This window comes from Danio aesculapii, chromosome 6, assembly GCF_903798145.1.
Source record: "Danio aesculapii chromosome 6, fDanAes4.1, whole genome shotgun sequence".
Taxonomy (NCBI): domain Eukaryota; kingdom Metazoa; phylum Chordata; class Actinopteri; order Cypriniformes; family Danionidae; genus Danio; species Danio aesculapii.
The window spans coordinates 20515800-20653831 of NC_079440.1; the positions used below are offsets into that span (position 1 = coordinate 20515800).

Below are 138032 nucleotides of genomic sequence, written 5' to 3' on the forward strand. Positions count from 1 at the left end.
GGTAGTAGGTTGTAAATGGTCAGATAATATGATATTTGCACTTACTAACAAGCATCCTAACTTATTATTTAAAATTTATTGTATCATTTACAAAAAGTACTGCTAACAAGCTGTTGGTTTATCAGAATATGTTCAATATTTCAACTCTCATAATAGTAGATTAAGACGATTTTCAGAAAACACACCAAAATAAATTTTTGATTACATTTACTCACACTAATTTTGCTCCATTCTGAACTCAAATCTTTTTTTTTTGTTTATAAAATTATTTAAGTGTCCCTCCACTTAAAATGTACTCATTCAGAACTCTTTTATTCATTCATTCATTTTGTTTTCAGCTTAGTCCCTTTTTTAATCAGGGGTCACCACAGCGGAATAAACCTCCAACTTGCAGCAGCGGATGCCTTTCCAGCCGCAACCCAACACCGGCGAAACACCAATACAATCCCACATTCACACATACCACAGCCAATTTAGCCTATTCAATTTACCTAGACTGCATGTCTTTGGACTGTGGGGAAAATCGGAGCACTCAGAGGATACCCACGCGAACATGGGGAGAACATGCAAACTCCACACAGAAATGCCAACTGGCCAAGCCAAGGCTCAGACGAGCGATCTTCTTGATGTGAGGCGATCATGCTACCCACTGCGCCACCATGACTCCCCACAACTCTATTAAAGATATCAAAATCTAAATTATTTGAGTGCTGGTTCAGCAGACAAACCTAAACCATCTAATCTAGCTATTGCTAGGGATACTTGAAACTTTCAAGTTGCCTCATCACACCTGCTTGGAGCTAAGCTCTTTCCCGGACATCGGCCTTTGGGCACCCCTAGAATAATAAATTAATTTATAATGGTATAATTTTGAGAATTAAGCAAATAATTAAGTAAATGAGGCTGTCAATGGAGGTGCAAAAATATATTATTAAAAGTATATTTGTGTTATGAAAATGAATGTTATCACCTAATAAAGCAACATGAGGGTGAGTAAATAACAATAGAAATTACATTCTGTGGTGAAATAATGCTTAACTGTAAAAGTAATATTAATAATTTAAATTTAACAAAAACAATGTTTAAATGAAACGCTATTTTCAAATATTTAATAGGAATGCAGGCTGTGAATAAATGGTAAAATTTTGAAAACAGAAGAAACATTGTGCAAAGATGAACACATTAGCCTTTTTTGTTCTTTGTGGATCTCAGGAGCCACTGGCAGAAATGTGGAATTTTCATGCCATATTACCTGAGATATTAAAGTAATATTATACACGCATGATATTTCTGTTATTAACTCATATAAAGTATTTGTGTTAGCATTTATATTAGTGCTAAATGTGTAAAGGTTTCAAGCTGTTACCAGGTTTTCTATGTGTGTGTGTGTGTGCGTATATATATATATATATATATATATATATATATATATATATATATATATATATATATATATATATATATATATATATATATATATATATATATATATATATATAGTTGAATACACTTTGATCAACATAATATTTCTTTTTTTTTGTTTTAGGTTTAACACTGTTGAATGTATATTTATTATGGAGACAATTACACGAATAATCAAAAATATATATTTGTTGGCTTTTGGTCTAAATGAATTGAGTATAACTTCTATTCAACATAATGCATTTCTGTTATAAAACCTTAAGTTTCATATAAATATCATGTCTACTCCTTACTTCAGTAAATAGTGTTTGCATATATAGAAGATCCTGTAAAGTGGTATGTTTGCTCAGAAAATTTGTAATTGTTTTTATATTTCTTTCTCTGACTAGGGAATTTTATATGTAGAAATTGCTGTAAAATGTCTGACAGCAGTTGTAAATTGTGTAAATTGTACAATAAAAAAACGTAAACATAAAAAAAAGGTTTTATCGGCCTGATTGGGTAGCTTTACTTGGACAAAGGAAATTTTAAGACCTGTTTAAAATAATTTAAGAAATACAATACAATATTTTTGTGAATTTATGACTTAAGGAATAAAATGTTGTTTATAAATTAAGACATTTTAAGCCTTTTAAAGACACCCTGGTTACAAGTTTAAAGGTTTTTTATATCTGGATCCTAACTAACTCTCCAGCTACTCTCAACACAAGCTACTGTCAAATGTGCATTTTAAACAAAACTAAATATGCAATATTATTAACAGAAATAGTGCCAGTGCTCTCAAATATTTAATAATGTGTAGAACAAAAATTACTACACAGACCATCAATTAAGCTTTGAACTCTTATTATTCACAGCTATATGGTACCTACCACAAAAAGCAACAATCTTTGTATACACATTTCTGTGGCGCCATATGTTATAAATGCGAGATAGGTACAACACTGATAATATTCTTCTTGTACTGTAAACTATTTCTTACAAGAATCTTTTCACATAAAAATATTCTTCCTAACATTCACTTTCCTCCCAACTCTGTGTCTTCAGTAAACAAAAGGAGATGGTTCTGTTTACCTTTCTTTATTGTTGTCTGAACATTCATATTCCAGGAACACAATCTTCCGTGGGTAATGACCACACACCTCCCCATTGGTGTTGTGGATGATACTGTACTTGTAATCCCGGTCAAACAGCTCCAGATAGCGCTTCTCTATTCTCTCTACCTGTAAATACATATAAAAGCTTTGAAGCCTTTCGAATATCATTTTACAGAGATAAAAAATTTTTTTAATTAAGTTGTATTTACTTTAATTTCTGCAAGAAAACAGACGTCTTATAATATAATTAATGTCATATACTTGTTTGATTGTTGGAATTTATCATTCCATTGTAAAATAGTCACACCAATTTAGATTAAATTATTCAAATCTATTCAGATTAAATGTATAACTGTATTTAAAAGTAGGATGATTAAAAACTGTTTAAGATGCTTTTATCTGGGTTTATTTAGTAAATACCAGAGCTACTGCTAGTGCTAAAGGTCAATGTATTCATCCTAGCAGAAAAGCACAACAATAATTTAAGTGTACAAATCACAGTGCAACCAGTTTAACAATCACTGCATGTAAAATATGAGGACGGTTATGTCATTTCCACAAAACTATAATGTTTCGAAGGTGTTTATATTACATTCCACAACACCAAAACTATGGTGCTCACATTGAAATGTTCAAATAGGGTATCCTGAAAATCTGGCCCACGTTTAATAATGTCCCCTCCCACATTATACATATTTTTATTGATAAAAATCTTTTTTTTCCTCCATCTGATCCGTGACTGCGAACATCTGACTCATGAAATGCATTTCCCTTTGGAAGTTCCTTACAGTCACATGAGCTGCTTTTGTTTAATATCTAAATGTATATCTATATAATATATTTTCTATTGTCACAATGAATTAAAAAAGAAAGAAACTCTTGTAACTTGGAAAGTAAGCCATAGCATTAAATGTCATTAGCTTTACTTACACCAGTGTTTCTCAACCACGTTCGTGGAGGACCACCAGCACTGTTTTGGATGTCTCCTTTGTCTGTCACACCCATTACAGGTCTTTCAGTCTCTGCTAATGAGCTGATGATCTGAATCAGGTGTGTTTGGTTAAAAGACACATGGAAAATTTGCAGAGCTGGTGGGCCTCCAGGTGGTTGAGAAACACTGACTTACACCACATAACATTCAAGTTAATGGTGTTAATACATTTTTAAAATGCATTAGCTTTTCAACACTTGCGTATAACAGAATCTGGCAGGTGTGTTTAATTCTTGATATTGTGTTAACGTTTTCACGTCAGTCATTGACCTAATTCACAGCCAGCTGACGGAAGTTTGCAGTGTTCAACCTTACCCCCGGCGTGACCTCCTTCGCCCTGTACTGGCTCTTGGAGAACACGTCGATCAGATCGGTTAATTCTTCGCTCCTACTAGCCATCATCATCGAGCCGTCACCCGCCTTCTGCTCGATCCTAACACGCCCTTCCTTAAAAAGCGCAGATCCCTGAGGCCGAGATGATCCTCCAGGCCATCCCTTCAGGGCAAGCTTCTTCCTCACCGCCCGTTTTAAGGCACCGGGGCCGGAGCCGGAGCCGTAAACACGTCCCGAGTTCAGGGTCCTGGCGAGGTGATGCCCCTCCACAGCACCGGTTATCAAAATAGCACGTTGTCGACTGTCTTGTACGACACGAGGAAGACTTCAAGGCTTCTTGCCGCTGTTATTTCCTCCGAGAGCAAAAACGAAGAGTTTTGTCCATTTGTTATGAAAACCACGCGTTGCTGTGTTCCTTTTTTCCTGCTCTCACATCAAAACCCCGCATCCCACTGAAGTGATCTCAACACCCGGTCACCAATCACAGGAAACCACGCTTTTCGACCTCAAGTTTTTAAAACGTCTTAATTTCGATGTGAAGACAATACCTTCAGTGTTGTTTACAACGCCAGAACGATCAGATGTGCGAAAATACATACGAAAGAGCGCTTTTGCAATACTGCAATGATATTTAGCCGTGTTTGATGTAGCAAAGGAACTTTAACCAGAGCCAGTAGTAAACAGGAAACTGACGTGATCATGTGATCAATACTTCCTGAAAGTTTACGTCAAGCGTCACCGAACCGGTTGACTTTTTCTCTTAGAACACAGAACATGAAAGGGCAATAACGAAATTACAATTATTCAAAAACTAAATTTAAGGCTTTAAAATAATTAACAGTTCTTTTTGCTTTGGTATTTTTTGTTTCTTTTATCGTGCATAGAAAATGACCTATTTATATTTTAAAGTTAGTAAAATTAGTTTTTTTTCACTTCCCATTTACATTTAAGAATAAAAACATTTCCATATATAATGAGCAATATTTTTCTCATAAATAATAATAATAATTTAATACTAATAATTACAACAATAATTTTCTCATAAAAAATAAAACATCTTTTTCTTTGAATTCCAGTGCAATGTTCGTACTCTGCTTAACAAAAAAGAAAATATCACACCAAAACAGTTGTATACAATCATAAAATAAATGAACAATACTCTCTTCTTTATAGTTACAGAAAGCACATTTTAATTCAACGTCTTTACAAAATTTTGCAACTACCTATTTTACAGGATAAATACGATGAACAATTTTAACGGATACCTCTCTAATTTTATTTGTTATACAAAACCGTCTGGAAATCTTAAAACACTTGTTCCAGTTAACATCGAACCAGTTGTCGTTTCAGCCCTGATAGATCGCACTTGTTCATTAGTTCAATACCTGACCAAAAACCTATGCTGAAAACATTTTGGGGAGGTGATTGACAGCGGAAAATGGGTTTTCCGCTGGTAAAACATTCCAGAGTTATTGTCGGTTTATTCCGCAGGGAATGACTGAGTTAGCATCTAATAAGTGTAGCAAAATGTGTAAGCGTGTTTCCTTTATATTATTTATTCCTGAATTTAAGTATTTAATTTAATAATGGCTAAAGTCATGCAATTTATTTGATTATACATTTTGCATTATTATAATTTAGGCTAACATTTAATTATCGACTGTTTAATTTTTGTTGTGTTTTTTATTTCAAACTACATTAACTTATTTTCCTTTTTAGCTGTATTATTATAATCTTATTATATATGTAATAATTATATATGTATATACGTAATAATCATATGTTTTCTGGGATATTTGTTTTTTTTAGGAGTAGGCTAAGACACCTGATTTTTTTAACATCACAGGACAAAAAGCAGTGATTTCCAAATTCAGTTGTTTGTTGTTATAATGATATAAAATCTGAACAAAGAAACAAACTTGGAGACTTAACCTAATAAAGTCATTAGGGATTTCTCAATTTTTGACTGGCTTACAATGGAGAGGTAGGAGAGATGTCAACAATTTAAATTTCTTAAACTATTTCATAGACTTTGTGAGATGATGACAAATACAAAGTGGTCATTTGTTACAATCTACCCCACTACTGGAAAATCTCCACGTGTGACTGTTAAGGAAACCTGATGAAACTGAAAATGTCACATGACCCCTCTCTTATCACTGATTCATGGAATTGGTAGTGTTTCAACTCTCCCTGTGTTTCAACTATACCCGGTCTCCCCTATACACTATAAATAGTTTTTGCCGTTGGAGCATGAAAGTCAGGACAGGGGTGTGCATGGACATATTGGAAGTGTTTTCTAGATACTGCCAGACAATCTCCCGTATCTGTTTCAAAACATTGAATGGATTCCTTCCTTACTTACTTTTCTAACATTTGTGGGTTTAAGTTACATTTTTATAAAACAAAATGAGCAGGCTTCATGGAGGTAAGTGGTTAGCATGATTGCCCATGTCTGCTTGGGTTTGGGTGCTCCAGTTTCCCCACAGTCCAAAGACGTGTTTTAGGTGAACTGAATAAACCAAATTAGCTATAGTGTTTTAATGACTTATTCCCTCATGAAGCAGGGAATAAACTGAAGGAAAGTGAGTGAGTGAGTGAGTGAGTGAGTGAGTGAGTGAGTGAGTGAGTGAGTGAGTGAGTGAGTGAGTGAGTGAGTGAGTGAGTAAAGAAAAATCTGTTGAAGATGTTGGGGAGTAACTCAGGAAATATGTTCTAGTTCTTAGCAATTATATGCTAGTTCTTAGAACTACCAAAGACTTAAAGATTTATTGAAGCTTACAGTGTAATCTGGAAGATAGGCTTGAGAACTTGATAAAATGGGAAAAACTCAAATCTTGACTCCTTAAACATTGACTTTATTCTGATAATTAAGGCTTGGTGAACATGGAGATTCAGACAAGCCACAGTGATCTGGAGATATAGTAACTTTCATGCATCAGTCATTGGAGAAAGAAGAGGTGGAATATTTACAGAACAGGGATAAGCAGTTGTAGTGAATTTTGGTTAAAGGAAAATATTAATAATCTTAATTATATAATTAATAAATATGGCATCACGGTGGCGCAGTGGGTAGCACGATCACCTCACAGTAAGAAGTCGCTGGTACAAACCCTGGCTGGGTCAGTTGACATTACTGTGTGGAGTTTGACATCACATGAGTTCTCCCCGTGTTGAAACAGTTGAACCGGCATAACTGACTCACATTCCATTGGTAGGAAGAGGCTTCAAGCTGAAGCAGTAAAGAATAAAAGCATGAAGTTATAGCAGTTTTGGCATTCAGCATATCTACGGTATGAGGAAAACATCAGCTTCTTAATTTGAAATCTTTGCAAAAATGGTTAGATGAATGTATAAATTAATGAGATAAAGGTTGATAAGTGCATGTCTGCTTGTTACATCTAATGTAAAAGTGAGCTCTGATCATGTGTTTTGTTGAGTCTTTGATCATTGCTCCAGTTTGATCTTTGATACAGTTTGATTCCTTATAAGAATTTACCTAGGGCTGAGTTTCTTGCACGGGAGTTTTAGATGGAGATCACGGGTAACCATTGACCAGTGGTGTTTACAGGATTGGGGTGGCGGATGCTGTCAGCCTGTTCGTTAAATCTTCTGATATCATGCTGTTGGTCTGTATGAGCATCCAACATATCTTCACTTGTTTGAAGCCAGTCATTAATTGTGGGAATGTTGGTGGGCTCTCCTGATCCGGGAAATAGATGGGATTGAAATCCCAACATGGGGCAGCACAGTGGTGCAGTGGGTAGCACGATCGCCTCACAGCAAGAAGGTTGCTAGTTCGCTGGGTCAGTTGGTATTTCTGTGTAGAGTTTGCATGTTCTCTCTGTTTGGGTTTTCTCCGGGTGCTCCGGGTTCCCCCACAAGTCCAAAGATGTGGTATAGGTGAATTGAAAAAGCTAAATTGTTCATAGTGTATTTGTGTGAATGAATGTGTATGGATGTTTCCCAGTGATGGGTTGCAGCTGGAAGGGCATTCGCTGTGTAAAACATATGCTGGATACGTTGGTGGTTCATTCCCCTGTGGCGACCCCAGATTAATAAAAGGACTAAGCTGAAAAGAAAATGAATGAATGAATGAAATCCCAACACAACCTGAAAGGGGGTTCAGTAGCAGGCCTGTGAAAGGAGTACTGGACATATTCTGCCCACATTAGAAGTTGTAAAAAAAGCGTATTATTTCCTGTTATACAGAAGAATTAAATACCCAACTACTCTAGCATGTATTTTATGTGGCGTATACCCTTCCTGCTGCAACCAATGACTGAGAATACACTAACTCATGAACCGCCAGTGCTGGGAAACATCTATACATTTATTTATTCACACTCATACACATATCACTCATATGCTACAGCCAATTTGGTTTATCCAATTCTCCTATAATCGCAAGTCTTTGGACTGTGGGGGGAAACTGGGGCACCCAGAGGACCCAGAGGAAACCCACACAAACATGGGGAGGACATGCAAACTGGCCGATCTACTTGAACCAGCAACTTTCTTGCTGTGAAACAATGCCCCTGCAGAAGACATAAAGTACATGAGATGCCAGGATGTTTGTGGGATAAATGTCTTGTTGGATGGGCAGTTGGTTGTGGTCGGTTGTTGAGTTTGGGCATGTGAGAGTTAAATTGTTGAAATTGTTGTGTAGAATGTTTACATTGTTAGTCCAGGGGTTGGTCCATGGGTCTGCAGCATTGTGATTGCATGAAAAGAAGGCACTGGGATCAAGTTTGACAGGTAAGCCAGCATTTGGGATATAACCGCTCCAATTCCTGTGTTGGAAACATCAGTCTTCACTGCAATTAGCTTTTCTGCATCTGTATGGCATAATAAGTCATCTGTATGACTAGCGTGTGGATTTTGGCCACTTTAAACAATATTTAAGCACTGAAATGCCCCACAAGGCTCAGTGCTCTGACTGTTTCTACACTGTAAAACCTCAAATGTTTAACCAAAAGGTAACTCAAACCATTTGAGGAAACCGATTGCAACAAGCCATTTACGTTCAAAAACTAATTCTAATGAGTACTGTGAACTTAATCCATTTGAGTAAATGAAGCAATTTGAGCACCGTAAAACCCAATAAATGAAGAGAAGTCAAACTAACTGAGTACTGTAAAACTCAATAAGTTAAGGCAACTCAAACCGTTTGAGAAAACCGATTGTTAAAAACCATTTGAGTTAAAAAAAAACTATTCTATATAAGTACTTACTTCATTTAAGTTGAAGTTATGCGGTATTTAATTAACTTATTACCTTCAACAGTGAGTTCAAAACTCTTTTCAAATTTTCTTTTCAAGTAGAATTAACTTTCAGTAAATTGTGAGTTAATCACACTCATTTCATTTGATAAAGTTGACTGTTGGGTTTTATAGTATATTTACATTGTGCATACAGGAGATATCATTAACAAAGTTAGTTTTTTTAATTATTATTTACTGCAACACTGATGATACCAAACTGTACATTTTCCCTTGGCCCAATGAAAGATAAAATTGTATGTCTGTAACATCTTGCTTAAATACAAGAGAAGCTATGGTTTTACTTATTGGACCTCAGTTTGTTAATGAAAAAAATGTGGAATAATCCCTAACTAGATGGATGTTTTGTTAAGCCCTCGTTGCCAGTGAAGAGCTTTGGTTGATTTTATAGAAATCAGTTGTTTGAAGCTCACATATCATACAGACTGAGGTGCACATTTACTATGGGCAATAAGACCCTTGCATGTTGCACTGCTGACTCTAATGGTAATACGTACTGCCCATGGTAAACATGCAGCATGACTTGTCACGGAACAAAAGACAAGCGCAAATGCTGTTTTCACAACTTTTTGGTGCACAAAATTTTACTGGACCGTCATATGATTACAGCTGAGCTACTGAGGTCACATGGAATGTTTTAAAATGGTTCCTTTTCTGTTTTCAAATAACACAAATGATTTTAGATTTTGACAATTAGATTTTAGATTTCTTTGCCAATTTTCTATTGACTTTTGGCACAAAATGATGTGTCATGACTCAAATACTGAGTAATAATAGTAATAATAATAATGATATTATAATTATTATTTATAATTAAACCCAAACCTGATATCTTCAGGTATTCACCTGTTTATTCATTCATTCTGTAATACAAGGGTGCTGGACAATAGAGTTGAGGATCCACGTGCAGTTTATTTACAAGATTAGTCAGTGTTTTTGTGTGCTGTATCTACCTATGGTCCATGTAATCAGTCTTTAATCAGCTCCCAGCTGTGTGTAATCAAGGAAAAACCGGAACAGGTGTGAGCGTGTGGTGCATGACAGGTTTTGTAGTTCATTTGGTGACAGGATTGTAATCTATAAGGGTTAGATCACTGGTGATCGTGACACATTCAATAATTTTCCTTCAGTTTAGTTCCTTCATTCATCAGGGGTCACCACAGTGGAATGAACTGCCAACTTATCCAATATATGTTTTACACAGCAGATGCCCTTCCAGTTGCAACCCAGTACTGGAAAACACACATAAACAATCATTCACACACATAACTACGGACAATTTTAGCTTATCTGTTTAGCTCACCTGTTTATTGTGGATTATTTCAAAACTTTTCAACTTTTAACTAATATTTAAACTAATATTTAAACTAACTAATAATGCCCCAAGTATCTTCCTATTTGTTGTGATTAGATCTAAGGATTTTTTGCATGTAGGTGGTTAGAGGAATATCCTTAAAGTTTTACTTATTAACTGAGAGCAGTTTGTTAAAATAAAATGATTAGATCTCAATTCAGGCAAAAATGCTAAAACTACAACAACAAAAACAATGAATTTGTTCACCATATTTCCTTTTCTTAGCTTCTCATGAGGAAAACAAATAGTTCATAAAGAGCTTGCTGATTGAGTACAAGTCAGGGCTGCATTTCCTATTAACGTTCTCTCTTAGTAGACAATCAAGGTGTTTAGCAAAAATGAGTACACTCTCTTTTGAAAATTAAAATTTTTAACAATTTTTCATTCAATATAGCCAGTTATTTTGGTGCATTTAAACAAAACAGTTTTATAAAACATTAAATGATAAAACATTAAAACATTGGTTGTGACGACCCCTGGTAATGAAGAGACTAAGCCGAAAAGAAAATGAATGAATGAATGAATGAATAAAACATTAGTTAATAAGAGTTTGGCAACTTAATATCTTTAGAAATAGAAAGTAAAAATAAATAAATAAATGTAATTGTATATGTTTATTAAGATTTTTTGCTGTTTATTGTATTTAATATTTCCCCCAAGATGATCATTTCGGTGTACTAGTTTTCACACTGTGATCTGTTAGATTACTTCCAGACAGTTTTGGCTTTAGTACTGATTAATTAAATGTATAGTTATATAGTTATATAGTTATATTTATATATAGCTTAAGTGGGCTAATATAATAACCTTAAGATGTTTTTTAAAGTTAAAAAAATGCTTTTATTCTAGCCAAACAAAAACAAATAAGACTTTCAGAAGAAAAATAGTATAGGAAATACTGTAGAAAGATTCCTTGCCCTGTTAAACATCATTTGTAAAATATTTGAAAGACAATAATAAAAAATGTATAATAGGGCTAATCATTTTGACTTCAACTGCATATGAAGAGTTCAGATGCAGAAACCTCTAAGTGCCATCTGTAATTTTCTTCTACAATGAGCATTTTTTCACCCTTTTATGTTTATGTTCAGTTATTTTCATGTTAAAAGCTATTAAAATAATCTATTCTCTGCCATAAATGTGAAATTACTGAATCAAGATATAGGAGGCTGAGAAAAATGCTAATATTAAACAATTTCAGATGACAACTGGAGGTTTTGCATCTGAACTTTAAATATGCACAAATATATTACTGTAAAGCATCATATAGAAAATATTAATTTGAAACAAAGATATGTGTGGGGCGTACATAGATTTTAGATTTCCATCTGCTTGAGGTACAGTATATCTTCCTGTGTGCAACGTTGCCAGGTGAGTGGTCGAACTGCGAGGAACTATTTACTTAATCCTGATTAGTTACACTCCTTAAAAATATTTAATTTGTACCAAATTTTTGTACATTAATGCATCATAATCAGCCCCAAAAATTGATAATCTTTATTTAGTAGTCCTGTTAAAACAGATGTCAAATATTAAGAAAAATTGTTTATCTGATACTTCAATTGTCTAAAAATGACAAATATAGTCTTTCAAACAAATTATAATACTTAACAGAAAAGTCAAGTCAAGTTGACTTGTAATTATTTCGTCAAGTTTTGCTACATGTTTTATTGTTTTTATTGTCATTTTGTTACAAAAATGTCTTGTCTCACAGGAACATGATGCTACATTAATAAATATAAATATGAACACAACACTGTACAACAAAATATGCAGATTTGTTGAAAGAGCAATTAAAAAAACATAACAATTTGCTGGTAATCTAACTATATAAAATAAATAGTTGACTATACACATAACCTAAGAGAGGCTATACAAGTACTTTACATATTGTGCATTATTGTGCAGTATATTGCGCAAAATTTATATTTAGGATTAAAGTATTGCTATGTGATTTGTGGTGTGCTAAGAGGTAAACATTTTTATTAAGTATTTGTAGAGTTTAAGAAATTGTCTGGTAAATATGGAAAAAAACAATTTTTTACAAGTGGTTTGTTTACCCCACTCACCTGTGTGAAGCACACTCAGAATTGCACAATGCTTTTTCACTCCACCAATAGCTGGTGTGTGGTGAGCGCACTGGCACCATTGTCCTGTGGCTGCTGTGGAATCATCCAAGTGGATGCTGCACACTGGGGGTAGTGTGGAGAGACCCCCTCCCCGCCCCTTCATTATTGTGAAGCACTTTGGGTGTATGGCCATACACAATAAATGCGCTATATAAATACACATTACATTCTAGAGACATGGAGTGTTTGCAAGAAAGTGTTTGGTGCATATAGAGAGAACATATGTGTTTTCTACGGGTGGCCACTGTCAAGTCATTTCAGTTTTTAATTATTTAGCTGAACTTTTAAATTAAAATATAGTAATTGTGGAAGAAAAATTATAATTTGTGCAACAAAAACTTGTAATTGCTGCAAATTTCCTACTTGTAACAAAAATTTCCACAAACAGCTAAATTAACACATTAAAATCAAATTATACTAATAACGTAAGTCAAATTATAAAGACTGAAACTGAAATAGTTTTTAACTTATAAAAAAGTAATCTGGTACCTCAATCAATAAGCATCAAACATTTGAGAAGGCAATGAAATATTAAACAATTCAGGTTTAATCAAATTACTCTCATAGTATTTGTTTTTCCTACTTTGGAAGTCAATGATTACAGGTTTTAGTCTTTCTTCAAAATATAATTTTGTGCCTAACAGAAGAAAGAAACTTATTAAGGTTTGGAATTACTTGAGGGTGAGTAAATAATGAGTAAATCTTTTACTGAACCTTTAATGGTGAAATTCATTGACATCCATTGTAGAAACAAATTAAAGTCAACGACTCCTGCTTTCCAATATTCTTCAATATTTATTTGACTGTTGAATATTTATTTAGTTATTTGAAAAGAAAGAAAGTGGAGGATGCAAGTGGATTTCAATTTTGGGTGAGCTGTCACTTTAAAAACTAGACAAAATGAGAAGTTGATGAATCCTTGCTGGGTTTATCAATTGTCATCACAGAAACAGGCTTTCTTCGGGTTTTTACAATAGATCAAGCGGAGAGGCCCAAGTACGTTGAGAAGGTTATATTATTTTTCCATTCCACTCTAATAATATTCATCTTTACATTAGAAACATAAGCTTTACACCTTTCTGGGATATTGTCAGTGCTTAAATAAAATGTGTAATTGATTAATCTTGTCTGAAATATCAGTGGTGACTTTAGTTTGAGTTGCTATCTCTGGAGTATGTTGTGGTATGTTGTCATGATTTTCTGATGTTCTACATTTATTAATTTAGGATATTCTGATGGCAGGGGCAAAGCCATATTCAGATTTACAACATGCTCCCTATGCTTGTTCCACAGATGTTCACCCTTGAGATATCTCCAGAGTCCATGACCGTTCTCTCCCAAGTTCAACAAATCACCTTTTTGTTTAAGAAGTCAAATCTCACCCTGACAGTCATAATTTACACATTTACAACTGTGTTCACAGGTGCTCACTTGGCCTCCTTAATGTCCTCCATATGTGCTGTTGCATTAATATAACAGTAGAGCCTATATACACAACTGCTTTTCCCTGTAGCCCTCTGATCTCAACACAAAAAAAAATAAAAAAAAAAAAAAATAGATAAAATTAGGAGAGTTGAATAATAGTTGAATGTTTGGTGTTTAGATTGTCTCTTATTAGGTCTTGAAATGTACATAAGGTCAGGTTTGTTTTTATTTTTTTATTTTTTTATTTTACATTTGTTATGGGATCTATAAAAACCTCGGTCTGTATTTTGGTCAATCTGGACACATAAAGACCTTAAGTCCAACTAAACTCTTGAACAAGACCCTGCCTGTGAGTTCTGATACTATTCAACCTTTTAACAATCAATGTGTAGAAATCCCTATAACTCTCGTATTTCATTCATGTTATCAATACCATAGCCAACAGACAAAAAGCAACCCAACTACATTTTAACTGAGTACTGTTCCATTAAAATAATGCCTGGCACCAAGTCCCCTTGTGGGATACTTTATCCCCTGTCTCAACTAGAAACAAAAGCTATAAACGCTTCTAAAGAGGAACTGGACAAGGTTCCTCTGCTGGTTTCTTCTTTGTGGCAAAGAAGGATGGTGGCCTGTGTCCTTGCATTGTTAGACACTTCCACTTGTTCCAGCAGCACTAGAACATTGTAGAACTGCCAAATTTCTTCACAAAACTCGACCTCTGCACTCTCAGAAAAAAATAGTACAATGTTGTACCAAAGAAGGTACAAACCCTTGTCACTGGGGCAGTACCTTTTTATGGAAGAGAATTGTACCTTAAGACAAAGAAACTAATTTGTAACATTGTAGTTTGTACCTTTAAGGACATGATTTGTACCATGGGAAACCAAAATGTACCTTTGGTTTTTAAAACCTGCAGATACAACATTGTACCTTCATCAGAGATACAAACGTGATCCATGAAGGTACCACTACAGTGACAATACACTTTGTACCTTAACAGTGTCAAATGTGTTCCTTCAATGTCTATTTAAAAGGCATTTTGCTATATGCAAAATGCGTCAATTTATTTCCAGTAAATATAAAACATTCATTCATTCATTTTCTTTTTGGCTTAGTCCCTTTATTAATCTGGGATCGCCACAGCGGAATGAACCACCAACTTATCCAGCATATGTTTTATGCAGCGGATGCCCTTCCAGCTGCAACCCATTACTGGACAACACTGCAACATCCATACACACACATACACTACGGACAATTTAGCCTACCCAATTCACCTACAGCACATGTCTTTGGACTTGTGCGGGAAATCGACATGCAAACTCCACACAGAAACGCCAACCGCGCATTTTCCATTTACATTAAAGAATAATAATAAAAAAATTATTAACATAAATTAAAAGATATATTTTTTTATTTAAACATTTCACACTTTTCACAAAAATGTTACAGATATACATTCTCCCATGTACAATAAAAACATTTTTACATAATACCTTTGTAATCACTTTAAAGTACATTTAATTTACTTAATTTTTATAATAGAAATAGAATTATGCAAAAGTATTGTAAGAAGATATGCACAATGTTTGTTTAGTTTTACAATAGTAAAATGTCTGCATGAACACATTGCGTAGTGGAAAGCAAACGCCAAAAGGTGCGGATGTCAATAATATCTGTATTTATCAGAAAATGCTTACCAAATGTTTAATAAAAATGCCTTAAATGTTTAGTTTACAATATCTATAGTTTTGTTTTACCAGTTGTTTTGTATTGTAGAACTTAATTAATGTTTATGAGAATCTTTAAACATATGATTTTAAATAATGATTCATGTTGTAACATGGAAATTACTCATACAATCCCTTTGCCCTTCCAGTAAAATGTATTTTCATAGATATTGTAACAAAGAAGGAGTTGTCCAATACTTATGTACCTTTTTAATGAGAACAATTGTGTACCTTCATTTTAATTGTACCATAAAATCTACAGAACAGTATCATAAGTGGACTTTTCTGTACCATATAAGGTAAAACTTTTGCAAAGGTACAAAACTGTTCCTTAAGGAACATTATTTGTACCACCGTGCACCTTTTTTTTCTGAGAGTGTGCAGTGCTTACTACCTGATTAGAATTAAAGAAGGGGATGAATGAAAGACAGCCTTCTGCGCTGGGCATTATGAATATCTTGTAATGCTATTCGAACTGGCCAATGGTCCTTAAGACATTCATCAATGATGTCTTCAGAGACATGCTGAACTATTAGGTTATCGTTTGATCCCTTGATTAACACATCGAATATGTCAGAGCTGTATTAAAATGACTGATAGAACACAAGTTATATTTCAAGTTAAAAAGTGTGAATTTAACCAAACTTCCATTTTCTTTCTGGGTTTCTACAGGTGTAGCCGTGGATCATTTGAAAGTAAAGTCTGCACAACTGGCCAATTCCCTAATTATTTTGATTTAAAGTTTGGAATTCCTCGTAAATATCATTTCCCACTAAGAATGAGCAGATTAGGCTACCACATTTTCTAGTATTGATGAAAAAGATAAACGTGCCATCTCTTACTTTAAACTAAAATAAAATCTGCAAAGCTGTGCTTTTGAACGCGTTTAAAAAACAGTTACAGCTACTAATATGTATTGACGCATGTTGAATGGGCGTGAACTTATTGAAATTTCTGCAATATCCCAAATCGTGTACGCGCATCACCGGCAGCTCTGAACATCACCAGCGCGTGCGCGCAGAGAAGAAATAACCTAACTGGGACGTCGGAGACGCTTGCAATGAAAGACAAAAGCCACAAACCGGAAAAAGAAGTGCCCTCCTGAATGAAATTCAGACGTTTCTGGCGACGGACACATGCAGGTTATTATTACGACTACGTGCGACGCTTCTCGCCGATGTTCCAGATTTCGTTAAATCTGCTCTCGCTCGCCTGCGGAAGATCCATCATTGACATCTTGACAGCTTCACCGCAGATGAGAGGAACACCGGATATACTATTTATGCCCAGACACACCGAGCAGCAATAATGCGTATTCTCGATTTTGCCATAAACACTTATTTTGCCATGTAATCTCAATCTTTTTTTCCTGCACGGAGAACGGAGGAGGAACGGAACAGAGCGTGATTTCTTGTTTCAACGAATGCATTATCATAACGTTTCCATCAATTATTTATTTGTTTTATGTTGATCAATTCTGATGTGACGAAAAGACTGATCGGTTCTGGTAGATAGCATCAAGGACGGACACCTCTCTCACATCTTCATTAGCCCACTTCAAATTAGACAGATCTTTATTCATCTCCATTTGAGGACTCGCGGCAGAGGCGCATTTCTGAGGGTGCCGGTGGGGTAGATAGGGGGAGATAGAGACGCCGGAAATAGCAGAAACAAATCACAGGAGGGTAGACGGTTGGGTGCAACGAGGAAAAATGCTACCTTCACAAGAAGCCTCAAAGATTTACCATGACAACTATATGCGTAACTCTCGAGCCATCGGTGTCTTGTGGGCCATCTTCACCATCTGCTTCGCCACCATCAACGTGGTGGTCTTCATCCAGCCTTATTGGATCGGGGACAGCGTGAGTACACCACATGCCGGTTACTTCGGGCTGTTCCATTACTGTGTGGGCGACGGCAACTCGAACCGGGAGCTGATTTGCCAGGGAACATTTTCGGACTTCAGCTCCATCCCGTCCGGCGCGTTTAAGGCGGCCTCATTCTTCGTGCTGCTGTCCATGGTGCTCATTTTGAGCTGCATCGCCTGTATGGCGCTCTTCTTTTTCTGCAACACCGCCACCGTCTACAAAACCTGCGCTTGGATGCAGCTGCTTTGTGGTGAGTATATATATTAGATCGTTGTGGAATGATTACGCATTTGTTTGCCGTACTCCAGATTGATCTCCTACCCACCAAACCCGTGTTAACGGTGGATGCTAGGACTGATGCTCATGGAGCTCTTTGTGGGTGCGTGGTGCGTGTGTTTTCAAGGGGTTCAGTGAAGCTGTCAGTGATCATGCCTGTTATTGGCCTTGCGACTTAAAGTGTTATTTTAGATATTTTTATATTCTATGTTCGTTTATTTGAATGTACACACTGGCACATGCAGTATCCACAGTATTCTGGGTGCAGATTTTAAAAATGCATTTCTGTTGCCTTGTTTTTTGTTTTGTTTTGTTTTTTACATAAAAAACTGAATGTGAATGGCTAAAATCAACATTTCTGGTCAGTCGAATCTCTTTTTATATTTGCAGAAGGCCATTTAATGCTTTGAATGGGAATTTCCATACACTGTAAGCCCAAATGTTGTCTTTACTTAAACAATTAAGTAAAGTTGACTGAACATAACTTAAAATTTAGCATTTTGTTCCTATCACTTAAAAATATAAATTAATTTAACTTATGTACCATGAAAATGCATAAACTTAAGATTTCAAGTGTAGTGAGCTCAAAATCATCATTAATCCTTTGAAAAAAATAGGTAATTTTCACAAATGTAGTCTTGACTGTAAAATTCTAATTTGTGCAAGCTTTTAAGTGCAAGACCTTTTTTTAAAATCAGAAAACAAATGGCTTCAGTATAATTATTCATCATAATGTGAATAAATGGTTACTTTTTTATTTTTTTTATTTTATTTAATCATTTTTCATAGTATATTATTACACACACTGAAAACCCTAATAAGTTGACTGAACTAAATTATTTGAGATAACTCGTTGCCTCAATTTAGTTGAGTAATGGAGTCTCCCAAAACTTGCATATTAAGTTTATTTTACTTGCCGGTTTGTAGACTATACTTAAATTGTTCAGTTCACCAAACTTAGTACTAAGTTTGGTGAACTGAACAGTTTCAGTCTAATCTACTTAAGTACTAAGTTTGGTGAACTGAACAATTTAAGTATAGTCTACAAAACTAGTAGTAATAAACTACAAGTAAAATAAACTTAAATATGCAAGTTTGGGAGACTCCATTACTCAATTAAATTGAGGCAACGAGTTTACTCAATTAATTTAGTTCAGTCAACTTATTAGGGTTTTCAGTGTAGGACATTTCACTGTTTTTTCGCCTCTCACTTTTTCACTATTACTATTATTACTATTCCCTGGAATTGGGTAATTTGCCTTTCTGAAAAGATAGATGCTTGCCTGTGCAAAAAAAAAAAAAAAGGTGGGTGGTTGCCTGGTTTTGCTGTGTGGTTGCTAAGGTGTAATGATGAAAAGACCCGTTTCATGTGATGTTTAGAGAAAGAAACCCTTAGCAGTAGCAAAAGTTGACTTCAGTTATGTCATATTCTGCGTGGTCTCAAAATCTTCGATGGGTTTTTCCACAATTTATGATGGAATAGCAGTCAAAACAGGACAAATGAGAAAATAGTGGCAAAAAATCTGCACCAATGGCAAATTCTGGACCTTTGTCAGTGTGTTAAAAACACACCACAACTAAATCATTTCCCTAATTCCCACATTTAGGTCATAACCTTTTGTGGGGTTTTTGTACAATGTGTTTTTTGTTTGTCTTCATTTATTTAGTAAGCCTAAATATAGAAACCAGGCCTGCAAGGAGCTGTAGTTTCTTGAACCTACAGTGCTGTAAAAACAACTTAGGTTTGAACAAATCTTTAGCATTGCGAATTGTGATAGGGTGAGTTTGTTGTTTAAACAGGCACAGTTTTTTGGTTCATAATTACCTAGAAAGGAACTCTCTAGAACCACGTCTAATGATTTGTCAAGAGCATTATGCATGAGGGCTAAATGAGATTTAAAAAAAAAAACATTGCTCAGAAAAAGATTCTGTTACATTGGTGAAGTAGCCATTTCCCAGTCCTCAAGAATTGTGAAATAATACCACTTTTGTTTAACATTGGCCCTGTTGCTGTATGCTTGATTTTGGTGCATTTTGCTACTTAAGTATAAACCTAGCCACTATTGAATGATCTTTCTGTTAATCCTACTTTGTGTTCCCCAAGTTTTCCAAATTCTTAAAGTCCACATAAACCACAATTTTTTTGTATTGTGACGCAGTTCCTATAGAAACGGAATAGTAAATGAGAAAACAGTGGCCATGGCTTGTTTTTTTTCTGCTGCCAGCTGAATGGAGGTAGTAAAGTAGGCATTTCCAACACAATCTTATGGCAATTTGTAACTTTTTGATTTAGAGGCTTATTTATATGAATTCGTACAATCTAATTTGTACAATTTAGAACGATTTGCTCATCCCCCAATGACGGTTGGGTTTAGGGGTGGGGTTGGGTACCACGCCTTCTTTTTAAAATCGTACAATTTCATACAACTGAACTGAACTTACGTTTTCTCGTGAGATCAGGCTGGCATTTCATTTAGTAAGATCGGGAAATGGGTTTTAAAAAGTTATTACAACCTAACAAACACCCTCCTCCTCACCATTTCTGTTTGTTGTCAAAACTGACAGTTGGAGGGGTGTGGTTATGTCAACACAGACTCATCCTGAAAACGTAGCCATACATACCTTCCAGGAGATTTCAAATTATGTAGCCAGAAGTACGTATGGCTGCATTTCTTCTTTAAAATGAACACTACCAGGGTGGTATGATGCCATTCCTTTTAACGCCTACCAGCTGACCGCTTATCTCCGTATGGACGGCTTTCCCACAGTTACCAGATTGTCCAGTTAGCTCGTCATGCATGTCAGCGGACTTGAGATGCAGAGAGGAGCTGACTATGGGGTTACGAGTCTGGCGAATAACGTAGGTAGAACAAAAATAGAAGCCAAGACATAAATAATGTAAATAACAGGGTGAGACTGTGGTAATATCTGAACGCGAGGTAAAAATCAGGCAAGGGCTTTTCTTTTTCTGGATTGCTTTTTAAAACTGTCAGTTGGGTTTAGGGAAGTGGGGTGAGTGGGGCGGGTCAATCAGTACTTTTAAAAACACTATTGTTGGGTTTAGGGAAAGAGGAGGGTGGGGAGATCGGTCGATCACTCAGTCAGTCAGTCAGTCAACAGCGGGCCTCTGGTGTATTTACGCAAGAACACAGGCACGAATGGCACTCGCGAGAAAAGATTTGAGATCTCAAAAAGCACACACAGTGGCCTCTGGTGGATTCGCGAAAACAAAAACTGCAAAAAAAACGTACCTCCTAGGATGTATTTGGTGCTCTCCAGAAATGTATATAGCGGTACATATTCAGAATGAGCCTGGGTTAGGTTAAGTATGTTAACCACGCCCAATACATCAAAAATCAAGTGATCTGAGAATTTAACTGAAAAAAACAGGAAGTCATTTTCACATTTTAATTTTAGATCACAATAGCAATTTTTTTTCCTTAATGAACGCAGAAATACATTGTTCACCACAAAACTGGCAATGTGAGCTGACAAAATTATATGGTTAGTTTGATTTAATTTGTACTTTAAACCATCTGTTATGAATTGAAGCAAGAGCAGAGTTATTTCAGTTTCATACAGAGACATACTAAAAAGTCATATTTAAAGCTAAATTCGGTAACTGGACATTCGGTAACTGATCTGTTTTGTACATTCAAAGGTTTTGGCTGAAAATCTGATCACATTTAAATTCAGAAAATCAAAAACACTGTAAATGCAGCTAATATCATATACACTAAATATCTTAATGCATACTATTTATACATATTATTAAAAATACACTGAGCCTGAGGAACCCTTATTTGAATAGCATCAAACTACTATTTACACTTAGTTTATAGATCATTTTTTTTATGTTTTGCATAGTTTAAATAGCATCTCTGCCTAAAATTATAACATAGTCATAACAAACACAAGAGGCTTAACTCTTGGACCCCAAATAAAAGTTTTAGCCAATCACTGATACTTGAGTACTTGTGTATGGAACATTATTAAAGCATTAAATTGATCCAGTTGGATATTGTATATAGCTATAGTTATTTTGATGTCAAGATTTGTAATTTTGATCAGATTTGCAATTTAAAGGGATTTCTTATGATACAACAATTAATTCAGGAACTAAAAACATTTAATTGACAACCGAACAGGCAGCTTGAAGGTGCCATATACTGTCTTGATTTAATAAAATTGTTGTCTGATATCTACATCTTAGGTATGCGGGTTAGGTAAGTTCACAATTCTCCAGAAATGGTTTTATATGCTCATTTATTACCCATAAAATAACGCTACAATCAGATGGTCTTATTGACCATATTTATAAATATTTCATAAATATTAATGAGCTCCGCTCTGATGCAGCACTCTGTGCTCTCTTTCTCTCCCTCTCACTCACACGCATGCATGCACACTCTAACACAACATGATATACTGAAAAAATAAATGTGCAAAATAATCATACTTGATTTAAAAAATATAAATTTTTAACAAACAGAGTAGATGCCCTGTTCATTTGTTGAACTTAAGTGGTGGAGAAGTTTATTTTAGCATGGAGTGAGTGAGCTATCTAACGTAAACCACCAGACAGAGTAACCTAAAATAAAATATAGGCTAAATTATAATTAAACTCAGTAAAAGAGAGTCACAGAGATGTAATGTGTTGTATTTTGAAGCTATAATGTAAATGTAAACACAGCCAGGAATTGGTATTAACCTCTGCATAAATAGATAATTAAGTGTTTTATACATTTAATAAAGTGTTTTGCTATTCTTTTACTCCAGAAAGAAAAATACTGAACGAGCTGAGTTAAACACTCAGTGCTTAAACGTGCATTAAACACAACCCTCAGCAGTCTACATGTGATTGTTTTCACAATAAACACAATCAATTAACAAAGACACAATTAAACATACCTTATGCTCTTTTGGGGTGGCTGTGAATACATTTTGTAATCTGTATATCCTGCATTTTGCTCTCTGACGAGCTCTAAAGCCTGTGGGAAAGACTGTGGGAGCCATTGCTTGGTAACACACAGAAAACAAACTGGTGCATCTGGCTTTGACTTTGTGTGTAACGTTTTCAAAATAAAAGTCCCACATACATGCTTAGTTTAATATAAACATTTTGATAAACATAAAAAAGGGAGAAAAATTATCATTGTTATAATCTAAAATCTAGGGCTGGGTATCGAGTTCGATACTTTTTAAGCACCGACCGAATCGTCTCGATACTACCGAGTATCGAAAAAATCATTTTCGTTCGGTACCAAATTTCGATAAAATCAACATCAGTGAGCACCACTTGGAGAAAACCTGCACCCTTAACGTGCCCTGATCAAATGCTGGTAATTTTCTGCGGCGAGGCTGTCTTGAAAATCAGTAGTTTACGGCGGTTACGCCCACTCGCGCAGAGCTTGTCAAATTGTCAAACAGACATACAAAATCAAAAACTTTTAGCACTTCTTGCTTGTGTACCGTTAAAGTTAAGTTTAAGGCCCCGTTTACACTGCAGATAAATGTGACCCAATTCCGATTTTTTGTTCATATGTGACACAGATCGGATCTGTATGATGACCGTGTAAACAGAAAAAAAACGCATGCATTCGGATATTCAGAGATTGGTTTCAGGTCTCCTTCATATGTGGAAATAAATCAGATATAAATCGGATGTGTGACTATGCGACTGTCATGTAAACAGGCAGATCGGATTTATTGAGGCGTTCTGTTGTGATCATCATTAAACTTGTGACAGGTGGTGCTTCTCCGCGGTTTAATGATGTAGAAGGAAGAACGTGTGTGGAGATTCCGACGCGGTAAACAACAACAACAGAGGAAACATGGAGGAAAGTGGTCAGTCGCCACAATTTGCTCCCACCAGACCTGAGATCTCTCTCGTAACCACACATTCCTTTGAATGGTGGAAGACAGCATATAAACCATAAGCACAAGCTGCAATGACGGCCCTTTCCCACCTCCTCCACCTCAAAATCATTTTAAAGTTGGGCGAACTTCGTGTTGTAACTTTTGCTTTTTGTCGCTAATAATACACTCACTGCGGGCTACACATAGAACAACTTTATTCTCTCCAACAACACCAGTGCGCACACAGGTAAAGGCTACATCAACTACACACACACGCACATTAGGGTCATACCATTACGTATACTGCGTGGGGTTAAATCTGGACTGAACCATTCACTGCTTATACTACGCTTCGCATATTTCGCAGAGCTATAAACAAGACAGTTTCTTCCATCGTGGCTAGTGTGGCACATATGCTAAAACCCGCGTTTATGCATGCATCGTAAATTGTACGGCAAATGTAAAGTCATGAATTGGATATGGGTCACAATTAAAAGAACGTGTAAACGGACAGACAAAAAAAATCTGATATAGGCAGTATCATATGTATACGGAATTGGGCATCAAGACTTGACAGTGTAAACGGGGCTTAAGTTTGTGCAGGGTAAAATTATTAATCCTTTTTTGACCTAACGTAAGCTGTGTAACGTTATGTACTGTTTCAATGGCTTTAAATACCTGGCTAAGTTGATACTAAAATGTTTAAAGGTTAACAGTAAATGATGAAGTTTACCTCACATTAAACTTATCTTGTATAAATGTCCTTATCCTTGGCTGCATTAACAGTTTAGCTTTCATGTTTTCTTCACATTAATGTTATAGTCTCTGCTCCTTCTGACCCTGGAATTAGGAGACCATCAAGTGATAATCCATTTACACTGGCAGAAAAAGTAAAAATGAACAAAGAAAGGAAAGATGAATGCCACAGGGCCGTTACAAATGTTAAAGGTTTATTGTTAAAGGTTTGCTGCCTTTTTCTACTGTGGAGAAAGATTAGATTTACTGGATATGTATTTTTCAATGCCTTGAAAGGAACCAAAAACATAGTCAAAATAAGTCCATGTGATTTAAGTGGTTTAATCATATTTAAATGAAGCTGCAAGAATACTTCTGTGCGCAAAGTAAACAAAAATAACTTTATTCAATGATTTATCCATGGGAGGATCAGAAAGCTCTTAGATTAAATCCGAAATATCTTCATTTGTAGATAATTAATGACAGAATTTAAATTTTTGGGGTGAACTAAACCTTCAAGCAGCAGTAAGCCTCACAAATACTTAAAATTGATTGACTTAAAACTGCTTGAACTTTATTAAAACTGTTTGCACTAATATATTGTGTTAACTACACTTAGTTAATTTTGTGCTTTTGTTCCTTTGTTATTGGTCTTAGAGATAAGCCTGCTGTGAAAAGTGTCACGAACATCCTGAAAATAAAAGTATTGAAAAAAGTATCGTTCGGAACCGGTATCGAATTCAGGGTATCGTTATCGGTATCGGTATAGAAAATTTTGGAACGATACCCAGCCCTACTCAAATCACAGCCTGGGGTGTGCATTTTTAGAAGCCTGTCTTCAACAAATCAGTCTGTGTTTTGGCTGCTGTTCTCTTTATGACGCAGCTGCTCGTCAGTTTTGGATGATGTAAAACATGAGTACATAATGTACATGCAAATCATGAGGGCATGCACTTGAATAGCCCCTCGAGCAATGCAACAGATTTACATGAGAACGAGGAAACAATGGTGTGTAAGGCTATTTCTATGTACTGAACACTTATTATTATTGATTATTCCAAGGTATACCCAATTTTTTATAGGGCACCTATAACTATTAAACTTGCCACTGTTTAAATATCTGTAAGTTATGCTCTGTATTTATAAATTCTCCAGTAGAATTGAAGGTGTCATGAACTGGAGCAAGAGCACTGTTAGGTCATACAGCATCCAGAGACTGTTGTTTGTTGGTTGTTGTTGCTGTTTTTCAGTGTGGTTTCTGATGTGATTTATATATTTCACATTTTTTGCTACATTTTACCATTGTGGTGAAAAAGAGATTTGATTGTTAAAATCACTTTTTAAATACAAAATCATTTCTGTAGCTACCCGCCGGTTATTAAAACAGTCCACGCTTCCAAATACTCATGTTCATGCGTTTCATTTAATAAACACTATGAAAAATAAAAAAGTAAAGAAACAAACAAACCGAATGCTTTACACAAACACAAATCAAAAGGACATCGAAATAAACAAATAATATACAACAATGTGTAGTGTACCATGTTGGCCTGATAACCAGCTGTAGAATAAGCAGGAGCATTTAACAGGTGCCTACGTTAAGATCTCACTTTGCTGTCCATACAACTCTCACAGGTTAAATTTTATCATGAAAGATCATGTGACCTCTGACTCAAGCCAACTGGAAACAAGGAAATTTACAACAGAAACCAATACACATTCAAATAATGAAATACAAAACAATAAACAAAATACAAGGGGCACTGTTGATTTACAGAGAGATTAAAAAATTCAGAGTTTTCGGTTTCAGAACAGCTGATCTGAGTTAGGTCAATCAACTTTGAGTAGAGCAACTCAGAGTTAAGCACGCACACCGCGACTATAAAAAGGCATTATCAATGGAGTGCAGATATTACGGGTGCATGACTATGAGATCACCATTTCTTTCACCAGCTGAACTTGATGTGCTCATGTAAAGTTATAGCAAATATGACCATATATTTTAAAAAGCAACACCACAGAAAACAGCTGCTCAAGTTAATGCAAATTTTACATTTAAAGTAATTAAATATTTAAGTATAATAAAATAATTAATGTAATGTGTGACGTTTATAACATTTTTAGATGCGTTCCTAATTTTATACATGTTGATCTGTTTTAATAGATTTAAAAGTGCACTTGTGTGTCTGCCCTTTTTTATTGATCAAGTGATGTAATGTAAGCAGAACTAAACAATAGTTTTTTACAAAGAATAATAATCCCAATATAATCTAGTAAACAGTACATGTCCCTGTCAAAGGACAGTGAATTTAAGCTAATTATTTATTGAAAAAGGACAAGCCATTCTCGACATGACTTTGTTTTTGTGTGGACTGAAATGTAAGCAATAGCTATGTTTCCCATCCAAAAATATTAAATTAAATTCATGTGCAACCATCCAAACGAGTCAAGAGAACAAAATCAACACTTCCTGATTAAACGGACGCCAAATATCAACAGTAAAAACAGAATTTACTGCGGTAGAAGAGGCTACGTTAATCTTTTCTTTATTTAATAAATGTTGACACAATGAACGCATGGGGGCGTTTAAAGACATGAGACGGGAGAACAGACGGTCTTGACAAGCTCCAGGTGCTCTGGAGGTCATTAATAATATAATAACATTACACTGAAACTGTTAAGGCGTTTTAGAATGAATGACCAAAACAACATTTTAGATGTGCCTGCTGGTTTGTCAATTCACACTTTACACATATTTTCATCATCATATGATCTCTTATAACAAACCTTTTTTAATGCACAAACTGGAATTTGTTCAGTAAATTGTTTATGTGCACCTCTTATATTGAATAAAAGTTTATCCTACTCAGTTAGGCAAGTGTTTTTTGTGCGTATTTTCAAAAGTTATGTGCATCCTGGGATTTTCATCAATCGTTTTTATGCGTATCCCCAAAATGAGCATTAAAATAGGTTGGTGGAAATGTAAGGCTATAAGGCGAGAAATACCGCTTCGTCTTTAAAAAAAGGGAGGAGACCAACAGAAACTCCAAGTTAAAAGAATAAAACCTGCTCCTGACCAGGTTAGGTTCACAGAGTAAGCTACCATAGCAACTGACTCTGAGTTAAATTTACCACTCTTTCAGAAACAGGCTTGACTTACCCTGCTTTCTCGAGTTTAACAAACCTGCCCTTTTGAAACAGAAAACGCAGAGTTTCTCTCATTTCAGGGTTAAAATACTCTGAGTTTTCACTTAACCTCCTTTCTATTTGAAGGTATTAATATCTTTAAAAACAAACAGCTTTAAACTTATTATAATATCTGCATATATCTGTTGTTGTACTTCCAATGCATTATGTGTTTTAACAAAATACATATACAGTACGATAGAATATGCTGTTTAATATTTATTTAAGTATGAGTAACCATCATGTGTAATTCTTTCAAGTACATGTAGGTTTCTTGCAGGCCGGTAATGAGAGTTTCCACGGGTGCGTTTTCCAAACAACGATGTAACTTGCAGCTGAACTATCATAGTACAATGCATCACTTGGGAAAAGAACTATGTAGTGATGAGTGTTTTCCAAAACCCGTAGTTTCTCTGTCACAGATCCGTTGTTTGAACAACATTTGTTGTAAAACGCCCATAATGATGCTCTAAACGGGGTGGTAACAACTTCTTTAGAGAAGAACCCCATAATTTCTTTGTGCAAATTATATTGATTTACACGCACACGCATTAAAAAAAAAAAATCCAATATTAGTTTTGATAAAAACATGCACTCGTTTCCATATTAATTGAAATTTATGTAAATAGAACATATAGGGCTATGTTTCCTTTACAAATATTATTGAGAACATTACATATTCTATTCTAAAACATAAAATCACTTACAAAAGCTAACATGTATTCTAATACAGTATCATATATAAATTATATAAATAACAAAAAATGAAGCTATTTATTAAGAAATGAAAAATTACATGCATTATTTAATGGAAAAATGACGAAAATCCTACTTTAATAATAATATTAATAATATTAATAATGATGATGATGATGATAATTAATGTTATTATTATTTATTAAGTAGGATATTGTTTTTTTTGTTTTTTTTGAAAAAGTCATGTCATATACAGTACACATACTTAATAATAACCTACTATAAATTAAAAGCATTAACGTATGCTGTTTTTGTTTTTCACAAGCTTTGAAGACGTAACGTAAATTCCACTTTTAAATGTTAGGTCATCTATAGCTTTCGTCATGAGCCAACCGGCTGTGTTCAAAATGACAATCAATGCTTTCAAAGTGCACTGCGAAGGGAGTGCAATTGTAAACATAAAGATTGCTAAAACTGAACTTTAAAAATACTTTGAAAGCAAATTTCACTTAATAGTGATGACGTTAATGCTTTTTAAAAAATAATTTGAAGTTTAAATTTTAGAACGTTCTAATGAATAGGGCATAGGGGGGATACCTGGGAATAGGACACAGCCAGGACCTATGTTTCTAACTACAGCAAGTTCAACAAGGAGATTTGAAAGGCCTATTTAGCCATACATTGCCATTTTGACGTATCTTCTTGGAACTGGTGTAAAGTGCTGGCAGACTTTTTCTTCTTTTTTTTAAAGCCAGTCCTTATTGTGGGCTACAGCAGTGGTTCCCAAAGTGGGGGTTGGGACCCCTAAGGGGTCGCTTGGTGATTTCCAAAAATCAAATTCATTTTATGAAAACTACTAGAATGAGCATATTTGTCCATATGCTACAGAACAATAAAAGTAGTATTTAATAGTTATAAAATAATGCAAATTTTTCCCCATTGGATTGTGACCCCTGGAGTCTCATTTTGTTAGATTAACAAAATCAATAGGGTCAGATGCAGATATTTGACACCAGGATAAACTTTTTGATACCTTTATGGCACTCGCATACAATAAAATCAAATACAGGCACAACTGAACAGGGAGGAGGATCTGCGAGTGCTGTTCTCCAGAATTAAACAAAGAATAGAATTTGTTTGTATATTTATAACCACCTCAGAGGATATTGGGGGTTGCAAGTCACTGCTGCTGTTATTTTGGGGGTCGCAGGCTAAATAGTTTGGGAACCCCTGGGCTACAGTGGCCAATGATTGGCTCACAAACACAAATTAATTGAGGGGCAAATTTTTAATTACTCAAAATTAAAAAAAAAAAAAAATTAAATATAGGCTACTCAAGTAATGTAATTAAATGATAAAGTATGAATTACTTTATGCTTTGAAAAAAAAAATGCAAATTTGTTGTTGCATTTTTAGTCATGTTTTGTAGCATATTTAGTAATATTGTTGCACCTTTTGTAAATTTTTAAGTTATTTTACAGTGTTTGTAAGCTGTTTACTACGCAGTTTTAAAGACCAGTTTATACTCACAAAATAAATGAATCATGTTTGTGTTGAACACTTGAGGCCAATAGCAAATTTTAGCTGCACAGAAACTCCTGCAACGAAAATGAACACTCGCTTTTGATACTCGAAATGCATCTCTCCTTAAATTACAGTAGTCGATATTTCAAATTCAGATTGTTTTGGCATATTGTTGGCTCCATATTGTTGCATGTAATCTCCAACATCAAAAAAGCAGTGCATGCAGCCTTGTCTTTAAAAGCTCCCTGGCTTCACCGAGGACCATGCTTTCTACTCTTCTGGCTCCACCAGTGTGCTTATTGGATGACTTAGGGTCAGCGTTTCCTTACCCTGTTCCTGACAGTACAACCAACAGTGCAGATTTTGTATGTTTCCATAATGTGAATGCACAGATTAAAGCCTTGTAGTCTCTAATAATGAGATGCCAAGTGAAATCACGTGTGTTGGACTAAGAGTGTTTGATAATGTGTAGCAAATGGTGAACCTCAAGGAACAGGGGTTGGGATCTGAAGTCATCCTCAGGATTGACCTTGTCATTTTCAGATCTATGGCTTCTGGTTCCCACCCTGGCCCTCCTGTCCCTTATATTCACCTTGAAACTATGGTCCTCCAATTCTTCCATGGTCCTCCTTTATTTCATTTCTTTGCTTAGCCTGGACTCATTCTTGTTTCTAAATTTTATTAGCTCCACCTAAATTTCCAGTCCCTCAAGCTCCCATAATGAGCTTTTCTGCCATGAAACAGGGATCCATCTCCCTTCCATCACTCCTACAAATAGTCTCTCTGCCCACCTGCACTACTTATTTCTCTGTTGTTTTGGCTAGGATAAGTTTGCATAGACAGGCAACATCTGCTTGCTGGGCTCTGTATATTTTATGAATTGTGCATCAGAATCCCTTCCTTCAGAAAAAAATGTTGCAGGTTACAGCTGGATCTGAATATAGAAATGAGATTGACAAGTAAGATCGACCATTCATTGATGTGTGGACCAACCCCAGAAGATATTTAACTTGGACAAATTTTTTTTACAAAATTGGATGTTGAAAATATTTCTAAAAGTTAATAAGTCAAAGTGTGTTTGTCTACACAGCAAGTGTAATGGTCGGTATAAAAGTTTGGCACAAATATCAAAAATAGTGTCAGGGTTAAAAAACTAAACCCATCATGCGCTACATTATTTTCAGTGAAGTCTGACATGCTCTATGATAAGATTTAAAAACTAGTGGCCACTTCACACAATGTAAACATGTTCATATTATTAATGAAAAGGGGATTGCGAATGTGCCTGTGAAGTTTTGTGAGTTCAGGATTAGAATATTACAGGAATATTGCAGACATGAAATCTGACACTCTTTTCCTCTTGTAGAGTAGCTATGGATTGATGGCACCACTCTGTCTGGTGTTCAAGTGCACATACACGCCATCAGATATTTATAACTTGTTTGCACTGCTCTCATACAAATATATGAAAGTCAATATAATGTATATTAAACATACAATTACAATAAAACAAATAAACTGGACTGATCAGTTGCTTGAATTCATCCATTTATTTTCTTTTTGGCTTAGTTGCTTTATTAATCAGGGGTCGCCACAGCTAAATGAACCGACAACTTATCCAGCATATGTTTTATGCAGCGGATGCCCTTCCAGCTGCAACCCATCATGGGAAACACCCATACACTCTCATTCACACACATACACTACGGTCAATTTAGCTTGTTCAATTCACCTGTACCTCATGTCTTTGGACTGTGGGGGAAATCAGAGCACCCAGAGGAAACCATGCGAACACGGCTGACCCAGCCAAGGCTTGAACCACAACCATTTGCCACCCCTAGTTGCTTGAATGGTTATTTTTTTACAAATAAATTTGAAATTACATTTGGCATTATGATTGGCAGGTTTGGCTTTGACATGAATCAGTTTTAACCATCACAAGCCATGATGGCATTCTCAAATGCAATGTTTGGTTTTCGCTAGACTACCTATTGTAACTGTGATACAAATGATGTTCAGAAGTTCTGTTCCTTGTTCACCTCCCTGGCCACTGTAATATATACACTGGTTTCACAGTTCGCTAATGCAAATATTTCATCAGTTTTTCTAAAGATCAGCATTAAATTGTTTCTTGTTTATAAACAAATCTGTTATAACAAAGGTTTTCATTCACTCTTTCCTAAATGTTGGGATCAGAAGGAAGACAATATAAAGATGCTAAAGCTAAAAGAGTGTAAAACCTCTGTGAACAACAGGCTAATCAGAACACGATACAGACTGTTGTGTTGCGCATGAGCACACCCTCAAGATTTGCAAATACTTTAGGGTCACTTTCTATGTCATCCGGACCTGAAGAGCAGCTGAAGCCAAATTCATCAGAAACCAAAAACACAGACTGATGTCTTGCACAAGTGATCATTAATATGTGCACCTCAGTCCGCTTTAAACTTACTATGCACATGGGAACTTTATTTTGAAATGGTGTTGCGTAAGTTTCCACCAGGTGCTCAGGTTTCCCACAAAGACATGCGGTATAGGTGAATTAGTTCAACTAAATTGGAATGTAGTGAATGAATGTGTGTGGGAATGAGAGAGTGTATGGCTGTTTTCCAGCACTGGATTGGTGGCTTAAAGGGCATTCATCGCATACAACATGTGCCAGAGTAATGGGTGGTTTATTTTGCTGTGGCGGTCCTTGACAAATTAGTGAGTGAATAAATTAGCAGGTGCTTGTTTGTTATTTAATTGTGTTTGTTTGTTATTTGTTATTTAAAATGAATTTAGCTTGCTTTAACAATATTAATTTTTACAAGTCATTTGTAAGAAATATCAGTTTTCCAAAAATGTTTATGCACAGAACTGTACAAAAAATTACATTTGTTATTTAGTTGATTTTTTTCAAATTTTCACTTCTGCAATTCTCTTTTTATAAAGTATTTTGTTATCTTACTTTATTACTTATTTTTAGTGCTACTATCCTTGGTCTCAGTTTTCCTACCTTTCTCTCTTTTGTCAGCTGTGTGCCTGGTGCTGGGCTGTTTGATTTTCCCAGATGGCTGGGATGCAGAGGTCATCCGGGATATGTGCGGAGAGGAGACAGGAAAGTACACGCTGGGAAACTGTTCTGTTCGCTGGGCTTATATACTGGCCATCATCGGCATCCTAGACGCTCTCATCCTGTCCTTTCTTGCTTTTGTCCTCGGAAATCGCCAGAACGACTTTATGCACGATGAAATTAAGGCTGAAAATAAAGGTAAGGTTTAAAAATGAAGCTAACATCATTCATGATTAATCAGCAATGGGTAGTATTTAAAGGTGCTGTATGCAAGTTTTTGACTCTTATAAAGCATGAAAATAATATAATATGTTGGCAGATATTTACGAAGCATGGCAAGTGAACATTCTTATTTATCTGAAAAACAATGCTGAAGTCAGATATTCTGCTTTGAAAATGTCAGTTACGTGCAGGAACGCTTTGTTTTGGTTCTTTTAATTTGCCCAATGTGTTTAGCCAATTATATTTCTGCACCCCGGGTTGCCTTGATGGAAAACCGCATATTTGATTCGTTCAGTTATGAAGGCTCTCCGAGCATGTATCGGTGACCAAAATGGACAGTAGCAGACTCTGAAATGAGATGCAGATTCAGAGTTCCACATGAGGTAGTTATTAATTAGCAAATAATATAAATATTACGAGCGTAAACATTAAACATACATTGTAACCCCCTGTCCTAACAACATGCTACGTAATGAGATTTGCAGTGATAAGTAATTTGGCTGTTTGCACCAGACGAAACATGACAGAAGTTACAAATATTTACAACAAGTACATTACAAAAAGTATTATAAATACAGCCATTCAAAAGCACAGAATATGCACTCACTCATGAAATGGTAAGGTTTGTAATTTAATTAATACATATTAAACCTCTTTAACGTTATTAAATGTACATGCTGAATCACTGATATGTGTTGGCTTGTATGATTCTAAAGTTCAGTTTCAAATAGTTTATTATTTTTTTAAGATCTGAGGTGAACTATCTACTGTTGCTTTCAGTAGTATGGCAATAAGTGTCATGTAAAATGATCATTGTCAGTTTTCTGTTGTTCAGCTACAATAAATAGAAGCCGTTTCTAAATATAAATTACAGGTGTTGGTTAGAACAAAAACTCCTTTTAATATGAACATTTTCCTTCTATCATGTGCTGTTGCTTTTATATCGAACACGATTTAAATTAGCCTGAAATCAGCGTTAAGGCTTGATGGTACACTCTGTTGGTCCTCAATCTGGCAACCTGTGTTTGCGTTTGTTTTGATCCTGGAATGCAATACCTAGTTCAACCACTAAGGGGGTCAAACTTTCATTCTGCACCTTTAATATAACAAAAAGTTGTGCTGTTGCTGTAGATTTGTTTTTATGTTGTGATAGCTTGAAGGAGGCATCATCTTGTTTTATTTGGGGGGGTTTTATTGGGAAATGATATACGTCAGTAAGCTTGAGTGACTGCTGCCAATATTTACACACATGGACGTAGCGAACATTTTAAAAGTGTGGGGGACAGCTGAATGAAATCCATGAGATTTCATATGGAAAAGCATCCACTTGTTCAGGTTACATATTCAGTTTTTACACCTTCTAAATGACATTATGAAGACACATGATGGAAACCCCAAAATCCAACGTGAGTGAGAAATGGATGAGACAAGCGGAGTAACTGTGAAACTGAAACATAACTTAACTCAACCAACCAAGAGAAGAGGAAAGTTACTGACTTCATATTTATACATTCTGTAGTGCAGGAAGGGTAGAATAGATTTTCTGGATGACTGTTTTGCTGACACATATTTATGGAGATAAACCTAATGAAACCTTCTCATTTTGGCAGCATTTCTTCAAAGTCTTCAAACCTCCAGTAGGTTAATGAATATTTGATATCTTCAGGGACTAGAGACTTCATATTGTGTATTCCTTATCTTGCTCATGATTTTACAACAATCAATAATTGGCAAGAAAATAAGAAATTCTGAGGAAAAACATGCACAATTTCTTTCATAGCATTCCAAGTCAACTGGGGGAGTTGTCATGGTTACGTGTCAGATTCCAGCAAGATAAGAGGATGCACTGCTCTCTCCCCAGCAACTTCGTACTCCACAGCTGTCATGGCACACACATGTTCTCCGTCACCCTTGTTCTCTACTAATTAACAAGGAATGTGGGTACATGAGCAATGACGACAGAAAGAAGAAAAGGGTGTATTCACAGCATCTGTCATATCTGGGCCATAGGTGCTGGAAATCAATAATAACCCAGAGGGAGGTTACCAAACCTCCCCCACCTTTCTCTTGTGTTTTTTCAGCCTTAAATCCAATCTTGCCTACTCTACCATCTTATTTGAACCCCCAAAAAATAAAAATAAAGATTCATTCTTGGACATTTTCCAGTAAATGCATTTTGTTGGACATGACTAATGTACAGTGCTCAGGATATATAAGTACACCCCTCACAAATCTCTTTTAAATTCATATTTTTAATAGGAAGCTATACAATATTACATTTGTGCATACATAAGATTAGTCAGTACTGAAGCCAAATCTGGAGCTTATCTAACAAAATAACGGTCCAAAAAATTAGTACACACAAATTTATATGTTACAGAAAAATATTAAATACAAATTTAAAAAGAGGAAAAATCAAAAGAAACAAAAAAAGTAAAAATTTTGTAAAATAATTTTTTTTGCAGTATTTTGCTTGAATTTATGTATATCTTTCTATTTTTAAATATGTTCAGTGATTAAAATATCATTTTAATAAATATATCTCTTTAATAAATCTAATTTGTTTAAATGGACCAAAATACATATACAATATTCACTGAGAAATGGATACAAATATTAATTTATAAAATGGGGTGTACTCAATTATTCTGAGCACTGTATACATGCCTTTAATATCATGCTAGTCAGAGCAAGACATCTGCCTGGTGCAGGACACAAAACCTTCCCATTAACAATAAGGCTAGTATAAATGAGATTGGATTGACATTATATGTCCGATTAGTTACTGACATTCATTGCAAGTAGCATATGTCAGTTGAAGTAGGATGTATACAGGAACAAGAGGGATCTATTTGGTTTAATTCTGTGCTTTCACAGTGGAGAGCAGATCATTAATGAGGGATGAAAATGTAGAATAGGCACATAGGAGTCGTGTTGCTTGAATGGTATGAGGAGGATATGAGAATTATTTGTAAATGGGTCTCAGAGGCCAAATCTTGTTGTTTGCCTAGTATAAACCACTAGGACAGAGTTTGGTAATGGCTCAAATGTAATCTGGATTGTACACAGTAATAAATACTGGGTTCCACACAATAAATTTGTGTTCAGATAACATTAAATAATTAAGTTAACTTATTAGTTTTTGTAAATTTAAGTTACATAAAACAATTCAGTTGTTGCAAAAACACTCAAGAATTATGTTGTTTCAGCTAATTTAAATAAGTAGTTTGAACAAACAGCAAACATTATTTTTGGAGCGTAAGGCATTGATACCTTAATATGCACTTCTAGTGTTTTTTTAGATGAAATATTTAAAAGTAGCAGTGATATTGCTGTGAATTTCATGGTTTTTTTGTATTGGTTGTAATCTTGCTGTTTTCTAAATTTACTTAATTTCAAGTAATCAAGATGTGATTTTGTTTTAATCATTAGGGTTATTATCAGCAAACACTATCAGCAAGGTATATTAACGTTAGTATTTTGAAGTATTAACTGTTCATACATTGCGGCTCTTTTTTTTTTTGCTTTTTTACTTTTGTAATTTTGTCCAAAGCATGACTCTTGTTGATGGTAAATCACAGTACAACACAAAAAAATACAATAGTTTTGAATATATATATATATATATATATTATATATAATAATGCAGCTTACAGATTATCATGCTTCAATATGTGACCATAAATAAGTGTTAGCACAGAAGTAATCTAAATGAAATCCAAAAGTTGTAAGATTCCATTACCATAAATTAGTAATCTAAGAGATTATATTACTGACTACAAATTTTGGTCATAGAATTTGGTCATCTGTAAGGAGTACAATGTATATCTACTCAGCTAATACCCATGAATTATGTATACTAAATTCTAAATGCCCATTTTTGATAGAGCAAAAACCTCCCTTCCTCGTTTCCCGAAGAAATCCAGGATCAACAAATCATCTGCCTACGTTTTAAAGCCTTGTCAGTTGACTTTTTTCCACCGCTAACAAGTGCAACTGTGCATACTAAAGCTACATTTTCAAACAACAGGGAGCATTACAGAAATTAACAATGTTATTGTGGAAGTTTAAATAATTTATGTATATCAGTATGCAATTTTACTTGCATTGTCTGGATTGTGCTATGGAATGTTTGCAATTTGTTTAACTTTACAGAACATGTGAAGATGTTTTTCTCATCACTTCATTAAACATTTCAAAACGTTCGTCGATTAGCATTGTACCCCAACGTTGTGGGACGTTGCGTTTTGTTTGGAACTGAAAATCGGGTCGACATCAGTGTCCAACATTGGACAGACGTTGCATTTGGTTACTTTCCAATACAACCTAAGTCAACCAAAACTTAGCATCTAATGATGTTACAGCTTGACTTTTTTGTGGAAATTTCCAATATGATGTCTATCAGACTTTGGATTTTGGTTGCCATACCTGACGAATAAATATCAGTATTTGACATCAATATGATATTGGGTTAAGGATGTTGGCTGACGTTGGATTTTGGTCACTTTCCAACACAACCTAAAATCAACAAAATATACAAGTCATTTCAAGTCTTATTGGACGTCAAAATAACATTGTTCTTAGATCCTGGTGAATTAAATCTAACCCAATATTAATGTTGTATGATGTTGTGTTTTAGCTGGTTGGTATATGTGAAAATATGGACATATCACTCTTTTTTCTACCAACCTGTATTCTTTTGATCCAGAGTTCAAAATCAGGTCCAAACTATCATTTATACAAAAAAAAGTAAGAGTAAGGTTAAATGTCAGCCGAAATTGTGACTTTTCTTCGTAAGATTTTCTATATTTCAATATAAATACAGCGTAAATGCATAGAATGTAGCAGCAGTGTGTTTGGAAACTGTTGTTAACCGTTTTGAAAGAGTTTGTTAGCATGTAAAAAATATGCCGAAAATGATGACATAAATGTTGAGATTTTTTTTTTTAAATGTGTTAATTGCACACATTTTGTGTGAAAGAAATAAAATGCATTTTGTGTCAAACTTGTGGCTTTGGTACTGCACAATGCTAGTAAAACTGTAAACCCATATTTTTTTAAATAAATATAGCAAAAAATGTCCTAAATAATTGTCCTTAGCATCAACCATCAAATACACACATGTTATTTCAAAGTATAAACAAACAAAAATCACATATAACAGATACAAATTGTGCATATGTCAATCTCAATCATACATCAAACGTTGCTTACTGAAATGGACAATAACTGTCTTTATTTTGTGCCTGTAATTTTCTGATCTTTTTTTCATGATCAAACAGTAACATCATGCATAAGGGAATCTAAAAGTGCTAAAAAACCTTTAATGTACAACCCTCATTCATCCTAGTCATATTCTTATAACGAAACATAGTTTTTTAATTGCTGTAAAATTCAAACGTGTTACATACTGCACATTATGTGGTTTAGAATGCACCTAAGTTAAGGACTATATAAACGATCAAGCTGTTTAGGTTTGGAATGCTATAATAAACCACACAAACCCACACACACACACACATTTACTAAACAATCACTTCTATTCTGTCTTCACAGATTGGGCAGTATCCAGGGTAAGTTGTTCGGCTGCTGTGAGTTTTGTGCTTGTGTGGTTCTGTGAAGTTGTTGTGGTACAAATTAGTTTTGTAGTTCTTTCCCGGCTTCTGTGATGTACTCCCTGTTGTCATGATTAGCTTTTATTAGCAATATTAGCTTCCTTATGAAATCCTCATTTGCAGACATTATTTACTATTAAATACATTGAACGTTGAGCATAGCAACACTTTATTGTTCATTGCAGGTCAAAATCTGCATGAAAAGTGCATGTGTTAAATATCTGCCCTGCTATCTGTATAAAATGAATATAATGACTTTTAAGATGACCATGTGCAAGACCTTTTATATTACATTACAAAACCTATCAATAAGATTGATGTTAATGAGTAACCTTTATTCATGGTAGTTGAGACTGAGTATTTCTGTACAATAAATTTGGACAAAGAGGCATTCAGCACACTCACTCATTCCCACACAATATTTATATTGTTTTATTTCATGTATACGACGAAATATTAGCATTACTGTGGTATTAATGATTAACAGCAGTTTTCCTTTCCAGCAGAGTCTACGCGTAGTGTCTTCTCTTCGAGTTGATGGAGTAAGCTTAAGTTTAGTTAATTAAACTTTTTCTGACCAACTGATCCACTCCCTCAAATACTTGCATGCAATCATAGCATGTGGATTTAATCCGATATTGCCAAAAGCTTCATGTTTGGAATCTTTCTGATCTGGTTCAATCCAAGATGAAGAAATAGCGTTTTACACGTCCTTGTTTTGTCCTTTTGTGTGTACTGTAATTTCCTTTGCAGTGGCGTAACTATTGGCAACGATGACTATAGGCCCTTTCCCATTGCATTATGGTTCACATGCATTATTCAAAGACCTGGAAAAGTATCCAGTTGATAGTGTAATCCTAAAAGAAAAATGCAATTGACTACTACTCTGGCCCTTGTTGCCAGCATTACCTACTAGGACTGTCATGATTTCATTCACAATTTGACTAAATTCCCAAAGCTAGGATACACAACTTGATAATCTATAGTGGAATCTGTGCTGAATCTGTTGTCGAATATTATAGCATAAACTAATGACATAATCCTAATTACATAAATAGTTAGTGTAATTGTCATCAAAAGTACACTGTCTGACAAAAGTCTTGTAGTCAATCCCAGTTGTAAGAGCAACAAAAATAACTGACTTCTAGTTGATCATTTTGGGAAAGTGGCAGAAGGTAGATTTTTCCGATGAATCATCTGTTGAAACTGCAGCACCCCCCCCCCCCCCCCCCCCACTGAAAAAACAGCTTTAACCAGTAAATGCATTTCTGTTGGCTGGTTGGCTGGTTTTGAGCTGTCGACCAGAATGGTTTAGAGGGGTTTTGACCAGTTCGAGGCTGGTTTCCAGCCATTTCCAGCCTGGTCTTAGCTGGTCAGGCTGGGTGATGACCAGCTAAAACCAGCTTGACCAGCCTAGCCAGGGTGGGAGCCCAGTCTAAACCAGCTATGTCCAGCGTAAACCAGGCTGGTCAGGCTGGTTTTAGCTGGTCAGTTTTCCAGCCTGACCAGCTAAACCAGGCTGGAAATGGCTGGAAACCAGCCTGGAAATGGCCAAAACCCCTCTAAAACCAGGCTGGTCAACCAGCTAAAACCAGCCAACCAGCCTAGGCTGGTTTAGGCTGGATTTTTCAGCAGGGCAATCATCACAAATACTGCAAACCTATTGGAACCCACATGGACCCAAGATTCTCACAAAAAATCAGTCAAGTTTGGTGAAGGAAAAATCATGGTTTGGGGTTACATTCAGTATGGGGGCACATGAGAGATCTGCAGAGTGGATGGCAACATCAACAGCCTGAGGTATCAAGACATTTGTGCTGCCCATTACATTACAAACCACAGGAGAGGGCAAATTCTTCAGCAGGAAAGCGCTCCTTTTCATACTTCAGGCTCCACATGAAAGTTCATGAACGCAAAGAAGGTCAAGGCACTCCAGGATTGACCAGCCCAGTCACCAGACATGAACATTATTGAGCATGTCTGGGGTATGATGAAGGAGAAGACATTGAAGATGAATCCAAAGAATTTTGATAAACTCTGGGAGTCCTGCAAGATGCTTTCTTTGCCCTTCCAGATGACTTTATTAATAAGTTATTCGAGTCATTGCAGAGATGTGTGGATCGTCCTCCAAGCTCATGGGAGTCATACCAATATTAATTCTTTTTCCACTGCATTATGACTTTATATTCTATACTTTACATTATTCTGTTAAGTGAAAGACTTTCTCTAAGCAAAGTCAGACCTTACTGTCCTAATTAAATAATAAAAAATCAAGGCATGATCATATCTTATTTCGGTAAATAAAGCATAATCTAGAGCCCTTTGCTTTTCAGATAAGCCACTTCTAATACCAAAGTTATTATTTGTTGTTCCTAAAACTTGGATAGGCGACAAGACTTTTGTCAGGTGGCGTATGTCATTAGTTACTTACTCTTGTTTTTGGCCAAAATTAAATTGCCAAAATGACCCAAACTGCACAGTGTAGACAAATCTATAGTAATAAATATAATGAACACAAGTCTATCTCTGTGCACTTTATGGCTCCTGCGAGCTTGAATAAAAAAAAAAGATGAACATTTTATGTGTTGGCTGCTTGAGAATTTCTGAATGCTTTGTCCTGGATAATAGTAAGCAGTGGGTGCTTATGTGTTTTATGGAACACCAGTTACAGATTACAAATTTACAGATTTAGTTAATAAATGTTTCATTTAGCTGCTTTAACTTTAAAAAAATATATATTTATATAACTTATTTTTAAATTTTAGATCATATGAGGCATTCCACCGCTAAAACTGAATGATGCAGTATATCAAAAATGACTAATGTTAACAACATATTCATTGTTTATAACAAAATTGAGTTACTCATCATGTAATATCTGATGTTAGCTAAGGCCTATGCAATCCTAGTTACGCCACTGATCCCCACAATGCTTTCCTATTCTCCACTTTCACAGCCTCATACTTCCAGCCGAAGGAATTCTTGTTTTATACTCAGATTACAAACTGAGGTGACTGGTGGCTTATTGTTATAATAAAGCTACCAGAAAGAGTCTGTCTACTACTAGCTTAACATAAACCATACTGATTAGAAACCCATCTTGATCAACATTTTACTGTAAGAAACTCTCCTACATTCGAGTGCCAAGCATAAAGGGTATAATGATGACTGTAAGTTTGACTCATTACTATTAAATTAATTGTCATACGCAGATTATTAGTGGTTTTATCAAACATTATTACTTGTGTTGTTATGTTTTTGTGTTCCATCCTTAAATTACTGTAAATTGCATTCATTCCCAAACCCACAATGATTTATAATGACTTATCTCATTTTGTTAAATTGGCTGATGCTTCAACATGAGTCATCAAAAAGAGGTATTATTAAAACAGCAGAGAAGACGATGAACCTCTATAGAGACCCAGTGTCAATAAATGTCTGGGGAATGCTTGATGAAGTCATGGAATATTTCTAATTTACTAATGAAAAAGTACAATGAGTTGACTATGCTTTTAGAATATAAAAAACAGGGTATTAGTGGTAATTAGTATAGTGGATCTTAGTCCCTCAGTCACGCAGAGCAGTGGGGTCCCAGCACCAGAGTTAAAACCGCTGTTGGGTTTCAATGATTGGGTCATGTGGGATTATTGCTTTTCAACATGGACTACTAATTTTGTGGGCAATTAGTCATCTCCATTGGATCTCTCTGTCTGTATTTTTCACCTGAATTTTGACAATGGGTTTTCCTACAGATTCCTATGGGTCTTTGTTTTATTTTGTCTGCTTTGTTGGGTTAGCACATACTGTATCCACTACCAGCTGTTAACTGCCAGTGTCGTCCTGTTTGCTTTTTTCTGGATAATTTTCAGCCTGTAAAATGACCATCTGCTAGTGATTCCCCATTCAACCATGGAATTACAATCTAGACGGCACAAATTAGCCAGATGGCTGTCAGCGTTGTGTACATTTCCAAATCGATACAGTTATTGTCAGTCAGCACCCCCAAATTCAGTTACTTAGGCTGCATTTACACTGCAGATCTTGATGGTCAATTCCAGTTTTGTGACTGTATCCAATTTTTTGATGACCGCTTACACCATATTTTAAAGTGACTCATATCCGATAGTCGCATTTACACAGCACACAGCAAAGCCGCAATGACCTGGAAAAAAAGAGCAGGCGCTGATTGACAGCTGATAATAAAAGAGCGCTCTTTTCTCCATTCCTGTATTTTATCTGTTTGCAGGGTTTCATTTTTTATTTATTTTTGACAAGTTTGTTAATATAGTTATGACAGAAAAGTTCTCATTTGGCCATTTTTGTTTAATCTAAGCCGTTCTAACTATAGGGCATCTTAAAGCAATGTCCATGGCATGATTATGCACGTGATGTATACAATAGTCTGTATTGGTTACGGGGTGAATATTGCGCTCTCTCGTTCTCTCTCTCGCTCTCTCTCTCATTAACATGCTTATGGCCCGTTTCCACTGAGTGGTACGGTACGGTACGGTCGGTTTGGTACGCTTTTATGGCCGTTTCCACTGTCAAAAGGCGTACCGAACCGAACCGTACCGTACCACTTTTCGGCACCCTTTTGAAAGGGTACCAAACACGAGAAAGGGTACCAAAAGGCGGAGCCACACGCGCAGCTGAACGCTATTGGTTTACAGAGATACGTCATTCGCTTACGCAACAAGCCAGAATGAAAACAAAAAACCCACCATGTTTGAAATACACAGCGAGAAATTATAGTGGAATTATAAATACATATAATAACGAGCCATGGTTGATCTGGGCTCAAACAAACCTTGTCGTCATCTTGATGAACAGCCACAAAGCCAAGAAGAAGAGCAGATTTACCCTGTGCCCCGTAGTTTTTTACCAGCCAGTCTGAGGCGGTAGCAGTTTCGCTTTCTAGCTAGCGCTCGCGCACATCTAACATTATATCTGAAATAACAAACTTCTTGAGCTGATGATAATAACCTGCGCTTGATTATTGACGTGCTTTTGAAACCCGATCCTGTCAGACACTGACAAAAGCGAGAGTGAAGCATGAAGAAACAAAGGAGAAGCCGGAAAAAAGGAGCACATTATTTTCCAGCAAACATGAACAAAATGCCATGTATAACTATTATCTTCATCTTTTGGACTAATATGAACTCAGAATGATGGAATTACTGTCTAACAGAGGCTACATGTGCTGCTAAAGATTACAGACACAGATGAGAGGTTTACAATGACTGTAGGCTATATTTTGTGTTGTTTTGAACCTAAATACGGACAAAATGTCTGCTGTTTGTAGTTCTTCTGTAGTTGGTAACATATCGGAGACTGTAAGGGGCTGTATGTGTTTATATATGTTCATTTATTTAGTTATTTAATATAATTACAGATGTTACAGTAGGCTGTTTCGCACTGTCATTGATCTGCAGTTATAATCAACTCATGTTCATTGAAAAGTTAGTAATAAACATTTCTACACAAGTATTTATGTGTATGAAGCATCTGTTTTGTGAGAAGTGCTTCTCATATGATATGTAAGTGACCATACAGCTTTATTGTAGACATTTCCTCGAGCGAGAATGATGTCAACTGAAACTTTCTGTCATACACCACGCCCACCAAAAAGGTACCCTTGTTAGTGGAACACAAGCCTGATAAAGGTGACCCATACCGACCGTACCGTACCAGTAAGTGGAAACGAGCCATTAAATACTTGTGCTACATGACAATATAAAAGCTTTTTTAGACCTCATGTATGAGATTTAAGGTTTTCGACTCTGCTGAAGTCTGTTCTGAAATGACAACGTCAGTCTGACGTCATTTGCTATGGTTTTTAATGACGGGTGACTCGCATTGACAGGTGAAAATCGATTTTGCCTGCTTACAACTGCAGACACGCGGTCATGGATCCGAATTCATATCGGATCAATTTCTACATTTGACCAGGCCTGAATCTGATTTGAGCAAATCGGATTCCATGTTATTTTTTTCCTGCTTACACGTATGGGCCATATCCGATCTGTGTCACTGACAGAAAAATTCGGAATTTGGTCACTTGAACCATGCAGGCAATTTTGGCCAGTTTACAACTATTTTAACACCTGGAATTTGATGGTTAAAAAATATATATTTAGATAATTGCCGTTAATTGGTCAAACTAAGTGATTAGCCATGCATATTACTAATCAAAAACTGAGTTATAAGTATTTTATAAGGTAATTTACAAAGTATCTTCATGGAACGATCTTTACAATGAAGAAAAATCGATTATTTTGATGCATGCAATGTATTTTGGCCTGTTGCCAAAAGCATGCCAGTGTAACTGAAGACAAGTCAAGAAATACTAAAGAAATGGCCAACATTTCTGATGCTCTCGGCAACTCTTAACACTTTCTCCATGCTGCTATCAATCCCATAATCCACTGCTTAAGTGTTGAAGCTAATCTTCCATATGAATGAATTGAAAACGCTCTCTCCACTGCGCTTGCAATTTGCCAGTTGAAATCCATTGTAAGGGATGAGATTTTCTTCCAGTGGCAGACAAATAAGAGCTATCTGTTACTGAGTAAAGTTCCTCTCTGTGTGTACTCCTAATGACTGTGTCGCTTTAATCTCCTTGGGAACCACTACAGGGAGTGTTTTGCTTTTTCCTAAAATTATGTTCAATTGCTGCACATCTTTGCTTTACTCAGCTCATGGAGAGCCTCAGTCTTGTAGAGTTTAGTTCCAGCACACATACTTTAGTTTTTAAATAAGCCTGAAGGACTTGATTAGCTTGATCAGGTGGGTATAATTAAGGTTGAAGCTAATTTCTGCACACCTGTGGTCCTCGAGGAATCTTTTTCTATGTAATTGCTTCCTGAGTCAGGTGAAGTTGTTAGCTACTGATGCTAAAAATTCCCTTAATCATTCATCCATTCATATTCTTTTCAGCTTAGTCCTTTTATTACACTAGGGTTGCCACCGCGCAACGAACTGCCAACTTATCCAGCATCCGTTTTACGAAACGGATGCCCTTCCAGCTGTAAACATCCATACACACGCAAACACTAACACTACGGACAATTTTAGCTTACCCAATTCACCCATAGCACGCCTTTGGACTTTGTGGGAAACCGGAGGACCCAGAGGAAACCCACGCGATCACTGGGAGAACATGCAAACTCCACACAAAAATGCCAACTGGCCCAGCCGAGGCTCGAACCCGTGACCTTCTTGCTGTGAGGCAATTATGCTACCCACTGCTCCACCGTGACACCCCTTGCCTTAATCAGTATCAGTATAAATATATATAGATATATAGAAATATACAGTAGTCCCCTGCAAAATATTTGATTGAATTATTCTTAAACACAGAAACATAAACACACACTACATGAGTTGTACAAAAAGAAAAATTAGGAAAAGACATTTTAAAAGAGTAAAAAAATTAAACTAAAGATTCCCTGTGAAGTACATCATTTTTGACAGCTGAATTAAATAAACAAACATTATTACTATAAGTATATAGACATCTGATACATGGAAATACAGAGAGATTATATACATTCACCGGCCACTCTATTAGGTTCACCTTACTAGTACCGGATTGGACCCCTATTTGCCTTAACCCTTCGTGGCACAGATTCAACAAGGTACTGGAAATATTCCTTAGAGATTTTGGTTCATATTGACATGATAGCATTGTTGGCTGCACATCCAAAATGCGAATCTCCCGTTCCACCACATCTCAAAGGTGCTCTATTGGATTGAGATCTGGTGACTGTGGAGGCCATTTGAGTACAGTAACTCATTGTCATGTTCAAGACGTGAAACCAATCTGAAATGAATCGCGCTTCATGACATTAATTGTGATCATGTGCTTTATTATTATTATTGACTTTCTATCAGCTTGAACCAGTCTGGTTATTCTCCTCTGACCTCTGGCATCAACAAGGCATTTGCGCCCACAGAACTGCCGCTCACTGGATAATTTCTCTTTTCCGGACCATTCTCCGTAAATCCTAGAGATAGATTCAGAGAAAATTCCAGTAGATCAGCAGTTTCTGAAATACTCAGACCAACCCATCTGGCACCATGCCATCAACCATGCCATGTTCAAAATCCCTTAAATCACCTTTCTTCCCCATTCTGATGCTCGATTTGAACTGCAGCAGATTTTATTGGCCATGTCTACATGCCTAATTGCATCACGTTGCTGCCATGTGATTGGTTGATTAAAAATTTACATTAACGAGCAGTTGGACAGGTGTATGTCATAAAGTGGCTGATGAGTGTATATATGACAAGTTAATATTTGGATTTTATGAAAAAATATAATATAATATATGCAACATAGTTTAAACATTTTTTATTTGATGTACAATAGATCAAAGATATTAAGGATCTCTTTGTTTTGGCATAGTTTGATCATTACTGCCAGATTTTCTGTAAATGTCCTACATCATCTTGACTAGGTTTCTTAGCTTTCTTAACTTTGACAACTTCTTATCAAGATTTGTCCAGAAGTCCAGTCAGATGCTTGCAGCTTTTAGTTGTCTGGTGTAGCTCTTCTCAGAGTGCCATTAGCATGTTTGACATCCTGGGAGTGTATTACAGAAAGATCCTAACGTTAAAATCATATCCTATCTGTTTGCTAACAATTGTTATTTCAGTTTGGACCACATTTAAAACAAAAGCTGTTAAAGAACAGCATTTCCTAAGTTCGACTGTAAAGAGTTGGAGAACAACGGAGGTGAGGATCCAAGTGCAGTTTATTAAAAATCATCAAGCAGGCAAAGGTCAAAACAAGCATAGACAGGAACATGCAGATAATCCAAAAGCATGGTCAGAGTACAGGCAAATGGTCAGGACAGGTGGCAAATCAACATAAACAGTAAAACAAAGCAAAGGTAAGCAAGGAAAACTCTTCATAATGCTCACTTACAGTTTACAAGACTGAGCAAAGATGTGTGTGTGCTGCGTTTAAAGTATGGGTAATCAGTCCTCACAAGCTTCAGCTGTGTGTTTGCAATAAAGTGGAATCTGGGCCAGGTGTTTGAGTGCAGGGAATTATGGGATTTGTCTGTCTTTTTAGTGGCAGAATTGTAGTCCAGGTGCATGTTTTCCAGTGATCTGCAAGGTCTAGATCGCTGGTGACCATGACATCGCTAGGTATAGTTCATCCAGAAATGAAAATGACCTCATCATTTACTCTCCCTCAAGTGGTTTTAAAACCCACCGATGTCCATATAGTAGGAAAAAAATTACTCTGGAAGTCAATGACACCGGCTATAAGCATTTTCTAAAATATCTTCTTTTGTGTTCAACTGAACAAAGAATCTCAGATAAGTTTAGAGTGAGAAGGATGGGTAAATGATGGCAGATGTTTATTTTATTTATTTATTTTTTTGATGGACTATGCCTTTAAATAAAGATAGGAAGGTGGTATTACAGAAACAACCTAACTTACAAAAATCCTAAAAACTGTCTTTACTTCAGGCAAAACCGACAACTGTCCAACCTCCAAATTATTCGAGAGATAACAGGAGAAAACACTGATAGGCATTACATTTATTGATGGTTGAAAATGAAGAACAAAGATGTTTCATGGTAGAAAGACTCTAGAGGACTCTGAACTCTACATTCAATGACAAAACACATAAGTAATTACAGTCATTGAGCATTACCGCTTATAGTGCAAAGGACTTTTTTATTTATTTATTTTTGCTGATTTTGTTTATCCATTTTTTAACTCATTAGCATCTCACAAAGTGTTGGTTGCTTGGTAACAGACTTGAGAGTGGATTGTCAAACTTGACACAATGTAAGATGTCCTAACATAGAATAAGAATCCCAAATCAAGTTAAGGGTGCTGTCACACCTAGACGTTTGTTTCGGAGCCTGTTGCGTTTGCCAAATGTGAATGCAGTAATCGCGCTTAGAGCCGCGCCAAAACAATCGGTCCGAGATTGCCTGAATGAGTTGGTCTCGGCTCGATTGAAACAACTCTGGAGCGGATCGATTGTAAAGCAGTACGATCCAATGACCTAACGAACAAGGCTATATCACATGTATATTACATGTTAATTATGGATATGTAATAGGCATGTATGACTATATGAAGAGAGAATTATGAGTAGGACGAGATGTCATCATTCGTAAGGGTTAATGTGCGTTGCATGTCAAATACATAAGTAATAGCATGCTGAACTATTAACAATAGCTGTTTATCCATTAGGAAATTGACCGAACTGTCTGGTTTATCTGTTATTTCTCTCTATAATGTAAACCCTATAATGCATAATTCTAGCCAATGTCTATGTATAAGAAAGTCTGATTTATATCTGGTAAGGATGTCTGTTGGTGTCACCATTCAAAAATAAAACGCAGCTATTCGCTTATAATGTCTTATTGCTCATTATCATAAATTAAAATAAAGACGCATGACAGCTGAGTGGGACTCTGCAAAATAACCGTGGAACTCTGACCAATGTGAGGAGAGTTTACTCACACGTGACTTGTTTTAGCTGTTTTGGTCCATTTAGAAACTTTGCTGTGTATACACCCCCCATTTGTTGGAGAAGTGGACCTGACAGACTGAATTCGGGGAGTTTTCTCTTGAACACTAATAATTTACCTTTCCATTTGTCATTTAGCAGATGCAACTTACAAGTGAGGATAAAAGAAGCACTTCAACTCATCAGAAAATTGCAGTATATAAATGCTATTACAAGTCTAAGTTACGTCTAATTTTTCCCCCTCCAAGCATATAAAGAGAAGAGTGTCCTACAAGCCCACTCACCTGTGGAGCACACTAAGAACTGCAAGATGTTTTCAAAAACATGAAGTGTTGATAAGAAAAAGTGTGGGGCATACAAAGATGAGAGAGTGTATCCTACAGGTGGTTTGTCAAGTCCAAAAAGAAGCCATTAGAGGGGTTCAATAAATTACAAATTTAAATATTGTTTAATAGCAAAAACAAATTACACATTTGGCCTAGATTATAACTAAAGCAAATAGTAAAATACAATTTAAAAAGACTATCTGGCATTATGGGGTAAATTAAATGTGCAAAGCATAGTTTTTTGGGGTGATATTTTATTAGGTGATTGAACAGGTTGGTTGTGTTGCCAGACTTGGTTTTCACAACCATTGACATACTTTTAATCTGCTCCTTGTCACACTTCAGACAGCCAAACCACTTCCATGTAACAGAATTCGTGCTGCCTTTTTGTCAATAATTTCATCATCTTTGAATAATAACTCAAGGTTAGTTTACTTTCGTCACTGCCTCCACTCATTATTTCTTTATTTTTGTTGTCTTGTCGAGCTTGTTAGCAAAATGCAGTAGGAAGTGAAGTTTATTTATAAACTAATTTCGAGAGGATCACATGCTCATGATTGTTCTCAGCTGTTCCAGCATAGGCAGAGCGTGTGTAAGGCTGGGAAGGCTTAGCCTCCCCCTGGCCAGAGACCACGGACATAGCAGCAAAGAAAAAAAACTGCACTGAAAACATGTAACGGGTGTAAGGCAAAATATGAATGTAAATTAATGTTGATGATTAACAGAACACTTTAATTATTGTAAGTTTGTCAATCAATTTAAAGTCCTCCTCCGCACAAAATGGAACTGTCCAATTCGCACTTTGCACTGATGAGTTCGCAGCAGCTCTGAAAACAAAACCAAAACTGCTGGCCAGCGAACTAATCCGATTTGCTGGTCAAGGACATAAATAATAATTGACAAATCAGTATTATGAGAGAGGTATAATAATATATTATTCTGGTTTAACTTGTTTTCAGCATTAAATAAATAGGTAGTTTTATTTATTTATTTTTGCAAAAAGATTGGATACTCAAAATGTCACTTGTTGAATAAATTACTATATTACCAGAGATCATAAATATAAGAAACTAGCTATTCTACACTTAGTTTAAGAGTAGGCACTGAGGTCTACCCTATTTAGTCCACTCATTTTTAAACTTCTGGCCCCTAGCTGCATATCGAAAATGACATAACCACAGGACTATACACAAAAACACATCAATGCTTATAATGGCAGGTCTAAAAGGAGGATTGTGCTGTATAAGGTAGGGCAGTGGCTATTATTTCAATTGACTGCCATGCCAAAACACATTTTTTCTTTGTTTGTTAGACAGAGGCTACCATTAATCTATAATATAATATAATATAATATAATATAATATAATATAATATAATATAATATAATATAATATAATATAATATAATATAATATAATAATATTTTATTATTATTATTATTATTATTATTATATACACTACCGGTCAAAAGTTTGGGGTCAGTTGGTTTTTTAAATGCTTTAAAATAAGCTTCACCTGCTCACCAACGCTGCATTTATTTAATCAAAAATACACTACAAATTGTAAAATTGTGAAATGTTATTGCACTAGAAAATAACTGTTAAAAAGTAGATGAATTTTCAGCTTCATTACTCCAGTCTTCAGAGTCACGATTCTTCAGAAATCACTCTGTTTCACAATATTAATAATAATAATAATAATTATTATTATTATTATTATTATTATTATATTTATTATTATTATTACTATCATTATTATTACTATTATCATTATTAATGGTAATAAAAGCAACAAGGAGTATTAATTTCATTTGAAACTACATACAGTATAAGTAATAAATAATATTTAATAATAAGTATTAAACAATTAAAACATTTTATATATATTTAATAAATGCCGCCTTGATGAACAGAATAATATTAATTGAATAATTAAATAAAATTAATAATTAAAATAAATAAATTAAATTAAATAAACTGCCCCTAAACTTTTGACTGGTATAGTGTAGATCAGTGGGTTAGTTTAATGAAATAATTTAATGTGTGTGTTGAATACAATAGACGTTTGGTGATAGGCTGTATATTAGTAGCGCATATATTAGCCGTACCCTCGAGTTTGTTCACCCTCCGCCTATGTGTTCCAGCATCAGCTCATGATTGATTATCCTATCAAATGATTCCTAACTCACTATAAATAGCTATAGAGTTTTTCTTATATATATATATATAGAGTTTTTCTTATCTCAATATCTTCATCTTGAAGAAACAGGAAACGGGAGGGAGCCCAGGGCTCGAGGATCTCAAAAGCTCGGGGCTCTCTCCCGGACAGCATGCCAAGCAAGCTTTATTATCAATCATCAGCTAAGTGTGAACTCTTGAAATGGTCTTTTACCTTCATGCTTATTGATTGTTGTTGTCACATATTGTTGCTGTGTGATTGGCTCTTAGATCAATATCGAGTAAAAATGTTCAGAGCTTATGATCATTATCGAAATAAATGTTATTGAAATTCGATATGATATCGTTTATTGGCCCAGCCCTAGATATTAGCATTAATTTTTTAAACAACTTTCCATTTTAGATTAACAGGCCTGCACTTGTATGGATGTTCAGGTGGCAGCACTCATGATAGAACTGAGTGTTTGCATTCCTGAAGAAACATAAAGTCAAAAGCCTGTTGCTTGCATTACCTTCACTGAGCAGAAACTGGCATTGAAATGAGGAAAAGCTGAAAAGCAAAGCATCAGGCTGTATTTTGTACAAAGTGCACAATATAATCTAAGAGTTATGAGACTTTATGAAAGGAACTATATGAATAGGTGCTATTTATTGCTCTCCCTCTAACCTTCATTTATCTTAACAGAAGTAAAAGTCATCCCACTATTACTGGCCACTAGTGGTCACTTCAGTTCTACCTGCTTTGACATAGTGGCATATATCTTTGCAAAAACAACAACAACAACAACAACAACATATCCCAGGTAGCAAATAATTCTGGCCCAGATTTGGCATAAATCTGGCACAGCAGGCACTCATCTGGTACTGGCAAACAGCATGTGCCCTATCTTGACCCACATTTAAAATTCAATTTTTCTTAATATCAAATAAAGAAAAAAATGTCTACTAATCAGGTTGCTTCGAGAATAAGCACAAACACCAACATATCTGGCCCAGTTATGGGTTATTAACTTGGCTGAGACTTGGCCCAGATATTGTCCATGTTTGGCCCTTGTCTGGAAGCTTGACTTGGTCCAGTCATGTACCGTAATTCACTGCGGCATGTGGGCGAAGCAAAAGCTGATTATGTGGGCCAGAGCTGGGCCAGAGATATTTTGCTATGTGGGATGAATTCAAATACTTACAAGACCAAAGAGGAGATGGATATTAGTAAGCAGCAAAAAAAAATACAAGGAATATTTTAGAATATGAAAAGATCCCAAAGTAAAAGATTTTTAGGAAACGGTATGTGTGAGACGGGTATAATTTTACCACATTCACAGACATATTAGATGCATTCATTCAAATGAATAGAGTCTTTCTTTGGTTGTGGTTTAGTAATTATTTATCACAAGTCCTGATTAAAATCTAGATGCAAAATCAAAATCAAAATTGGTTAGGAGGTAAGAGGATGTGTTACCTGTCTGAATCAAACCTTTCCTTTCCACTGTGAATCTATGCTAACCCAGAATATGCCAAACTATTCCTGTGTCATCATTCCGTCCAACTGTTCTCCTTTGTTTGAATGTTCTCAGCGCATCAACAAAGCGGACCTGTAATATAGTTTAAAGGGGTGGTCCACTACGATATCATGTTTTAAACTTTAGTTGATGTGTAATGTATATGTGTGAACATAAACAACATATCTGAATGTAATACGCTCAAAGTTCAATGCAAAGGGAGACTTTTTGCGTTTACATCTGGGTTAGTGATGTCATAAACCCTTTAGGTTATGCACATACACCCCCGTGCAGTGAAGGGGCATGGCCTGTAATGTTATATCAGATGCTTCCTGGTGATGTGGAGCTGATTTGCAAATCACAGTACATTATGTTAGTTGACAAATCAGAACCTCTTGAGGGCAGGACTTCAGAGGAACTAGGAAATATAAGTCGTTTTCATGCTAGCTGAGTAGCTGTAAATAGTCAAAGTAGGATATATAAAAAAAATAACGTGATTTTCTTCAAATGAAGCATGAGCACACATTTCTTTGCATCTTATCAACACAATCAAGCCTTAAAAATACACTCTGGACCACCCCTTTAATTAATGTATTTGGTATGAGCTGACTGATTGCCGCTGCTGAGGATAGCACTTTTATCCTGTTGTAATTCCAGAGATTTTGATTATTATGTGTGGTGCAAATTTTCAATTCACTTTTGACTTTTTTTTGTTCTTGTTTGTTTCTCTCCCTCTTTCTTTTTTGCCTTAGATTGAGATCCGAGATACCAAGGACCCTCGATTCGGCATCCAGCGGTTTCCGTGAGGAGACAGCATCCCCCTCTCTCCTTTTTCTCCTCCTCCGCCCTTCTCTCCTTGTCCTCAGGCCTGTGTCTCTAAACTCAGTCAGGATGCTGCTAGTTCAGCTCTTTGTAATATAGAAAAAAGACTGGAATACACTTCAAGAAGAGAACATATTCAGCATACACCTATTTAAATATCATGAGAATTGAAAACCAATAAAAAGAAGAAAAGATCAGCTTTACATAAGCCAACAACTCTGGGAAAGTAACACGTTACGCATATTACTACTGTTATTTAATAATGCTTTGACGACAATTATGATGATAGTCATGATTATGCTTGCGGCAGCGATATTATGTTCAGACTTTCATATTTGATCTAAAATGGGGAACATATTTCTAGCTTTAAGGAAATATATTGAATCGATGCATATGTACAAGAGATTGGGTGCTACTCTGGACACGCAGATGACAAGGACAAACAACAAGCCAAAAATTTAAATAAACAGAAAAAAAGAAGCATTTTGTACAGCACAAGATGTAATTTTGAAGATCATCTTTTTCTGACAAATTTTGAATTCCCCTCTTTGTACATGTGGTCAGCAATCAGAGTTAATCGATTAGTTAATTTGTAAAAATCTATATTTCTATGGATACAGGGTACAGCCATTAAGCATTTATTCAACCGCATCTCAATCCTTCTGCAAACTGGATTCAACAGATTTATTATTTTATCACCCGAAGGTTCTGATGGTCATGCTGTGACTGTGCAGACTAACAGCAGTTTTCTAATTTGGCATGTAAACCTCTTCTTACTTTGCTTATTTACAGAAATGTTCTCTCTTGATATTTCCTTTTTCGTTGAAGAGTGAAAGATTCATGATTATTGAATAGTACACGTTTGCGCTCATTTTCCGCAGCTGTTTGTGGTCATGAGACCAAGGTGATTTCATTTTCATTAGTCGTTTGTCTGGAGGAAAAGCCCTGCATGCTGCATTTTACTCAGGCCCAACATGTTCTGATCTGCCATCTCCCATATCAAGTAGAGCACAGTGGAACAGCACAAAGTTAACCAGAACACATCTACTAAGTGACTATAGAGACTTGGTGTACAGTCATAAAAATGACTACTTCTATGTTTCCAAGGCAAGATGTGTAGCACAATAATTCACAAACACTTTCTCGCATACACTCATCCTTACATTCGATGGACTGATGTGACTTATTCCTCACATATGCAAAGCGCAACAACCTAATCTTCAAACGATATCACAGTACCAGTTGCAAATGCGAAAATCCTAATATTTTCTTACAAACATTCAAACAAAATAGGAATCTCTGCACAGAACAAACACTCACACACACATAAAACATTGGTCCAAAGGAAAACATTTTTTGGTTTGTTTCATTTTAGCTGCATCTCTCTTCAATGGCGTCATTTAGGGTCTGGAACTAATACAGACCTTCGAGGTGTACTTGACAGAACATTTCACCACCATTTAGGATCACTTCAAGAGGACAGTCCATTGGGGTGTAAGTCTGACCCCTGCAGCCCTTTGAGCGGGAGATTTTTGGAGGTGCTATGGAAAGGACTGAAAATGAATGTGACGTACTCCACGGTGCTTAAACCCTCCTTGCCCTTAGATAAAGACTGATTGCTGCTCCCCATCTACCTCAGTCTTGAACCCCTCCTACTCTGTTTACTTGATGTGCTCCGCTGGGAGATGACTACTGAGATCAGATGAGAGCGGGGTTGTGAGGAGCAGGAAGATTACACTGCATTGGACTTTTAGTTTAACAGCTTTCTTTAAAATGCATCTCCTTGCATCCAATCACTCATCTAGTCCTTTACATTACATTTAAATTTTGAAAAAGCAGAGACATTTGGTTTTTGTGTTGAATGCTGCATGTCTTGATTTTGCCAAGTACAATGCGATCCTGGATTAACATCTATGTTTATCGTGGAACATCATTTTCGGTGGAAAATGTATCCATGCCTATTGCCTACTCCTAAACCCAACTATAACCATAAATTATTCCCAAAAGCAGAGGGGAATAATAGTTGGATACAATCAAGTGCATAAACCTAACTGTAAGCTTAAACTTAACATAAACGGTAAACTTTCCCTTAATTCTGATTGGAATGTGTTTTAGGATCAACATAGATGTTAATCCAGGAACATGTCCTACTTGGTGTAGTCAGGTTGGCGGTTGAATGTCTGTTTACCCCAAAATCTGGCTTTCATAAAGAGGTCAATAAAAAATCCAAATGAATTGTCAATTTAATCCAAATCCAAAGGAACTTGATGACTTGATGTGTTATGTTCACACACAACCATTGATAAATGAACAATGTTTACAGTATTCCAATTTGGTCACCAAAGCTTAAGAACAGTGAGAAGTGGTCAGGTTGTTTCTTGTGTGAGAACCAGTGAGCTCTTCTGTTTAATATTTTTCTTTTATAAAGTGATCATGTCTCTTCAGATGATGTGGATTAAACTGCTTGAGTCATAGGAATGATTATTATAATTTATTTTATTTTTTTAGACTTTGATTTTGTGGACTTGCAATGACTAGACAAGACATTTCATTAAAATTTAACAATTCAATGAATAGGGTGACACAGTGGCTCAGTGGTTAGCCTCACAGCAAGAAGGTCACTGGTTCGAGTTCCGGCTGGGTCAAATGGCATTTCTGTGTGAAGTTTGCATGCTCTTCCCTTGATCGCGTGGGTTTCCTACTGGTGCTCCGGTTTGCCCCACAGTCCAAAGACATGCAGTATAGGTGAATTGAATAAACATCGCCGATGGCCAATAGACATCACGATGCTACGCCACTTCTAAGGCGCAATCCTCCGTCCTGCCCCTGTTGCAGCAGCAACCCGCTCGAGAAAAATACACACGGCCCCGTTTACACTAATACCGTCTTAAGGCCCGTGCACACCGATGCTTTTTGCACGCATTTTCCATCGACGTTTAACGCCTCGTGACTAAATAAAGGGCGCCAATGTGATCGTACGCACCAACGCGTAAAACACCAGCCGTAAAAGCATAATTTTTTAAAAAACACCTCATGCTCATTTTTTTGTTTTGACGCACCGCATCAAAAACTTCTCCACCAATCAGATTGGCACTTTGGTTCACGTGCACGGAGCTGCTGAAGTTACAGTAAACAGCACTCAAGCACAAAACTGTCAATGCGAGCGCACATTGAAGAAGATGCTCAGAGGCGATATGAAGGTAGAGCTGCTTATTGCACTGGTGAACAATAATCATTTCTTCATCGCTAGAGCTGGAGCTGCTACTTGAACCATTCATGCTTGTTCAAGTTGCCAGTAACTTTAACAACAAGCGTGTCAACTTTCTGTTTTCTTCGTCTGTGTTACAAGCAGGTGTCAGAAGCTTAAAGTTGTGTAGCGTCATCTATCATCATGGAGTGATTTTGCATACTCTTCTGCTCGACGGCAGTGAAGATTGATTGGGTTTGAATACGGAAAAATGTCTCAAAAAACGCTGAAGATACACGCAAACGAAAAGCATCCCGGTGGATACGAGCCTTTAGTTTTAAAATGGCATTTTAGAACGAAAACGATCCACGTCCACACTGGCGTTTCACTTAGCATTTCTGAAAAGCCCTCCTTCCACACTATACCACTGAAAGTGCACATCATGTGACCACACACAAACACACACACATTCTCTGTCATGCACTGCAGCGTACGCGTGCCTCTGAGCTCCAGCAGTCAGCGGGTGCTTTGAGCACAAAACCCCAGAGAGCAGTGCACGTCGGACAGTTTATTAAGGATGTACCGCTGGATTGTGTCTCACTATAGTTGTTAAACGTGATATTTAATTCATCTTGTCTCTATCTAACGACTTTTCTTTCTTTGAATCTATCAGTTAACGTGTCACAGCATCAGTACTTCAATCTTTCGCTTTCACACTTGTACTCAGTAATTTTAGTGAAAACCTCAGATACTGTTTGTTGATTCCTGTTGGTTGTGCACCTTTTAACCTTCTAAGTTTGTTGACACCATTATGACGACACAGATCACTCTGCTTATCAATGCCAGAGTCCCGCGGAAAATGTGATTGACGGGTGGTAATTTGTGTGTAACTTATCATTTATTTATGATTTGGTTATGGTTAAAACAAAGACCATGCGGGTCAAGTAGTTGAAACAGTAGGCTACAAATAATTAATTCGTTATTCATTCATTTTCTTTTCGGCTTAGTCCCTTTATTAATCTGGGGTCGCCACAGCGGAATGAACCACCAACTTATCCAGCATATGTTTTACGCAGCGGATGCCCTTCCAGTAGCAACCCATCACTGGAAAACATCCATACACACCCATTCACACACACACACTATGGACAATTTAGCTTACCCATTCACCTGTACCGCATGTCTTTGGACTTGTGGGGGAAACTGGAACACCCGGAGGAAACTCACACGCGAACACGGGAGAACATTCAAACTCCACACAGAAATGCCAACTGACTTAGCCAGGCTAGTGACCTTCTTGCTGTATGGCGAATGTGCTACCCACTGCATCCCCTTGCAGCTCCTGAATTCGTTATGACTTAATTAATTATTCATAAATATTCAATTAACCGTCATCTACGACGACGATGCCATCATCCAATAGCGATGTTTCACATTAGACATCGTTCGATGACAAATTGGTTGACATCGCCCAACCCTATGCTGGATAAGTTGCCGGTTCATTCCGCTGTGGCGACCCCAGATTAATAAAGGGGACTAAGCCGTGGGAAAATTAAATGAAATTCAATGAATAGACTTTTGGATAAACAGACCATTCATTTTTGTTTTAACTATAAGCAAATGTCTTATGGCTGTGGAACAGGATTAAATGATAATAATTTACTGTATTTTTGGTGAACTTTCAGTTTAACTATTCACAATAATTTAACATGTATACCTGTTTATTGTATTTTGACTTTAATGAAGTGCAACATTGGTGACAAGAAAGATGAATATTTAAAAATATATCTTAGACAGGGTTTTCCTGGCTTAAATGAGGTGGAGGTGGTATCCCAGTCATGGAAATTGCTACTTGAAACAAACAAATTTTGTATTATTCTTGTAATTTATTAAGTAAAATCTGATCTTATTTAAAAAAGCTAATGTAAATGTAATTACACATGACCAGTTCTTGGGGATCACTTAGGGTCTTCTGATTATTTTTTATTGAGAGGCGAATGTGATACAAAATTTGAAGGACTTAGCTGCCTAATTCTCTATGCAGGAAAAACCCTGTTAGAAATGTCTTTGCTTTCCTTCATTCATCATTCACATTTGATAATGTACTGTTCGTCATCATACAAATAAAGAAATTCCCAACCCAGTTAAACTTCAAACAAAAAACACATTTAATAGTAATTTAGACCTGAGTGCACTGTGCTGGGTCAGTTTACCCTCAATGACAACTATTTCTTTCAGAGAATTTGGCCACCTCAGGGGCAGTGTAGTTCTGCACTATTTGAATATAAATTCTTCTTAAAGCCATTTTTATTCAGTGTTTATCTCAGTGCCTGTAGCCTGCACTGACATGCTTACGGCTCGGTACCTAGAAGTTATTCAAGAGGATATACTATTTTGTAATTCGAGGCAATCCACCTGACTGGTTTGCAAAAAAGTATCATTCCATTATCATTTCCGTCGTGTTTAAGATTTATGCAGTGTTTTCATTTTGAGACACCCCAGCAGACTCAGGACATCAACATGATGTCAGATTGACATTGTACCCCAACATCGCAGGATGTGGCACTTTGTTTGGAAATGAAAATCAGGTTGATGTCAGAACCCAATGTCAAGCCGACGTCAATGTCCAACATTGAATAGACGTTGCATTTTGGTTACTTTCCAACGCAACCTAAAAACACAAAATATGAACGTCTAATTATGTTACAGCTTGACGATGTGTGGACGTTACCAATATAACATCTATCAGACATTGGGTTTTGGGTGTCATACCTGACGATTAAATGTCAGTATATCTGACGTCAATATGACGTTGGATTTTGGTCATTTTCCAACACAATCTAAAATCAACAAAATATACAAGTCATTTCATGTCGTTATTTTACGTCAAATTAACATCGTCCTTAGATCTATCCTAATATTAACATCGAATGAAGTTCTGTGTCTGCTGGGATGTGAAGAAGTAGAAAGAAGCATTTAAGTGAAAAGTTCTGGACTGATCATATAGTGTAAATCTAATTTGCTAGCTTTGTTATTTTCCACGCGACCTTCATTCAGTTAATCTCATGTGAAACAGCATTGTCATCCAGTGTCCTGTCATTAACATTTACATATCAAATCAAGCTTTGATGGGCCTGTGTACTGAAGACTAGTGGTGTTTGTTTCATGGGTTTTTAACTTTACTTTCTCTTACTGTCCTTACCGCATCGTTTTCTTGATCCACCATTAAAACAAAAAGGATTAACCGTGCCAAAATGAAAGAAAAAGAGTACTGTGGAAAGATATGACAAGTTTGATTTCTGAAGTTCACATTGTCTTTTCTTGTGCTTCACGTGTTTAATGCCTCTCTTTTGGAGATTATGCTTTTTGCTCTAGTTGTAATGTTTTCCCCCTCTGATCTTTCTGGAATGCTGTATTCTCTAAATTAATCTAAAATGTATAAAATATTTCTGCAAGTCATAGGGGAGTGCGACATAACTGACATCGTCACCATCACTGAAACATTGTTGGTGTTGTTGTTTAAAATATTAAAAAAAGAAAAACATCGAGTACTATGTTATGGGTTTATTTTGGGGAAAGGTACGTGTTTTACTCAGATAAAAGCATGCATTTATGTATCACAAATGACAAACAATTCTTTTAACATCCTGCAAAGTACATTTCAATTTGTTTGATTCAGTGTGTGTGTGTGTTTGCAAGTTATATTTAGCTGTATCTGAGCTAGAAAATATGCTGGAAGCCTGTTTGCACATTATATAACGATTATGAAAAAATGCTGTCTGTGTGTCCAGTCTGGTGAATGTCGGCAGAAAGCCATTTCCTGTAGCGCTTATTAACAGTGCCATGCAGGAGAATGGAGGGCGAGATCAAAAGAGCGAGTGATGATGAAAGAGAAAGGCTGGGCCCTGGCCAACACAGACAGGATGGCCCTTGTCCAGAGGGGATGCCAGCATATCAGCAGGCATTAAACGGCATCTTTGGAATGGCCAGGTGCTGCAAGCTGTGCTATAAAGACAAACACCTCCACCCTGAGAGTAATTACAAGTTGGCTTCACCGGAAATCCACAAATGCCACACTGGGTCACAAAATGACACAATTTGTATTCTAGTACACATGATTACATTTTCATGTATTGATATTTTAGAATTAGATTTTTGTACATAAGTACTGTGAACATGCAAATCATATACACTACCTGACAGAAGTCTTGTCGCCTATGCCAAATTTTAGGAACAATAAATAATAACTTGACATCAAGTTCATCATTTGGTATGAAAAGTGGCTTTTATGAAGGCAAAGGTCCCTAGATTACGCTTTATTTACCAAATAAAATATGATCATGCCTTGATTTTTAGTTATTTAATTATGACAGTAAGGTCTGACTTTGCTTAGACAAAAGTCTTGTCATTTAACAGAAAAAATGTACAGGATAGACTATAAAGTCATGGTGCACTGAAAAACGAGTTATATTGCGCATGACTTCCATGAGCTTGGAGGACCATCCACACATCTCTGCAATGACTCAAATCACTTATTAATAAAGTCATCTGGAATGGCAAAGAAAAATGTTCTTGCAGGACTCCAAGAGTTCATCAAGATTCTTTGGATTCATCTTCAATACCTCCTTCATCTTACCCCAGACATGCTCAATAGTGGTCATGTCTGGTGACGGGCTGGCCAATCCTGGAGCACCTTGACCTTCTTGCTTTCAGGAATTTTGATGTGAAGGCTGAAGTATGAAAGGAGCGCTATCCTGCTGAAGAACTTGCCCTCTCCTGCAGTTTGTAATGTAATGGGCAGCCTAAATGTCTTGATACCTCAGGCTCTTGATGTTGCCATCCACTCTGCAGATCTTTCATGTGCCCCTAAACTGAATGTATTCCTGAATCATAATTTTCCTTCACCAAACTTGACTGATTTCTGTGAGAATCTTGGGTCCATGCGGGTTCCAATAGGTTTTCTGCAGTATTTTGTGATGATTTGGATGCAGTTACAGATGATTCATCGGAAAAATCTACCTTTTGCCACTTTTCCAAATGTTCAACTAGAAGTTAAGTTATTGTTTGTTGCTTTTACAACTGGGATCGACAAGACTTTTGTCGGGCAGTGTACAGTAGTAAACATTTGAAGTGGATCATCACATTTCATCAGAGTTGTCCTAAAACTTTTGAACACCCATTTTTGTTCTAGGACAATTTTGAAAAACACTTTTGATTCACTTCGAATGTTGACTACTATAGATAAAATAATGTTTTTCACAGTGTAATACCAAAACAGTGCAATTTTATTACTATATTTTTCATTTTAAAGAATTCAAAAATTAAAATATAATGGGAACCAGTACATATAGGCTAATAGGCTAGTTGCACTTAGTAAGCTACTGGCAATACAAATTAAGTGTATGGTTTAAAGGGAGAGTTCATCCTAAAATCTAAATTTATTTAGTTTGCAAGTGGTTCCAAAGCTTTATGAGTTAATGAGATGAAAACTTGAGAAAAGCTACTTCAGTAGTAGGAAAAACATTGTCCAGTATATCATTTTTGTGTTTAGCAGAAGAAAAGAAACAAACAGGATTAGAACAAGTGGGGAGAAGGTGAGTAAATGATGACAGAGATTTTTTTTTTTTTTTTGAACTATCCCTTTAAGATCATGCTTAGGGTTTGGTACCTACTTATGAGTTCATTATTGTGGCTACCGTATTAAGTATTTTAATGTTCAAGTGCACTGTACAAAAAAGTAATAAACGTTTGAATAAAAAGGATGTTAATACTTTTAACACCATATTGTGATCCCAATGTATCTTGCTGAATAATCATCACAATATGAGTGCACTAAATGGACATGGTTAGCTACAGTACTGAGGTTTCCAGTTCTTAGCTAAAAATGGTGGCACCTCTGCTGGTTAAACTACTTGATGTATTGTGAGAGATGCACTTCTACAGACAGGTATCATAGCTGTAACAAGTGTTTATTGAGTTACCATTCTCCTTTTCTGTGAGCTTGAGATGAGCTGGCCAAATGCCCAAAGAACTTGATCACTGGATATTTTCTCTTTCTCAGACCATGCTCTGTAAACCCTAGAGACGGATGTGCATGGAAATTCATTTCAACTAATATTTATTTTTAAAGCACTGTTTACAATGTAGATTGCCCAAGCAGAATAAAAAATAAAATCTAAAAAATATTTTGGATTGTGGAACATTCCAGCAAGTAAGGCAGGATTAAAGGCAATTCAATTTAGTTTAATACAAATGTAATTGTTGAAGTCTGGCTCAGTCTCATACAGTTCAGTTTAATTCTCGTTCAAGAGTTCACACTTAGCTGATAACTGATTATAAGCAAGTTTGGCATACTGTCCCGGGAGAGAGCCCTGAGCCCAAAAGGTCCTTGAGCCCTGGGCTCCCTCTCGTTTGCAGGGCGAGAGGGGAGCGCTGAGCTCAGGCTGGTCTTGAGAACTCCCCCCCTTTTTTGATAAGAGCTGATGACTAGAATGAATGTGATGAAGAGATATGCTGCTGGATGAGAGTTTGACTGTAGTGCTAAATTTAGATTGATCAATTAACCCGTAGCGCATGTTTCTGAAATGTGGGAGGAAACCGGAGAACCCAGGGAAAACTCACACGAGCACAGGAAGAACATGCCAACCCTGCACAGAAACGACAGCCGGCCCATTAAAGGACCAGAACCGACGATGTTCTTGCTGTGAGGCAACAGCGCCAACCACTGGGCCACCGTGCCACCCTATGAAAAAAAAGATGGTGGAGTAGGGGTACAAGGGGGGATTCTTCAAATCGAAGATGACTGTAGTGAGAAACCTTGGCTCTTTATAGTTGGTTAGGAATGGACTGATTGGTGGATCATACATAGTTACTGCAGAACCAGCCGTGTTCATTCATAATCACGTGATCTTCTCAAAATTACTTTTTAAATAAACTTCACTTAGATACTTAATACCCCAAATCCCATTTGATCAGCAGATTCTAAAACCAGCCCTTCTGCTACCAACAAACACATAACTTTCACATTTAACTTTCTTCCTCATTTTCATGCTCTGTTTGATGTTCAGTAGATCATTTACATAGCTAAATGCATGAGTTACCATATGAATAATCAGCTGATTATCCAGCAAGCATTTTTGTGTTTGAAAGACATCTCCAAACAAACACAGTCTTGAGTAAATTTGGGGTGTCAATAAAAATCTATAAGATGTCTAGCAATTGTTCACAATTCATTGTCCTCAGCAGGAATGAATGACTACACATGTGAAATCTGTTGTTTAGCTAAGAGTAGTATTTTTGTACTATTGTTAGATTTCTGTTAGATTTTTCACTGACAGCCCAAATTAAGCCAAGACTTGTACAGGTATGTGTGGACGTCTATTAGACATATTTAAAGATGTCTATTAGACACCTATTAAACACAAAAAATTGTTTGCTGGGCAGCATCCAAGGGTAAAAATTAATTACAACTATTTTTTATAATCACATTGATAAAAACAATCTGCAGAAACTCTTTTTACATTCTCCCTTTGTCATTGGAGTAAGAAAGCCCTGCCCATTAGTGTCAATCTCTCCTCATTAGCATGAACAGCTCTGAGTGAGAAGCAGCCATCTTTTTCACATTATTTTTTCACAAACATTAGTGTTGTTTTGAATATGCTTTAGTGCACAGGCACAGGCGTTTGTAGCCCCACACCCTTTTGAAAAGAGCACAGTCTCATTTTAATTTTAAGTGACCAAACGGCACAATTTAAAGCCTAAAAGGGGCAGTTTCAAAGAGTTTGATGAATTTTTTGTGTGGTATTTTGAGCTGAAACATCACATACACACTCTAGGGACATCAGATACTTAAAAGGGACAGGAAATGTTAACAGAAAAGCTTGTGTGCAGTGTGTCTATTGTACAGACATTTCATATATATTATATAATATATATATATAATATATATATATATATATACAGTTGAAGTTTTTTCCCCAATTTCCCCAATTTCTGTTTCACAGAGAGATTTTTTTCAACACATTTCTAAACATAATAGTTTTAATAACTCATTTTAAAAACTGATTTATTTTATATTTGCCATGATGAGAGTAAATAATATTTACTAGATATTTTTCAAGACACTTCTATACAGCTTAAAGTGACATTTAAAGGCTTAACTAGGTTAATTGGGTTAAATTATTGGCAGGTTAGGGTAATACGGCAAGTTATTGTATAATGATGGTTTGTTCTGTAGACTACTGAAAAAAATACGGCTTAAAGGGGCTAATAATTTTGAGCTTAAAATGGGTTTTAAAAAAAAACTGCTTTTATTCTAGCCGAAATAAAACAAACAATACCTTCTCCAGAAGAAAAATTATAGACATACTGTGAAAATGTCCTTGCTCTGTTAAACATCATTTAGGAAAAAATTAAAAAAAAAAAAAAAAATACAAAAGGGGCTAATAATTATGACTTTTACTGTATGTATGTATATATATATATATATATATATATATATATATATATATATATATCATTGTATCTATTTCATGTGCCCAAAACTGAAAATCTGAATAAATAATATAACAAGCCAACTTTCATGTTTAGAATTAAATTTTCAGGTAGAAAGTGTAAAACATGAGTGATGTCTACATTATAAATATAGGTTCCCTATAGAAACATTAATGCCAAATATTTATTATATTCAATTTTGTTTTAATTGATAGTAAATAAATAATGGCTTCTGACAAGGCATGAAATCTGATTTGTAAATATATTTTAGCTCATTATTAGATGTAGCACAGGGTTACATGTACATGACTAGAGATCATTTTTGACAACTAGATTTTGAATTTTATTTTAAAAATTGTTTTATTTTAAACATTTTTGTAAATGTAATGCATTACTGGAAACGCAATCTCACATTTTTGAATGTGATGCAAAATATTCCTGTTGTTATTTTTCATGTTACTTTGAGTAAACATGCAAGCTGCGCTGTGCTCTGTAACTCTTCATTAGTCACTGACTTGAGCTGTGACTTAGAGACTGCAGACTCGAATATGAGTTCATATCTGACTTAAAATAGTCACAGCAAAAACATTGCTATATAATAAAAAGCATGATTCATAGGCTGCTTACAAAAAGAGTCCTCAGAACAATACACAGTTTCTTTTGTCCCAATAATTATGTAGTTTCTTGATTACTAGCAGGAATTGGTGATAGATGCTGTAACCAGGGGTGAATTTAGTCATTTGGGGGCCCTAAGTAATTCCAACCATGGGGCCCAATAGTCCTAAAATGCAACCTTTGTAGTTTTATTAACTATTTATTTATTTTGTTATATTAGTTTCCTTTTTCATGTTTTTTTTTATTAAGAAATCTCTACATATTAAAGAGCCCATATTATGGGTTTTTGAAAATGCCCTTCCATGTAGTGTGTAACATAGCTCTAAGTGAAGTGAAATATCCAGCTAAGGCTTAAATCTGAAAGTGTACAGTGTTTAAAACTATTGATTCATCTATAAAAGAGTCGACTCATAGTGCTTCAAACGAGTCGTCTTGATAACGAGTCATTAGGTGTTTCGTGATGACACGGCTACGAAACACAAGTAGTTGCGCGCGCAAACCCGGGACATTTGAAACCTGCGGCCCCGCCCACTAACACAGAAAAAAAGCCCCACACACACATACACACACACACACAGACGCACACAGACACCGGTCGAATGAAGTCACGCTGTGCAGATGGATATTATTGACAGTCTAATTAAAGATGAAACCTCAGCAATATAGCCCTGCCTTGAGCAGTTCGAGTGCTTCTTGAAATTACATGCTTAAAAGAAGACTTCATCGGTTTGTTAAAGGAAGGATCAGTAAAGACTGTCAGAACATGGATCAGTGCATCATGAATCAGTTTCTTCCCCCATTTCACAAGTGTAAGTACGTGCGATTAAAACTGTTGCCTCATTTACTCTAGCTTGCAAATTATGTGTTTAGTTGTGTTTTGTTACTTGTAACCTTGTGTACTGTATCAGGTTAACTCTTTATTTTCTCATATCGTGTGTAAAGCCACGTTGAAAACGCGACGCGTGCCGCTTTGTTTACAGATCGCCACCTATCCTACACACATGCAACGGTCAAGTTTTAAAATATTCAGCTCAGATTCAAAGGAGCTGTCTAAATTGCACCCAGCAAGCTAAACTGGCGCTCTAGTCTAGGCGAACGGTGTGTGTGTGTGTGTGTGTTGCGAAGGGGCGGTTCAGCAAGCTGAACTGCCGCTCTAGGTTAAGGACGATCACGCCACCTCAACCCGAAAGTGAAAACAAAAGTGACCCGTTAGCAACGTGAGGACTGGGGGGTGTCGCAGATATACTGAGGACGTGGGTGGTGAGGGAGGTGTCGCGGACGTCTCCTTCTCTATTGGTGTTGTGTCTATTAAGGAGGAGGAGGAGGTGTGTGTGTGCGTGCGTGCGTGCGTGCGTGTGTGTATGTGTGAAAAGAGCAGGTGACGGGCTCCTCGCCAGTTCTTGGAGTTTTTGCTCAATAACATAGTTTGTCGTCTGTTTTTTTAAGTCCATCGTCTGTATTTACATTCACCCACTGGCAGCCAAAATCCACACCTTACACTATGAAGCGTGTATGCACTGTGACTACTTTTATATTGTTGATTAGCTGCTGCATTTCACTCTGTCTTGCGCTGAAGGCTGTCAGTTTTGACTAATCACAACAGGCTGTCATCGGTCCAATCAGCGCAGATTAGCTTCGCGCTGAGGACGGGTTTGGGTACAAATGAATCGCTGAACGAATCATATGGGAGTCGCTGGGATAATTAGGTAAAAATAAATGCAGATTATAAGACCATAAAAGTGTTTTTGACCTTGCATGCATATTAGACTGTTGTTGGAGCCCCTTACAACCTAAATATGACCCTATTCATGTATAATATGGGCTCTTTAAGTGATTTGTTTTCTTAAAATGAATTCACAACAAAAAACAAGAATAAATCGAAAATAATAGATTTTTAAAAACTGAATCTTTACCTGACTTGACTGCTGGACTGCTCCATGATTGGTGATCATTGTTTTGTTGAGTCTTTGATCAATTGCTCCAGTTTGATCTTTCAGTTTGATTCCTTATAAGATTTACCTAGGGCTGATTTCTTGCATGGGAGTTTTAGATGGAGATCACGGGTAACCATTGACCAGTGGTGTTTACAGGATTGGGGTGGCGGATGCTGTCAGCCTGTTCGTTAAACTTCTGAATCATGCTGTTGGTATGTATGAGCATCCACATATCTTCACTTGTTTGAAGCCAGTCATTAATTGTGGGAATGTTGTGGGCTCTCCTGATCCGGGAAATAGATGGGATTGAAATCCCAACATGGGGCAGCACAGTGGTGCAGTGGGTAGCACGATCGCCTCACAGCAAGAAGGTTGCTAGTTCGCTGGGTCAGTTGGTATTTCTGTGTAGAGTTTGCATGTTCTCTCTGTTTGGGTTTTCTCCGGGTGCTCCGGGTTCCCCCCAAGTCCAAAGATGTGGTATAGGTGAATTGAAAAGCTAAATTGTTCATAGTGTATTGTGTGAATGAATGTGTATGGATGTTTCCCAGTGATGGGTTGCAGCTGGAAGGGCATTCGCTGTGTAAAACATATGCTGGATACGTTGGTGGTTCATTCCCCTGTGGCGACCCCAGATTAATAAAAGGACTAAGCTGAAAAGAAAATGAATGAATGAATGAAATCCCAACACAACCTGAAAGGGGGTTCAGTAGCAGCCTGTGAAAGGAGTACTGGACATATTCTGCCCACATTAGAAGTTGTAGAAAGCGTATTATTTCCTGTTATACAGAAGAATTAAATACCCAACTACTCTAGCATGTATTTTATGGGCGTATACCCTTCCTGCTGCAACCATGACTGAGAATACACTACTCATGAACCGCCAGTGCTGGGAAATCTATACATTTATTTATTCACACTCATACACATATCACTCATATGCTACAGCCAATTTGGTTTATCCAATTCTCCTATAATCGCAAGTCTTTGGACTGTGGGGGGAAACTGGGGCACCCAGAGGACCCAGAGGAAACCCACACAAACATGGGGAGGACATGCAAACTGGCCGATCTACTTGAACCAGCAACTTTCTTGCTGTGAAACAATGCCCCTGCAGAAGACATAAAGTACATGAGATGCCAGGATGTTTGTGGGATAAATGTCTTGTTGGATGGGCAGTTGGTTGTGGTCGGTTGTTGAGTTTGGGCATGTGAGAGTTAAATTGTTGAAATTGTTGTGTAGAATTTTACATTGTTAGTCCAGGGGTTGGTCCATGGGTCTGCAGCATTGTGATTGCATGAAAAGAAGGCACTGGGATCAAGTTTGACAGGTAAGCCAGCATTTGGGATATAACCGCTCCAATTCCTGTGTTGGAAACATCAGTCTTCACTGCAATTAGCTTTTCTGCATCTGTATGGCATAATAAGTCATCTGTATGACTAGCGTGTGGATTTTGGCCACTTTAACAATATTTAAGCACTGAAATGCCCCACAAGGCTCAGTGCTCTGACTGTTTCTACACTGTAAAACCTCAAATGTTTAACCAAAAGGTAACTCAAACCATTTGAGGAAACCGATTGCAACAAGCCATTTACGTTCAAAAACTAATTCTAATGAGTACTGTGAACTTAATCCATTTGAGTAAATGAAGCAATTTGAGCACCGTAAAACCCAATAAATGAAGAGAAGTCAAACTAACTGAGTACTGTAAAACTCAATAAGTTAAGGCAACTCAAACCGTTTGAGAAAACCGATTGTTTAAAAACCATTTGAGTTAAAAAAAAACTATTCTATATAAGTACTTACTTCATTTAAGTTGAAGTAATGCGGTATTTAATTAACTTATTACCTTCAACAGTGAGTTCAAAACTCTTTTCAAATTTTCTTTTCAAGTAGAATTAACTTTCAGTAAATTGTGAGTTAATCACACTCATTTCATTTGATAAAGTTGACTGTTGGGTTTTATAGTATATTTACATTGTGCATACAGGAGATATCATTAACAAAGTTAGTTTTTTTAATTATTATTTACTGCAACACTGATGATACCAAACTGTACATTTTCCCTTGGCCAATGAAAGATAAATTGTATGTCTGTAACATCTTGCTTAAATACAAGAGAAGCTATGGTTTACTTATTGGACCTCAGTTTGTTAATGAAAAAAATGTGGAATAATCCCTAACTAGATGGATGTTTTGTTAAGCCCTCGTTGCCAGTGAAGAGCTTTGGTTGATTTTATAGAAATCAGTTGTTGAAGCTCACATATCATACAGACTGAGGTGCACATTTACTATGGGCAATAAGACCCTTGCATGTTGCACTGCTGACTCTAATGGTAATACGTACTGCCCATGGTAAACATGCAGCATGACTTGTCACGGAACAAAAGACAAGCGCAAATGCTGTTTTCACAACTTTTTGGTGCACAAAATTTTACTGGACCGTCATATGATTACAGCTGAGCTACTGAGGTCACATGGAATGTTTTAAAATGGTTCCTTTTCTGTTTTCAAATAACACAAATGATTTTAGATTTTGACAATTAGATTTTAGATTTCTTTGCCAATTTTCTATTGACTTTTGGCACAAAATGATGTGTCATGACTCAAATACTGAGTAATAATAGTAATAATAATAATGATATTATAATTATTATTTATAATTAAACCCAAACCTGATATCTTCAGGTATTCACCTGTTTATTCATTCATTCTGTAATACAAGGGTGCTGGACAATAGAGTTGAGGATCCACGTGCAGTTTATTTACAAGATTAGTCAGGCAAGCAATGGTCAAAACAGGGGTAAACAAATACATACAGATAATCCAGAATCGTGGTCACAATCAGGCGACTGGTCAGTACAGGCGGCAAGGGATCAAACCCAGAAAACAAGGCAAGGGGTCAAAACACGTTTGGGTAGACAAGACAAGAGAATGCTTCGTAGTGTTACAAGACAGCAAGACTCAGCAAAGTCTGTGTTTTTGTGTGCTGTATCTACCTATGGTCCATGTAATCAGTCTTTAATCAGCTCCCAGCTGTGTGTAATCAAGGAAGAACCGGAACAGGTGTGAGCGTGTGGTGCATGACAGGTTTTGTAGTTCATTTGGTGACAGGATTGTAATCTATAAGGGTTAGATCACTGGTGATCGTGACACATTCAATAATTTTCCTTCAGTTTAGTTCCTTCATTCATCAGGGGTCACCACAGTGGAATGAACTGCCAACTTATCCAATATATGTTTTACACAGCAGATGCCCTTCCAGTTGCAACCCAGTACTGGAAAACACACATAAACAATCATTCACACACATAACTACGGACAATTTTAGCTTATCTGTTTAGCTCACCTGTTTATTGTGGATTATTTCAAAACTTTTCAACTTTTAACTAATATTTAAACTAATATTTAAACTAACTAATAATGCCCCAAGTATCTTCCTATTTGTTGTGATTAGATCTAAGGATTTTTTGCATGTAGGTGGTTAGAGGAATATCCTTAAAGTTTTACTTATTAACTGAGAGCAGTTTGTTAAAATAAAATGATTAGATCTCAATTCAGGCAAAAATGCTAAAACTACAACAACAAAAACAATGAATTTGTTCACCATATTTCCTTTTCTTAGCTTCTCATGAGGAAAACAAATAGTTCATAAAGAGCTTGCTGATTGAGTACAAGTCAGGGCTGCATTTCCTATTAACGTTCTCTCTTAGTAGACAATCAAGGTGTTTAGCAAAAATGAGTACACTCTCTTTGAAAATTAAAATTTTTAACAATTTTTCATTCAATATAGCCAGTTATTTGGTGCATTTAAACAAAACAGTTTTATAAAACATTAAATGATAAAACATTAAACATTGGTTGTGACGACCCCTGGTAATGAAGAGACTAAGCCGAAAAGAAAATGAATGAATGAATGAATGAATAAAACATTAGTTAATAAGAGTTTGGCAACTTAATATCTTTAGAAATAGAAAGTAAAAATAAATAAATAAATGTAATTGTATATGTTTATTAAGATTTTTTGCTGTTTATTGTATTTAATATTTCCCCCAAGATGATCATTTCGGTGTACTAGTTTTCACACTGTGATCTGTTAGATTACTTCCAGACAGTTTTGGCTTTAGTACTGATTAATTAAATGTATAGTTATATAGTTATATAGTTATATTTATATATAGCTTAAGTGGGCTAATATAATAACCTTAAGATGTTTTTTAAAGTTAAAAAAATGCTTTTATTCTAGCCAAACAAAAACAAATAAGACTTTCAGAAGAAAAATAGTATAGGAAATACTGTAGAAAGATTCCTTGCCCTGTTAAACATCATTTGTAAAATATTTGAAAGACAATAATAAAAAATGTATAATAGGGCTAATCATTTTGACTTCAACTGCATATGAAGAGTTCAGATGCAGAAACCTCTAAGTGCCATCTGTAATTTTCTTCTACAATGAGCATTTTTTTCACCCTTTTATGTTTATGTTCAGTTATTTTCATGTTAAAAGCTATTAAAATAATCTATTCTCTGCCATAAATGTGAAATTACTGAATCAAGATATAGGAGGCTGAGAAAAATGCTAATATTAAACAATTTCAGATGACAACTGGAGGTTTTGCATCTGAACTTTAATATGCACAAATATATTACTGTAAAGCATCATATAGAAAATATTAATTTGAAACAAAGATATGTGTGGGGCGTACATAGATTTTAGATTTCCATCTGCTTGAGGTACAGTATATCTTCCTGTGTGCAACGTTGCCAGGTGAGTGGTCGAACTGCGAGGAACTATTTACTTAATCCTGATTAGTTACACTCCTTAAAAATATTTAATTTGTACCAAATTTTTGTACATTAATGCATCATAATCAAGCCCCAAAAATTGATAATCTTTATTTAGTAGTCCTGTTAAAACAGATGTCAAATATTAAGAAAAATTGTTTATCTGATACTTCAATTGTCTAAAAATGACAAATATAGTCTTTCAAACAAATTATAATACTTAACAGAAAAGTCAAGTCAAGTTGACTTGTAATTATTTCGTCAAGTTTTGCTACATGTTTTATTGTTTTTATTGTCATTTTGTTACAAAAATGTCTTGTCTCACAGGAACATGATGCTACATTAATAAATATAAATATGAACACAACACTGTACAACAAAATATGCAGATTTGTTGAAAGAGCAATTAAAAAAACATAACAATTTGCTGGTAATCTAACTATATAAAATAAATAGTTGACTATACACATAACCTAAGAGAGGCTATACAAGTACTTTACATATTGTGCATTATTGTGCAGTATATTGCGCAAAATTTATATTTAGGATTAAAGTATTGCTATGTGATTTGTGGTGTGCTAAGAGGTAAACATTTTTATTAAGTATTTGTAGAGTTTAAGAAATTGTCTGGTAAATATGGAAAAAAACAATTTTTTACAAGTGGTTTGTTTACCCCACTCACCTGTGTGAAGCACACTCAGAATTGCACAATGCTTTTTCACTCCACCAATAGCTGGTGTGTGGTGAGCGCACTGGCACCATTGTCCTGTGGCTGCTGTGGAATCATCCAAGTGGATGCTGCACACTGGGGGTAGTGTGGAGAGACCCCCTCCCCGCCCCTTCATTATTGTGAAGCACTTTGGGTGTATGGCCATACACAATAAATGCGCTATATAAATACACATTACATTCTAGAGACATGGAGTGTTTGCAAGAAAGTGTTTGGTGCATATAGAGAGAACATATGTGTTTTCTACGGGTGGCCACTGTCAAGTCATTTCAGTTTTTAATTATTTAGCTGAACTTTTAAATTAAAATATAGTAATTGTGGAAGAAAAATTATAATTTGTGCAACAAAAACTTGTAATTGCTGCAAATTTCCTACTTGTAACAAAAATTTCCACAAACAGCTAAATTAACACATTAAAATCAAATTATACTAATAACGTAAGTCAAATTATAAGACTGAAACTGAAATAGTTTTTAACTTATAAAAAAGTAATCTGGTACCTCAATCAATAAGCATCAAACATTTGAGAAGGCAATGAAATATTAAACAATTCAGGTTTAATCAAATTACTCTCATAGTATTTGTTTTTCCTACTTTGGAAGTCAATGATTACAGGTTTTAGTCTTTCTTCAAAATATAATTTTGTGCCTAACAGAAGAAAGAAACTTATTAAGGTTTGGAATTACTTGAGGGTGAGTAAATAATGAGTAAATCTTTTACTGAACCTTTAATGGTGAAATTCATTGACATCCATTGTAGAAACAAATTAAAGTCAACGACTCCTGCTTTCCAATATTCTTCAATATTTATTTGACTGTTGAATATTTATTTAGTTATTTGAAAAGAAAGAAAGTGGAGGATGCAAGTGGATTTCAATTTTGGTGAGCTGTCACTTTAAAAACTAGACAAAATGAGAAGTTGATGAATCCTTGCTGGGTTTATCAATTGTCATCACAGAAACAGGCTTTCTTCGGGTTTTTACAATAGATCAAGCGGAGAGGCCCAAGTACGTTGAGAAGGTTATATTATTTTTCCATTCCACTCTAATAATATTCATCTTTACATTAGAAACATAAGCTTTACACCTTTCTGGGATATTGTCAGTGCTTAAATAAAATGTGTAATTGATTAATCTTGTCTGAAATATCAGTGGTGACTTTAGTTTGAGTTGCTATCTCTGGAGTATGTTGTGGTATGTTGTCATGATTTTCTGATGTTCTACATTTATTAATTTAGGATATTCTGATGGCAGGGGCAAAGCCATATTCAGATTTACAACATGCTCCCTATGCTTGTTCCACAGATGTTCACCCTTGAGATATCTCCAGAGTCCATGACCGTTCTCTCCCAAGTTCAACAAATCACCTTTTTGTTTAAGAAGTCAAATCTCACCCTGACAGTCATAATTTACACATTTACAACTGTGTTCACAGGTGCTCACTTGGCCTCCTTAATGTCCTCCATATGTGCTGTTGCATTAATATAACAGTAGAGCCTATATACACAACTGCTTTTCCCTGTAGCCCTCTGATCTCAACACAAAAAAAAATAAAAAAAAAAAAAATAGATAAAATTAGGAGAGTTGAATAATAGTTGAATGTTTGGTGTTTAGATTGTCTCTTATTAGGTCTTGAAATGTACATAAGGTCAGGTTTGTTTTTATTTTTTTATTTTTTATTTTACATTTGTTATGGGATCTATAAAAACCTCGGTCTGTATTTTGGTCAATCTGGACACATAAAGACCTTAAGTCCAACTAAACTCTTGAACAAGACCCTGCCTGTGAGTTCTGATACTATTCAACCTTTTAACAATCAATGTGTAGAAATCCCTATAACTCTCGTATTTCATTCATGTTATCAATACCATAGCCAACAGACAAAAAGCAACCCAACTACATTTTACTGAGTACTGTTCCATTAAAATAATGCCTGGCACCAAGTCCCCTTGTGGGATACTTTATCCCCTGTCTCAACTAGAAACAAAAGCTATAAACGCTTCTAAAGAGGAACTGGACAAGGTTCCTCTGCTGGTTTCTTCTTTGTGGCAAAGAAGGATGGTGGCCTGTGTCCTTGCATTGTTAGACACTTCCACTTGTTCCAGCAGCACTAGAACATTGTAGAACTGCAAATTTCTTCACAAAACTCGACCTCTGCACTCTCAGAAAAAAATAGTACAATGTTGTACCAAAGAAGGTACAAACCCTTGTCACTGGGGCAGTACCTTTTTATGGAAGAGAATTGTACCTTAAGACAAAGAAACTAATTTGTAACATTGTAGTTTGTACCTTTAAGGGACATGATTTGTACCATGGGAAACCAAAATGTACCTTTGGTTTTTTAAAACCTGCAGATACAACATTGTACCTTCATCAGAGATACAAACGTGATCCATGAAGGTACCACTACAGTGACAATACACTTTGTACCTTAACAGTGTCAATGTGTTCCTTCAATGTCTATTTAAAAGGCATTTTGCTATATGCAAAATGCGTCAATTTATTTCCAGTAAATATAAAACATTCATTCATTCATTTTCTTTTGGCTTAGTCCCTTTATTAATCTGGGATCGCCACAGCGGAATGAACCACCAACTTATCCAGCATATGTTTTATGCAGCGGATGCCCTTCCAGCTGCAACCCATTACTGGACAACACTGCAACATCCATACACACACATACACTACGGACAATTTAGCCTACCCAATTCACCTACAGCACATGTCTTTGGACTTGTGCGGGAAATCGACATGCAAACTCCACACAGAAACGCCAACCGCGCATTTTCCATTTACATTAAAGAATAATAATAAAAAATTATTAACATAAATTAAAAGATATATTTTTTATTTAAACATTTCACACTTTTCACAAAAATGTTACAGATACATTCTCCCATGTACAATAAAAACATTTTTACATAATACCTTTGTAATCACTTTAAAGTACATTTAATTTACTTAATTTTTATAATAGAAATAGAATTATGCAAAAGTATTGTAAGAAGATATGCACAATGTTTGTTTAGTTTTACAATAGTAAAATGTCTGCATGAACACATTGCCGTAGTGGAAAGCAAACGCCAAAAGGTGCGGATGTCAATAATATCTGTATTTATCAGAAAATGCTTACCAAATGTTTAATAAAAATGCCTTAAATGTTTAGTTTACAATATCTATAGTTTTGTTTACCAGTTGTTTTGTATTGTAGAACTTAATTAATGTTTATGAGAATCTTTAAACATATGATTTTAAATAATGATTCATGTTGTAACATGGAAATTACTCATACAATCCCTTTGCCCTTCCAGTAAAATGTATTTTCATAGATATTGTAACAAAGAAGGAGTTGTCCAATACTTATGTACCTTTTTAATGAGAACAATTGTGTACCTTCATTTTAATTGTACCATAAAATCTACAGAACAGTATCATAAGTGGACTTTTCTGTACCATATAAGGTAAAACTTTTGCAAAGGTACAAAACTGTTCCTTAAGGAACATTATTTGTACCACCGTGCACCTTTTTTTTCTGAGAGTGTGCAGTGCTTACTACCTGATTAGAATTAAAGAAGGGGATGAATGAAAGACAGCCTTCTGCGCTGGGCATTATGAATATCTTGTAATGCTATTCGAACTGGCCAATGGCCTTAAGACATTCATCAATGATGTCTTCAGAGACATGCTGAACTATTAGGTTATCGTTTGATCCCTTGATTAACACATCGAATATGTCAGAGCTGGTATTAAAATGACTGATAGAACACAAGTATATTTCAAGTTAAAAAGTGTGAATTTAACCAAACTTCCATTTTCTTTCTGGGTTTCTACAGGTGTAGCCGTGGATCATTTGAAAGTAAAGTCTGCACAACTGGCCAATTCCCTAATTATTTTGATTTAAAGTTTGGAATTCCTCGTAAATATCATTTCCCACTAAGAATGAGCAGATTAGGCTACCACATTTTCTAGTATTGATGAAAAAGATAAACGTGCCATCTCTTACTTTAAACTAAAATAAAATCTGCAAAGCTGTGCTTTTTGAACGCGTTTAAAAAACAGTTACAGCTACTAATATGTATTGACGCATGTTGAATGGGCGTGAACTTATTGAAATTTCTGCAATATCCCAAATCGTGTACGCGCATCACCGGCAGCTCTGAACATCACCAGCGCGTGCGCGCAGAGAAGAAATAACCTAACTGGGACGTCGGAGACGCTTGCAATGAAAGACAAAAGCCACAAACCGGAAAAAGAAGTGCCCTCCTGAATGAAATTCAGACGTTTCTGGCGACGGACACATGCAGGTTATTATTACGACTACGTGCGACGCTTCTCGCCGATGTTCCAGATTTCGTTAAATCTGCTCTCGCTCGCCTGCGGAAGATCCATCATGACATCTTGACAGCTTCACCGCAGATGAGAGGAACACCGGATATACTATTTATGCCCAGACACACCGAGCAGCAATAATGCGTATCTCGATTTTGCCATAAACACTTATTTTTGCCATGTAATCTCAATCTTTTTTCCTGCACGGAGAAACGGAGGAGGAACGGAACAGAGCGTGATTTCTTGTTTCAACGAATGCATTATCATAACGTTTCCATCAATTATTTATTTGTTTTATGTTGATCAATTCTGATGTGACGAAAAAGACTGATCGGTTCTGGTAGATAGCATCAAGGACGGACACCTCTCTCACATCTTCATTAGCCCACTTCAAATTAGACAGATCTTTATTCATCTCCATTTGAGGACTCGCGGCAGAGGCGCATTTCTGAGGGTGCCGGTGGGGTAGATAGGGGGAGATAGAGACGCCGGAAATAGCAGAAACAAATCACAGGAGGGTAGACGGTTGGGTGCAACGAGGAAAAATGCTACCTTCACAAGAAGCCTCAAAGATTTACCATGACAACTATATGCGTAACTCTCGAGCCATCGGTTGTCTTGTGGGCCATCTTCACCATCTGCTTCGCCACCATCAACGTGGTGTCTTCATCCAGCCTTATTGGATCGGGGACAGCGTGAGTACACCACATGCCGGTTACTTCGGGCTGTTCCATTACTGTGTGGGCGACGGCAACTCGAAACCGGGAGCTGATTTGCCAGGGAACATTTTCGGACTTCAGCTCCATCCCGTCCGGCGCGTTTAAGGCGGCCTCATTCTTCGTGCTGCTGTCCATGGTGCTCATTTTGAGCTGCATCGCCTGTATGGCGCTCTTCTTTTTCTGCAAACACCGCCACCGTCTACAAAACCTGCGCTTGGATGCAGCTGCTTTGTGGTGAGTATATATATTAGATCGTTGTGGAATGATTACGCATTTGTTTGCCGTACTCCAGATTGATCTCCTACCCACCAAACCCGTGTTAACGGTGGATGCTAGGACTGATGCTCATGGAGCTCTTTGTGGGTGCGTGGTGCGTGTGTTTTCAAGGGGTTCAGTGAAGCTGTCAGTGATCATGCCTGTTATTGGCCTTGCGACTTAAAGTGTTATTTTAGATATTTTTATATTCTATGTTCGTTTATTTGAATGTACACACTGGCACATGCAGTATCCACAGTATTCTGGGTGCAGATTTTAAAAATGCATTTCTGTTGCCTTGTTTTTTGTTTTGTTTGTTTTTTTACATAAAAAACTGAATGTGAATGGCTAAAAATCAACATTTCTGGTCAGTCGAATCTCTTTTTATATTTGCAGAAGGCCATTTAATGCTTTGAATGGGAATTTCCATACACTGTAAGCCCAAATGTTGTCTTTACTTAAACAATTAAGTAAGTTGACTGAACATAACTTAAAATTTAGCATTTTGTTCCTATCACTTAAAAATATAAATTAATTTAACTTATGTACCATGAAAATGCATAAACTTAAGATTTCAAGTGTAGTGAGCTCAAAATCATCATTAATCCTTTGAAAAAAATAGGTAATTTTCACAAATGTAGTCTTGACTGTAAAATTCTAATTTGTGCAAGCTTTTAAGTGCAAGACCTTTTTTTAAATCAGAAAACAAATGGCTTCAGTATAATTATTCATCATAATGTGAATAAATGGTTACTTTTTTATTTTTTTATTTTATTTAATCATTTTTCATAGTATATTATTCACACACTGAAAACCCTAATAAGTTGACTGAACTAAATTATTTGAGATAACTCGTTGCCTCAATTAGTTGAGTAATGGAGTCTCCCAAAACTTGCATATTTAAGTTTATTTTACTTGCCGGTTTGTAGACTATACTTAAATTGTTCAGTTCACCAAACTTAGTACTAAGTTTGGTGAACTGAACAGTTTCAGTCTAATCTACTTAAGTACTAAGTTTGGTGAACTGAACAATTTAAGTATAGTCTACAAAACTAGTAGTAATAAACTACAAGTAAAATAAACTTAAATATGCAAGTTTGGGAGACTCCATTACTCAATTAAATTGAGGGCAACGAGTTTACTCAATTAATTTAGTTCAGTCAACTTATTAGGGTTTTCAGTGTAGGACATTTCACTGTTTTTTCGCCCTCTCACTTTTTCACTATTACTATTATTACTATTCCCTGGAATTGGGTAATTTGCCTTTCTGAAAAAGATAGATGCTTGCCTGTGCAAAAAAAAAAAAAATGTGGGTGGTTGCCTGGTTTTGCTGTGTGGTTGCTAAGGTGTAATGATGAAAAGACCCGTTCATGTGATGTGTTAGAGGAAGAAACCCTTAGCAGTAGCAAAAGTTTGACTTCAGTTATGTCAGATTCTGCGTGGTCTCAAAATCTTCGATGGGTTTTTTCCACAATTTATGATGGAATAGCAGTCAAAACAGGACAAATGAGAAAAATAGTGGCAAAAAATCTGCACCAATGGCAATTCTGGACCTTTGTCAGATGTGTTAAAAACACACCACAACTAAATCATTTCCCTAATTCCCACATTTAGGTCATAACCTTTTGTGGGGTTTTTGTACAATGTGTTTTTTGTTGTCTTCATTTATTTAGTAAGCCTAAATATAGAAACCAGGCCTGCAAGGAGCTGTAGTTTCTTGAACCTACAGTGCTGTAAAAACAACTTAGGTTTGAACAAATCTTTAGCATTGCGAATTGTGATAGGGTGAGTTTGTTGTTTAAACAGGCACAGTTTTTTGGTTCATAATTACCTAGAAAGGAACTCTCTAGAACCACGTCTAATGATTTGTCAAGAGCATATGCATGAGGGCTAAAATGAGATTTAAAAAAAAAAAACATTGCTCAGAAAAGATTCTGTTACATTGGTGAAGTAGCCATTTCCCAGTCCTCAAGAATTGTGAAATAATACCACTTTTTGTTTAACATTGGCCCTGTTGCTGTATGCTTGATTTTGGTGCATTTTGCTACTTAAGTATAAACCTAGCCACTATTGAATGATCTTTCTGTTAATCCTACTTTGTGTTCCCCAAGTTTTCCAAATTCTTAAAGTCCACATAAACCACAATTTTTTGTATTGTGACGCAGTTCCTATAGAAACGGAATAGTAAATGAGAAAACAGTGGCCATGGCTTGTTTTTTTTCTGCTGCCAGCTGAATGGAGGTAGTAAAGTAGGCATTTCCAACACAATCTATGGCAATTTGTAACTTTTTGATTTAGAGGCTTATTTATATGAATTCGTACAATCTAATTTGTACAATTTAGAACGATTTGCTCATCCCCCAATGACGGTTGGGTTTAGGGGTGGGGTTGGGTACACGCCTTCTTTTTAAAATCGTACAATTTCATACAACTGAACTGAACTTACGTTTTCTCGTGAGATCAGGCTGGCATTTCATTTAGTAAGATCGGGAAATGGGTTTTAAAAAAGTTATTACAACCTAACAAACACCTCCTCCTCACCATTTCTGTTGTTGTCAAAACTGACAGTTGGAGGGGTGTGGTTATGTCAACACAGACTCATCCTGAAAACGTAGCCATACATACCTTCCAGGAGATTTCAAATTATGTAGCCAGAAGTACGTATGGCTGCATTTCTTCTTTAAAATGAACACTACAGGGTGGTATGATGCCATTCCTTTTAACGCCTACCAGCTGACCGCTTATCTCCGTATGGACGGCTTTCCCACAGTTACCAGATTGTCCAGTTAGCTCGTCATGCATGTCAGCGGACTTGAGATGCAGAGAGGAGCTGACTATGGGGTACGAGTCTGGCGAATAACGTAGGTAGAACAAAAATAGAAGCCAAGACATAAAATAATGTAAATAACAGGGTGAGACTGTGGTAATATCTGAACGCGAGGTAAAAATCAGGCAAGGGCTTTTCTTTTTCTGGATTGCTTTTTAAAACTGTCAGTTGGGTTTAGGGAAGTGGGTGAGTGGGCGGGTCAATCAGTACTTTTAAAAACACTATTGGTTGGGTTTAGGGAAAGAGGAGGGTGGGGAGATCGGTCGATCACTCAGTCAGTCAGTCAGTCAACAGCGGCCTCTGGTGTATTTACGCAAGAACAGCAGGCACGAATGGCACTCGCGAGAAAAGATTTGAGATCTCAAAAAGCACACACAGTGGCCTCTGGTGGATTCGCGAAAACAAAAACTGCAAAAAAACGTACCTCCTAGGATGTATTTGGTGCTCTCCAGAAATGTATATAGCGGTACATATTCAGAATGAGCCTGGGTTAGGTTAAGTATGTTAACCACGCCCAATACATCAAAAATCAAGTGATCTGAGAATTTAACTGAAAAAACAGGAAGTCATTTTCACATTTTAATTTTAGATCACAATAGCAATTTTTTTTCCTTAATGAAACGCAGAAATACATTGTTCACCACAAAACTGGCAATGTGAGCTGACAAAATTATATGGTTAGTTTTGATTTAATTTGTACTTTAAAACCATCTGTTATGAATTGAAGCAAGAGCAGAGTTATTTCAGTTTCATACAGAGACATACTAAAAGTCATATTTAAAGCTAAATTCGGTAACTGGACATTCGGTAACTGATCTGTTTTGTACATTCAAAGGTTTTGGCTGAAAATCTGATCACATTTAAATTCAGAAAATCAAAACACACTGTAAATGCAGCTAATATCATATACACTAAATAATCTTAATGCATACTATTTTATAACATATTATTAAAAATACACTGAGCCTGAGGAACCCTTATTTGAATAGCATCAAACTACTATTTACACTTAGTTTATAGATCATTTTTTATGTTTGCATAGTTTAAATAGCATCTCTGCCTAAAATTATAACATAGTCATAACAACACAAGAGGCTTAAACTCTTGGACCCCAAATAAAAGTTTTAGCCAATCACTGATACTTGAGTACTTGTGTATGGAACATTATTAAAGCATTAAATTGATCCAGTTGGATATTGTATATAGCTATAGTTATTTTGATGTCAAGATTTGTAATTTTGATCAGATTTGCAATTTTAAAGGGATTTCTTATGATACAACAATTAATTCAGGAAACTAAAAAACATTTAATTGACAACCGAACAGCAGCTTGAAGGTGCCATATACTGTCTTGATTTAATAAAATTGTTGTCTGATATCTACATCTTAGGTATGCGGGTTAGGTAAGTTCAACAATTCTCCAGAAATGGTTTTATATGCTCATTTATTACCCATAAAATAACGCTACAATCAGATGGTCCTTATTGACCATATTTATAAATATTTCATAAATATTAATGAGCTCCGCTCTGATGCAGCACTCTGTGCTCTCTTTCTCTCCCTCTCACTCACACGCATGCATGCACACTCTAACACAACATGATATACTGAAAAAATAAATGTGCAAAATAATCATACTTGATTTAAAAAATATAAATTTTTAACAAACAGAGTAGATGCCCTGTTCATTTGTTTGAACTTAAGTGGTGGAGAAGTTTATTTTAGCATGGAGTGAGTGAGCTATCTAACGTAAACCACCAGACAGAGTAACCTAAAATAAAATATAGGCTAAATTATAATTAAACTCAGTAAAAGAGAGTCACAGAGATGTAATGTGTTGTATTTTGAAGCTATAATGTAAATGTAACACAGCCAGGAATTGGTATTAACCTCTGCATAAATAGATAATTAAGTGTTTTATACATTTAATAAAGTGTTTTGCTATTCTTTTACTCCAGAAAGAAAATACTGAACGAGCTGAGTTAAACACTCAGTGCTTAAACGTGCATTAAACACAACCCTCAGCAGTCTACATGTGATTGTTTTCACAATAAACACAATCAATTAACAAAGACACAATTAAACATACCTTATGCTCTTTTGGGGTGGCTGTGAATACATTTTGTAATCTGTATATCTGCATTTTGCTCTCTGACGAGCTCTAAAGCCTGTGGGAAAGACTGGGGAGCCATTGCTTGGTAACACACAGAAAACAAACTGGTGCATCTGGCTTTGACTTTGTGTGTAACGTTTTCAAATAAAAGTCCCACATACATGCTTAGTTTAATATAAACATTTGATAAACATAAAAAAGGGAGAAAAATTATCATTGTTATAATCTCAAATCTAGGGCTGGGTATCGAGTTCGATACTTTTTAAGCACCGACCGAATCGTCTCGATACTACCCGAGTATCGAAAAAATCATTTTCGTTCGGTACCAAATTTCGATAAAATCAACATCAGTGAGCACCACTTGGAGAAACCTGCACCCTTAACGTGCCCTGATCAAATGCTGGTAATTTTCTGCGGCGAGGCTGTCTTGAAAATCAGTAGTTTACGGCGGTTACGCCCACTCGCGCAGAGCTTGTCAAATTGTCAAACAGACATACAAAATCAAAAACTTTTAGCACTTCTTGCTTGTGTACCGTTAAAGTTAAGTTTAAGGCCCCGTTTACACTGCAGATAAAATGTGACCCAATTCCGATTTTTTTGTTCATATGTGACACAGATCGGATCTGTATGATGACCGTGGTAAACAGAAAAAAAACGCATGCATTCGGATATTCAGAGATTGGTTTCAGGTCTCCTTCATATGTGGAAATAAATCAGATATAAATCGGATGTGTGACTATGCGACTGTCATGTAACAGGCAGATCGGATTTATTGAGGCGTTCTGTTGTGATCATCATTAAACTTGTGACAGGTGGTGCTTCTCCGCGGTTTAATGATGTAGAAGGAAGAACGTGTGTGGAGATTCCGACGCGGTAAACAACAACAACAGAGGAAACATGGAGGAAAGTGGTCAGTCGCCACAATTTGCTCCCACCAGACCTGAGATCTCTCTCGTAACCACACATTCCTTTGAATGGTGGAAGACAGCATATAAACCATAAGCACAAGCTGCAATGACGGCCCTTTCCCACCTCCTCCACCTCAAAATCATTTAAAGTTGGGGCGAACTTCGTGTTGTAACTTTTGCTTTTTGTCGCTAATAATACACTCACTGCGGGCTACACATAGAACAACTTTATTCTCTCCAACAACACCAGTGCGCACACAGGTAAAGGCTACATCAACTACACACACCACGCACATTAGGGTCATACCATTACGTATACTGCGTGGGGTTAAATCTGGACTGAACCATTCACTGCTTATACTACGCTTCGCATATTTCGCAGAGCTATAAACAAGACAGTTTCTTCCATCGTGGCTAGTGTGGCACATATGCTAAAACCCGCGTTTATGCATGCAATAGTAATTGTACGGCAAATGTAAAGTCATGAATTGGATATGGGTCACAATTAAAAGAACGTGTAAACGGACAGACAAAAAAAATCTGATATAGGCAGTATCATATGTATACGGAATTGGGCATCAAGACTTGACAGTGTAAACGGGGCTTAAGTTTGTGCAGGGTAAAATTATTAATCCTTTTTTGACCTAACGTAAGCTGTGTAACGTTATGTACTGTTTCAATGGCTTTAAATACCTGGCTAAGTTGATACTAAAATGTTTAAAGGTTAACAGTAAATGATGAAGTTTACCTCACATTAAACTTATCTTGTATAAATGTCCTTATCCTTGGCTGCATTAACAGTTTAGCTTTCATGTTTTCTTCACATTAATGTTATAGTCTCTGCTCCTTCTGACCCTGGAATTAGGAGACCATCAAGTGATAATCCATTTACACTGGCAGAAAAAGTAAAAATGAACAAAGAAAGGAAAGATGAATGCCACAGGGCCGTTACAAATGTTAAAGGTTTATTGTTAAAGGTTTGCTGCCTTTTTCTACTGTGGAGAAAGATTAGATTTACTGGATATGTATTTTTCAATGCCTTGAAAGGAACCAAAAACATAGTCAAAATAAGTCCATGTGATTTAAGTGGTTTAATCATATTTAAATGAAGCTGCAAGAATACTTCTGTGCGCAAAGTAAACAAAAATAACTTTATTCAATGATTTATCCATGGGAGGATCAGAAAGCTCTTAGATTAAATCCGAAATATCTTCATTTGTAGATAATTAATGACAGAATTTAAATTTTTGGGTGAACTAAACCTTCAAGCAGCAGTAAGCCTCACAAATACTTAAAATTGATTGACTTAAAACTGCTTGAACTTTATTAAAACTGTTTGCACTAATATATTGTGTTAACTACACTTAGTTAATTTTGTGCTTTTGTTCCTTTGTTTATTGGTCTTAGAGATAAGCCTGCTGTGAAAAGTGTCACGAACATCCTGAAAATAAAAGTATTGAAAAAAGTATCGTTCGGAACCGGTATCGAATTCAGGGTATCGTTATCGGTATCGGTATAGAAAATTTTGGAACGATACCCAGCCCTACTCAAATCACAGCCTGGGGTGTGCATTTTTAGAAGCCTGTCTTCAACAAATCAGTCTGTGTTTTGGCTGCTGTTCTCTTTATGACGCAGCTGCTCGTCAGTTTTGGATGATGTAAAACATGAGTACATAATGTACATGCAAATCATGAGGGCATGCACTTGAATAGCCCCTCGAGCAATGCAACAGATTTACATGAGAACGAGGAAACAATGGTGTGTAAGGCTATTTCTATGTACTGAACACTTATTATTATTGATTATTCCAAGGTATACCCAATTTTTTTATAGGGCACCTATAACTATTAAACTTGCCACTGTTTAAATATCTGTAAGTTATGCTCTGTATTTATAAATTCTCCAGTAGAATTGAAGGTGTCATGAACTGGAGCAAGAGCACTGTTAGGTCATACAGCATCCAGAGACTGTTGTTTGTTGGTTGTTGTTGCTGTTTTTCAGTGTGGTTTCTGATGTGATTTATATATTTCACATTTTTGCTACATTTTACCATTGTGGTGAAAAAGAGATTTGATTGTTAAAATCACTTTTTAAATACAAAATCATTTCTGTAGCTACCCGCCGGTTATTAAAACAGTCCACGCTTCCAAATACTCATGTTCATGCGTTTCATTTAATAAACACTATGAAAAATAAAAAAGTAAAGAAACAAACAAACCGAATGCTTTACACAAACACAAATCAAAAGGACATCGAAATAAACAAATAATATACAACAATGTGTAGTGTACCATGTTGGCCTGATAACCAGCTGTAGAATAAGCAGGAGCATTTAACAGGTGCCTACGTTAAGATCTCACTTTGCTGTCCATACAAACTCTCACAGGTTAAATTTATCATGAAAGATCATGTGACCTCTGACTCAAGCCAACTGGAAACAAGGAAATTTACAACAGAAACCAATACACATTCAAATAATGAAATACAAAACAATAAACAAAATACAAGGGGCACTGTTGATTTACAGAGAGATTAAAAATTCAGAGTTTTCGGTTTCAGAACAGCTGATCTGAGTTAGGTCAATCAACTTTGAGTAGAGCAACTCAGAGTTAAGCACGCACACCGCGACTATAAAAAGGCATTATCAATGGAGTGCAGATATTACGGGTGCATGACTATGAGATCACCATTTCTTTCACCAGCTGAACTTGATGTGCTCATGTAAAGTTATAGCAAATATGACCATATATTTTAAAAAGCAACACCACAGAAAACAGCTGCTCAAGTTAATGCAAATTTTACATTTAAAGTAATTAAATATTTAAGTATAATAAAATAATTAATGTAATGTGTGACGTTTATAACATTTTTAGATGCGTTCCTAATTTTATACATGTTGATCTGTTTTAATAGATTTAAAAGTGCACTTGTGTGTCTGCCTTTTTTATTGATCAAGTGATGTAATGTAAGCAGAACTAAACAATAGTTTTTACAAAGAATAATAATCCCATATAATCTAGTAACAGTACATGTCCCTGTCAAAGGACAGTGAATTTAAGCTAATTATTTATTGAAAAAGGACAAGCCATTCTCGAACATGACTTTGTTTTTTGTGTGACTGAAATGTAAGCAATAGCTATGTTTCCATCCAAAAATATTAATTAAATTCATGTGCAACCATCCAACGAGTCAAAGAGAACAAAATCAACACTTCCTGATTAAACGGACGCCAAATATCAACAGTAAAAACAGAATTTACTGCGGTAGAAGAGGCTACGTTAATCTTTTCTTTATTTAATAAATGTTGACACAATGAACGCATGGGGGCGTTTAAAGACATGAGACGTGGAGAACAGACGGTCTTGACAAGCTCCAGGTGCTCTGGAGGTCATTAATAATATAATAACATTAACACTGAAACTGTTAAGGCGTTTTAGAATGAATGACCAAAACAACATTTTAGATGTGCCTGCTGGTTTGTCAATTCACACTTTACACATATTTTCATCATCATATGATCTCTTATAACAAACCTTTTTTAATGCACAAACTGGAATTTGTTCAGTAAATTGTTTATGTGCACCTCTTATATTGAATAAAAGTTTATCCTACTCAGTTAGGCAAGTGTTTTTTGTGCGTATTTTCAAAAGTTATGTGCATCCTGGGATTTTCATCAATCGTTTTTTATGCGTATCCCCAAAATGAGCATTAAAATAGGTTGGTGGAAATGTAAGGCTATAAGGCGAGAAATACCGCTTCGTCTTTAAAAAAAGGGAGGAGACCAACAGAAACTCCAAGTTAAAAGAATAAAACCTGCTCCTGACCAGGTTAGGTTCACAGAGTAAGCTACCATAGCAACTGACTCTGAGTTAAATTTACCACTCTTTCAGAAACAGGCTTGACTTACCCTGCTTTCTCGAGTTTAACAAACCTGCCCTTTTGAAACAGAAAACGCAGAGTTTCTCTCATTTCAGGGTTAAAATACTCTGAGTTTTCACTTAACCTCCTTTCTATTTGAAGGTATTAATATCTTTAAAAACAAACAGCTTTAAACTTATTATAATTATCTGCATATATCTGTTTGTGTACTTCCAATGCATTATGTGTTTTAACAAAATACATATACAGTACGATAGAATATGCTGTTTAATATTTATTTAAGTATGAGTAACCATCATGTGTAATTCTTTCAAGTACATGTAGGTTTCTGCAGGCCGGTAATGAGAGTTTCCACGGGTGCGTTTTCCAAACAACGATGTAACTTGCAGCTGAACTATCATAGTACAATGCATCACTTGGGAAAAGAACTATGTAGTGATGAGTGTTTTCCAAAACCCGTAGTTTTCTCTGTCACAGATCCGTTGTTTGAACAACATTTGTTGTAAAACGCCCATAATGATGCTCTAAACGGGGTTGGTAACAACTTCTTTAGAGAAGAACCCCATAATTTTCTTTGTGCAAATTATATTGATTTACACGCACACGCATAAAAAAAAAATCCATATTAGTTTTGATAAAAACATGCACTCGTTTCCATATTAATTGAAATTTATGTAAATAGAACATATAGGGCCTATGTTCCTTTTACAAATATTATTGAGAACATTACATATTCTATTCTAAAACATAAATCACTTACAAAAGCTAACATGTATTCTAATACAGTATCATATATAAATTATATAAATAAAAAAAATGAAGCTATTTATTAAGAAATGAAAAATTCATGCATTATTTAATGGAAAATGACGAAAATCCTACTTTAATAATAATATTAATAATATTAATAATGATGATGATGATGATGATAATTAATGTTATTATTATTATTATTAATTAGGATATGTTTTTTTTTTGTTTTTTTTTGAAAGTCATGTCATATACAGTACACATACTAATAAATAACTACTATAAATTAAAAGCATTAACGTATGCTGTTTTTTTGTTTTTTCACAAGCTTTGAAGACGTAACGTAAATTCCACTTTTAAATGTTAGGTCATCTATAGCTTTCGTCATGAGCCACGGCTGTGTTCAAAATGACATCAATGCTTTCAAAGTGCACTGCGAAGGAGTGCAATTGTTAAACATAAAGATTGCTAAAACTGAACTTTAAAATACTTTGAAAGCAAATTTCACTTAATAGTGATGACGTTAATGCTTTTTAAAAATAATTTGAAGTTTAAATTTTAGAACGTTCTAAATGAATAGGGCATAGGGGGGATACCTGGGAATAGGACACAGCCAGGAACTATGTTTTCTAACTACAGCAAGTTTCAACAAGGAGATTTGAAAGGCCTATTTAGCCATACATTGCCATTTTGACGTATCTTCTTGGAACTGGTGTAAAGTGCTGGCAGACTTTTTTCTTCTTTTTTTTTAAAGCCAGTCCTTATTGTGGGCTACAAGCAGGGTTCCCAAGTGGGGGTTGGGACCCCTAAGGGGTCGCTTGGGTGATTTCCAAAATCAAATTCATTTTATGAAACTACTAGAATGAGCATATTTTGTCCATATGCTACAGAACATAAAAGTAGTATTTAATAGTTATAAAATAATGCAATTTTTCCCCATTGGATTGTGACCCCTGGAGTCTATTTTGTTAGATTAACCAAAATCAATAGGGTCAGATGCAGATATTTGACACCAGGATAAACTTTTTGATACCTTTATGGCACTCGCATACAATAAAATCAAATACAGGCCACAACTGAACAGGGAGGAGGATCTGCGAGTGCTGTTCTCCAGAATTAAACAAGAATAGAATTTGTTTGTATATTTATAACCACCTCAGAGGATATTGGGGTTGCAAGTCACTGCTGCTGTTATTTTGGGGGTCGCAGGCTAATAGTTTGGGAACCCCGGGCTACAGTGCCATGATGGCTCACAAACACAAATTAATTTAGGGCAAATTTTTAATTACTCAAATTAAAAAAAAAAAAATTAAATATAGGCTACTCAAGTAATGTAATTAAATGATAAAGTATGAATTACTTTATGCTTTGAAAAAAATGCAAATTTGTTGTTGCATTTTTAGTCATGTTTTGTAGCATATTTAGTAATATTGTTGCACCTTTTGTAATTTTTTAAGTTATTTTACAGTGTTTGTAAGCTGTTTACTCAGTTTTAAAGACCAGTTATACTCACAAATAAATGAATCATGTTTGTGTGAACACTTGAGGCCAAGAGCAAATTTTAGCTGCACCAGAAAACTCCTGCAACGAAATGAACACTCGCTTTTGATACTCGAATGCATCTCTCCTTAAATTACAGTAGTCGATATTTCAAATTCAGATTGTTTTGGCATATTGTTGGCTCCCATATTTGTTGCATGTAATCTCCAACATCAAAAAAGCAGTGCATGCAGCCTTGTCTTTAAAAGCTCCCTGGCTTCACCGAGGACCATGCTTTCTACTCTTCTGGCTCCACCAGTGTGCTTATTGGATGCCTTAGGTCAGCGTTTCCTTACCCTGTTCCTGACAGTACACCAACAGTGCAGATTTGTATGTTTCCGATAATGTGATGCACAGATTTAAAGCCTTGTAGTCTCTAATAATGAAGATGCCAAGTGAAATCACGTGTGTTGGACTAAGAGTGTTTGATAATGTGTCGCAATGGTGAACCTCAAGGAACAGGGTTGGGATCTGAAGTCATCCTCAGGATTGACCTTGTCATTTTCAGATCTATGGCTTCTGGTTCCACCCTGGCCCTCCTGTCCCTTATATTCACCTTGAAACTATGGTCCTCCAATTCTTCCATGGTCTCCTTTATTTCATTTCTTTGGCTTAGCCTGGACTCATTCTTGTTTCTAAATTTTATTAGCTCCACCTAAATTTCCAGTCCCTCAAGCTCCATAATTGAGCTTTTCTGCCATGAAAACAGGGATCCATCTCCCTTCCATCACTCCTACAAATAGTCTCTCTGCCCACCTGCACTACTTATTTCTCTGTTGTTTTTGCTAGGATAATTTGCATAGACAGGCAACATCTGCTTGCTGGGCTCTGTATATTTATGAATTGTGCATCAGAATCCCTTCCTTCAGAAAAAATGTTGCAGGTATCAGCTGGATCTGAATATAGAAATGAGATTGACAAGTAAGATCGACCATTCATTGATGTGTGGACCAACCCCAGAAGATATTTAACTTGGACAAATTTTTTTTACAAAATTGGATGTTGAAAATATTTCTAAAAGTTAATAAGTCAAAGTGTGTTTGTCTACACAGCAAGTGTATATGGTCGGTATAAAAGTTTGGCACAAATATCAAAAATAGTGTCAGGGTTAAAAAACTAAACCCATCATGCGCTACATTATTTTCAGTGAAGTCTGACAGCTCTATGATAAGATTTAAAACTAGTGGCCACTTCACACAATGTAACATGTTCATATTATTAATGAAAAGGGGATTGCGAATGTGCCTGTGAAGTTTTGTGAGTTCAGGATTAGAATATTACAGGAATATTGCAGACATGAAATCTGACACTCTTTTCCTCTTGTAGAGTAGGCTATGGATTGATGGCACCACTCTGTCTGGTGTTCAAGTGCACATACACGCCATCAGATATTTATAACTTGTTGCACTGCTCTCATACAAATATATGAAAGTCAATATAATGTATATTAAACATACAATTACAATAAAAACAAATAAACTGGACTGATCAGTTGCTTGAATTCATCCATTTATTTCTTTTGGCTTAGTTGCTTTATTAATCAGGGGTCGCCACAGCTAAATGAACCGACAACTTATCCAGCATATGTTTTATGCAGCGGATGCCCTTCCAGCTGCAACCCATCATGGGAAACACCCATACACTCTCATTCACACACATACACTACGGTCAATTTAGCTTGTTCAATTCACCTGTACCTCATGTCTTTGGACTGTGGGGGAAATCAGAGCACCCAGAGGAAACCCATGCGAACACGGCTGACCCAGCCAAGGCTTGAACCAACAACCATTTGCCACCCCTAGTTGCTTGAATGGTTATTTTTTTACAAATAAATTTGAAATTACATTTGGCATTATGATTTGGCAGGTTTGCTTTGACATGAATCAGTTTTACCATCACAGCCATGATGGCATTCTCAAATGCAATGTTTGGTTTTCGCTAGACTACCTATTTGTAACTGTGATACAAATGATGTTCAGAAGTTCTGTTCCTTGTTCACTCCCTGGCCACTGTAATATATACACTGGTTTCACAGTTCGCTAATGCAAATATTTCATCAGTTTTTCTAAAGATACAGCATTAAATTGTTTCTTGTTTATAAACAAATCTGTTATAACAAAGGTTTTTCATTCACTCTTTCCTAATGTTGGGATCAGAAGGAAGACAATATAAAGATGCTAAAGCTAAAAGAGTGTAAAACCTCTGTGAACAACAGGCTAATCAGAACACGATACAGACTGTTGTGTTGCTCATGAAGCACACCCTCAAGATTTGCAAATACTTTAGGTCACTTTCTATGTCATCCGGACCTGAAGAGCAGCTGAAGCCAAATTCATCAGAAACCAAAACACAGACTGATGTCTTGCACAAGTGATCATTAATATGTGCACCTCAGTCCGCTTTAACTTACTATGCACATGGGACTTTTATTTTGAAAATGGTGTTTGCGTAAGTTTCCACCAGGTGCTCAGGTTTCCCACAAAGACATGCGGTATAGGTGAATTAGTTCAACTAAATTGGATGTAGTGAATGAATGTGTGTGTGAATGAGAGAGTGTATGGCTGTTTTCCAGCACTGGATTGTGGCTTAAAGGGCATTCATCGCATACAACATGTGCCAGAGTAATGGGTGGTTTATTTTGCTGTGGCGGTCCTTGACAAATTAGTGAGTGAATAAATTAGCAGGTGCTTGTTTGTTATTTAATTGTGTTTGTTTGTTATTTGTTATTTAAAATGAATTTAGCTTGCTTTAACAATATTAATTTTTACAAGTCATTTGTAAGAAATATCAGTTTTCCAAAAATGTTTATGCACAGAACTGTACAAAAAATTACATTTGTTATTTAGTTGATTTTTTTCAAATTTTCACTTCTGCAATTCTCTTTTTATAAAGTATTTTGTTATCTTACTTTATTACTTATTTTTAGTGCTACTATCCTTGGTCTCAGTTTTCCTACCTTTCTCTCTTTTGTCAGCTGTGTGCCTGGTGCTGGGCTGTTTGATTTTCCCAGATGGCTGGGATGCAGAGGTCATCCGGGATATGTGCGGAGAGGAGACAGGAAAGTACACGCTGGGAAACTGTTCTGTTCGCTGGGCTTATATACTGGCCATCATCGGCATCCTAGACGCTCTCATCCTGTCCTTTCTTGCTTTTGTCCTCGGAAATCGCCAGAACGACTTTATGCACGATGAAATTAAGGCTGAAAATAAAGGTAAGGTTTAAAAATGAAGCTAACATCATTCATGATTAATCAGCAATGGGTAGTATTTAAAGGTGCTGTATGCAAGTTTTTGACTCTTATAAAGCATGAAAATAATATAATATGTTGGCAGATATTTACGAAGCATGGCAAGTGAACATTCTTATTTATCTGAAAAACAATGCTGAAGTCAGATATTCTGCTTTGAAAATGTCAGTTACGTGCAGGAACGCTTTGTTTTGGTTCTTTTAATTTGCCCAATGTGTTTAGCCAATTATATTTCTGCACCCCGGGTTGCCTTGATGGAAAACCGCATATTTGATTCGTTCAGTTATGAAGGCTCTCCGAGCATGTATCGGTGACCAAAATGGACAGTAGCAGACTCTGAAATGAGATGCAGATTCAGAGTTCCACATGAGGTAGTTATTAATTAGCAAATAATATAAATATTACGAGCGTAAACATTAAACATACATTGTAACCCCCTGTCCTAACAACATGCTACGTAATGAGATTTGCAGTGATAAGTAATTTGGCTGTTTGCACCAGACGAAACATGACAGAAGTTACAAATATTTACAACAAGTACATTACAAAAAGTATTATAAATACAGCCATTCAAAAGCACAGAATATGCACTCACTCATGAAATGGTAAGGTTTGTAATTTAATTAATACATATTAAACCTCTTTAACGTTATTAAATGTACATGCTGAATCACTGATATGTGTTGGCTTGTATGATTCTAAAGTTCAGTTTCAAATAGTTTATTATTTTTTTAAGATCTGAGGTGAACTATCTACTGTTGCTTTCAGTAGTATGGCAATAAGTGTCATGTAAAATGATCATTGTCAGTTTTCTGTTGTTCAGCTACAATAAATAGAAGCCGTTTCTAAATATAAATTACAGGTGTTGGTTAGAACAAAAACTCCTTTTAATATGAACATTTTCCTTCTATCATGTGCTGTTGCTTTTATATCGAACACGATTTAAATTAGCCTGAAATCAGCGTTAAGGCTTGATGGTACACTCTGTTGGTCCTCAATCTGGCAACCTGTGTTTGCGTTTGTTTTGATCCTGGAATGCAATACCTAGTTCAACCACTAAGGGGGTCAAACTTTCATTCTGCACCTTTAATATAACAAAAAGTTGTGCTGTTGCTGTAGATTTGTTTTTATGTTGTGATAGCTTGAAGGAGGCATCATCTTGTTTTATTTGGGGGGGTTTTATTGGGAAATGATATACGTCAGTAAGCTTGAGTGACTGCTGCCAATATTTACACACATGGACGTAGCGAACATTTTAAAAGTGTGGGGGACAGCTGAATGAAATCCATGAGATTTCATATGGAAAAGCATCCACTTGTTCAGGTTACATATTCAGTTTTTACACCTTCTAAATGACATTATGAAGACACATGATGGAAACCCCAAAATCCAACGTGAGTGAGAAATGGATGAGACAAGCGGAGTAACTGTGAAACTGAAACATAACTTAACTCAACCAACCAAGAGAAGAGGAAAGTTACTGACTTCATATTTATACATTCTGTAGTGCAGGAAGGGTAGAATAGATTTTCTGGATGACTGTTTTGCTGACACATATTTATGGAGATAAACCTAATGAAACCTTCTCATTTTGGCAGCATTTCTTCAAAGTCTTCAAACCTCCAGTAGGTTAATGAATATTTGATATCTTCAGGGACTAGAGACTTCATATTGTGTATTCCTTATCTTGCTCATGATTTTACAACAATCAATAATTGGCAAGAAAATAAGAAATTCTGAGGAAAAACATGCACAATTTCTTTCATAGCATTCCAAGTCAACTGGGGGAGTTGTCATGGTTACGTGTCAGATTCCAGCAAGATAAGAGGATGCACTGCTCTCTCCCCAGCAACTTCGTACTCCACAGCTGTCATGGCACACACATGTTCTCCGTCACCCTTGTTCTCTACTAATTAACAAGGAATGTGGGTACATGAGCAATGACGACAGAAAGAAGAAAAGGGTGTATTCACAGCATCTGTCATATCTGGGCCATAGGTGCTGGAAATCAATAATAACCCAGAGGGAGGTTACCAAACCTCCCCCACCTTTCTCTTGTGTTTTTTCAGCCTTAAATCCAATCTTGCCTACTCTACCATCTTATTTGAACCCCCAAAAAATAAAAATAAAGATTCATTCTTGGACATTTTCCAGTAAATGCATTTTGTTGGACATGACTAATGTACAGTGCTCAGGATATATAAGTACACCCCTCACAAATCTCTTTTAAATTCATATTTTTAATAGGAAGCTATACAATATTACATTTGTGCATACATAAGATTAGTCAGTACTGAAGCCAAATCTGGAGCTTATCTAACAAAATAACGGTCCAAAAAATTAGTACACACAAATTTATATGTTACAGAAAAATATTAAATACAAATTTAAAAAGAGGAAAAATCAAAAGAAACAAAAAAAGTAAAAATTTTGTAAAATAATTTTTTTTGCAGTATTTTGCTTGAATTTATGTATATCTTTCTATTTTTAAATATGTTCAGTGATTAAAATATCATTTTAATAAATATATCTCTTTAATAAATCTAATTTGTTTAAATGGACCAAAATACATATACAATATTCACTGAGAAATGGATACAAATATTAATTTATAAAATGGGGTGTACTCAATTATTCTGAGCACTGTATACATGCCTTTAATATCATGCTAGTCAGAGCAAGACATCTGCCCGGTGCAGGACACAAAACCTTCCCATTAACAATAAGGCTAGTATAAATGAGATTGGATTGACATTATATGTCCGATTAGTTACTGACATTCATTGCAAGTAGCATATGTCAGTTGAAGTAGGATGTATACAGGAACAAAGGGATCTATTTGGTTTAATTCTGTGCTTTCACAGTGGAGAGCAGATCATTAATGAGGGATGAAAATGTAGAATAGGCACATAGGAGTCGTGTTGCTTGAATGGTATGAGGAGGATATGAGAATTATTTGTAAATGGGTCTCAGAGGCCAAATCTTGTTGTTTGCCTAGTATAAACCACTAGGACAGAGTTTGGTAATGGCTCAAATGTAATCTGGATTGTACACAGTAATAAATACTGGGTTCCACACAATAAATTTGTGTTCAGATAACATTAAATAATTAAGTTAACTTATTAGTTTTTGTAAATTTAAGTTACATAAAACAATTCAGTTGTTGCAAAAACACTCAAGAATTATGTTGTTTCAGCTAATTTAAATAAGTAGTTTGAACAAACAGCAAACATTATTTTTGGAGCGTAAGGCATTGATACCTTAATATGCACTTCTAGTGTTTTTTTAGATGAAATATTTAAAAGTAGCAGTGATATTGCTGTGAATTTCATGGTTTTTTTGTATTGGTTGTAATCTTGCTGTTTTCTAAATTTACTTAATTTCAAGTAATCAAGATGTGATTTTGTTTTAATCATTAGGGTTATTATCAGCAAACACTATCAGCAAGGTATATTAACGTTAGTATTTTGAAGTATTAACTGTTCATACATTGCGGCTCTTTTTTTTTTTGCTTTTTTACTTTTGTAATTTTGTCCAAAGCATGACTCTTGTTGATGGTAAATCACAGTACAACACAAAAAAATACAATAGTTTTGAATATATATATATATATATATATTATATATAATAATGCAGCTTACAGATTATCATGCTTCAATATGTGACCATAAATAAGTGTTAGCACAGAAGTAATCTAAATGAAATCCAAAAGTTGTAAGATTCCATTACCATAAATTAGTAATCTAAGAGATTATATTACTGACTACAAATTTTGTCATAGAATTTGTCATCTGTAAGTGAGTACAATGTATATCTACTCAGCTAATACCCCATGAATTATGTATACTAAATTCTAAATGCCCATTTTTTGATAGAGCAAAAACCTCCCCTTCCTCGTTTCCTGAAGAAATCCAGGATCAAACAAATCATCTGCCTACGTTTTAAAGCCTTGTCAGTTGACTTTTTTTCCACCGCTAACAAGTGCAACTGTGCAATACTAAAGCTACATTTTCAAAACAACAGGGAGCATTACAGAAATTAACAATGTTTATTGTGGAAGTTTAAATAATTTATGTATATCAGTATGCAATTTTACTTGCATTGTCTGGATTGTGCTATGGAATGTTTGCAATTTGTTTAACTTTACAGAACATGTGAAGATGTTTTTCTCAATCACTTCATTAAACATTTCAAAACGTTCGTCAGATTAGCATTGTACCCCAACGTTGTGGGACGTTGCGTTTTGTTTGGAACTGAAAATCGGGTCGACATCAGTGTCCAACATTGGACAGACGTTGCATTTTGGTTACTTTCCAATACAACCTAAAGTCAACCAAAACTTAGCATCTAATGATGTTACAGCTTGACGTTTTGTGGAAATTTCCAATATGATGTCTATCAGACTTTGGATTTTGGTTGCCATACCTGACGAATAAATATCAGTATTTGACATCAATATGATATTGGTTTAAGATGTTGGCTTGACGTTGGATTTTGGTCACTTTCCAACACAACCTAAAATCAACAAAATATACAAGTCATTTCAAGTCTTTATTGGACGTCAAAATAACATTGTTCTTAGATCCTGGTGAATTAAATCTAACCCAATATTAATGTTGTATGATGTTGTGTTTTAGCTGGGTTGGTATATGTGAAAATATGGACATATCACTCTTTTTTTCTACCAACCTGTATTCTTTGATCCAGAGTTCAAAATCAGGTCCAAACTATCATTTATACAAAAAAAGTAAGAGTAAGGTTAAATGTCAGCCGAAATTGTGACTTTTCTTCGTAAGATTTTCTATATTTCAATATAAATACAGCGTAAATGCATAGAATGTAGCAGCAGTGTGTTTGGAAACTGTTGTTAACCGTTTTGAAATGAGTTTGTTAGCATGTAAAAAATATGCCGAAAATGAATGACATAAATGTTTGAGATTTTTTTTTTTTAAATGTGTTAATTGCACACATTTTGTGTGAAAGAAATAAAATGCATTTTGTGTCAAACTTGTGGCTTTGGTACTGCACAATGCTAGTAAAACTGTAAACCCAATATTTTTTTAAATAAATATAGCAAAAAATGTCCTAAATAAATTGTCCTTAGCATCAACCATCAAATACACACAATGTTATTTCAAAGTATAAACAAACAAAAATCACATATAACAGATACAAATGTGCATATGTCAAATCTCAATCATACATCAAAACGGTGCTTACTGAAATGGACAATAACTGTCTTTATTTTGTGCCTGTAATTTTCTGATCTTTTTTTCATGATCAAACAGTAACATCATGCATAAAGGGAATCTAAAAGTGCTAAAAAACCTTTAATGTACAACCCTCATTCATCCTAGTCATATTCTTATACGAAACATAGTTTTTTAATTGCTGTAAATTCAAACGTGTTACATACTGCACATTATGTGGTTTAGAATGCACCTAAAGTTAAGGACTATAATAAACGATCAAGCTGTTTAGGTTTGGAATGCTATAATAAACCACACAAACCCACACACACACACATTTTACTAAACAATCACTTCTATTCTGTCTTCACAGATTTGGCAGTATCCAGGGTAAGTTGTTCGGCTGCTGTGAGTTTTGTGCTTGTGTGGTTCTGTGAAGTTGTTGTGGTACAAATTAGTTTTGTAGTTCTTTCCCGGCTTCTGTGATGTACTCCCTGTTGTCATGATTAGCTTTTATTAGCATATTAGCTTCCTTTATGAAATCCTCATTTGCAGACATTATTTACTAATTAAATACATTGAACGTTGAGCATAGCAACACTTTTATTGTTCATTGCAGGTCAAAATCTGCATGAAAAAGTGCATGTGTTAAATATCTGCCCTGCTATCTGTATAAAATGAATATAATGACTTTTAAGATGACCATGTGCAAGACCTTTTATATTACATTACAAAACCTTATCAATAAAATTGATGGTGTAAATGAGTAAACCTTATTCATGGTAGTTGAGACTGAGTATTTCTGTACAATAAATTTGGACCAAGAGGCATTCAGCACACTCACTCATTCCCACACAATATTTATATTGTTTTATTTCATGTATACGACGAAATATTAGCAATTACTGTGGTATTAATGATTAACAGCAGTTTTTCCTTTCAGCAGAGTCTACGCGTAGTGTCCTTCTCTTCGAGTTGATGGAGTAAGCTTAATTTTAGTTTAATTAAACTTTTTTCTGACCAACTGATCCACTCCCTCAAATACTTTGCATGCAATCAGTAGCATGTGGATTTAATCCGATATTGCCAAAAAGCTTCATGTTTGGAATCTTTCTGATCTGGTTCAATCCAAGATGAAGAAATAGCGTTTTACACGTCCTTGTTTTGTCCTTTTGTGTGTACTGTAATTTCCTTTGCAGTGGCGTAACTATTGGCAACGATGACTATTAGGCCCTTTCCCATTGCATTATGTTCACATGCATTATTCAAAGACCTGGAAAAGATTCCAGTTGATAGTGTAATCCTAAAAGAAAAATGCAATTGACTACTACTCTGGCCCTGTTTGCCAGCATTACCTACTAGGGACTGTCATGATTTCATTCACAATTGACTAAATTCCCAAAGCTAGGATACACAACTTGATTAATCTATATTGGAATCTGTGCTGAATCTGTTGTCGAATATTATAGCATAAACTAATGACAATAATCCTAATTACATAAATAGTTAGTGTAATTGTCAATCAAAAAGTACACTGTCTGACAAAAGTCTTGTAGTCAATCCCAGTTGTAAGAGCAACAAAAATAACTTGACTTCTAGTTGATCATTTTGGGAAAGTGGCAGAAGGTAGATTTTTCCGATGAATCATCTGTTGAACTGCACCCCCCCCCCCCCCCCCCCCTACTGAAAAAAAACAGCTTAACCAGTAAATGCATTTCTTTGGCTGGTTGGCTGGTTTTGAGCTGGTCGACCAGAATGTTTTTAGAGGGGTTTTGACCATTTCGAGGGCTGGTTTCCAGCCATTTCAGCCTGGTCTTAGCTGGTCAGGCTGGGTGATGACCAGCTAAAACCAGCTTGACCAGCCTAGCCAGGGTGGGAGCCCAGTCTAAACCAGCTATGTCCAGCTTAAACCAGGCTGGTCAGGCTGGTTTTAGCTGGTCATTTTCCAGCCTGACCAGCTAAACCAGGCTGGAAATGGCTGGAAACCAGCCTGGAAATGGCCAAAACCCCTCTATTAAACAGGCTGGTCAACCAGCTAAAACCAGCCAACCAGCCTAGGGCTGGTTTAGGCTGGATTTTCAGCAGGGCAATTCATCACAAATACTGCAAACCTATTGGAACCCACATGGACCCAAGATTCTCACAAAAATCAGTCAAGTTTGGTGAAGGAAAAATCATGGTTTGGGGTTACATTCAGTATGGGGGCACATGAGAGATCTGCAGAGTGGATGGCAACATCAACAGCCTGAGGTATCAAGACATTTGTGCTGCCCATTACATTACAAACCACAGGAGAGGGCAAATTCTTCAGCAGGAAAGCGCTCCTTTTCATACTTCAGGCTCCACATGAAAGTTCATGAACGCAAAGAAGGGTCAAGGCACTCCAGGATTGACCAGCCCAGTCACCAGACATGAACATTATTGAGCATGTCTGGGGTATGATGAAGGAGAAGACATTGAAGATGAATCCAAAGAATTTTGATAACTCTGGGAGTCCTGCAAGAATGCTTCTTTGCCCTTCCAGATGACTTTATTAATAAGTTATTCGAGTCATTGCAGAGATGTGTGGATGCGTCCTCCAAGCTCATGGGAGTCATACACAATATTAATTCTTTTTCCACTGCATTATGACTTTATATTCTATACTTTACATTATTTCTGTTAGTGAAAGACTTTTCTCTAAGCAAAGTCAGACCTTACTGTCCTAATTAAATAATAAAAAATCAAGGCATGATCATATCTTATTTCGGTAATAAAGCATAATCTAGAGCCCTTTGCTTTTCATATAAGCCACTTCTAATACCAAAGTTATTATTTGTTGTTCCTAAAACTTGGATAGGCGACAAGACTTTTGTCAGGTGGCGTATGTCATTATTTACTTACTCTTGTTTTTGGCCAAAATTAAATTGCCAAAATGACCCAAAACTGCACAGTGTAGACAAATCTATAGTAATAAATATAATGACACAAGTCTATCTCTGTGCACTTTATGGCTCCTGCAGAGCTTGAATAAAAAAAAAGATGAACATTTTATGTGTTTGGCTGCTTGAGAATTTCTGAATGCTTTTGTCCTGGATAATAGTAAGCAGTGGGTGCTTATGTGTTTTATGGAACACCAGTTACAGATTACAAATTTACAGATTTAGTTAATAAAATGTTTCATTTAGCTGCTTTTAACTTTAAAAAAATATATTTATATAACTTATTTTTAAATTTTAGATCATATGAGGCATTCCACCTCTAAAACTGAATGATGCAGTATATCAAAATGACTAATGTTAAACAACATATTCAATTGTTTATAACAAAATTGAGTTACTCAATCATGTAATATCTGATTTTAGCTAAGGCCTATGCAATCCTAGTTACGCCACTGATCCCCACAATGCTTTCCTATTCTCCACTTTCACAGCCTCATACTTCCAGCCGAAGGAATTCTTGTTTTATTACTCAGATTACAAACTGAGGTGACTGGTGGCTTATTGTTATAATAAAGCTACCAGAAAGAGTCTGTCTACTACTAGCTTAACATAACCATACTGATTAGAAACCCATCTTGATCAACATTTTACTGTAAGAAAACTCTCCTACATTCGAGTGCCAAGCATAAAGGGTATAATTATGACTGTAAGTTTGACTCATTACTATTAAATTAATTGTCATACGCAGATTATTAGTGGTTTTATCAAACATTATTACTTGTGTTGTTATGTTTTTGTGTTCCATCCTTAAATTACTGTAAATTGCATTCATTCCCAAACCCACAATGATTTATAATGACCTTATCTCATTTTTGTTAAATTGGCTGATGCTTCAACATGAGTCATCAAAAGAGGTATTATTAAAACAGCAAGGAAGACGATGAACCTCTATAGAGACCCAGTGCAATAAATGTCTGTGGAATGCTTTGATGAAGTCATGGAATATTTCTAATTTACTAAATGAAAAGTACAATGAGTTGACTATGCTTTTAGAATATAAAAACAGGGTATTAGTGTTAATTAGTATAGTGGATCTTAGTCTCAGTCACGCAGAGCAGTGGGTCCCAGCACCAGAGTTAAAACCGCTGTTGGGTTTCAATGATTGGGGTCATGTGGGATTATTGCTTTTCAACATGGACTACTAATTTTGTGGGCAATTAGTCATCTCCATTGGATCTCTCTGTCTGTATTTTTCACCTGAATTTTGACAATGGGTTTTCCTTACAGATTCCTATGGGTCTTTGTTTATTTTGTCTGCTTTGTTGGTTAGCACATACTGTATCCACTACCAGCTGTTTAACTGCCAGTGTCGTCCGTTTGCTTTTTTCTGGATAATTTTCAGCCTGTAAAATGACCATCTGCTAGTGATTCCCCATTCAACCATGGAATTACAATCTAGACTGCACAAAATTAGCAGATGGCTGTCAGCGTTGTGTACATTTCCAATCGATACAGTTATTGTCAGTCAGCACCCCAAATTCAGTTACTTAGGCTGCATTACACTGCAGATCTTGATGGTCAATTCCAGTTTTGTGACTGTATCCAATTTTTTTTGATGACCGGCTTACACCATATTTTAAAAGTGACTCATATCCGATAGTCTGCATTTACACAGCACACAGCAAAGCCGCAATGACCTGGAAAAAAGAGCAGGCGCTGATTGACAGCTGATAATAAAAGAGCGCTCTTTTCTCCATTCCTGTATTTTATCTGTTTGCAGGGTTTCATTTTTTATTTTATTTTTGACAGTTGTTTTAATATAGTTTATGACAGAAAAGTTCTCATTTGGCCATTTTTGTTTAATCTAAGCCTTTCTAAACTAGTAGGCATCTTAAAGCAATGTCCATGGCATGATTTATGCACGTGATGTATACAATAGTCTGTATTGGTTACGTGGTGAATATTGCGCTCTCTCGTTCTCTCTCTCGCTCTCTCTCTCATTAACATGCTTATGGCCCGTTTCCACTGAGTGGTACGGTACGGTACGGTTCGGTTTGGTACGCTTTTATGGCCGTTTCCACTGTCAAAGGCGTACCGAACCGAAACCGTACCGTACCACTTTTCGGCACCCTTTTGAAAGGGTACCAAACACGAGAAAGGGTACCAAAAGGCGGAGCCACACGCGCAGCTGAACGCTATTGGTTTACAGAGATACGTCATTCGCTTACGCAACAAGCCAGAATGAAAACAAAAAACCCACCATGTTGAAATACACAGCGAGGAAATTATAGTGGAATTATAAATACATATAATAACGAGCCATGGTTGATCTGGGCTCAAACAAACCCTTGTCGTCATCTTGATGAACAGCCCACAAAGCCAAGAAGAAGAGCAGATTTACCCTGTGCCCCGTAGTTTTTTACCAGCCAGTCTGAGGCGGTGGTAGCAGTTTCGCTTCTAGCTAGCGCTCGCGCACATCTAAACATTATATCTGAAATAACAAACTTCTTGAGCTGATGATAATAACCTGCGCTTGATTATTGACGTGCTTTTGAAACCCGATCCTGTCAGACACTGACAAAAGCGAGAGTGAAGCATGAAGAAACAAAGGAGAAGCCGGAAAAAGGAGCACATTATTTTCCAGCAAACATGAACAAAATGCCATGTATAACTATTATCTTCATCTTTTGGACTAATATGAACTCAGAATGATGGAATTACTGTCTAACAGAGGCTACATGTGCTGCTAAAGATTACAGACACAGATGAGAGGTTTACAATGACTGTAGGCTATATTTTGTGTTGTTTTGAACCTAAATACGGACAAAATGTCTGCTGTTTGTAGTTCTTCTGTAGTTGGTAACATATCGGAGACTGTAAGGGGCTGTATGTGTTTATATATGTTCATTTATTTAGTTATTTAATATAATTACAGATGTTACAGTAGGCTGTTTCGCACTGTCATTGATCTTGCAGTTATAATCAACTCATGTTCATTGAAAAGTTAGTAATAAACATTTCTACACAAGTATTTATGTGTATGAAGCATCTGTTTTGTGAGAAGTGCTTCTCATATGATATGTAAGTGACCCATACAGCTTTATTGTAGACATTTCCTCGAGCGAGAATGATGTCAACTGAAACTTTCTGTCATACACCACGCCCACCAAAAAGGTACCCTTGTTAGTGGAAACACAAGCCTGATAAAGGTGACCCATACCGAACCGTACCGTACCAGTAAGTGGAAACGAGCCATAAATACTTGTGCTACATGACAATATAAAAGCTTTTTAGACCTCATGTATGAGATTTAAGGTTTCGACTCTGCTGAAGTCTGTTCTGAAATGACAACGTCAGTCTGACGTCATTGCTTATGGTTTTTAATGACGGGTGACTCGCATTGACAGGTGAAAATCCGATTTGCCTGCTTACACTGCAGACACGCGGTCATGGATCCGATTCATATCGGATAAATTTCTACATTTGAACCAGGCCTGAATCTGATTTGAGCAAATCGGATTCCATGTTATTTTTTTCCTGCTTACACGTATGGGCCATATCCGATCTGTGTCACATGACAGAAAAAATTCGGAATTTGGTCACTTGAACCATGCAGGCAATATTTGGCCAAGTTACAACTATTTTAAACACCTGGAATTTGATGGTTAAAAAATATATATTTAGATAATTGCCGTTAAATTGGTCAAAACTAAGTGATTAGCAATGCATATTACTAATCAAAAACTGAGTTATAAGTATTTTATAAAGGTAATTTACAAAGTATCTTCATGGAACTGATCTTTACAATGAAGAAAAATCGATTATTTTGATGCATGCAATGTATTTTGGCCTGTTGCCCAAAGCATGCCAGTGTAAACTGAAGACAAGTCAAGAAATACTAAAGAAATGGCCACATTTCTGATGCTCTCGGCAACTCTTAACACTTTCTCATGCTTGCTATCAATCCCATAATCCACTGCTTAAGTGTTGAAGCTAATCTTCCATATGAATGAATTGACAACGCTCTCTCCACTGCGCTTGCAATTTGCCTAGTTGAAATCCATTGTAAGGGATGAGATTTTCTTCCAGTGGCAGACAATAAGAGCTATCTGTTACTGAGTAAGTTCCTCTCTGTGTGTACTCCTAATGACTGTGTCGCTTTAATCTCCTTGGGAACCATACAGGGTAGTGTTTTTGCTTTTTCCTAAATTATGTTCAATGCTGCACATCTTTGCTTTACTCAGCTCATGGAGAGCCTCAGTCTTGTAGAGTTTAGTTCAGCACACATACTTTAGTTTTTAAATAAGCCTGAAGGACTTGATTAGCTTGATCAGGTGGGTATAATTAAGGTTTGAAGCTAATTTCTGCACACCTGTGGTCCTCGAGGAATCTTTTTCTATGTAATTGCTTCCTGAGTCAGGTGAAGTTGTTAGCTACTGATGCTAAAAATTCCCTTAATCATTCATCCATTCATATTTCTTTTCAGATTAGTCCTTTTATTACACTAGGGTTGCCACCGCGCAACGAACTGCCAACTTATCCAGCATCCCGTTTTACGAACGGATGCACTTCCAGCTGTAAACATCCATACACACGCAAACACTAACACTACGGACAATTTAGCTTACCCCATTCACCCATAGCACGCCTTTGGACTTTGTGGGAAAACCCGGAGGACCCCAGAGGAAACCCACGCGATCACTGGGAGAACATGCAAACTCCACACAAAAATGCCAACTGGCCCAGCCGAGGCTCGAACCCCGGACCTCTTGCTGTGAGGCAATTATGCTACCAATGCTCACCGTGACACCCCTTGCTTACTCAGTATCAGTATAAATATATAGATATATAGAACTATACAGTAGTCCCCCTGCAAAATATTGATTGAATTATTCTTAAACACAGAAACATAAACACCACACTACATGAGTGTACAAAAAGAAAAATTAGGAAAAGACATTTTTAAAAGAGTAAAAAATTAAACTAAAGATTCTCTGTGCAAGTACATCATTTTTGACAGCTGAATTAAATAAACAAACATTATTACTATAAGTATATAGACATCTGATACATGGAAATACAGAGAGATTATATACATTCACCGGCCACTCTATTAGGTTCACCGTTACTAGTACCGGATGGACCCCTATTTGCCTTAACCCTTCGTGGCACAGATTCAACAAGGTACTGGAAATATTCCTTAGAGATTTTGGTTCATATTGACATGATAGCATTGTTGGCGCACATCCAAAATGCGAATCTCCCGTTCCACCACATCTCAAAGGTGCTCTATTGGATTGAGATCTGGTGACTGTGGAGGCCATTTGAGTACAGTAACTCATTGTCATGTTCAAGACGTGAAACCAATCTGAAATGAATCGCGCTTCATGACATAATTGTGATCATGTGCTTTATATTATTATTGACTTTCTATCAGTCTGGTTATTCTCCTCTGACCTCTGGCATCAACAAGGCATTTGCGCCCACAGAACTGCCGCTCACTGGATAATTTCTCTTTTCCGGACCATTCTCCGTAAATCCTAGAGATAGATTCAGAGAAAATTCCAGTAGATCAGCAGTTTCTGAAATACTCAGACCAACCCATCTGGCACCATGCCATCAACCATGCCATGTTCAAAATCCCTTAAATCACCTTTCTTCCCCATTCTGATGCTCGATTTGAACTGCAGCAGATTTTATTGGCCATGTCTACATGCCTAATTGCATCACGTTGCTGCCATGTGATTGGTTTGATTAAAAATTTACATTAACGAGCAATTGGACAGGTGTATGTCATAAAGTGGCTGAATGAGTGTATATATGACAAGTTAATATTTGGATTTTATGAACAAAATATAATATAATATATGCAACATAGTTTAAACATTTTTTTATTTGATGTACAATAGATCAAAGATATTAAGGATCTCTTTGTTTTGGCATAGTTTTTGATCATTACTGCCAGATTTTCTGTTAAATGTCCTACACTCATCTTGACTAGGTCTTCTAGCTTTCTTAACTTTGACAACTTCTTATCAAGATTTGTCCAGAAGTCCCAGTCAGATGCTTGCAGCTTTTTAGTTGTCTGGTGTAGCTCTTCTCAGAGTGCCATTAGCAGTGTTTGACCATCCTGGGAGTTGTTATACAGAAAGCTCCTAACGTTTAAAATCATATCCTATCTGTTTGCTAACAATGTTATTTCAGTTTGGACCACATTTAAAACAAAAGCTATAAAGAACAGCATTCCTAAGTTCGACTGTAAAGAGTTGGAGAACAACGGAGGTGAGGATCCAAGTGCAGTTTATTAAAAATCATCAAGCAGGCAAAGGTCAAAACAAGCATAGACAGGAACATGCAGATAATCCAAAAGCATGGTCAGAGTACAGGCAAATGGTCAGGACAGGTGGCAAATCAACATAAACAGTAAACAAAGCAAAGGTAAGCAAGGAAAACTCTTCATAATGCTCACTTACAGTTTACAAGACTGAGCAAAGATGTGTGTGTGCTGCGTTTAAAGTATGGGTAATCAGTCCTCACAAGCTTCAGCTGTGTGTTTGCAATAAAGTGGAATCTGGGCCAGGTGTTTGAGTGCAGGGAATTATGGGATTTGTCTGTCTTTTTAGTGGCAGAATTGTAGTCCAGGTGCATGTTTTCCAGTGATCTGCAAGGTCTAGATCGCTGGTGACCATGACATCGCTAGGTATAGTTCATCCAGAAATGAAATGACTCATCATTTACTCTCCCTCAAGTGGTTTTAAACCCACCGATGTCCATATAGTAGGAAAAAATTACTCTGGAAGTCAATGACACCGGCTATAAGCATTTTCTAAAATATCTTCTTTTGTGTTCAACTGAACAAAGAATCTCAGATAAGTTTAGAGTGAGAAGGATGGGTAAATGATGGCAGATGTTTATTTATTTATTTTTTTTTTTTGATGGACTATGCCTTTAAATAAAGATAGGAAGGTGGTATTACAGAAACAACCTAACTTTACAAAATCCTAAAAACTGTCTTTACTTCAGGCAAAACCGACAACTGTCCAACCTCCAAATTATTCGAGAGATAACAGGAGAAAACACTGATAGGCATTACATTTATTGATGGTTGAAAATGAAGAACAAAGATGTTTCATGGTAGAAAGACTCTTAGAGACTCTGAACTCTACATTTCAATGACAAAACACATAAGTAATTACAGTCATTGAGCATTACCGCTTATAGTGCAAGGACTTTTTTATTTATTTATTTTTGCTGATTTTGTTTATCCATTTTTAACTCATTAGCATCTCACAAAGTGTTGGTTGCTTGTAACAGACTTGAGAGTGGATTGTCAAACTTGACACAATGTAAGATGTCCTAACATAGAATAAGAATCCCAAATCAAGTTAAGGGTGCTGTCACACCTAGACGTTTGTTTCGGAGCCGTTGCGTTTGCCAAATGTGAATGCAGTAATCGCGCTTAGAGCCGCGCCAAAACAACTCGGTCCGAGATTGCCTGAATGAGTTGGTCTCGGCTCGATTGGAAACAACTCTGGAGCGGATCGATTGTAAAGCAGTACGATCCAATGACCTAACGACAAGGCTATATACATGTATATTACATGTTAATTATGGATATGTACTAGGCATGTATGGACTATATGAAGAGAGAATTATGAGTAGGACGAGATGTCATCATTCGTAAGGGTAATGTGCGTTGCATGTCAAATACATAAGTAATGCATGCTGAACTATTAACAAATAGCTGTTTATCCATTAGGAAAATTGACCGAACTGTCTTGGTTTATCTGTTATTTCTCTCTATAATGTAAACCCTATAATGCATAATTCTAGCCAATGTCTATGTATAAGAAAGTCTGATTTATATCTGGTAAGGATGTCTGTTGGTGTCACCATTCAAAAATAAAACGCAGCTATTCGCTTATAATGTCTTATTGCTCATTATCATGAATTAAAATAAAGACGCATGACAGCTGAGTGGGACTCTGCAAAATAACCGTGGAACTCTGACCAATGTGAGGAGAGTTTACTCACACGTGACTTGTTTTAGCTGTTTTGGTCCATTTAGAAACTTTGCTGTGTATACACCCCCCATTTGTTGGAGAAGTGGACCTGACAGACTGAATTCGGGGAGTTTTCTCTTGAACATAATAATTTACCTTTCCATTTGTCATTTAGCAGATGCAACTTACAAGTGAGGATAAAGAAGCACTTCAAACTCATCAGAAATTGCAGTATTAAATGCTATTACAAGTCTAAGTTACGTCTAATTTTTCCCCCTCCAAGCATATAAAGAGAAGAGTGTCCTACAAGGCCCACTCACCTGTGGAGCACACTAAGAACTGCAAGATGTTTTCAAAACATGAAGTGTTTGATAAGAAAAGTGTGGGGCATACAGAGATGAGAGAGTGTATCCTACAGGTGGTTTGTCAAGTCCAAAAAGAAGCCATTAGAGGGGTTCAATAAATTACAAATTTAAATATTGTTTAATAGCAAAAACAAATTACACATTTGGCCTAGATTATAACTAAAGCAAATAGTAAAATACAATTTAAAAAGACTAATCTGGCATTATGGGGTAAATTAAATGTGCAAAGCATAGTTTTTTGGGGTGATATTTTATTAGGTGATTGAACAGGTTGGTTGTGTTGCCAGACTTGGTTTTCACAAACCATTGACATACTTTTAATCTGCTCCTTGTCACACTTCAGACAGCCAAACCACTTCCATGTAACAGAATTCGTGCTGCCTTTTTTGTCAATAATTTCATCATCTTTGAATAATAACTCAAGGTTAGTTTACTTTCGTCACTGCCTCCACTCATTATTTCTTTATTTTTGTTGTCTTGTCGAGCTTGTTAGCAAAATGCAGTAGGAAGTGAAGTTTATTTATAAACTAATTTCGAGAGGATCACATGCTCATGATTGTTCTCAGCTGTTCCAGCATAGGCAGAGCGTGTGTAAGGCTGGGGAAGGCTTAGCCTCCCCCTGGCCAGAGACCACGGACATAGCAGCAAAGAAAAAAACTGCACTGAAAACATGTAACGGGTGTAAGGCAAAATATGAATGTAAATTAATGTTGATGATTAACAGAACACTTTAATTATTGTAAGTTTGTCAATCAAATTTAAAGTCCTCCTCCGCACAAAAATGGAACTGTCCAATTCGCACTTTGCACTGATGAGTTCGCAGCAGCTCTGAAAACAAAACCAAAACTGCTGGCCAGCGAACTAATCCGATTTGCTGGTCAAGGACATAAATAATAATTGACAAATCAGTATTATGAGAGAGGTATAATAATATATTATTCTGGTTTAACTTGTTTTCAGCATTAAATAAAATAGGTAGTTTTTATTTATTTATTTTGCAAAAAGATTGGATACTCAAAATGTCACTTGTTGAATAAATTACTATATTACCAGAGATCATAAATATAAGAAACTAGCTATTCTACACTTAGTTTAAGAGTAGGCACTGAGGTCTACCCTATTTAGGTCCACTCATTTTTAAACTTCTGGCCCCTAGCTGCATATCGAAAATGACATAACCACAGGACTATACAACAAAAACAACATCAATGCTTATAATGGCAGGTCTAAAAGGAGGATTGTGCTGTATAAGGTAGGGCAGTGGCTATTATTTCAATTGACTGCCATGCCAAAACACATTTTTTCTTTGTTTGTTAGACAGAGGCTACCATTAATCTATAATATAATATAATATAATATAATATAATATAATATAATATAATATAATATAATATAATATAATATAATATAATATAATATAATATAATATAATATAATATAATATAATATAATATAATAATATTTTATTATTATTATTATTATTATTATTATTATATACACTACCGGTCAAAAGTTTGGGGTCAGTTGGTTTTTTAAATGCTTTAAAATAAGCTTCACCTGCTCACCAACGCTGCATTTATTTAATCAAAAATACACTACAAATTGTAAAATTGTGAAATGTTATTGCACTAGAAAATAACTGTTAAAAAGTAGATGAATTTTCAGCTTCATTACTCCAGTCTTCAGAGTCACGATTCTTCAGAAATCACTCTGTTTCACAAATATTAATAATAATAATAATAATAATTATTATTATTATATTATTATTATTATATTTATTATATCTATTACTATCATTATTATTACTATTATCATTATTAATGGTAATAAAAGCAACAAGGAGTATTAATTTCATTTGAAACTACATACAGTATAAGTAATAAATAAATATTTAATAAATAAGTATTAAACAATTAAAACATTTTATATATATTTAATAAATGCCGCCTTGATGAACAGAATAATATTAATTGAATAATTAAATAAAATTAATAATTAAAATAAATAAATTAAATTAAATAACTGCCCCTAAACTTTTGACTGGTATAGTGTAGATCAGTGGGTTAGTTTAATGAAATAATTTAATGTGTGTGTTGAATACAATAGACGTTTGGTGATAGGCTGTATATTAGTAGCGCATATATTAGCCGTACCCTCGAGTTTGTTCACCCTCCGCCTATGTGTTCCAGCATCAGCTCATGATTGATTATCCTATCAAATGATTCCTAACTCACTATAAATAGCTATAGAGTTTTTCTTATATATATATAGAGTTTTTCTTATCTCAATATCTTCATCTTGAAGAAACAGGAAACGGGAGGGAGCCCAGGGCTCGAGGATCTCATAAGCTCGGGGCTCTCTCCCGGGACAGCATGCCAAGCAAGCTTTATTATCAATCATCAGCTAAGTGTGAACTCTTGAAATGGTCTTTTACCTTCATGCTTATTGATTGTTGTTGTCACATATTGTTGCTGTGTGATTGGCTCTTAGATCAATATCGAGTAAAAATGTTCAGAGCTTATGATCATTATCGAAATAAATGTTATTGAAATTCGATATGATATCGTTTATTGGCCCAGCCCTAGATATTAGCATTAATTTTTTAAACAACTTTCCATTTTAGATTAACAGGCCTGCACTTGTATGGATGTTCAGGTGGCAGCACTCATGATAGAACTGGAGTGTTTGCATTCCTGAAGAAACATAAAGTCAAAAGCCTGTTGCTTGCATTACCTTCACTGAGCAGAAACTGGCATTGAAATGAGGAAAAAGCTGAAAAGCAAAGCATCAGGCTGTATTTTGTACAAAGTGCACAATATAATCTAAGAGTTATGAGACTTTATGAAAGGAACTATATGAATAGGTGCTATTTATTGCTCTCCCTCTAACCTTCATTTATCTTAACAGAAGTAAAAGTCATCCCACTATTACTGGCCACTAGTGGTCACTTCAGTTCTACCTGCTTTGACATAGTGGCATATATCTTTGCAAAAACAACAACAACAACAACAACAACATATCCCAGGTAGCAAATAATTCTGGCCCAGATTTTGGCATAAATCTGGCACAGCAGGCACTCATCTGGTACTGGCAAACAGCATGTGCCCTATCTTGACCCACATTTAAATTCAATTTTTCTTAATATCAAATAAAGAAAAAAATGTCTACTAATCAGGTTGCTTCGAGAATAAGCACAAACACCAACATATCTGGCCCAGTTATGGGTTATTAACTTGGCTGAGACTTGGCCCAGATATTGTCCATGTTTGGCCCTTGTCTGGAAGCTTGACTTGGTCCAGTCATGTACCGTAATTCACTGCGGCATGTGGGCGAAGCAAAAGCTGATTATGTGGGCAGAGCTGGGCCAGAGATATTTTGCTATGTGGGATGAATTCAAATACTTACAAGACCAAAGAGGAGATGGATATTAGTAAGCAGCAAAAAAAAATACAAGGAATATTTTAGAATATGAAAAGATCCCAAAGTTAAAAGATTTTTAGGAAACGGTATGTGTGAGACGGGTATAATTTTACCACATTCACAGACCTATTAGATGCATTCATTCAAATGAATAGAGTCTTTCTTTGGTTGTGGTTTAGTAATTATTTATCACAAGTCCTGATTAAAATCTAGATGCAAAATCAAAATCAAATTTGGTTAGGAGGTAAGAGGATGTGTTACCTGTCTGAATCAAACCTTTCCTTTCCACTGTGAATCTATGCTAACCCAGAATATGCCAAACTATTCCTGTGTCATCATTCCGTCCAACTGTTCTCCTTTGTTTGAATGTTCTCAGCGCATCAACAAAGCGGACCTGTAATATAGTTTAAAGGGGTGGTCCACTACGATATCATGGTTTTTAAACTTTAGTTGATGTGTAATGTATATGTGTGAACATAAACAACATATCTGAATGTAATACGCTCAAAGTTCAATGCAAAGGGAGACTTTTTGCGTTTACATCTGGGTTAGTGATGTCATAAACCCTTTAGGTTATGCACATACACCCCCGTGCAGTGAAGGGGCATGGCCTGTAATGTTATATCAGATGCTTCCTGGTGATGTGGAGCTGATTTGCAAATCACAGTACATTATGTTAGTTGACAAATCAGAACCTCTTGAGGGCAGGACTTCAGAGGAACTAGGAAATATAAGTCGTTTTCATGCTAGCTGAGTAGCTGTAAATAGTCAAAGTAGGATATATACAAAAAATAACGTGATTTTCTTCAAATGAAGCATGAGCACACATTTCTTTGCATCTTATCAACACAATCAAGCCTTAAAAATACACTCTGGACCACCCCTTTAATTAATGTATTTGGTATGAGCTGACTGATTGCCGCTGCTGAGGATAGCACTTTTATCCTGTTGTAATTCCAGAGATTTTGATTATTATGTGTGGTGCAAATTTTCAATTCACTTTTGACTTTTTTTTGTTCTTGTTTGTTTCTCTCCCTCTTTCTTTTTTGCCTTAGATTGAGATCCGAGATACCAAGGACCCTCGATTCGGCATCCAGCGGTTTCCGTGAGGAGACAGCATCCCCCTCTCTCCTTTTTCTCTCCTCCGCCCTTCTCTCCTTGTCCTCAGGCCTGTGTCTCTAAACTCAGTCAGGATGCTGCTAGTTCAGCTCTTTGTAATATAGAAAAAAGACTGGAATACACTTCAAGAAGAGAACATATTCAGCATACACCTATTTAAATATCATGAGAATTGAAAACCAATAAAAAGAAGAAAAGATCAGCTTTACATAAGCCAACAACTCTGGGAAAGTAACACGTTACGCATATTACTACTGTTATTTAATAATGCTTTGACGACAATTATGATGATAGTCATGATTATGCTTGCGGCAGCGATATTATGTTCAGACTTTCATATTTGATCTAAAATGGGGAACATATTTCTAGCTTTAAGGAAATATATTGAATCGATGCATATGTACAAGAGATTGGGTGCTACTCTGGACACGCAGATGACAAGGACAAACAACAAGCCAAAAATTTAAATAAACAGAAAAAAAGAAGCATTTTGTACAGCACAAGATGTAATTTTGAAGATCATCTTTTTCTGACAAATTTTGAATTCCCCTCTTTGTACATGTGGTCAGCAATCAGAGTTAATCGATTAGTTAATTTGTAAAATCTATATTTCTATGGATACAGGGTACAGCCATTAAGCATTTATTCAACCGCATCTCAATCCTTCTGCAAACTGGATTCAACAGATTTATTATTTTATCACCCGAAGGTTCTGATGGTCATGCTGTGACTGTGCAGACTAACAGCAGTTTTCTAATTTGGCATGTAAACCTCTTCTTACTTTGCTTATTTACAGAAATGTTCTCTCTTGATATTTCCTTTTTCGTTGAAGAGTGAAAGATTCATGATTATTGAATAGTACACGTTTGCGCTCATTTTCCGCAGCTGTTTGTGGTCATGAGACCAAGGTGATTTTCATTTTCATTAGTCGTTTGTCTGGAGGAAAAGCCCTGCATGCTGCATTTTACTCAGGCCCAACATGTTCTGATCTGCCATCTCCCATATCAAGTAGAGCACAGTGGAACAGCACAAAGTTAACCAGAACACATCTACTAAGTGACTATAGAGACTTGGTGTACAGTCATAAAAATGACTACTTCTATGTTTCCAAGGCAAGATGTGTAGCACAATAATTCACACACTTTCTCGGCATACACTCATCCTTACATTCGATGGACTGATGTGACTTAATTCCTCACATATGCAAAGCGCAACAACCTAATCTTCAAACGATATCAACAGTACCAGTTGCAAATGCGAAAAATCCTAATATTTTCTTACAAACATTCAAACAAAATAGGAATCTCTGCACAGAACAAACACTCACACACACATAAAACATTGGTCAAAGGAAAACATTTTTTTGGTTTGTTTCATTTTAGCTGCATCTCTCTTCAATGGCGTCATTTAGGGTCTGGAACTAATACAGACCTTCGAGGTGTACTTGACAAGAACATTTCACCACCATTTAGGATCACTTCAAGAGGACAGTCCATTGGGGTGTAAGTCTGACCCCTGCAGCCCTTTGAGCGGGAGATTTTTGGAGGTGCTATGGAAAGGACTGAAAATGAAATGTGACGTACTCCACGGTGCTTAAACCCTCCTTGCCCTTAGATAAAGACTGATTGCTGCTCCCCATCTACCTCAGTCTTGAACCCCTCCTACTCTGTTTACTTGATGTGCTCCGCTGGGAGATGACTACTGAGATCAGATGGAGAGCGGGGTTGTGAGGAGCAGGAAGATTACACTGCATTGGACTTTTAGTTTAACAGCTTTCTTTTAAAATGCATCTCCTTGCATCCAATCACTCATCTAGTCCTTTACATTACATTTAAATTTTGAAAAAGCAGAGACATTTTGTGTTTTTGTGTTGAATGCTGCATGTCATGATTTTGCCAAGTACAATGCGATCCTGGATTAACATCTATGTTGATCCTGAAACATAATTTTTGTTGGAAAATGTAATCCATGCCTATTGCCTACTCCTAAACCCAACTATAACCATAAATTATTCCCAAAAGCAGAGGGGAATAATAGTTGGATAACAATCAAGTGCATAAACCTAACTGTAAGCTTAAACTTAACATAAACGGTAAACTTTTCCCTTAATTCTGATTGGAATGTTGTTTTAGGATCAACATAGATGTTAATCCAGGAACATGTCCTACTTGGTGTAGTCAGGTTGGCGGTTGAATGTCTGTTTACCCCAAAATCTGGCTTTCATAAAGAGGTCAATAAAAAATCCAAATGAATTGTCAATTTAATCCAAATCCAAAGGAACTTGATGACTTGATGTGTTATGTTCACACACAACCATTGATAAATGAACAATGTTTACAGTATTCCAATTTGGTCACCAAAGCTTAAGAACAGTGAGAAGTGGTCAGGTTGTTTCTTGTGTGAGAACCAGTGAGCTCTTCTGTTTAATATTTTTCTTTTATAAAGTGATCATGTCTCTTCAGATGATGTGGATTAAACTGCTTGAGTCATAGGAATGATTATTATAATTTATTTTATTTTTTTAGACTTTGATTTTGTGGACTTGCAATGACTAGACAAGACATTTCATTAAAATTTAACAATTCAATGAATAGGGTGACACAGTGGCTCAGTGGTTAGTCTCACAGCAAGAAGGTCACTGGTTCGAGTTCCGGCTGGGTCAAATGGCATTTCTGTGTGAAGTTTGCATGCTCTTCCCTTGATCGCGTGGGTTTCCTACTGGTGCTCCGGTTTGCCCCACAGTCCAAAGACATGCAGTATAGGTGAATTGAATAAACATCGCCGATGGCCAATAGACATCACGATGCTACGCCACTTCTAAGGCGCAATCCTCCGTCCTGCCCCTGTTGCAGCAGCAACCCGCTCGAGAAAAATACACACGGCCCCGTTTACACTAATACCGTCTTAAGGCCCGTGCACACCGATGCTTTTTGCACGCATTTTCCATCGACGTTTAACGCCTCGTGACTAAATAAAGGGCGCCAATGTGATCGTACGCACCAACGCGTAAAACACCAGCCGTAAAAGCATAATTTTTTAAAAAACGCCTCATGCTCATTTTTTTTGTTTTGACGCACCGCATCAAAAACTTCTCCACCAATCAGATTGGCACTTTTGTTCACGTGCACGGAGCTGCTGAAGTTACAGTAAACAGCACTCAAGCACAAAACTGTCAATGCGAGCGCACATTGAAGAAGATGCTCAGAGGCGATATGAAGGTAGAGCTGCTTATTGCACTGGTGAACAATAATCATTTCTTCATCGCTAGAGCTGGAGCTGCTACTTGAACCATTCATGCTTGTTCAAGTTGCCAGTAACTTTAACAACAAGCGTGTCAACTTTCTGTTTTCTTCGTCTGTGTTACAAGCAGGTGTCAGAAGCTTAAAGTTGTGTAGCGTCATCTATCATCATGGAGTGATTTTGCATACTCTTCTGCTCGACGGCAGTGAAGATTGATTGGGTTTGAATACGGAAAAATGTCTCAAAAAACGCTGAAGATACACGCAAACGAAAAGCATCCCGGTGGATACGAGCCTTTAGTTTTAAAATGGCATTTTAGAACGAAAACGATCCACGTCCACACTGGCGTTTCACTTAGCATTTCTGAAAAGCCCTCCTTCCACACTATACCACTGAAAGTGCACATCATGTGACCACACACAAACACACACACATTCTCTGTCATGCACTGCAGCGTACGCGTGCCTCTGAGCTCCAGCAGTCAGCGGGTGCTTTGAGCACAAAACCCCAGAGAGCAGTGCACGTCGGACAGTTTATTAAGGATGTACCGCTGGATTGTGTCTCACTATAGTTGTTAAACGTGATATTTAATTCATCTTGTCTCTATCTAACGACTTTTCTGTCTTTTGAATCTATCAGTTAACGTGTCACAGCATCAGTACTTCAATCTTTCGCTTTCACACTTGTACTCAGTAATTTTAGTGAAAACCTCAGATACTGTTTGTTGATTCCTGTTGGTTGTGCACCTTTTTACCTTCTAAGTTTGTTGACACCATTATGACGACACAGATCACTCTGCTTATCAATGCCAGAGTCCCGCGGAAAATGTGATTGACGGGTGGTAATTTGTGTGTAACTTATCATTTATTTATGATTTGGTTATGGTTAAAACAAAGACCATGCGGGTCAAGTAGTTGAAACAGTAGGCTACAAATAATTAATTCGTTATTCATTCATTTTCTTTTCGGCTTAGTCCCTTTATTAATCTGGGGTCGCCACAGCGGAATGAACCACCAACTTATCCAGCATATGTTTTACGCAGCGGATGCCCTTCCAGCTGCAACCCATCACTGGAAAACATCCATACACACCCATTCACACACACACACTATGGACAATTTAGCTTACCCAATTCACCTGTACCGCATGTCTTTGGACTTGTGGGGGAAACTGGAACACCCGGAGGAAACTCACACGCGAACACGGGGAGAACATTCAAACTCCACACAGAAATGCCAACTGACTTAGCCAAGGCTAGTGACCTTCTTGCTGTATGGCGAATGTGCTACCCACTGCATCCCCTTGCAGCTCCTGAATTCGTTATGACTTAATTAATTATTCATAAATATTCAATTAACCGTCATCTACGACGACGATGCCATCATCCATAGCGATGTTTCACATTAGACATCGTTCGATGACAAATTGGTTGACATCGCCCAACCCTATGCTGGATAAGTTGCCGGTTCATTCCGCTGTGGCGACCCCAGATTAATAAAGGGACTAAGCCGTGGAAAAATTAAATGAAATTCAATGAATAGACTTTTGGATAAACAGACATTCATTTTTGTTTTAACTATAAGCAAATGTCTTATGGCTGTGGAACAGGATTAAATGATAATAATTTACTGTATTTTTGGTGAACTTTCAGTTTAACTATTCACAATAATTTAACATGTATACCTGTTTATTGTATTTTGACTTTAATGAAGTGCAACATTGGTGACAAGAAAGATGAATATTTAAAAATATATCTTAGACAGGGTTTTTCCTGGCTTAAATGAGGTGGAGGTGGTATCCCAGTCATGGAAATTGCTACTTGAAACAAACAAATTTTGTATTATTCTTGTAATTTTATTAAGTAAAATCTGATCTTATTTAAAAAAGCTAATGTAAAATGTAATTACACATGACCAGTTCTTGGGGATCACTTAGGGTCTTCCTGATTATTTTTTATTGAGAGGCGAATGTGATACAAAATTTGAAGGACTTAGCTGCCTAATTCTCTATGCAGGAAAAACCCTGTTAGAAATGTCTTTGCTTTCCTTCATTCATCATTCACATTTGATAATGTACTGTTCGTCATCATACAAATAAAGAAATTCCCAACCCAGTTAAACTTCAAACAAAAACACATTTAATAGTAATTTAGACCTGAGTGCACTGTGCTGGTCAGTTTACCCTCAATGACAACTATTTCTTTCAGAGAATTTGGCCACCTCAGGGGCAGTGTATTTCTGCACTATTGAATATAAATTCTTCTTAAAGCCATTTTTATTCAGTGTTTATCTCAGTGCCTGTAGCCTGCACTGACAATGCTTACGGCTCGGTACCTAGAAGTTATTCAAGAGGATATACTATTTTGTAATTCGAGGCAATCCACCTGACTGGTTGCAAAAAAGTATCAATTCCATTATCATTTCCGTCGTGTTTAAGATTTATGCAGTGTTTTCATTTTGAGACACCCCAGCAGACTCAGGACATCAACATGATGTCAGATTGACATTGTACCCCAACATCGCAGGATGTTGCACTTTGTTTGGAAATGAAAATCAGGTTGATGTCAGAACCCAATGTCAAGCCGACGTCAATGTCCAACATTGAATAGACGTTGCATTTTGGTTACTTTCCAACGCAACCTAAAAACAACAAAATATGAACGTCTAATTATGTTACAGCTTGACGATGTGTGGACGTTACCAATATAACATCTATCAGACATTGGGTTTTGGGTGTCATACCTGACGATTAAATGTCAGTATATCTGACGTCAATATGACGTTGGATTTTGGTCATTTTCCAACACAATCTAAAATCAACAAAATATACAAGTCATTTCATGTCGTTATTTTACGTCAAATTAACATCGTCCTTAGATCTATCCTAATATTAACATCGAATGAAGTTCTGTGTCTGCTGGGATGTGAAGAAGTAGAAAGAAGCATTTAAGTGAAAAGTTCTGGACTGATCATATAGTGTAAATCTAATTTGCTAGCTTTGTTATTTTCCACGCGACCTTCATTCAGTTAATCTCATGTGAAACAGCATTGTCATCCAGTGTCCTGTCATTAACATTTACATATCAAAATCAAGCTTTGATGGGCCTGTGTTACTGAAGACTAGTGGTGTTTGTTTCATTGGTTTTTAACTTTTACTTTCTCTTACTGTCTTACCGCATCGTTTTCTTGATCCACCATTAAAACAAAAAGGATTAACCGTGCCAAAATGAAAGAAAAAGAGTACTGTGGAAAGATATGACAAGTTTGATTTCTGAAGTTCACATTGTCTTTTCTTGTGCTTCACGTGTTTAATGCCTCTCTTTTGGAGATTATGCTTTTTGCTCTAGTTGTAATGTTTTCCCCCTCTGATCTTTCTGGAATGCTGTATTCTCTAAATTAATCTAAAATGTATAAAATATTTCTGCAAGTCATAGGGGAGTGCGACATAACTGACATCGTCACCATCACTGAAACATTGTTGGTGTTGTTGTTTAAGATATTAAAAAAAGAAAAACATCGAGTACTATGTTATGGGTTTATTTTGGGGAAAGGTACGTGTTTTACTCAGATAAAAGCATGCATTTATGTATCACAAATGACAAACAATTCTTTTAACATCCTGCAAAGTACATTTCAATTTGTTTGATTCAGTGTGTGTGTGTGTTTGCAAGTTATATTTAGCTGTATCTGAGCTAGAAAATATGCTGGAAGCCTGTTTGCACATTATATAACGATTATGAAAAAATGCTGTCTGTGTGTCCAGTCTGGTGAATGTCGGCAGAAAGCCATTTCCTGTAGCGCTTATTAACAGTGCCATGCAGGAGAATGGAGGGCGAGATCAAAAGAGCGAGTGATGATGAAAGAGAAAGGCTGGGCCCTGGCCAACACAGACAGGATGGCCCTTGTCCAGAGGGGATGCCAGCATATCAGCAGGCATTAAACGGCATCTTTGGAATGGCCAGGTGCTGCAAGCTGTGCTATAAAGACAAACACCTCCACCCTGAGAGTAATTACAAGTTGGCTTCACCGGAAATCCACAAATGCCACACTGGGTCACAAAATGACACAATTTGTATTCTAGTACACATGATTACATTTTCATGTATTGATATTTTAGAATTAGATTTTTGTACATAAGTACTGTGAACATGCAAATCATATACACTACCTGACAGAAGTCTTGTCGCCTATCCAAATTTTAGGAACAATAAATAATAACTTGACATCAAGTTCATCATTTGGTATGAAAAGTGGCTTTTATGAAAGGCAAAGGTCCCTAGATTACGCTTTATTTACCAAAATAAAATATGATCATGCCTTGATTTTTAGTTATTTAATTATGACAGTAAGGTCTGACTTTGCTTAGACAAAAGTCTTGTCATTTAACAGAAAAAATGTACAGGATAGACTATAAAGTCATGGTGCACTGAAAAACGAGTTAATATTGCGCATGACTTCCATGAGCTTGGAGGACGCATCCACACATCTCTGCAATGACTCAAATCACTTATTAATAAAGTCATCTGGAATGGCAAAGAAAATGTTCTTGCAGGACTCCAAGAGTTCATCAAGATTCTTTGGATTCATCTTCAATACCTCCTTCATCTTACCCCAGACATGCTCAATAGTGTTCATGTCTGGTGACTGGGCTGGCCAATCCTGGAGCACCTTGACCTTCTTTGCTTTCAGGAATTTTGATGTGAAGGCTGAAGTATGAAAAGGAGCGCTATCCTGCTGAAGAACTTGCCCTCTCCTGCAGTTTGTAATGTAATGGGCAGCCTAAATGTCTTGATACCTCAGGCTCTTGATGTTGCCATCCACTCTGCAGATCTTTCATGTGCCCCTAAACTGAATGTATTCCTGAATCATAATTTTTCCTTCACCAAACTTGACTGATTTCTGTGAGAATCTTGGGTCCATGCGGGTTCCAATAGGTTTTCTGCAGTATTTGTGATGATTTGGATGCAGTTACAGATGATTCATCGGAAAAATCTACCTTTTGCCACTTTTCCAAATGTTCAACTAGAAGTTAAGTTATTGTTTGTTGCTTTTACAACTGGGATCGACAAGACTTTTGTCGGGCAGTGTACAGTAGTAAACATTTGAAGTGGATCATCACATTTCATCAGAGTTGTCCTAAAACTTTTGAACACCCATTTTTGTTCTAGGACAATTTTGAAAAACACTTTTGATTCACTTCGAATGTTGACTACTATAGATAAAATAATGTTTTTCACAGTGTAATACCAAAACAGTGCAATTTTATTACTATATTTTTCATTTTAAAGAATTCAAAAATTAAAAATATAATGGGAACCAGTACATATAGGCTAATAGGCTAGTTGCACTTAGTAAGCTACTGGCAATACAAATTAAGTGTATGGTTTAAAGGGAGAGTTCATCCTAAAATCTAAATTTATTTAGTTTGCAAGTGGTTCCAAAGCTTTATGAGTTAATGAGATGAAAACTTGAGAAAAGCTACTTCAGTAGTAGGAAAAACATTGTCCAGTATATCATTTTTGTGTTTAGCAGAAGAAAGAAACAAACAGGATTAGAACAAGTGGGGAGAAGGTGAGTAAATGATGACAGAGATTTTTTTTTTTTTTTTGAACTATCCCTTTAAGATCATGCTTAGGGTTTGGTACCTACTTATGAGTTCATTATTGTGGCTACCGTATTAAGTATTTTAATGTTCAAGTGCACTGTACAAAAAAGTAATAAACGTTTGAATAAAAAGGATGTTAATACTTTTAACACCATATTGTGATCCCAATGTATCTTGCTGAAATAATCATCACAATATGAGTGCACTAAATGGACATGGTTAGCTACAGTACTGAGGTTTCCAGTTCTTAGCTAAAAATGGTGGCACCTCTGCTGGTTAAACTACTTGATGTATTGTGAGAGATGCACTTCTACAGACAGGTATCATAGCTGTAACAAGTGTTTATTGAGTTACCATTCTCCTTTTCTGTGAGCTTGAGATGAGCTGGCCAAATGCCCAAAGAACTTGATCACTGGATATTTTCTCTTTCTCAGACCATGCTCTGTAAACCCTAGAGACGGATGTGCATGGAAATTCATTTCAACTAATATTTATTTTTAAAGCACTGTTTACAATGTAGATTGCCCAAGCAGAATAAAAAATAAAATCTAAAAATATTTTGGATTGTGGAACATTCCAGCAAGTAAGGCAGGATTAAAGGCAATTCAATTTAGTTTAATACAAATGTAATTGTTGAAGTCTGGCTCAGTCTCATACAGTTCAGTTTAATTCTCGTTCAAGAGTTCACACTTAGCTGATAACTGATTATAAGCAAGTTTGGCATACTGTCCCGGGAGAGAGCCCTGAGCCCAAAAGGTCCTTGAGCCCTGGGCTCCCTCTCGTTTGCAGGGCGAGAGGGGAGCGCTGAGCTCAGGCTGGTCTTGAGAACTCCCCCTTTTTTGATAAGAGCTGATGACTAGAATGAATGTGATGAAGAGATATGCTGCTGGATGAGAGTTTGACTGTAGTGCTAAATTTAGATTGATCAATTAACCCGTAGCGCATGTTTCTGAAATGTGGGAGGAAACCGGAGAACCCAGGGAAAACTCACACGAGCACAGGAAGAACATGCCAACCCTGCACAGAAACGACAGCCGGCCCATTAAAGGACCAGAACCGACGATGTTCTTGCTGTGAGGCAACAGCGCCAACCACTGGGCCACCGTGCCACCCTATGAAAAAAAAGATGGTGGAGTAGGGGTACAAGGGGGGATTCTTCAAATCGAAGATGACTGTAGTGAGAAACCTTGGCTCTTTATAGTTGGTTAGGAATGGACTGATTGGTGGATCATACATAGTTACTGCAGAACCAGCCGTGTTCATTCATAATCACGTGATCTTCTCAAAATTACTTTTTAAATAAACTTCACTTAGATACTTAATACCCCAAATCCCATTTGATCAGCAGATTCTAAAACCAGCCCTTCTGCTACCAACAAACACATAACTTTCACATTTAACTTTCTTCCTCATTTTCATGCTCTGTTTGATGTTCAGTAGATCATTTACATAGCTAAATGCATGAGTTACCATATGAATAATCAGCTGATTATCCAGCAAGCATTTTTGTGTTTGAAAGACATCTCCAAACAAACACAGTCTTGAGTAAATTTGGGGTGTCAATAAAAATCTATAAGATGTCTAGCAATTGTTCACAATTCATTGTCCTCAGCAGGAATGAATGACTACACATGTGAAATCTGTCTGTTTAGCTAAGAGTAGTATTTTTGTACTATTGTTAGATTTCTGTTAGATTTTTCACTGACAGCCCAAATTAAGCCAAGACTTGTACAGGTATGTGTGGACGTCTATTAGACATATTTTAAAGATGTCTATTAGACACCTATTAAACACAAAAAATTGTTTGCTGGGCAGCATCCAAGGGTAAAAATTAATTACAACTATTTTTTTATAATCACACTTGATAAAAACAATCTGCAGAAACTCTTTTTACATTCTCCCTTTGTCATTGGAGTAAGAAAGCCCTGCCCATTAGTGTCAATCTCTCCCTCATTAGCATGAACAGCTCTGAGTGAGAAGCAGCCATCTTTTTCACATTTATTTTTTCACAAACATTAGTGTTGTTTTGAATATGCTTTAGTGCACAGGCACAGGCGTTTGTAGCCCCACACCCTTTTGAAAAGAGCACAGTCTCATTTTAATTTTAAGTGACCAAACGGCACAATTTAAAGCCTAAAAGGGGCAGTTTCAAAGAGTTTTGATGAATTTTTTGTGTGGTATTTTGAGCTGAAACATCACATACACACTCTAGGGACATCAGATACTTAAAAGGGACAGGAAATGTTAACAGAAAAGCTTGTGTGCAGTGTGTCTATTGTACAGACATTTCATATATATATATATATATATATATATATATATATATATATATATATATATATATATACAGTTGAAGTTTTTTCCCCAATTTCCCCAATTTCTGTTTCACAGAGAGATTTTTTTCAACACATTTCTAAACATAATAGTTTTAATAACTCATTTTTAAAAACTGATTTATTTTATATTTGCCATGATGAGAGTAAATAATATTTTACTAGATATTTTTCAAGACACTTCTATACAGCTTAAAGTGACATTTAAAGGCTTAACTAGGTTAATTGGGTTAAATTATTGGCAGGTTAGGGTAATACGGCAAGTTATTGTATAATGATGGTTTGTTCTGTAGACTACTGAAAAAAATACGGCTTAAAGGGGCTAATAATTTTGAGCTTAAAATGGGTTTTAAAAATTAAAAACTGCTTTTATTCTAGCCGAAATAAAACAAACAATACCTTCTCCAGAAGAGAAAAAATTATCAGACATACTGTGAAAATGTCCTTGCTCTGTTAAACATCATTTAGGAAATAATTAAAAAAGAAAAAAAAAATTCAAAAGGGGCTAATAATTATGACTTTTACTGTATGTATGTATATATATATATATATATATATATATATATATATATATATATATATATATATATATATATATATATATATATATATATATATATATCATTGTATCTATTTCATGTGCCCAAAACTGAAAATCTGAATAAATAATATAACAAGCCAACTTTCATGTTTAGAATTAAATTTTCAGGTAGAAAGTGTAAAAACATGAGTGATGTCTACATTATAAATATAGGTTCCCTATAGAAACATTAATGCCAAATATTTATTATATTCAATTTTGTTTTAATTGATAGTAAATAAATAATGGCTTCTGACAAGGCATGAAATCTGATTTGTAAATATATTTTAGCTCATTATTAGATGTAGCACAGGGTTACATGTACATGACTAGAGATCATTTTTGACAACTAGATTTTGAATTTTATTTTAAAAATTGTTTTATTTTAAACATTTTTGTAAATGTAATGCATTACTGGAAACGCAATCTCACATTTTTGAATGTGATGCAAAATATTCCTGTTGTTATTTTTCATGTTACATTTGAGTAAACATGCAAGCTGCGCTGTGCTCTGTAACTCTTCATTAGTCACTGACTTGAGCTGTGACTTCAGAGACTGCAGACTCGAATATGAGTTCATATCTGACTTAAAATAGTCACAGCAAAAACATCTGCTATATAATAAAAAGCATGATTCATAGGCTGCTTACAAAAAGAGTCCTCAGAACAATACACAGTTTCTTTTGTCCCAATAATTATGTAGTTTCTTGATTTACTAGCAGGAATTGGTGATAGATGCTGTAACCAGGGGTGAATTTAGTCATTTGGGGGCCCTAAGTAATTCCAACCATGGGGCCCAATAGTCCTAAAATGCAACCTTTGTAGTTTTATTAACTATTTATTTATTTTGTTATATTTAGTTTCCTTTTTCATGTTTTTTTTTATTAAGAAATCTCTACATATTAAAGAGCCCATATTATGGGTTTTTGAAAATGCCCTTCCATGTAGTGTGTAACATAGCTCTAAGTGAAGTGAAATATCCAGCTAAGGCTTAAATCTGAAAGTGTACAGTGTTTAAAACTATTGATTCATCTATAAAAGAGTCGACTCATAGTGCTTCAAACGAGTCGTCTTGATAACGAGTCATTAGGTGTTTCGTGATGACACGGCTACGAAACACAAGTAGTTGCGCGCGCAAACCCGGGACATTTGAAACCTGCGGCCCCGCCCACTAACACAGAAAAAAAGCCCCACACACACATACACACACACACACAGACGCACACAGACACCGGTCGAATGAAGTCACGCTGTGCAGATGGATATTATTGACAGTCTAATTAAAGATGAAACCTCAGCAATATAGCCCTGCCTTGAGCAGTTCGAGTGCTTCTTGAAATTACATGCTTAAAAAGAAGACTTCATCGGTTTGTTAAAGGAAGGATCAGTAAAGACTGTCAGAACATGGATCAGTGCATCATGAATCAGTTTCTTCCCCCATTTCACAAGTGTAAGTACGTGCGATTAAAACTGTTGCCTCATTTACTCTAGCTTGCAAATTATGTGTTTAGTTGTGTTTTGTTACTTGTAACCTTGTGTACTGTATCAGGTTAACTCTTTATTTTCTCATATCGTGTGTAAAGCCACGTTGAAAACGCGACGCGTGCCGCTTTGTTTACAGATCGCCACCTATTCCTACACACATGCAACGGTCAAGTTTTAAAATATTTCAGCTCAGATTCAAAGGAGCTGTCTAAATTGCACCCAGCAAGCTAAACTGGCGCTCTAGTCTAGGCGAACGGTGTGTGTGTGTGTGTGTGTGTTGCGAAGGGGCGGTTCAGCAAGCTGAACTGCCGCTCTAGGTTAAGGACGATCACGCCACCCTCAACCCGAAAGTGAAAACAAAAGTGACCCGTTAGCAACGTGAGGACTGGGGGGTGTCGCAGATATAACTGAGGACGTGGGTGGTGAGGGAGGTGTCGCGGACGTCTCCCTTCTCTATTGGTGTTGTGTCTATTAAGGAGGAGGAGGAGGTGTGTGTGTGCGTGCGTGCGTGCGTGCGTGTGTGTATGTGTGAAAAGAGCAGGTGACGGGCTCCTCGCCAGTTCTTGGAGTTTTTGCTCAATAACATAGTTTGTCGTCTGTTTTTTTAAGTCCATCGTCTGTATTTACATTCACCCACTGGCAGCCAAAATCCACACCTTACACTATGAAGCGTGTATGCACTGTGACTACTTTTATATTGTTGATTAGCTGCTGGGCATTTCACTCTGTCTTGCGCTGAAGGCTGTCAGTTTTGACTAATCACAACAGGCTGTCATCGGTCCAATCAGCGCAGATTAGCTTCGCGCTGAGGACGGGTTTGGGTACAAATGAATCGCTGAACGAATCATATGGGAGTCGCTGGGATAATTAGGTAAAAATAAATGCAGATTATAAGACCATAAAAGTGTTTTTTGACCTTGCATGCATATTAGACTGTTGTTGGAGCCCCTTACAACCTAAATATGACCCTATTTCATGTATAATATGGGCTCTTTAAGTGATTTGTTTTCTTAAAATGAATTCACAACAAAAAACAAGAATAAATCGAAAATAATAGATTTTTTAAAAACTGAATCTTTACCTGACTTGACTGCTGGACTGCTCCATGATTGGTGGTATAAGACAAATGTGCATAGATGTTATAATTACATTAAAATTAAATTTTTTAAACTCTCACTTTACAAAATATGATAGAAAACGATGTCATGTTTATAATTTATACTTCTGGGTATTTATTGGGGCCCCCCAAATTTCCTGAGGGCCTAAGCAGCTGCTTACTTCGCTAAATCCGCCCTTTGCTGTAACTACACCTACATGCCAAATTGTTATATCTTGACCTTGGTTCAGATTACAAAAGTAGAACACAGACGACACTGTTCAATTGTTAATGTCCTAAACACTTTTTTGAAAAGGATCGATTAATGTTTTTAATGGCACTAGATAAGTCATTGCTACGTCGTCTCTCATATAAATTGACACACAGAAATAACAACCAGGATTTGTTTTTCCTCCACAGCCTCAAAATATGTCTTGAGTTTGTTTCTGCACGAGAGTCTCAGCGAGATATTCAAGATGATCTCACATGTCATTTGTGATCCAGCATTTCTGTGACCTTGTAGGTGGTGCTGTCCTCAAAGACCATAATGTAAGGGTCCACCGCAGGACCATACTCTATGGAGAGAGGAACAGATCAGTGATAAGGTTTCAATAAAGCAATGTGGAAAAAACGATGGATCCTGTACTGGGATGAAAGTTGGAGATGTTTGGATGTGACTGACTTTTGAGTTATCTTGAAGTGGACAAAAATCTGGGAGTTAATTTGTGGTTGGTCAAGTGCAAGGGCGTAGAATTGGCATGGACGAAAGGGACGTGTCCCCACCAATATCCACCAATTACTGAAATGTCCCTAACTATAATTAATTCGACTTCAAAATAAAATAATGCTCCGTCAACTCTTAGTAACCTACTTGTGCACAAAGTCAAGTTTGCTATTAGTTCACTTGTTATCCAAGGCTGTGTGATTAATTGAAATTCAGTTTTGATTTTGGACTCCATGATTATGAAAAACAATAATTGGGATAAAACAGTTAAATTGTGTCAAACACCTCTCCAAATTTCTCTACATTCATACCTCCTCAAAGCCAGATTGCAGTAAAATCATGTAAATTGACTTGTGAAGCATGGATTGGGATTCATTAATTGTGAACTGCTCCGTAATAGATCAACAGGATAAAATTTCCCTCACCCCCTATTCCCTGAATGCATTGCTCTGTAACAACACATTCCCATTCAGCAGCAAGTCTAGCTCCACCCTTTGGTACCATACTATATTGCTAGATACCCTTGTGAAAGAGTGTAAAATGCATGGTAAGTTAGGTTTGCTATTTTGGTGCCTTGAAATGTGTACCATAACGTACTGAATCGTCCTGCTCAGAGAAAACTACTTTCTGCAAAGTCTGTTATTACTAAAATACAGGTACACTGTAAAAACATTTCCCTGTCTTAACTTTTTTTACTTGAATTAAATCAACTTTTCTAGTCATCTCAACTTACATCAATCAAACTAACTAAAATTAATAAGATTAACTTTGTATAACATTTTGTTAAAACCTGATTAACTTATTAAAAAAAGATAAAGCAACAAAAATATTTGCTCTTAACGTTTTGTCATTTGTTTTTTTACAGTGTATTAGAGCGTCTAGAAAGCGTCTAGAGAGCGTCTAGAAACTAGTCTTGAAACAGAAGTCTGTTTTTAAAATGTTAGATAAATTGTTATATGACAATGCAACCCATTACTGGGTTGTGCGCTAAGAGCACATTGTTAACATGGCTTGATCTTGCACATTTGCACGTTTCCACATCCAAAAAATTAGACCCTTCTAAAAAGATCATGCTGCTCAAGTTTTAGTCCGAGCTTTTGTAATTTTAAGGCTGGACTACTGTTTTGATTGTTCTTCTAGCTGGTCTCTCATCCTGCACTCTCAAGCATCTACAGATGATCCAGAACACTGCAGCTTGTGTAGTCTTCAATGAGCCAAAGAGAGCCCACCAGTTGAAGCTCGGATCAAGTTCAAATCACTGATGCTTGCTTACATGACAGGCACTGGGACTGCACCAACGTACAGTACTTTCACCTCCTCGTGAAGGTCAACACCCCCTCCAGGAACCTCTGGTCAGGGTGTGGTCAATGTTAACTGTCATTTATTAATGTGTTTAGCTGTTGTATGAGCACTGCCATTTTGCAACAAGTTCACACCATAAAACAAAACTAAACATGCTTTTTGGTTTTTAACAAGGTTACAGATATCATATAACTGTCATTAATATATATTTTATATTGTTAATAATACTCATATTAATTAAATAAATACTGTATGTACACTAATATTATTAAACATATTCAGTCCAATATGTTAAAAATAAAACGAAAATGAAAATATTACAAATAAATTACATTTAAAAATATTTAAAAGGTCATACACTGTAAAAATATCTTTTTCATATTTTGTGATTCACAAATGTTTTCGTTTACTTCTGATTGTGAATTGCATTATGGGAATTTGATCTCTGTTCTGTCGACTTATGGTGTTGAAAATTGAACTGTACGGTTTAACATTTTGTAACATTTAACATTTTAACGTTTAACATTTATTGACATTTTTGTAGTTTGAAACAATATAATATAATATATAAATAGTACTAAAGATTACATGTAGTTAAAAGAAAGAGCAAGGTCCCACACTGCAATGCAAAAGCATAAATAAACAGAGAAAAAATAAATAAATAACATGAATCACAAATTAGGCAAAACTGCTATTTGCGACTAAATTATTTATCCAAACCCTATTTTCAATCGATTTGTGATGGGTCAACATGAAGGAAGTTAATCAACTAGCTTTTACAAATTTAAATGGATTAAACAAAAAACAATCAAGTTGTCCCAAAAACAAAACTAAAGAATTATGTCGTTTCAGCTTATTTTAAAGGGCACCTATGATAAAATCAACTTTTGTAAGCTGTTTGGACAGCACTGTTTCTAGATATAGTGTGTCCACTGTCATATTGGAGTGATAGAGACCCAACAAGTCTTTTTTTTTTTTAAATTTTCTGACGTTAAAATAGGACTCAAATCCCAGTGATTTCCCCTGCCACCAAATTGATTTACAGGCGCCATGTTTCTATGTATACGCACGTCCACTGAACAATCTTTGGCAAATAAACTGGGAACAAATATTTGTTCCAAATCTCTGTGATTTTCATAAGTTTAAAACGTTTTTAAAACAGAGCATGTTTACAATAAAGACAGTAAAATCACTATTTAATTCTTAACCCCTATATAAACATAATGGCCGCATGTTGTCAGTTATCGCTAATGTGTGTGTTTGTGCAGGCATGGGCAGTATTTATGATACAAGTATTTCAAATACAGATTTTAAATACAAAATAGTATTTTGTAATTTGTAAATGATAGGGCTGATGAACATGACTTAATAGGACACCAAAGGCTTATCTTACATCTTGTAATATTAGTAAAATAGGTGCCATTTAAAGAACTGGTATGAACAAACAACAAATGTGATTTTTTTTTTAGGTGTGACCATTCTAATACAGGGACAGGTAAAGAGAACATTTTGCCGGATGGTTCACCTGGTATAACTGAATGATCACTGGAAACTCTTATCACAGTTCTGGAGATCTTGGATGATGACTGGGAATACAGGAGCTTGTGAAAGACTAGAGAATGAAACTACTGTCAGTCAAGCAGCTGATCTCAAAGAAACAATAGGTGTCTGTGGCCCTGTAGTCAATTATTATTATCCATTATTTCAATTATCATCATTACAACAGGCCATTGTTGCTTGTGCTGTCAAGTACTCACACATGCTCATAAACTGAACAAGATAAGCATGTGCATTAGATCAACATTTTCAATAAATACTCTTTTTTTGTAGCTTTCAATATGATAATGGTAAAGTTTTCAAATCTGTGCACTTTGAAAAGTGTTAGGTCTGCATTTTCAGGCCCCCATAACACCACCCTCACACCAATGTGCTGCTTCGCTTATTCTCACAATATAAAGGCACACTTCTGAAGAGTAGAGATGGACTACATGTAAGAATATTAACATATTAATCAGCAATGTGTGAAGCTATGGGAAACGGCTCAAAAACAGATTTGTTTTTCCCTTATGTGAAGGATGTGATGAATGCGTATGCTGTCTGAGAGCCTTTCTTCTATTTAGTGACGCATGGAATAAATTCTTATATAATATTTATGATAATGCTCACAGTTTTTCCACTCTACTGTATGCGTTATGCAAAGAAAATGGACTGATTCAAGCTACAGTCTCACAACGCTAATTATATAGTCTGTACTTTATAATTAACCACCGCAACTGTATTTTAAAGTCCCCAAGAAATCAAAACCAACCATATGATTTTTTAGCTCACATTGCTAGTTTTGTAATGAACAATTCATCTGTGCATGTGATTAAAAACAAAAAAATAGTTTGCCCTTCTGATCTTTAATTAAAATTGAAAATGCACTTCCTGTTTTTTTGTTTTTGTTAATTTGTCAGATTACTTATATCTGAGGAATTGGGTATGGCTAACATATTTAGCCGCGCTGCTCCAACTGTCAATTTGAACAACTAACAGAAATGTTGAGGAGGATGAATCTGTTAGGTTGTAATAACTCTCCCCAAACTCTTTTTCCAGATGTTTATGAATGAAATGCCTACTTTACTACATCCAATCAGCTCGCAGTAGTAAAAAAAAGACAAGCCACACCCACTGTTTTATTCAATATTCCATTTTTCTAGGAACTGCGTCAAAAAAAAAAAAACGGTCGCAGCTTCTGGTTCATAGGGACTTTAATGACCTGTGTCAACATGAACTGCAGAACTCTGTGGCATCGCATCATATTGCGATGATCAGATGCTTTCTTTGCTGTTCTGTTTGTTTTGTTATTAAAAGGAAAGTGCACTGCACAGATTTACATGATTCTAAATGTCTCTCTCAGCAGCATGGATGTTTGTTACCAGTATGTTCCATGTACTTCTAAGCAAAGAACTTTGCCTTCACTCCTCTTTAAAACCCACTGGATAAGTGCTTAGATCACAAAGCAGTGCGGTCACATGCATTGTTTACCTTATAATGTGGTTGAAAGTAGACAAAAGTACCCCTTAATACCCGTATTTAGCATTGCCAATTGTAATTGGACCACTCAAAAGATCATAAAAATGATATAATTGCACAGTACATCTGGAAAGTATTCATAGCGCTTGCAATTTTTTTCACATTTTTAATGTTACAGTCTTATTCTAAAATGGATTAAACTAATTTATTTCTATTATATTCTACACACAAATCCCCATATTGACAATGTGAAAAAGAGTTTTTGAAATTGTTGCAAATTTATTCAAAATAAAAAACCTGAAAAATCACATGTACATAAGTATTCACAGCCTTTGCTCTAAATTGAGCTCAGATACATTCTATTTCCACTGATCATTCTTGAGATGTTTCAGCAGCTTCATTGGAGTTCTCCTGTGGTAAATTCAGGTGATTGGACATCATTTGAAAAGGCATACACCTGTTTATATAAGGACCCAGGGTTGACAGTGAATATCAAAGCACAAACCAAGCATTTTGGAATTGTCTGAAGACCTCCGAGACAGGATTGTCTCGAGGCACAAGGCTGGGGAAGTTTACAGAAAAATTTCTGCTGCTCTGAAAGTTCCAGTGAGCACAGTGGCCTCCATCATCTGTAAGTGGAAGATTTTTGGAACCACCAGGACTCTTCCTAGAGCTGGCCGGCCATCTATGCTGAGTGATCGGGGGAGAACGGCCTTAGTCAGGGAGGTGATCAATAACCCAATGGTCACTCTGTCTGAGCTCTAGCTATCTTATGTGGAGAGAGAAGAACCTTACAGAAGGACAACCATCTGTGCAGCAATCCATCAATCAGGCCTGTATGGTAGAGTGGCCAGACAGAAGCCACTTCTTAGTAAAGGGCACATAGCAGCCTGCCTGGAATTTGCCAAAAAGCATCTGAAGGACTCTCAGACCATAAGAAACAAAATTCTCTGGTCTGATGAGACTAAAATTTAACTGTTTGGAGTGAACGTTAGGCATTACACATTTGGAGAAAACCAGGCACCGCTCATCCCCAGGCTAATACCATCCCTACAGTAAAGCATGGTGGTGGCAGCATCATGCTGTGGGGATGTTTTTCAGCAGCAGGAACTGGAAGACTAGTCAGGATAGAGGGAAAAATGAATGCAGCAATGTCCAGAGACATCCTGAATGAAAACCTGCTTCAGAGTGCTCTTGACCTCAGACTGGGGCGAAGATTCATCTTCCAGCAGAACAATGACCCAAAGCACACCACCAAAATATCAATGGAGTGGCTTCACAACAACTCTGTGAATGTTCTTGAGTGGCCCAGCCAGAGCCCAGACCTAAATCCTATTGAACATCTCTGGAGAGATCTGAAAATGGCTGTACACCGTCGCTTCCCATTCAACCTGATAGAGCTTGAGAGGTACAGCAAAGAGGAATGGGCAAAAATTCCCAAAGACAGGTGTGCCAAGCTTGTTCATCACATTCAAAAACACTTGAGGCTGTAATTGCTGCATCAAAAAAGTATTGAGCAAAGGCTGTGAATACTTATGTACTTATGTGCTTCTTAGACTTTACACACCTGAAACTTGTCTATAGCACTTGTTCACTGCTGCTCTTATAGTTGTGTAAATTGCTTCCTTGTCCTCACTTGTAAGTCGCTTTGGATAAAAGCGTCTGCTAAATGTAAATGTAAATGTAAATTTGCAACAATTTAAAAAAATCTTTTTTCACATTGTCATTATGGGGTAGTGTGTGTAGAATTTTGAGAAAATAAATGAATCTAATCCATTTTGGAATAAGGCTGTAACACAAAAAAGTGAAGCGCTATGAATACTTTCCGGGTGCACGGTGTATGTTTCAACACCTGTGTCTGATGCAAATAACGCTTTTCTCTGCTTTCTTATACAGTAATGCTCAGCAAATGCTTAAATTATTTTTTAAAAATGTTCACAAACATTTTATTTAAAAAGCAAAATGTGATGCATTTCATGTCATGAAAAGGGGAAGAGTTTTCAAATGAGGTTTAAAAAAAAAAACAACAACAAAAATACGTCTGTGGATGCTAGAAAAGTGCCAAATGTTTGTGGGTCAAGAGGTAAGTCCCAATCAAAAGCGTATCCTATAAAGCCAGCCCTCAACTGTTACAATGACACATTAAAGAAATATCATGCATCAAATTTGGTGAACTATATTTCTCTGAGAACAGAATGACACTTCACCCAAGTACACATGATCATGTAGTTAAGGTGCTGGTAAATTTCAGATCACATAATCCTTTTCTTCTTTTTTTCTTCTAACAAATAAACATTCATATAAACCAGAGAGCTAAGGCTGACCACTTGAACCCGTCATCAACTCTAGATCTTTTACATTGGGGTGAAACAAAAACAGATTTCATATCTTGCATTGTTGGACCACGAATAAATTCACCAAGCAGACAAATATGATGCAAAACAGGCGTTAGGTTTTTTGTTTTGAAGTGGGTTTGACATCCCACCACTGTGGTCATCATGGCACATGAGTTGGAGACCTCTCGGTTTCTTAAAGGTTTTAAACAAGGGGGAACAGCACTATGCCTATTCTGTTAAAAAAGGCTGTCCTGTGAGCAGCGCTTGTCATTTAAAAAAAAAAAAAAACGAACTGGAGAGATCACAGCAGCAGCACATTTGCTTTGTCTTTTTTCACTGATCAAACCATTTGGCCACAGCATTTCTTTCCTCCCTTCCTTTCTAGAATGGTGGTTGGAATGCAAGGACTGGTCGAAAGAGAAAATTAATGAAGGGAGAGAAATTAAGTACACATTTAACGGAGTATAAACAAAAACAATTCTGCGAATTAATTCTTTTCTGCAATTTCTTGTGCTGTGTGACTTACAGAGAGGCTCTTTTAACAATCATTGGTTTGTTTAAAAACAAAAATCAAGTTGCGTGTTTTACTTAAAGAGGTGATCGTGATCACATCGGGAAACAAAAACTATTCAAATGGACCAACTGAAGCACCGTAAGATCTGCTCGTCAAGTATTACACATCAAGTGAGTAGTGATTTTATGACACTAACCTGTCGGACCCTAACAATAGCTAGACACTGGAATGATTCAGAGTGAGGAAATAACTCGTTGTTCACCAAGAACCGCTTTGACGTGCATTCAAAAACACCTTGCTCTGAGCCAAGCATGCCATCGATGAACACGCCACACGATGAAACCGAAGATCAGA

At 36.2% G+C, this 138032-nt stretch overlaps 3 protein-coding genes and 1 pseudogene across 8 annotated transcripts in view; 2 read left to right on the plus strand and 2 right to left on the minus strand.

Moving 5' to 3' along the window:
- The window catches only part of mtmr14 (myotubularin related protein 14), a 21006-nt gene extending 16469 nt beyond the window's left edge, over nucleotides 1-4537 (minus strand). Inside the window, exons 1-2 of the mRNA XM_056459759.1 lie at nucleotides 3826-4537; nucleotides 2497-2645 (exon numbers count right to left, since the gene is read on the minus strand). Coding sequence (XP_056315734.1) covers nucleotides 2497-2645; nucleotides 3826-3915 — 239 coding nt within the window. The 5' untranslated portion in view covers nucleotides 3916-4537. The remainder of the gene's footprint in view (nucleotides 1-2496; nucleotides 2646-3825) is intronic.
- A 12281-nt stretch (nucleotides 4538-16818) lies between these two features.
- lhfpl4a (LHFPL tetraspan subfamily member 4a) lies at nucleotides 16819-54998 on the plus strand. 2 transcript variants are annotated; one of them, XM_056459025.1, is made up of 3 exons: nucleotides 16819-17884; nucleotides 32927-33163; nucleotides 54058-54998. In XM_056459025.1, exons 1-3 carry the CDS (start codon nucleotides 17479-17481, stop codon nucleotides 54060-54062), a joined length of 648 nt encoding a protein of 215 aa, XP_056315000.1. In that variant the 5' UTR covers nucleotides 16819-17478; the 3' UTR covers nucleotides 54063-54998. The 2 variants fall into 2 exon arrangements, with proteins under 2 accessions (XP_056315000.1, XP_056314999.1); XM_056459024.1 differs by lacking the exon at nucleotides 54058-54998 and having other exon boundaries at nucleotides 32927-33174.
- Nucleotides 54999-78562: 23564 nt separating this feature from the next.
- On the plus strand, nucleotides 78563-115497 carry LOC130230073 (LHFPL tetraspan subfamily member 4 protein-like; annotated as a pseudogene).
- A 21249-nt stretch (nucleotides 115498-136746) lies between these two features.
- setd5 (SET domain containing 5) overlaps nucleotides 136747-138032 on the minus strand; it is a 50193-nt gene continuing 48907 nt past the window's right edge. For all 5 annotated transcript variants that reach the window (XM_056459765.1, XM_056459763.1, XM_056459764.1 and 2 more), the window contains one exon: nucleotides 136747-138032. This exon is cut by the window's right edge. The gene's annotated coding sequence lies outside the window, so the exon portion shown is untranslated.

What these genes read in the sequence shown, in the direction of transcription:
- lhfpl4a (XM_056459024.1), top strand. Translation starts at nt 17,479, where the DNA reads ATGCTACCTTCACAAGAAGCCTCAAAGATTTACCATGACAACTATATG. An exon ending in TTGGATGCAGCTGCTTTGTG is followed by an intron (nt 17,885 to 32,926) that starts GTGAGTATATAT and finishes CTCTTTTGTCAG; the next exon opens with CTGTGTGCCTGGTGCTGGGC.